The 140,777-nt window shown below is 56.9% G+C and overlaps 2 protein-coding genes across 2 annotated transcripts; both read left to right on the forward strand.

The window, feature by feature from the left end:
- Window positions 1-8,671: 8,671 nt before the first annotated feature.
- Window positions 8,672-41,128, forward strand: LOC135893077 (killer cell immunoglobulin-like receptor 3DL1). The gene is made up of 10 exons (XM_065420862.1): window positions 8,672-8,702; window positions 9,573-9,863; window positions 10,600-10,884; window positions 32,865-33,155; window positions 37,443-37,562; window positions 38,112-38,139; window positions 38,366-38,409; window positions 39,043-39,080; window positions 39,337-39,453; window positions 40,892-41,128. Exons 1-10 carry the CDS (start codon window positions 8,672-8,674, stop codon window positions 41,126-41,128), a joined length of 1,482 nt encoding a protein of 493 aa, XP_065276934.1.
- A 1,923-nt stretch (window positions 41,129-43,051) lies between these two features.
- Window positions 43,052-108,274, forward strand: LOC135893078 (immunoglobulin superfamily member 1-like). The gene is given in 17 exon segments (XM_065420864.1): window positions 43,052-43,082; window positions 44,124-44,414; window positions 45,163-45,203; window positions 45,205-45,451; window positions 46,905-47,195; window positions 49,548-49,669; window positions 51,206-51,265; window positions 54,597-54,795; window positions 88,636-88,926; window positions 96,371-96,661; window positions 98,249-98,529; window positions 99,309-99,374; window positions 99,613-99,763; window positions 101,619-101,999; window positions 103,204-103,488; window positions 104,826-105,110; window positions 108,144-108,274. Coding segments are annotated over 17 exon segments (3,444 nt in total).
- Window positions 108,275-140,777: the final 32,503 nt, after the last annotated feature.

Below are 140,777 nucleotides of genomic sequence, written 5' to 3' on the forward strand. Positions count from 1 at the left end.
TTCGAGTGAGTCACCCCCCTTCCCTTGGTCAGTTTGGGACTGCGATGAGGTAATGGTCACCTGACTCTGAAGGGGGGGGGGCAAAGCCAAGAGGGAGGAAAGGACATGCTAAAAGGGAGAGACGTTTGCCAGGCTCTTCCTCTCTCTTCCACTTCCATCTACAGACACCACCACCCAGCGACTGAAGTGCTGATCGAAGGGGAGAGCCTGGCTGAAGGGCAACCAGCCAGCCTGTGGTGAGAAGCATCTACGTTTGTAAGGGCGCTGAAAGTGTTAAGATCAGCTTAGAATGCGTTTTGCTTTTATTTCATTTGACCAAATCTGACTTGTTGTGCTTTGACTTATAATCACTTAAAATCCATCTATTATAGTTAATAAATGTGTTTGTTTATTCTACCGGAAGCAACGTGTTTGGTTTGAAGCTTGTCAGAGACTCCCCTTGGGATAACAAGCCTGGTACATAGCAATTTCTTTGTTAAATAGATGAACTCAGAGAAGCTTGCAGCATCCAGCGAGCAGAACTGGGCACTGCAGGACGGAGGTTCCTAGGGGGGTGTCTGGGACCGGAGATATCGGCTAGTGTCAGTCGGTTGCACAATCCAAGCAGCGGCTGCCCAAAGTGCTCACTCCCGGAGCTGGGAGCAGCTCACGCGCCAGAGGCTGTGCGGGAACAGCCCGGGAGTGGGGGTCTCACAGTGGAGCAGTGGGAGGCTGGCTCCCAGAGTCAAGGGCTGGAGTGACCGGGCAGATCACTGGTCCGGATAACACCAGGGGAATGTCACACACCCCTGGCTCTGGGAGGGGAGTGGGGTATCTCCTTGTTCCAGGGCCGGGGTCTCTCCCCTCTGGGGGGCGCTGGCTCCAATCCAGCCCCAAGGCAGGGGCACAAGAAGACTCAACTATCCTTCACCAGTGGGTGGGGGTCCCGTATCCCTTTGCCCCTCCCAACCCATGTCCCTGGGTGTGATCTTGCCTAGCAGCCTGGACACTGGACAATGCCTGGACAGGGACCCCGATGCCATCGCCCCTCCCCCGGCACAACCCCCAACCCAGGAGGAAACGGGGTTGGACTTTAACAGCAGCCGCGGCGACGCCGGCTCCAGCCCAGCTCCGCTGGCTCCTCTGCCCCCCCAGGACAGTCACTAGCATCTCCGGGGCCAGAGGGGAGATGCCCAAACCCGGGGGATTTTCCGCCTAGAGACTCGCTCCAGCGAACAGGGCCGGGGCCGGAACAAACCCCTCGTTTCACACGGCGCCTGCCACGGCTCCCCTGGTTCCTGCTCTTCTTATAACTGGGGAATTCCGCACAAAAATTTTAAAAATTCTGTGCAAAAAATAGAAAAATTGTGCACACAATATTTGAAAATTCTGCATATTTTATTTGTCAAAATACCACAATATAATCCTGCCAGTTTCAATTATTTTGGTCATTTATTTCAAAACATCTGTCTGCGAGCGTGTCTGTAACAATACAGACCAAAAAAAAAAAAAAGATTCCTCACTAGGCGTATTAACACAGAACGTTGAGTAATTCATTTAACTCACACGACAGAACTGTATTTCCTGCACCTGTGAGAAGCAGCGCAAAGGCTTGGGGGCGTCAGGGGTAACGGCGGAGCTGAGGGAGAGGGAAGGAGCCTGGGAGTGAACCTGGAGGGTGGTAGGTGTGGGTGGGAGAAGGTTTTGGGAGGGGGGGGGTTGCTAGGGTGCTGGGAAGCCTCCCCCATGCAAAGCCTGGGTGACCCAAGCCTCCCCCATTCAGTCAGGGGCATCAGCCCCTGTCCTCGCAACCCCCATCCCCAGCTATGTGACCCTGCAGCCCCCATCCCCAGACTCAACGCTGTCACCTCACTAGCTCCTGAGCCCCAGTCTGTGACCCCCCCAGCAGCCCTGGGTGCCCCACTCTGCCCTCACCTGGCTCTGCGGGCAGGTGCTGTGATGAACTTCTGCTCCTGGGGGAATTCTGCAGCACTGGGCAGGCAGAGAATATTTTTCCCCCACAGAAAATACATTCTGCGCCAGATGTGCTGCAGTTCCTCCTTTCCCCCCCCAGGGGCCGCTGTGGCACCAGAACAGCGGGCTCCGTTTGTGCTGCTGGCTGCTCTGGCGCCACAGCGGCCTCTGGTGGGCAAAAGGCGGAACTGCAGCACTTCTTGGGCAGAATGTATTTTATGTGGGGAAAAAAACAAAATTATGCAGGACAGATAAATTCGACATGTCCGCAGATGCACAGAATTCCCCCAGGAGTAACAGAGAGAGAGAGTGTGTGTGTGTCCCTGTCACCCCCTGCTGGAGGGGCTGGGCCCTGCTGTGCATGTCAATTGCATGGGTCCTGTGCCCTAGTGGACCAAGCACTGGGCTGGGCCTCAGGACTCCTGGGTTCTATTCCCAGCTCTGGACTGTGACCAGGTCCCCTCCTTGCTCAGTGCCTCAGTTTCCCCATCTGTGCAATTGGGATGGTGACCCAGCCCCTCCCTTGGAGAGCGCGTTGAGCTCTCGGGGCGGTGAGCGCCGGGAATTGTGGGCATTAAGAGGCTGGGGGGAATCCTGGGGCAGATCCTGGGGGGATCCCCAATAAGGATGGGGGCTCAGGCAGCTTCTCCTGTTTCAACCACTGCATCAGTGAACCCTGGGCTCAGCTTGGCGTCTGCCCGGCAGGGGTCATGCTGGGGCCTATACATCTGCAGAATAGGTCTGGGGGGGGGTCACTATGGGGGTCAGACGTCACAATGGAAGTCAAGGGTCACAATGGGGCCTGTCCACCACTACTATAGGGTCAGGTGTCATGGTGGGGGTCACTATAGAATCATAGAATCATAGAATATCAGGGTTGGAAGGGACCTCAGGAGGTCATCTAGTCCAACCCCCTGCTCAAAGCAGGACCAATTCCCAACTAAATCATCCCAGCCAGGGCTTTGTCAAGCCGGGCCTTGAAAACCTCTAAGGATGGAGATTCCACCACCTCCCTAGGTAACGCATTCCAGTGCTTCACCACCCTCCTAGTGAAATAGTGTTTCCTAACATCCAACCTAAACCTCCCCCACTGCAACTTGAGACCATTGCTCCTTGTTCTGTCATCTGCCACCACTGAGAACAGCCGAGCTCCGTCCTCTTTGGAACCCCGCTTTAGGTAGTTGAAAGCAGCTATCAAATCCCCCCCTCATCCTTCTCTTCTGGAGACTAAACAATCCCAGTTCCCTCAGCCTCTCCTTATAAGCCATGTGCTCCAGACCCCTAATCATTTTTGTTGCCCTCCGCTGGACTCTTTCCAATTTTTCCACATCCTTCTTGTAGTGTGGGGCCCAAAACTGGACATAGTACTCCAGATGAGGCCTCACCAATGTCGAATAAAGGGGAACGATCACGTTCCTCGATCTGCTGGCAATGCCCCTACTTATACAGCCCAAAATGCCATTAGCCTTCTTGGCAGCAAGAGCAAACTGTTGACTCATATCCAGCTTCTCGTCCACTGTGACCCCTAGGTCCTTTTCTGCAGAACTGCTACCTAGCCATTCGGTCCCTAGTCTGTAGCAGTGCATAGGATTCTGCACTTGTCCTTGTTGAACCTCATCAGGTTTTTTTTGGCCCAATCCTCTAATTTGTCTAGGTCCCTCTGTATCCGATCCCTACCCTCCAGTGTATCTACCACGCCTCCCAGTTTAGTGTCATCTGCAAACTTGCTGAGAGTGCAGTCCACACCATCCTCCAGATCATTAATAAAGATATTAAACAAAACCGGCCCCAGGACCGACCCTTGGGGCACTCCGCTTGATACCGGCTGCCAACTAGACATGGAGCCATTAATAACTACCCGTTGAGCCCGACGATCTAGCCAGCTTTCTATCCACCTTGCAGTCCATTCATCCAGCCCATATTTCTTTAACTTGGCGTCAAGAATACTGTGGGAGACCGTATCAAAAGCTTTGCTAAAGTCAAGGAATAACACATCCACTGCTTTCCCCTCATCCACAGAGCCAGTTATCTCATCATAGAAGGCAATTAGGTTAGTCAGGCACGACTTCCCCTTGGTGAATCCATGCTGACTGTTCCTGATCACTTTCCTCTCCTCTAAGTGTTTCATAATTGATTCCTTGAGGACCTTCTCCGTGATTTTTCAGGGACTGAGGTGAGGCTGACTGGCCTGTAGTTCCCCAGATCCTCCTTCTTCCCTTTTTTAAAGATGGGCACTACATTAGCCTTTTTCCAGTCATCCGGGACCTCCCCCAGTTGCCATGAGTTTTCAAAGATAATGGCCAATAGCTCTGCAATCACATCTGCCAACTCCTTTAGCACCCTCGGATGCAGCGCATCCGGCCCCATGGACTTGTGCTCGTCCAGTTTTTCTAAATGGTCCCGAACCACTTCTTTCTCCACAGAGGGCTGGTCACCTTCTCCCCATATTGTGCTGCCCAGTGCAGCAGTCTGGGAGCTGACCTTGTTCATGAAGACAGAGGCAAAAAAATCATTGAGTACATTCGCTTTTTCCACATCCTCGGTCACTAGGTTGCCTCCCTCATTCAGTAAGGGGCCCACACTTTCCTTGACTTTCTTCTTGTTGCTAACATACCTGAAGAAACCCTTCTTGTTACTCTTAACATCTCTTGCTAGTTGCAACTCCAAGTGTGATTTGGCCTTCCTGATTTCACTCCTGCGTGCCTGAGCAATATTTTTATACTCCTCCCTGGTCATTTGTCCAATCTTCCACTTCTTGTAAGCTTCCGTTTTGCGTTTAAGATCAGCAAGGATTTCACTGTTTAGCCAAGCTGGTTGCCTGCCATATTCATCGGGATGGTTTGTTCCTGTAACCGCTATAAGGATTCTTTAAAATACAGCCAGCTCTCCTGGACCCCTTTGCCCCCCATGTTATTCTCCCAGGGGATCCTGCCCATCTGTTCCCTGAGGGAGTCAAAGTCTGCTTTTCTGAAGTCCAGGGTCCGTATTCTGCTGCTCTCCTTTCTTCCTTGTGTCAGGATCCTGAACTCGACCATCTCATGGTCACTGCCTCCCAGGTTCCCATCCACTTTTGCTTCCCCTACTAATTCTTCCCTGTTTGTGAGCAGCAGGTCAAGAAAAGCTCTGCCCCTAGTTGGTTCCTCCAGCACTTGCACCAGGAAATTGTCCCCTACACTTTCCAAAACTTCCTGGATTGTCTGTGCACCGCTGTATTGCTCTCCCAGCAGATATCAGGGTGATTAAAATCTCCCATGAGAACCAGGGCCTGCGATCTAATAACTTCTGTTAGTTGCCGGAAGAAAGCCTCGTCCACCTCATCCCCCTGGTCTGGTGGTCTATAGCAGACTCCGACCACGACATCACCCTTGTTGCTCACACTTCTCAACTTTATCCAGAGACTCAGGTTTTTCTGCAGTTTCATACCAGAGCTCTGAGCAGTCATACTCCTCTCTTACATACAATGCAACTCCCCCACCTTTTCTGCCCTGCCTGTCCTTCCTGAACAGTTTATATCCATCCATGACAGTACTCCAGTCATGTGAGTTATCCCACCAAGTCTCTGTTATTCCAATCGCATCATAGTTTCCTGACTGTGCCAGGACTTCCAGTTCTCCCTGCTTGTTTCCCAGGCTTCTTGCATTTGTGAAAAGGCACTTAAGGTAACTTGCTGATTCTCCCGCTTTCTCAGTATGAGACAGGAGTCCTCCCCTCTTGCACTCTCCTGCTCGTGCTTCCTCCCGATATCCCATTTCCCCACTTACCTCTGGGCTTTGGTCTCCTTCCCCCAGGGAACCTAGTTTAAAGCCCTCCTCACTAGGTTAGCCAGCCTGCTGGCAAAGATGCTCTTCCCTCTCTTCGTTAGGTGGAGCCCGTCTCTGCCTAGCACTCCTCCTTCTTGGAACACCATCCCATGGTCGAAGAATCCAAAGCCTTCTCTCCGACACCACCTGCGTAGCCATTCGTTGACTTCCACAATTCGACGGTCTCTACCCCGGCCTTTTCCCTGCACAGGGAGGATGGACGAGAACACCACTTGCACCTCAAACTCCTTTCTCCTTCTTCCCAGAGCCACGTAGTCTGCAGTGATCCGCTCAAGGTCATTCTTGGCAGTATCATTGGTGCCCACGTGGAGAAGCAGGAAGGGGTAGCGATCCGAGGGCTCAATGAGTCTCGGCAGTCTCTCCGTCCCATCGTGTATCCTAGCTCCTGGCAAGCAGCAGACCTCTCGGTTTTCCCGGTCGGGGCGGCAGATAGATGACTCAGTCCCCCTGAGGAGGGAGTCCCCGACCACCACCACCCGCCTCCTTCTCTATGGGTGTCAGGGGTCATAACTGAGGTAAAATGTTGGAGGTCAAGGGTCATGGTGTGGCCTGCTCACCTGCACTATAGGCCCAGGGGTCACAGTGGGGTCTGTATGTCTGCACTATAGGGTCAGGGATCATGGTGGGGTGGTTGGGGGGGCGGGTGTCACCACTCTGTACCAGATGTAAGCGGGGGAAAGGTCCCGCTATTGTGGGGAACTTTCCTGGGTTATACACACCCCGGTGGGATTGGCTAGTGAAAGGATCTGAGTCCTCGCTCCCACTCCCTTTACCCAGAGGCCTGCCTGACCTCGAGGGCTCCTCTTCCTCCCTCCCATGCGGCAGAGTCCTCGTAACCCCGGCAAGGCTGGGCCCTGGATCCCTGGGGGCTCGACCCCCAGTCTTGTCGTGGTCACTTAGGACAGGGGCGAGGGTGTCCCCACTCCGGGGCGCTCTCTTTGTGCCAGATGTTTCCCTGACCCACTGATCATTACATACGATTTAAAGCAATACAGTTTATTTAATTAACAATCAGTTTAAAAAGGAATAAGGAAAAATGGGAAAGGCTGAAGGAAACACATCACTCCGTTCTATTGCAGGGAACATCACAAGCAGTGTCTCTGGACATCAGGGCAGGTCACAGTCTGTTCCTGGTAGGTCCCGGGCCTCCTTCTCAGGCCCTGGCTGTGCTGCAGAGACGCTGCGGGTCGGACACTTGCTCTGGCGGTGGCCACACGCTCTCAGGCTCTGGGTGTCAGGACCCTTCTTCCAAGCGTCGCCCCCGCCCTGTCGGGGTTACGATCCCCCTCCAAGTCTGGCCTGCAAGGCCTCTTGGCTGGGGGTGTCTCCGTGCGCTGGGCCCACTGCCCAGGGTCCCCCCTCGCTCTCCCCAGCTGCTCACCGCACCCAGCTCCGGACTGCTCCAGCTCCAGCTCCAGCCCCAGCTCCAGCTCCACTCTGCTGCTCTGCCTCCAGCTCGCTGGGCTGCTTCTCTGGCCCCTCTGGCTCTGGTTGCTGCAGCTCTCCTCCCAGGGCAGGTCGGCTCTCTCTGGGCTGTGCTCTGGCTTTGGGGCTGCAGCTCTGCTCCCCAGCTCAGCTCGGGCCCCTGCTCTCTCCTTAGCTCGGTCCCACTCTGTCTGCCCCAGGCAATTCCAGCTCACACGGGACGGGACCCCCCCGGCCTCCTGACTCCCTGATTAGCCTGCCCGGCCTGTCAATCAGGCTGACCTGGAGCGTTGGCCTCTTCCCATTGCCCCTGGGGACTGTCAGTCTCAGGCTCCTGATTTCTCATCGACCCTCCCCCTTTTGGTACTGAGAGCTAGCAACCAAAATACCCCCACTGAATGTTAGTAAGGGGATAACAGCCCCCTTACATCAATACACAGACTGGACTCCATCCCAGCCTGGGACCACCCTTCCCCACTTCAAAGTCTTTGTCCTCCAGATGTTCCTCCAGGTGTTGCGTTGTGGGGAAGAGAAGCCCAGGGATTATGTCCCTTCCCCTCTTTTATATTTTTTTCCAGTTTGCTGGAAGGATCTTTGCTGCGACCCGGGGATCAGGCAGTCCCCATTGGTCCAGCAATCTCCATTGTACGCAGTCTCTGGGATAGTGGATTCTTTCCGTGAGGGGTGTGGATGAGCCATGAACACAAGGACGGTGTATGGTGGTGGGGAAAGGGGTTTGAGAGGAGACAGGATTGGAGGGGAGACAGGCTGCAGGGGGTAGATGGGCCGAGGTTGGTGCGGGCTGGGGATTTTGATAGGAGACAGGACGGGGCAGAGAGGACGAAGAAAAATGCTGCTTTTAACCATCTTAATTTAAATGAAACAAGCACAGAAACAGTTTCCTTCCCGTGTCAAAGCTTTCTTTTTAAACTTTCCCTTACTTTTTTTAGCAGTTTTTGTTTAATACAGAACTGTTCTGTATTTGCTTTCCCCCCCCCCAAGTTATCTCTGCTGCCGTCTGATTGCTCACTTCCAGTTCCAAATGAGGGGGTGTGGCTGATTGGTCAGTTCATAACTCTGAGGTTCTACTGTAGTGGTCAGTCGAAAATTGAAGACAAGACCCTTTGGTCTCCTGGCTCCCAGCCCGATGCACCTTCCCCAATGCTGCAGGGTACGCTGAGGATGACGTCTTCCCCCTCCCCACAGAGACATAGACAAGCTGGGAGCTGCATGATGCTTGGCCAGGCTGATGGGCCCAGGGTTTCCTGGGTTTTGCAGGAACCTCTGCTTGCGTTGATCACACTAGATTTCATCTGCAGATTAGGCACAAGGTGTGATGGACGCAGGAAGAGATGAGACATTGTGGACTTCCTGTAGCTGGAGCCACCAGCTGAGTTCCTTATTTGGGGCTCGGTGGAGCTGGGCTCCAGGGTGTTGGTGGCAGTGCTGAGGGGCCCCTCGCTGCCCCCATCATGGCGTTTGCTCTCACCGTTCTCTTCCTTGGTGAGTATTGGATAAAGCCAGGGTGTGTGTCCGTTTGCGGGGGGGGGGGAATCTGAGACCAGGGCGTGTGTCCATGTGGGGGGGAACAGAGACCAGGGCATGTGCCCATTGGTGTGTGTGTGTGTGTGGGGGGGGAATCTAAGACCGGGGTAGGTGCCCATGGGGTGCAGATCTGAGACCAAGTCGTGTGCCCATGAGGGGGGCGGGATGTGAGACCAGGGTGTAGGATCCAGTTACTCTGGGATCTAGTCACTAACGAGCATCTCCTCTCCAGGCTGCTGGCTGGCCGGGCACAGCGGGGTGTGGGGAGGTGAGTATCAGTCTGTGGGGAAGACGAAGAAGGTAACATCAAGCACGGGGGAGGGGATGCATGGGGTGGGGAAAAGAGGAACTGAGCCCTGAACCTTTCCCAAAACTCAACCCAAACTCCCCCTGTGATCTCAGAACCCCCCAGATCCGCCCCCGTCCCCAGATCCACCCCCAACAGCTCCCTCCCCTGCACTTACAGCCCCCCACCCCCCATTCCCAAGGTCTGGGGAAAGGTGGATCTTGGGCGACTCCCACCGGTCACAGACTCTATTTCCAACCCCAGGGCGGGGGGCAGAACTTCAGGGGGCCCACTGGTCAGGCTCCCTGGCTGGCCTGTGATGAGTCCAGGTGGGGGGCAGGTGACCTCTCATGCAGTCGGGTCCTGAACTACGTCTGGGTGAACCCCCTGCCCCCAAGCCCCATGGGCAGCAGTGCCAACCCTGGTAGGGGACTGACTCCTAGAGAGGCCGAATGACGGATGGACTGAATTGGGGCGGGTGGAAGGCGGGGGGCAGGGGGCTGTGTCTCCCCTGTTTAACTCCTGTCTCTTGTTGAAAGCAGGGCGTGAATTTCCCAAACCCACCGTCTGGGTGAGCCCCAGCAGGGTGGTGGCGCTCGGGGGAAGCATCACCATCCGCTGTGAGGGTTTGTACCCGGACATGGAGTTTTTTCTGCGTAAAGCTGGACACCTGAACCTGCAGGCGCAGTCGGTGCCTGATGGGACCGTGGCTGAATTTCCCATCCCCAGTGTCAGCCGGGAAGATGGAGGGAGCTACACCTGCGACTATCGCGCCATAACGGATCAGAATCGCTGGTCGTATCCCAGCGACCCCGTCAGGATCATTGTAGGAGGTGAGGGGCCCGGCTCCCAGCCCCACACCCAGCCAGACCCACAGGGGGTCTCTGCACGATGGGACGCTCAGAGCCAGGCTCTGCCCTGAGCCCTGGGCCCAGCAGAGGGGACGCCCGGCCGGGGAGCGGGGACGGAGTCACTGGGGGGTTCCCCAGCCAGTGGGGAGAAGCAGCCACTGGAGATTTGGGGCAGAGGAAGGAGGGATCCCTGCCCCCAGGGGGAGCTAAGGAGCGGGGGGGCCTTTTCCAGACAACACATCAGTTAGGGGTGATGGGTGGAGCTGAAGGTTATAAACCTCAGTGTATAGTTGAGACTTGCACAGTCGCCTACAAGTCAGTGGTGGTGCTGTGCACAGAACCCAGGAGTCCTGGCCACCATCCTCCCTGCTCTCCCCACTAGACCCCACTCCCACCCTAGAGCCGGGGAGAGAACTCAGGAGTCCTGGCTCCCAGCCCTCCCAGCAGAGAAGCCAGGGAGTGAATGGACCCTGGAGACTGGACTGGCCTGTCACCCGCTAGGGAGCAGAGCTCTGGGCCCCCAGGGGCTGGGGTTGCTCCGTGTCTCATGCTGTTAGCCCAGTGCTCAGAGGAAACTCTGGCCCCTGTGGAAAGGCATCCAGGAGCCCGTTCCCAGGGCCACCGGGTCTGACCCACCCCTGAGGCCGCGTGGTGAGGACGGGCCCCAGGACAGAGTGATGGGGCCTGCGTCTCACGGCCTGTCTGCTTCCCACTGCAGAGCCCAGCTGCCCCAAACCCAACATCGCCCTGAGACCCAGCGGGGGGGTCTCCCTGGGGGGAGCTGTGACCGTCTGGTGTCGGGGGCAGCGCTGGGGCGTGCGATTCGTGCTGAATAAAGAGGGACGCCATTTCCCATCTGTGGATTTGGACGGGTTTGGGGCTGTGTTCCCCATCAGCAACGTGAGCCGGGAGCACAGCGGGAGCTACAGCTGCTCCTATCACAGCCGATCGGAGCCGTTCGCCGTGTCGTACCCCAGCGACCCCGTGGAGCTGGTGGTGAGAGGTGAGGGGCCCAGCTCGGCGTCCCTGTTCCCAGCCCCACCCCCAGCCAGACCCTCACGGGGGCTCGGTGCCAATGGGACGCTCAGAGCCAGGCTCTGCCCTGAGCCCTGACCCAGCAGAGGGGACGCCCGGCCGGGGAGCGGGGACGGAGTCACTGGGGGGTTCCCTATGTGAGGGGAGCAGCAGCAGCTGGAGATTCGGGGCTTGGGGGGGGATTCCTGCCCCCTGGGGCAGCTGCAGAGAAGGGGGCTTTTCCCAGGGGATACTACCCCGGCTTGTTCCCATTCTGGGGACCTAGAGAGGCGTCGGGGTCCATGGGGGGAATCGCTGAGTCTCTGTTTCATCTCCTCCCCCACCCTGACAGACACTGGTTCTATTCCCACAGGGGGAACCGACCCGACCCAGCCTGGAGCCTCAGCTACCACCCGCCCGGGCAGTGTGGGGCCAGGTACAGGGGCCAGGCAGGGGTGGGGGTGGAAGCTGCCATTGAACCAGCCGTGTAAACAGGTCGTGGTGCCCAGGGGTTGGGGCTGGTTGTGCGGGATGGGGACAGTGACTCTGGGTGGGTGAGGTCCAGACATTATGGGGAGGGGCAGCCCCAGACCCCCAGCTCCCCCGATGCCTCCTGCCCTGCAGGTTGCAGCCTGGAATTTGCTGGGGGATGCCAGGGGAGGGGCAGGATCTGGGGGGCTGGGCTGTGAAATTAGGCCCAGCTGGGTGCCAGAGTCCTGGGGCAATAACCCCCTTTCTTGGGCCACATGACATCCCCTGGCAAGAGGAGTGAGCATTACCCAGAATTCCCTCTGTTCTTGCTTCCCCTCCCTGCACTGGGGTCTCAGGGGACTCCCTGACCTTCCCCCCAATGGATGTTCTGCTGCCTCTGGCTGCGCCCTGGTCCCCAGGGCCCTGGGCAGTGTCACGGACTCACAGATCATGCCCACTCTTGGCCCCGTGCGGTCCGTGGGGGGGTGCCCCTTTCAGTGAGACAGCCCTTCTCGGGGATCCACTCTCTCTCGCGGTCAGGCCCCTCCACCTCCTGGATCCGCACCTCTCGGAGCCCTAGCACGTCTCTCTCTCGCCATGGGCCCCCTCAGGGAGTCCACTCGCTCTGGACCCCCCGGGCATCCACCCCCAAAGGGGTTGATGCCACCCTGTTCTCTAGACCGGAGTGACTCTCAGCCAGCATGAAACAGGAGGGTTTATTGAGAGTTGAACACAGCACAGGAAACTCTCAGGGCCTCAGGCCTGGCTTCCCTCAGCCCAGCACATCCCAGTCTCCCTGCATCCAGGTGGGCTCTGCCTGCTCCCCCTCTCCAGCCCAGAGCCCCCCTGCTCCCAGCTGGGCATCTGAGATCACCGGCCCCAAGCCCGACCTCTGTCCATTGTCTTCTCTCCAGGGAAACAGGGTTGTAAACTGGGGCCTCCTCTCCTCGCTTCTGTCCTCTGGCTGGAACCGGCTGGTTAGGTCACTGGGTCCTCACGCTGCAGCCCATTGTCCGCCCACTGGCCAGAACCGGCTGCGTCTCCTCAGCTGGGCTTCTGGGTCACCAGGTCGCCAGGTCACCGGTCGCTGGGGTATCCATCTTCCCGGCCATCGGCTGGGTCCCCAAGTTCCCTCGCTGGTCCTCTGCAAAACAAACTCCCTCTCCCCTCACCTCGTTAAACCAGTAACACCCAGGGAAACTGGGTCCCACCCCCTCCTATCACAGCCGATCGGAGCCGTTCGCCGTGTCGTACCCCAGCGACCCCATGGAGCTGGTGGTGAGAGGTGAGGGGCCCAGCTCGGCGTCCCTGTTCCCAGCCCCACCCCCAGCCAGACCCTCACGGGGGCTCAGTGCCAATGGGATGCTCAGAGCCAGGCTCTGCCCTGAGCCCTGACCCAGCAGAGGGGACGCCCAGCCGGGGAGCGGGGACGGAGTCACTGGGGGGTTCCCTATGTGGGGGGAGCAGCAGCAGCTGGAGATTCGGGGCTGGGGGGGGATTCCTGCCCCCTGGGGCAGCTGCAGAGAAGGGGGCTTTTCCCAGGGGATACTACCCCAGCTTGTTCCCATTCTGGGGACCTAGAGAGGAGTCAGGGTCCATGGGGGGAATCGCTGAGTCTCTGTTTCACCTCCTCCCCCACCCTGACAGACACTGGTTCTATTCCCACAGGGGGAACCGACCCGGCCCAGCCTGGAGCCTCAGCTACCACCCGCCCGGGCAGTGTGGGGCCAGGTACAGGGGCCAGGCAGGGGTGGGGGTGGAAGCTGCCACTGAACCAGCCGTGGAAATAGGTCGTGGTGCCCAGGGGTTGGGGCTGGTTGTGCGGGACGGGGACAGTGACTCTGGGTGGGTGAGGCCCAGACATTATGGGGAGGGGCAGCCCCAGACCCCCAGCTCCCCCGATGCCTCCTGCCCTGCAGGTTGCAGCCTGGAATTTGCTGGGGGATGCCAGGGGAGGGGCAGGATATGTGGGGCTGGGCTGTGAAATTAGGCCCAGCTGGGTGCCAGAGTCCTGGGGCAATAACCCCCCTTCTTGGGCCACATGACATCCCCTGGCAAGAGGAGTGAGCATTACCCAGAATTCCCTCTTTTCTTGCTTCCCCTCCCTGCACTGGGGTCTCAGGGGATCCCCTGACCCTCCACCCAATGGATGTTCTGCTGCCTCCGGCTGCGCCCTGGTCCCCAGGGCCCTGGGCAGTGTCACGGACTCACATATCGTGCCCACTCTTGGCCCCATGCGGTCCGTGGGGGGTCCCCTTTTAGTGAGACAGCCCTTCTCGGGGATCCACTCTCTCTCGCGGTCAGGCCCCTCCACCTCCTGGATCCGCACCTCTCGGAGCCCTAGCACGTCTCTCTCTCGCCATGGGCCCCCTCGGGGAGTCCACTCGCTCTGGACCCCCCGGGCCTCCACCCCCAAAGGGGTTGATGCCACCCTGTTCTCTAGACCGGAGTGACTCTCAGCCAGCATGAAACAGGAGGGTTTATTGAGAGTTGAACACAGCACAGGAAACTCTCAGGACCTCAGTCCTGGCCTCCCTCAGCCCAGCACATCCCAGTCTCTCTGCATCCAGGTGGGCTCTGCCTGCTCCCCCTCTCCAGCCCAGAGCCCCCCTGCTCCCAGCTGGGCATCTGAGATCACCGGCCCCAGGTCCCGCCTCTGTCCATTGTCTTCTCTCCAGGTAAACAGGGTTGTAAACTGGGGCCTCCTCTCCTCGCTTCTGTCCTCTGGCTGGAACCGGCTGGTTAGGTCACTGGGTCCTCACTCTGCAGCCCATTGTCCTCCCACTGGCCAGAACCAGCTGCAACTCCTGAGCTGGGTCACCGGGTCACCAGGTCGCCAGGTCACCGGTCGCTGGGGTATCCATCCTCCAGGCCATCGGCTGGGTCCCCACGTCCTCTCTCCGGTCCTCTGCAAAACACACTCCCTCTCCCTTCACCTCGTTAAACCAGTAACACCCAGGGAAACTGGGTCCCACCCCCTCCGCATGCAAACCATTGAAACCCCACCGAAAACAAGAAAATTCTCCACTTCGTCACAGGCAGCACTCAAGTCTGGGGGGCAGCAGGTGATGTCCCAGCCTCCCCCAGCCCGTACTGCCTGGCTATGTTTGTCAGCAGCTGAGATACCCTGGGGCTGGGCTCACTGCACAGCAGACAGGCTGGGGCAGAGGTACCTGTAGGGATGGACAGAAGGGTCCTGTGGGGACAGGATCTGGGGTGGTTCCCTGTTCTGGGGGGCTAAGACCCTGAGGCTCTGATTGTCCCCATCCCCTGGCCCAGTCCTGGGGTGCCGGGTGTCTCGGGGGCAGTTCGTCCACATGGGAGCCCCCTTCACCGGGGAAGCTGAGGTTCAGCCACCGGGGCAGCAGGACGCAGTCTCCCCTGAGGGGGTCCAGCCCCAGGGAGGCCCCAGAGCCACAGTGTCTGGGAGACCCCCGGCTGGGCCAGACCTGCCGGATGGTGGGGTTGAGGGCTCCACTACTGGGGCAGCGCCTGCTGCTGATTTCCCGGTCCGAGCCGCCGAGTGACTCTTCCCTTCCTCCCGTAGCAGCCCTCCCGGATTTCACCCACGCCAACATCGCCCGCCTGGGGCTGGGTGCTGCAGTCCTGCTCGTCCTGGGGCTGATCCTGGCTGAGGCCTATTACAGCCGCCCAAGGGGGGCACCCTAGGTGAGGTGACCCCCCCTTCTGTGCCCCTGCTCCCCCCAGGGGCTGGGCCCAGGGTGACACCGGCGCCTCTAACGTGCCGTCTCTCTGCATCCCCAGGAGCCTGGATCCGGCTGTGCAGGGAAGAGAATCTCCCAGAGCGATGAGCCGCTGCCTCTTCTGGGGGCTGAGACGCCGGCACAAAACCTCCTGCCCCCAAACACCCCTGCCTCGGAGAATCCCTCCCGCCCGCCCTGCTTACCAGTCGCTGGCCCAGCCGGGCCGGTCTCTACCCACGGTCTCTACCCACGGCTGCCAGAGGCGGGAGGACCCCAAATGCGTCTGCGAGGAGCCCAGAGCACTGGCGGGCTGGGCACTCGATAACAACCCCTTCCGGGCCTGATTCCCAGCACCACCCTCTCCCTTTCCTTAGGGCTGGGCACCCGGCATTTCACAGCCACGGTCACTCCACCCGCCTGCCACTTCGCAGCCAGCTCCTGCCTCGGGTCCCCATCGAGTCTAAACAGGCCGCCCCCAGTTACAGCCTCCCCCTCACACACCCGCATTGTCCCCCGTCCACCCAGGGCCGCACTGGGCAGGGTGCATTTGGCCCTAGCGCTTTCCCAACTGGCGGCTGGGTCGTTAAATCCCCCAGGACCACCAGGGTACATCACCCAGCCCTGAGCCAGCCCCCCACATCCCGCAGAATCCCAGCCCCCATAGCCCCCCGAGACAGAGCCCTCGGCCCCTGTGTGTGTGGGGATGCTGTGTCTGGCCCTGGTGCTTGAATAATGGCACTTACTGCCCCCCAGGTGTCTGTCCCCCTCCTCTCTCTGCAGTGGGGTGCCCCAGCCCCTTTTCTCTTCCCTCTTTCTCCCTAGACTTCCCCCACCCTGTATTTCTATTGTACAAACCCCCAGAGCTTCCTTCTCCCCTGCCCCCAAATCTCCCCACCCCAGGGGGGCTGTGATACCGGAGCCTCCAAATGTCCCCTCGTGGTGGGTTCAGCCGATGAAGGTGAGTGAGAAGTTCAGGCAGCGTCAGGAGAACCTGGATGAATGAACGTTGGGGGGAAAGTTGGCGAGACAGAAAGACGGGATTAGTCCAACCCGAGCGGCCGCCGGACAGAACCCACGGGCCGGGCTGGGGCCTGCCTGGGACACGGGAGAAGTGGGGGAGCAGAAATATAGGACCCAAAATTGGGGTGTTGGAAACGAGGCCTCATTGGTAGATAAAATAGTGCGGGGACGGGCTGTGCGGCCCACCACCCTTTGGGGCCTTAAAGAAAGAGACTCGCTTCACCGTCGTGGCAGCCACCCCTGTCTCCTGGGCCCCCCGGGCCTTCTGGACCCTGCTCTGTGGAGGCGTCCTGAGCAGAGCAGCCGGAGAGAGGGACCCTGATGCCATCACTCCTCCCCCGGCTGAACCCCCGACCCAGGAGGAAATGGGGTCGGATTTTAACAGCAGCCGCGGTGACGCCGGCTCCAGCCCAGCTCCGCTGGCTCCTCTGCCCCCCCAGGACAGTCGCTAGTGTCTCTGGGGCCAGTGGGGAGACGCCCAAACCCGGGGGATTTTCCAGCTAGAGACTCGCTACAGCGAACAGGGCCGGGGCTGGAACAAACCCCTCGTTTCACACGGCGCCTGCCACAGCTCCCCTGGTTCCTGCTCTGCTGGGTCTGTAACAGCCGGTCCCAGGGGTCACTGGGGGGTTTGCCGGGCTGTGGTAGTAAAATGTTATGTTTGTATTTTATATAATTTAAAATAAAAAATAATAATGTAGCCTCGGCCACTGAGAGCTGGGAGTGGCTGTCCCTGCGGATGCTGAGGTAAACGAAGCATCTCGCGGCCCACCGGGGGCTTACCCTCAACAAGCCGCGAACCAAGTTTGGGAACCCCTGATCTAAGCTTATATTGCGGTTTGGTTTTATTTGCTGGGTGATCCGCTTTGGTCTGTTGGCGATCGCTTATCATCACTTAAAATCTGTCTTTTGTAGCTAATAAATTTGTTTTTGTTTTCTTTAAAACTAATTTGTGGAATTTATAACTGGGGGGGGGGCAAAAAGCTGTGCAGATCTTCCTCCCCATTGCGGGAGGGAGCGGATTTCATGCGGTTACGCTGTACAGTTCCCTGTGCAGCACAAGACAGTACAGTTTGGGTTTACACTCCAGGGGGGGGTGCACTTGAGAGCTGAAGGCTTCGCACGCCGAGCTGGTTTCAGTGTCTGTGTCTTTCTGCAGCTGGGGGTGTCCCTACCTGTGTGTGCTGGGGAAGGCTTGAGGGCCTGGCTCAGCAGGACAGTGTAAGGGAGCCCAGGCTGGTGGAACAGGCGGGTTCAGTGGTACCCCAGTACATCGTGTGGCACCACGGGGGAGGGGGGGGGAGCAACCTGCCACAGACCCACTGGGGACACGGAATGGAATTTCTCTTTCTCTGATTTTCTTTTGAACCTGGTTTATTTCATTCACATGCTGAGAAAAGCCCCTTAGACCCAGACGTTACAGTGTAAAGCCGCCATCACTGCTGAGTTATGGTGCAAGCAGCAGCAAAGCCAGGAATTCCCCATCGCCCCCACTCCTCACACAGTGCCACGGCTCCTGTCAAACGTTGGCAGGTTTGCAAGCTGAGCAGGAAGGCTGCAGAGTCAAACCCTCCGGAATCACAGTTAAGGTTTCCCGAACACCCTTAACTCTGCCCCCTTGTGCACATGCATTACGATGCCATCCTTAAATTTTGTGATCACGTACTAATTTTACCTTCATGCGTCGCCAGCCATGTTTGAATCCAGAATGCAATAAAGCAGGGGCAGGGGAATCTGCATGGAAATAGTGCTCAGTCGAAGATTGAAGACCCGACCCTGTGGCCTCCTGGCTTCCAGCTGGTGCACCTTCCCCCAGGCTGCAGGGTACATTGAAAGTGGCTTGTCCTCCCATCCCACAGAGACACAGACAAGCTGGGAGCTGCATGGCTCTTGGCCAGGGTTTCCTGGGTTTGCAGAGACCTCTGCTTATTTTGGCTGCACTACTTTTGGCCGGAACATTAGAGACAAGGTGTGATGAACGCTGGAAGAAATGAGACATTGTTGGCTTCCTGTAGCTGGAGCCACCAGCTGAGTTCCTTATTTGGGGCTTGGCGGAGCTGGGCACCGGGGCGTTAAAGGCAGCGCTGAGGGGCCCCTCACTGCCTCATCATGGCATCTGCTCTCACCGTCCCCCTCCTCGGTGAGTATTGGAGACAGCCAGGGCATGTGCCCATGGGCGGGACCTGAGACCGGGGAGTGTGCCTATGGGGGGCAGGAATGTGAGACGAGGGCGTGTGTCCCTGGGGGTGGGGAGGATATGAGACCAGGGCATGTGTGTGATACCAGGGTGTAGGATCCAGTTGCTCTGGGATCTGGCCCCTAACGAGCCGTCTCCTTTCCATTCTGGTGGCCGCCGGGTGGAGCAGGGTGTCTGGAAGTGAGTATCTGTGGGCCTGGGGAAACTTTAGTGTTAAGGATGGGAGGGGACAAGAGGAGCTGACCCCAAAACTTTCCCCTCAAAACTCAGTTCAACCTCCTAGTATTGACCATGGAGGACTGAGACCAGAACTTGGCGCTCAGGGTTACTCTGGTTTGACCCTGGGGGGCTGAGATCAGAACCCAGCCCACAGGTTTCCCATGGATTCCTACTCCTGGGGCAATTCTGTGCCAAAAAATGAAAAATTCTGCACACAATATTTGAAAATTCTGCATATTTTATTTGTCAAAATACCACAATATAATCCTGCCAGTTTCAATTATTTTGGTTATTTATTTCAAAATATCTGTCAGCGAGTGTGTCTGTAACAATAGAGACCAAAAAAAAAATAAATGCTGATTTTTAAAAAAAAATAGTTTCCTCACTATGCATATTAACACAGAACGTTGAGTAATTCATTTAAATCACACGGCAGAACTGTATTTCCTGCACCTGTGAGAAGCAGTGCAAAGGCTTGGGGGAGTCAGGGGTAACGGGGGAGCTGCGGGAGAGGGAAGGGTCCTGGGAGTGAACCTGGAAGGGGTTGGGCATGGGCGGGAGAAGGTTTTTTGTGGGGGTGGGGGGATTGTTAGGGAGCTGAGAAGCCTCCCCCATGCAGACCCTGGGTGACCTCAAGCCTCCCCCATTCAGTCAGGCACATCAGCCCCTGTCCCCGCAACCCCCATCCCCATGTGTCCCTGCAGCCTCCTCCCCCATCCCCAGACTCAACGCTGTCACCCCACTAGCTCCTGAGCCCCAGTCTGTGACCCCCCAGCAGCCCTGGGTGCCCCACTCTGCCCTAACCTGGCTCTGCGGGCAGGTGCTGTGATGAACTTCTGCTCCTGGGGGAATTCTGCAGCACAGGGCAGGCAGAGATTTTTTTTCCCCACAGAAAATACATTCTGCCCCAGAAGTGCTGCAGTTCCGCCTTTTGACCACCAGGGGCTGCTGTGGCTCAAGAACAGCGAGCTGTGTTCATGCTGCTGGCTGCTGTGGTGTCACAGCGGCCTCTGGTGGGCAGAAGGCAGAACTGCAGCACTTCTTGGGAAAATGTATTTTCTGTGGGGAAAAAATAAAATGATGCGGGACAGATGAATTATGCACATCCTAGGGTTGCCAACCCTCCAGGATCGGTCTGGAGATCTCAGGAATTATAGATTAATCTTTAATTAAAGATTATGTCATGTGATGAAATCTTCAGGAATACAGGGAGCTACAGCTGCCAATATAGCACCATATCAGACCCGCCCATCTGTCAGTCTTTAAGGTGCTACCAGACTCCTTGTTGTTTTTATGATAAATCAGTGCCTCTAAACTGACATTTTCACAGCTCTAGCATGATCTGCTGCACAGATTCTTCACAAGGAATGTCCCTGGCCTTTTAAACTCATATTAACCATGTATTTACTTCATGAAAGTTGGACAAAACATTGTGAAAACTGAAGACATTGGCTCCCCAACCTCTGGGCTGGCAAAAGCTATCCTGACTCACTGGGAAAAAAAAAGCAAGAGAATCTTAGTACAACATATGGTCACTCTACACACTAGTCAGGAGATAAATAGAGCCCTCCACAACTGTAATATGCTTAACAGTAACGGCTAGAGGAAAGGTTTCAGAGTAGCAGCCGTGTTAGTCTGTAACCACAAAAAAAAAAAAAAAAAAAAAAAAAAGAGGAAAGCCCCTCAATATTTTTTGTTTCTCTGATGAAAACTGGCTCCCTCCCTGCCCCAAACCAAAACTGTCATGAATAATTGTCAACCACTTAATTTTCTGGTTTGGGCTCAGATATTGATTTTTTTTTTAAATATTGAAATTGGATTCAGGATTGGTAGCCAGCAGTTTTGGCAAACGAAGTTGTTACATGACGCTCTAAATGGCAACACGGTCCCGCTTTCATGCTTGGCTCACCCCCGGCCTGCTGGTCCCACAGCTGCAGTCGAGGAGGAACTCGGTGGAAAACTGCAGGACCCCAAAATCCGCCTCTTGGGGTGCAGAATGGCAACAGCAGCAGCAAACCCTCAGGTCAGGTCACACGTACCAGGCACCACGGACCATGGTGAAGTTAGCGCAGCATCTGATCTTGGGGACGGGGACCCGCAGCAGCTCCTCCTGCCCCACGCGGCTCCCCCCGGATCGGATGGGTCGCGGCCCCCGGGGGAGAGACGCTCCCCAGCCCCCCGCAGCTGTGTGCACGTGATACAAACCAGCCCCTGCTGCTGGGCTGGCACCCGGGTGAGTGAGTCACTTTCACTTCCTCCCACTCAGCCAGCCCGAGCAGCACCTCCCCCACCAACTCTGCTGGAGCGGGGGGGGAGAGGGGGTGCTTTGCAGGGGAGTGTGTGTTCTGCAGGGTGGAGGGGTAGGGGGGGTGCTCCATGGGGGGGAGGGAGGTGTTCCACCAGGGGGAATGAGGGGGTGCTCTGCGGGGACGGGGGGTGCTCTGTGTGTGTGAGAAGAATGCACCTTATGGGGGGGCAACAAAGGATACCGCCAGAGCCGCCAGCTGCCTCACCTCACGCCGGGGAGAGTCTCACACCGAGGTGAGTCCTGCCCCAGAGCCCCCAGCAGCCAGTTCCCACCCTCGGAATGTGCCGCCCACGCCGCACCCGGCTCCTGCTAGGACCCAGCCCGGCTCCCTGCTCCCTGCCTGTCCGGGCAGAGGGGTTCTGGCCTAGCGCCTTATACGCTCTAACTCCAGATCCTGGTGCTCCATGAATGTAAATCGTTGCCCAGGAAGTGGGTTGAATTCAGCCAATGGTAGTTACTGTTCAGGTGAGCTCAGCAATAGTTCCCAGTGTGACCCTACCCAGCAGTTCCTGCTACACCAGCGAACTCTGATTCACTTGTGATCATTCCCCACTGAACTGGTTTCTCCTTCCCCAGCTGATGGAGATAAAACGCAATTGGCCTCTAGGTCCCCTCGGCCTCTCCTTGCCCTGCCCCAGCCACCCCTCCACGGGCTCCTTGCAGATGGATCCGTGCCATTACCTTGCTGAGGAGTGGGGGGCCCTGTGTCTCTTGTGTCACTAGCCCAGCTCTCTCTTGGATTTTGGGGAAAAGCATCCAGGAGACTCTTTCCTTGCAGGCCCCTGTATCGGCCTTGTCACTGGGGCCGTGCGGCCGGGATGAAGCGCAGTGACTGTGCTGGCCCCGTTATGCTGGGCTCTGTTATGCTTATAAGAAGCACACGGGATTTTTTTCAGGGGAAAAGGCAATATGTTGCATTTATTGAAGATAGAACAATTAGCATATGCATCCAATCACACACACACACACACACACACACACACACTCTCTCTCTCTGTCCCCCCAGTCGATGTTACAGTTACCAGTCCAGAGTCCGGATCAATCTAGTGGCCAGCTAGATTGATCACGGGTAGGGAGGAGCTGGGTTCTGTCGGTCGCAACACGATGCTTCGGGGAAGTCTTGGCAGGACGAACCCAAAGTTTTAGGGGAAGGCCCCCTGTTTATAGAGTGATTTTTTTTTATTGGGATCAATAAGTTTTGCACTGTCATTCTGTAATCAATTGTTGTTTGACGAGTGCTTGCTTTCTTAAATTGTCCTTCTCATCCTTGATCTTGTTTTTTTATTAATTTTTTTAGGGAGTTACCCCAGGCTGGTTTTAATCACAACTATTTTGTCCCCATTGATAGGTGCCTGTCTTATTTTTAGAGTCATCAATTTGCCTTCCTCGGATATTTTAATAGGGGGGTGTTGCAGCGTCTGTCTCCAGTTCCTCCCTAGACCATCTGGTTCAGCAATGGCCTTCACACTTATCTCTTAACACACTCGTTCCTCATTCACACACAAAACAGAATGAATGTACACAGAACATTTTAAACCAAAACATCAAATTGCAATGTTACTGCCTTAAAATCAGTCCAAACACAAACACAAAATCTGGCTGATGCATCTCTACCAATGTCTGCTAGGCCATTCCTTTCTGCTACTCAAAAAGAATGGCTAGCAAAATATAATCAAATCATACATCAATACATTTAATACATGCTACATTCTTAATTTATGATTCTTTATCCTTCATTCTAAATTATACAAAATGCAAACAATAAATCCTACTACACGATGGGGCGGCCATGTTAACTGAGGGCAACCAGGGGTCCCTTCCCTACAATGGGGAGGTTGGGGGCGTGAGGGGACGGGGAGGGGGGAGAACAGGGGATGGGACATGGGGCATGAGGGGGTGAAGGGACACGGGATGGGGCAGAACTAGGAGGGCGGAGAGCTGAAGGGGGGGATGTGAGGGAACTACAGGCTGTGGGGACAGAACAGGGGGACAGCCAGGGACATGGGACGGGGGTGGGGTTGGGGAGACGTGATTGGGGGAAGGGACACAGGAAAGGTGGCAGATCAGGGGGCTGAGGGGCCCAATCTGTGAATGTCGGGGGGGGGGACGTGAAGGGCAAATCAGCTGGGGAGCCGGAGCTGAGGTATCTGCCGGGGGGGGGGGGCAGTTTCTCTTGAGCTCTGTCCCTGTGATCTTGCCCCCTCCCCTTTCTGGGGGGCTGGTCGGCTCCCCCCCCGCCCCTTTCACAACATCCTGAGGTTGGAGTGGGAAACTTGGCTCAGCCGTCAACCCCTGTGAGCTCTGCCCCAGGCCCTGAGCTGCGCAGACCCACTGCCCCGGGGATGGGCTGGGGAAGGGGACATGGGGCCTGTGACGGGTTCGGTCACAGAGACCCCTTTGGGACTGTCTGTGACGGGTTGGATCACAGAAACCCTCTTGGGAGCTGCCACCTGATGTGCCAAGACTACTTTTATTCCTGTTTTCCCTGCCAGGTCAGGACTCCAGCACCCTGTCTTGCCAGGCCAGACACTCCCGTCTGCTCCAACACAGACCCAGGGTCTGAATCACTTGTCCCAGAGCTGCAAGTTTACCTGAAAACAGCTCACAGAAGTGTGCTTGTCTCTAGCACTCAGATGCTCAACTCCCAATGGGGTCTAAACCCAAATAAATCCGTTTTACCCTGCATAAAGCGTATGCAGGGCAAACTCATAAATTGTTCGCCCTCTATAACACTGATAGAGAGATATGCACAGTTGTTTGCTCCCCCAGGTATTAATACATACTTTGAGTTAATTAATAAGGAAAAAGTGATTTTATTAAATGCAGAGAATAGGATTTAAGTGGTTCCAGGTAGTAACAGACAGAACAAAGTAAGTCACCAAGCAAAATAAAATAAAATGCGCAAATCTATGTCTAATCAAACTAAATATAGATAAGATCCTCACCAGTTCCAGAATGCTCCCTTTTACAGGCTAATCTCCTTTTAGCCTGGGTCCAGCAATCACTCACACCCCCTGCAGTTACTGTCCTTTGTTCCAGTTTCCTTCAAGTATCCTGGGAGGGTGGAGAGGCTCCTTCTTTAGCCAGCTGAAGACAAAATGGAGGGGTCTCCCACAGGTTTAAATAGACTTTCTCTTGTAGAGAAATAGACTCTTGTAAGACTTTCTCTTTTCCCTCACTCCTATGCAAAGTCCAGCTCCAAGATGGAGTTCTGGAGTCACCTGGGCAAGTCACATGTCCCTGCATGACTCAGTCTTTACAGGCCGAAGCCATTGTCCACATGGTATCTTGTATGTCTCCAGGAAGACTTCTTATGTGGATTGGAGCATTCCAAGATGCATTGTTCCCCAAGTGCTTCCTGATCAGGTACTTAACCTGGCAAATTCCTTCCTAAAGAAACTGACCAAATGCCTCCCAAAGCTTACTCAGAAACCAAGCAAGTATACAGCCCATATTCTTAACCTCAAGTAGAAAATGATATATGTGTACAGATAGGATGAATAGATATAGTAGACCATAACCTTTACGGAGATATAGTACATGGCACAGGCAGCACAAAACATATTCCAGTTATGTCGTACATACATTTATAAGCCCCCCCCCCATAAAGCCTTATGGGGTACACCATCACACTGTCACCTGACGTGCTGAAATTACCTTTGAGCCCGTTTTCCCTGCCAGCTTGGGACTTCAGAACCCTGCCTTGTTGAGCCAGACACGCTATGTCTGCTCCAACACAGACCCAGGTCTGGTCCACTCCCCCAAAGCTGCAGACTTTAACCAAAAACTGCTCAGCAGGTCACCTATCTCCAGCACCCAGACACCCAGCTCCCAATGGGATCCAAACCCCAAATAAATTCATCTTACTCTGTATAAAGCTTATACGGGGTAAACTCATAAATTGTCCACCGTCTATAACACTGATGGAGAGATATGCACAGCTGTTTGCTCCCCCAGGTATTAATCACTTATTCTGGGCCAATTAATAAACAAAAGTGATTTTATTATGTAAAAAAAGTAGGATTTAAGTGGTTCCAAGTAATAACAGACAGAACAAAGTAAGTTACCAAGCAAAACAAAACAAAACACGCAAGTCTGAGCGTAATACATTAAGAAACTGAATACAGATGAAATCTCACCCTCAGAGATGTTCCAATAAGCTTATTTCACAGTCTAGACTCCTTCCTAGACTACAGGACCGGCTCTAGGCACCAGCAAAACAAGCACCTGCTTGGGGCGGCACATTCCCAGGGGCGGCACAGCAGCGGGTAGCAGTGGTGGAGGCGCAGCTGGGGCCCGCATGGCCTCAGCCGCGCAGTGCAGGGCGCAGGGCATCTGCAGCACGCGGGCGCCGCTCACCACCTCGGGCAGGTTGTCGTGGCGCACGTCGCCCATGCCGGCCGTGTCGATGAGCAGACGCAGCGCCCCGTAGCTCACCCCCTTCACCCGCGGGATGTCCGGGGACGGGCATGCGGGAAATAGTCGCTCTTGGCTGCCAGCACCGACTTGTGGGCTTGGATCCGCCGGCCGGACACTTCGATCACCAGGTCCGGCTCCTCCGAGACCGGCTGCAGCGGGCTCCAGGGCTGCACTCCAGCCTGGGGACAGTAAGTGCCAGGCGGCGGCCGGGCGATGTCACCTCCTCCCGCCTCGGACTCAGATGCGCCTTGTTAATCTCCCACTGGCTCTTCACCACCCGGCTGCAGGAGGAGGCTGCTCCGGGCCCCCGCCCCTGAAGCACAGGGAGGAGCTGAAACCAGGGGCGCTTTCCCCACCCCCTCTCTCCTCTTCCCCAGCTGATGCGCTCCCTTCCATGGAGCCGGGCTGCTGCTGGCTGCCGATGCTTCTCTCCGCTTCCCCCAGGCCCTAACTGCTGCCCTGCTTCTCCGCAGAGCCTTTCTGGACAGGTCTTTGCCTCACTGATATTCCCATCAACCGGATAGGACTGGGCTCTCCATGGCTCTAGCAGAGGCTGGACCTGGCTAATGTCCCCCCCCCCCACATTTCCAGCGCAGCAGCACAGTCAGCCACCCCGTCGCCTTCCTCTTCTCCCCCCTCCCTTTTTCCTTTTTTTCCTTTGCGGTTTAAGGTTGAACGTCGCTGTGGGTTTTCCCTGCTCAACTCTCCTTCTTGGCACATGGTCAATTTCAGCCTTGTTTCCAAGCCTGGCCTCCTCTCCCATGCTGACAGCAGAAAGGGGTGTGGCGCCAGCCCTCCCTGCAGCCTCTCCCTGCTGAACTTTTCAACTTGACTAATTTCAACATCTGTTAGATCTCTGTAACCATCATAGGTTTGCTGCAGCTTGATTGCTCAGACTTTCCGTGAGTGGCATTGACAGATCAACGTATAGTAATAAAGTATCTCACTTCCTGTTCCTTGGGGGAGCTGGGTTTTTTTTCCTGGTGCAATTTAATTGTTGATGAGCCTTTTTCCTATTTTTTTTCTTCAGAGTAAGTGACACATGTCCTTTAACAAGTGAAAGATCATTGAGTTTTAACAGTTTTGATTTACCTAGATGTTCGTATGCATCTCCCAGGATCAGTTTGACTAATTGCGCTGTTTTATTTCAGCTCAAAGAGGAGCTAAAGAGTTTCCTTGGACTTTCTGCTCTGAAATTTGCAGCAACAGAGTCAACTAAACATGCTGATGTGTGATTATATTCTGCGATTATTGCCCCAATATGCAAACATGTGTACAAGCCAAAAAAGAAGGCAGGGGGGAGCGTCCAAAATTTTTTTTGCTTGGGGCGGCAAAAAACCTAGAGCCGGCCCTGCTAGTCTGGGCCCAATCCTTTCCCCTGGTGCAGTCCTTGTTAGTTCCAGCAGACATCTTAGGTGGAAAGCAGGGGTTTTGTCATGACTGCCATGTCATGGCAGCCCCCTTTGTTCTGTTCCACCCCCTTTTATAGCTTTGGCACAAGGCGGGAATCTTTTGTCTCTCTGGATCCCCACCCCCTCCTTCTAAATGGAAAAGCACCAGGTTTAAGATGGATTCCAGTATCAGTTGACATTTTCACATGTCCTGTGAGAACCCTAATCTCCATTCTTCCAGGGCTGGCCCGAACGTACCCAGGAAGGTTTGCGAGTAAACAGAGCCATTTACAGGTCATTGATTCTGAAGCACCCGTAACGGCTTCCACTTAACATGTTGACATCAGTAATACAAGTTTATATCTTATTCTCCTAACTCCAGACATAGAAATAATACATGCAAACAAATGGGATGACCACACTCAGTAGATTATAAGCTTTGTAATGATACCTTACAAGAGACCTTTTGCATATTCCAGTTACATCATATTTCCACTCATAAGCATATTTCCATAAAACATTAGGGAGTGCAATGTCACAGGGCCTTTCACATCTAGAGAGATGACTCTAATCAGCATCCTTTTCTCTAACCACTAGACCCACCCCCCAGTCCCCAACCAGATCCAGGGAGAGAACCCAGGTGTCCTGGCTCCCAGCCTCTCCCACTCAATCGCTAGACCCCATTCCCTTCCCAGAACTGGGATATATAACAGGGTAGGTGCCGGGCATCAGGTTTACACAGAGTTTCACTGGCAGTAGCAGAAACAGGAAGTGAGCGCCGGCTCTGGGCAGACTTCCCCTTTCACAGATTTATCGTCTGTTTGTTTAACAACTCAAAATATAAATTTACCCCTATGTCACCCCCTCACAGGGGCCAGAAACCACAACCCCTCTTTGCCACATCACTTGACTAAGAATAGATTCTGCATCAACACGAACTGAGAAGGAGGTTGGCCAGATCCCTCCACGCTCATGCTCCAGGGCAGGTGCTGGGCCCACCCGGGTCAGGAAGGAATCTCTGTCTCGCGCCATTGGAGAGGGTTGCTCCTTTGCGCAGGGGAGGGGGCAGGAAGAACCCTCCTCTGCTCTGAGCAGCTGCTCGAGGGAGGCTAGACGGGCCTGTTGGGAAAGGTCAGGGCAGCCTGGGCACCTCTTGCCACCTCCTGAGATTCCCCCTGTTCCCAGCTGGTCCCTGGACTGGGCAGCTCCCATGTGGGGCTGGGAGGTGATGTGGGTTGGGGGGTGTGACGATGCGGTTCTGGCGGAACCCAGCTGAGAGTGCCAACTCAGGACAAATTGCTCAAACAGGGCAGTTACAGCCCAAGGCTGGGGTTTTTTCCACCTCTAAGGCAAACCAAACCAGCCAGACTAAGAGGACTTCGGTCTCACCCCACTGGCTAACTGCAAGTCTCACAAGCAATCTCCTTAGGCACTCCAGTTTCCCAGTATTACCACCAGTGCCACTCGTTATGGGGACAAATGGTTATGAAAACCAATACCCCAGTAAAAGAAAAAAGGTTCTCCTGATCCCAAAGGACCAAGCCCCAGACCCAGGTCAATATACAAATCAGATCTTACCCACAAATCACGCTGTTGCCAATCCTTTAGAATCTAAAATCTAAAGGTTTATTCATAAAAGGAAGAAGATCTAGATGAGAGCTAGAATTGGTTAAATGAAATCAATTACATACAGTAATGGCAAAGTTCTTGGTTCAGGCTTGCAGCAGCGATAGAATAAATTGCAGGTTCCAATCAAGTCTCTGGAATACATCCCCCGCTGGGATGGGTCCTCAGTCCTTTGTTCAAAGCTTCAGCTTGTAGCAAAGTCCCTCCAGAGGTAAGAAGCAGGATTGAAGACAAGATGGAGATGAGGCATCAGCCTTATATAGTTTTTTCCAGGTGTAAGAACACCCCTTTGTTCTTACTGTGGAAAATTACAGCAAAATGGAGTCTGGAGTCACATGGGCCAGTCCCTGCATACTTTGCTGAGTCTCAAGGCATATTTGCCTTTTCTCAACTATAGCGGGACCGCTTGGAAATAGTGACCATAATACAATAGCATTCAACATCCCTGTGGTGGGAAGAACACCTCAACTGCCCAACACTGTGGCCTTTAATTTCAAAAGGGGGAACTATACAAAAATGAGGGGGTTAGTTAGACAAAAGTTAAAAGGTTCAGTGACTAAAGTGAAATCCCTGCAAGTTGCGTGGGCCCTTTTTAAAGACACCATAATAGAGGCTCAACTTCAATGTATACCCCAAATTAAGAAAAACAGTAAAAGAACTAAAAAAGAGCCACCGTGGCTTAACAACCATGTAAAAGAAGCAGTGAGAGATAAAAAGACTTCCTTTAAAAAGTGGAAGTCAAATCCTAGTGAGGCAAATAGAAAGGAGCACAAACACTGCCAACTTAAGTGCAAGAGTGTAATAAGAAAAGCCAAAGAGGAGTTTGAAGAACGGCTAGCCAAAAACTCCAAAGGTAATAACAAAATGTTTTTTAAGTACATCAGAAGCAGGAAGCCTGCTAAACAACCAGTGGGGCCCCTTGACGATGAAAATACAAAAGGAGCGCTTAAAGATGATAAAGTCATTGCGGAGAAACTAAATGGATTCTTTGCTTCAGTCTTCACGGCTGAGGATGTTAGGGAGATTCCCAAACCTGAGCTGGCTTTTGTAGGTGACAAATCTGAGGAACTGTCACAGATTGAAGTATCACTAGAGGAGGTTTTGGAATTAATTGATAAACTCAACATTAACAAGTCACCGGGACCAGATGGCATTCACCCAAGAGTTCTGAAAGAACTCAAATGTGAAGTTGCGGAACTATTAACTAAGGTTTGTAACCTGTCCTTTAAATCGGCTTCGGTACCCAATGACTGGAAGTTAGCTAATGTAACGCCAATATTTAAAAAGGGCTCTAGGGGTGATCCCGGCAATTACAGACCGGTAAGTCTAACGTCGGTACCGGGCAAATTAGTTGAAACAATAGTAAAGAACAAAATTGTCAGACACATAGAAAAACATAAACTCTTGAGCAATAGTCAACATGGTTTCTGTAAAGGGAAATCGTGTCTTACTAATCTATTAGAGTTCTTTGAAGGGGTCAACAAACATGTGGACAAGGGGGATCCGGTGGACATAGTGTACTTAGATTTCCAGAAAGCCTTTGACAAGGTCCCTCACCAAAGGCTCTTATGTAAATTAAGCTGTCATGGGATAAAAGGGAAGGTCCTTTCATGGATTGAGAACTGGTTAAAGGACAGGGAACAAAGGGTAGGAATTAATGGTAAATTCTCAGAATGGAGAGGGGTAACTAGTTGTGTTCCCCAAGGGTCAGTCCTAGGACCTATCCTATTCAATTTATTCATAAATGATCTGGAGAAAGGGGTAAACAGTGAGGTGGCAAAGTTTGCAGATGATACTAAACTACTCAAGATAGTTAAGACCAAAGCAGATTGTGAAGAACTTCAAAAAGATCTCACAAAACTAAGTGATTGGGCAACAAAATGGCAAATGAAATTTAATGTGGATAAATGTAAAGTAATGCACATTGGAAAAAATAACTCCAACTATACATACAACATGATGGGGGCTAATTTAGCTACAACGAGTCAGGAAAAAGATCTTGGCGTCATCGTGGATAGTTCTCTAAAGATGTCCACGCAGTGTGCAGAGGCGGTCAAAAAAGCAAACAGGATGTTAGGAATCATTAAAAAGGGGATAGAGAATAAGACTGAGAATATATTATTGCCCTTATATAAATCCATGGTTCGCCCACATCTCGAATACTGTGTACAGATGTGGTCTCCTCACCTCAAAAAAGATATTCTAGCACTAGAAAAGGTTCAGAAAAGAGCAACTAAAATGATTAAGGGTTTAGAGAGGGTCCCATATGAGGAAAGATTAAAGAGGCTAGGACTCTTCAGTTTGGAAAAGAGAAGACTAAGGGGGGACATGATAGAGGTATATAAAATCATGAGTGATGTGGAGAAAGTGGATAAGGAAAAGTTATTTACTTATTCCCATAATACAAGAACTAGGGGTCACCAAATGAAATTAATAGGCAGCAGGTTTAAAACAAATAAAAGGAAGTTCTTCTTCACGCAGCGCACAGTCAACTTGTGGAACTCCTTACCTGAGGAGGTTGTGAAGGCTAGGACTATAACAATGTTTAAAAGGGGACTGGATAAATTCATGGTGGCTAAGTCCATAAATGGCTATTAGCCAGGATGGGTAAGAATGGTGTCCCTAGCCTCTGTTCGTCAGAGGATGGAGATGGATGGCAGGAGAGAGATCACTTGATCATTGCCTGTTAGGTTCACTCCCTCTGGGGCACCTGGCATTGGCCACTGTCGGTAGACAGATACTGGGCTAGATGGACCTTTGGTCTGACCCAGTACGGCCTTTCTTATGTTCTTATGTTCTTATGTTCAATGAGTCCATTGTATAGCTGATGGTTCTTAATGGGCCATCAAGCAGGCTAGGCAGAGCTAACACCAGCTTGTCTGGGATGTCACCCAGAAGCATAGCATAAGTTTGCAATACAGACAGTATAGAGCCAATATTCATAACTTCAACTATAACACTGATACACACATATAGACAGCATAATTATAACCAGTAATCCATAACCAGCCTGAGCCTGGGCACCTCTTGAGGCCTCCTGAGATTGCCTCATTCCCACCTAGTCCCCGGACTGGGCAGCTCCCATGTGGAGCTCGGAGGTGATGGGGTGGAGGCGGGGCAGCTGCAGGAGGGGATGTGGTTTGCTGAGCGTGGCAGGGAGTTGGCTTTGCTCTGACCGTGGTAGATTTGGCCTGGAGATTGCAGAGAAACCATCTGATGGGAAGAAAGGGGCCGAGCGCATCAGGGGTTTCCTGGGGCTGCAGCACCTGGCGCAGTTCCTCATTCTGCTCACACTCGGGCCTCAGGCTGGGTGGAGCTGGGCTCTAGGGCGTTGGAGGCAGCGCTGAGGGGCCCCCACTGCCCCGTCATGGCGTCTGCTCTCACTGCCCTCCTCCTCGGTGAGTATCGGAGATAGCCAGGGCATGTGCCCATGGAGGGGGGCAGGATCTGAGCCCCGGGTGTAGGAGTCAGTTACTCTGGGATCTGGTCCCTAACGAGCTGTTTCCTTTCCAGGCTGCTGGCTGGCTGGGCGGAGCGGGGTGTCGGGAGGTGAGTAGCTGTGGGCAATGGCGCAGCTGGGGGAATTTCCACATTAAGGACGAGGGACGTGGGTGGGGGGTGGGGGTGGGGGGTGCAGATCCCCCAAAGGGATGATCCTGTCAGACCCCTGCTCCCTCCCACACCGAGAGGTGGGGACTGAGACCTCGCCCCACTCATTACAGGGATGGGCACCACACAGGGTGAATTCACCTGCTCTCAAAGCTCTGCCCCCTAGACTCAGGGCACCAGCCACCCCACAGTGCCCCCGCACTGTGCCCAGGGAGCTGGCAGGAGCCCGGGGAACGGGTCAGGCAGAGCAGGGCTGTAAGACGTGGACACGCAGAGGGACTGGAGCAAGGCACCGTTGTGTCTCACCCTCGGCTTGCTGCACACGCGCGTGTCACTGCTTTGCTCGTGGGTCCGGCTCAGCCTGACCCGGTGTTCGGAACGTCCCCTGAGCAGCTTTGGGAATATCCCGTCCCCAGAGGGGCCGCCGGCACCAGGCAGAGCGGAGCTAAATCCCCAGCGGCTGAAAGCGGTTTGTGGCGGAGCAGAGCCAGAGGTTGAGCCCCAGGGGTGGGCAGGAAAATGTTCGAACAACCGGGGGATTTTGCAAACGTGGTTTTCAGAGTCTTTGTTCAAAGGACTCAGATTTGTCCCACGAACCCCCCCCCCGCACTCCTGTGCAGACAGCTCATTGGAGTAAATGTGGTTTTTAGAATATTTTAAAGAATAATCCACGTTCAGCCCAACTACAACAGAGCTGCAGCTCGGCTACAATGTTAGAAAAACAGAAGCGGGTGATTCTGATCTCAGCCCCTGGGGTCAATCCGGAGTCACCCCTGACTGCAGCGGGGGCAGGGCTGAATTGACCCTGGAGAAATGAAGGAATCTGAGACTGGAAATCTCCTTCCCCCTCCTGTGTCTCTCCCCGGCTGTGAGCCGCGGAGCCGGGCCTGCACCCCAGGGACGGGCGGGAGGTAAAACGCTGGAGCGACAGATGGGCAGAGGATTGAATCAGATGGACATGGTTTGTGTCACCCCCACTTACTGCCTGTTTGTTTGTGCATCCAGAGGGCTCCCTCCCCAAACCCTCCATCTCCGTCAGCCCCGGTGGGGTGATCCCCGTGGGGGGAAATGTCATCATCCGGTGTCGGCATCAGCGCCTGGGCCTGAGGTTCCTCCTCTACAAGGATGGAGACGGGAACCATCTGACTTACACAGACCCTGCTGGCTCTGAGGCTGAATTTCTCATCACCAGCGCCAGACGGGAACAGAGCGGAAACTACACCTGTCGTTATAGCAACAGAACAGGACCAGCTGCCTACTCGGAGCCCAGCGCCCCTGTGCAGATCATTGTAGCAGGTGAGGGGCCCAGCCCGGCACCTCGGCTCCCAGCCCCACACCCAGCCAGGCCCCGGGGGATCTCCCTAAGCCCCGGCACCCAATGGATGGGACGTCCAGCCAGTGAAGGTTGGGTGTGTCGGGGAGAGCTCAGCCCCCTGGAGGTGGGCGTGTGGGGAGGGGGAAGATCTCAGGTGGTGCCCTGGATCCCAGGGGAAACCCTGACCCTGTCTCTGTCTCTGCCCTGTCTCATGCTGGGGACGGGGCACAGTGGCCGTGCCAGGGTCTGTCTCACGCCCCGTCTCCCTCCCACTGCAGAGCTCAGCTCTCCCAAACCCTCCATCTCCCTCAGCCCCAGCGGGGGCGTCACCTTGGGGGAGCCACGACCGTCCGGTGTCGGGGTCGGCGCCGGGGGCTGGAGTTTGTTCTGTCCAAGGCTGGGGCCAGGAACGCAGACAGAGGCAACGACACCTGCTATTACCCCCACCCCCCCTGACTCGGATCCCGACACCTGCTCAGGGCCCAGAGACCCTGTGCATCTGGTGGTAGCAGGTGAGGAGCCCGACTCGGCATCCCCGTTCCCAGCCCCACACCCAGCCAGCCCCACAGGGGGGCTCCACGCCAATGGGACACTCAGAGCCAGGCTCTGCCCTGAGTCCTGGGCCCAGCAAAGGGGACTGTCCCGATTTATGCTCCCAGCTTTGGAGCAGCCTCTGGGAGCCCTCGTCAATGTGCCAGACCCCCTGGGGATCACTCTTCCTTCAGGGCAAGCCCCGCGGCTCCCCCGTCTCCTTAGGCTGGACTCCTGGGCCGGCTGCCCCCCGGCTTCCCGTCACAAGCGCTGTTCGGCAAGTGCCGCTGAGGCAGATCCTGAGGGAGCCTGGTACAATCTTGGGGAGCAACGCGCTCCTACTCCAGCACGGGCACACAGGAGGGGCTAGGAGGCCACTGCACCCAGCGCAGGAAGTCTTGGGTTTACCCGGAGAGAAGAACGTTATAGCCGGGTCCAGCCTGGCTCCCCAGAGCCCCTGCCAAGCGGTGCCCCCCTGGGCCCCTGATCTGTCCCTCGGCTCCCTCTTTGTTCAGCTTCCTGGGCGAACCCCGGCCTCCCGCCTTTCCTCAATCCTTGGCTGTCCGGCTGGTCACACCCGGCTGGCTTCCTGCGGGGGCTGGGCCATCCATGGTCGTTAGTTGGCGGCAGGTAGCAAATGTCCCGGAGATGGGCTTTGCCCTGGGGCCCCCAAAGCCCGAGACACGGTTCAAACATATGTCATGGCCTGGCTGGGAGTAAACAGCCTTTGTTCGCGACCTAGTTCACCATGCAACATAGAGGAGAAACTGAGGCAAACATGGAATTGTACCAAATATTTACAGAAAATTCCCACTCTGTCACAGGGAAGCCCAGCCAGGGAGCAGGGACAGAGTCACTGGGGGTGTTTGTGTTCACCAGCCAGGGGGCAGCAGCAGCCACTGGAGATTCATAACAGAGGGAGGGGGGATCCCTGCCCCCAGGGGGAGCTGCAGAGTAGGGGTCTTTCCCAGGGGGATGCTCCCCCGGGCTGCCCGCACCCTGGGGGCGCACAGAGGAGTCGGGGCCTAGGGGCTGCAAAGTTGGCACCATCCCCAGCCATGAAAATCCATCCCCCGCCCCCTGGAAATGACCCTGACGATCAATGCAGTGAATCTCCCCCACCGACGGATCTGGGAGGGGAGCGAAGTCTCCTGCTCAGACACGAACCTGCCACTAACAGGGCAGCAGGAGGCTTCCTCTGGGGGCAGCTGGGCCCATCAGTGGCCACGGGCAGTGCCCTGGAGCTTGCCATGAAGCAGCCAGTATGGGAGGCGGGATACTGGGATAGATGGGCCCGTTGGCCTGAGGCGGTGTGTGTGCCGGGTTGAATCACAGAAACCCCTTTGGGAACTGCCACCTGATGTGTTGAGTCTAACTCTGAGCCCATTTTCCCTGCCAGCTTGGGAATCCAGAACCCTGCCTGGTTTGAACCAGACACGCCTGCCTGCTGCAAACACAGACCCAGGTCTGAACCACGTCCCCCACAAGCTGCAGGCTTAACTGAAAACAGCTTAAGAAGTGCTCCTGTCTTTAACACTCAGATGCTCAACTCCCAATGGGGTCTAAACCCAAATAAATCCATTTTACCCTGTATAAAGCTTATGCAGGGTAAACTCATAAATTGTTCTCCCTCTATAACATTGATAGAGAGATATGCACAGCTTTGCCCCCACCCCCAGGTATTAATACATACTCTGGGTTAATTAATAAGTAAAAAGTGATTTTATTAAATACAAAAAGTAGGATGTAAGTAGTTCCAAGTAATAATAGACAGAACAAAGTGAATTACCAAGCAAAATAAAATAAAGCATGCAGGTCCAAACCTAATACAGTAAGAAAATGATTACAGATGAAATCTCACCCTCAGGGATGTTCCAGTAAGCTTCCTTTTACAGAGTAGTCAACTTCTAGTCTGGGTCCAGCAATCACACACGCACACCATGATTACTGTCCTTTGTTCCAGTTTCTTTCAGGTATCCTTTGGGGGTGGAGAGGCTATCTCTTGAGATAGCTGAAGACCAAATGAAGGGGTCTCCCAGGGATTTAAATAGACTTTATCTTGTGGGTGGATACCCCTCCCTCCCCCTGTGTAGAATCCCAGCTACAAGATGGAGTTTTGGAGTCACATGGGCAAGTCACATGTCCATGCATGACTCAGAACTTACAGGTGGCAGCCATTGTTCACATGCTACCTTGAACGTTACCCAGGTAGACTTCTTAAGTGGATTGGAGACTTCCAAGGTTCCCTTATCTGTTAAGTGTTTCTTGATTGGGCACTTAATTTGCCAATTCCTTTCTAAGCAGCTGCCCAAATGCTTTCCTAAGGCTACTTAAAATCAAACAAGTACACAGCCAATATTCATAACTTTGAATACAACAATGACACATGCATACAAATAGGATTAATACATTCAGTAGATCCTAACCTTTACAGAGATATGTGACATGGCATATGTAGCTGTCACGGACTCACAGATTGTGCCCACTCTTGGCCTGGTGCGGTCCGTGGGGGGGTGCCCCTTTCAGTGCGACAGCCCTTCTCGGGGGTCCACTCTCTCTCGGGGTCAGGCCCCTCCACCTCCTGGAGCTGCACCTCTCTGAGCCTTAGCACGTCTGTCTCTGCCGTGGGCCCCCTCAGGAAGTCCACTCGCTCTGGACCCCCGGGGCCTCCACCCCCGAAGGGGTTGATGCAACCCTGTTCTCTAGACCGGAGTGACGCTCAGCCAGCATAAAACAGGAGGATTTATTGAGAGTTGAACACAGCACAGGAAACTCTCAGGGCCTCAGGCCTGGCCTCTCTCAGCCCAGCACATCCCAGTCTCCCTGCATCCAGGTGGGCTCTGCCTGCTCCCCCTCTCCAGCCCAGAGCCCCGCTGCTTCCCAGCTGGGCATCTGAGATCACCGGCCCCAGGCCCCGCCTCTGTCCATTGTCTTCTCTCCAGGTAAACAGGGTCGTAAACCGGAGCCTCCTCTCCTCGCTTCTGTCCTCTGGCTGGAACCGGCTGGTTAGGTCACTGGGTCCTCACTCTGCAGCCCATTGTCCACCCACTGGCCAGAACCAGCTGCGTCTCCTCAGCTGGGCCTCCGGGTCGCCAGGTCACCGGTCGCTGGGGTATCCATCCTCCCGGCCATCGGCTGGGTTCCCATGTCCTCTCTCCGGTCCTCTGCAAAACACACTCCCTCTCCCCTCACCTCGTTAAACCAGTAACACCCAGGGAAACTGAGTCCCACCCCCTCCGCATGCAAACCATTGAAACTCCACAGAAAACAAGAAAACCCCCCACTTCGTCACAGTAGCATAAAACATAATCCAGTTATGTCAAATTTACATTCATCAGCATATTTCCATAGAGGATATGGGCTGCAACATCACAGTGTGTCCAGGTCTGGCTACTGCCATGGCCCCAAGTGGGGGTGGGGCTGGAAATGACGGCCAGGCTGGATCAGACAGCGCCCCATAGCGCTGCGCTAGTGGGGCCAGCCCTGACTGATGGGGAGAGCGCCCCCTACCGAGCCCCCCCGCCCTGCAGCCCAGTGCCCCCAGCGCAACAAATCCCCCAAATCTTGCTGGCTCTGACCCCACTTGATGTCCTGGGGCCCCCAACATCCTCCCCAAAGAATTTCGTGCTGCCTGCGCCCTGCGGTGTCCCAGTCCCTAGGGCGCCGCCTGGGATGGGAGGGGCTGGGGGGCAACAGACCAGCCGCCCCCGGCACTCACGGCTGCTGCTGTTTTCCAGGTGGATCGGAATCGCCGGCAACTCCAGTTCTGACCAACCCCATCATCGCCGGGGTGAGTGCGGCAGCTGCTGGCTTCCTCCTCCCCGTGGCCTTCGTCTGCTTCAGAATAACCCGAGCCAGTGAGTGCCCCGCCCAGCGAGGGAAGGGTTAAACCTGCGGCTAAGCAGGGCGGGATGGGGTCACGGCTTGGATGGGGGACTGTGCCGGGAAAGCCAAGGAGCAGGGGGGCTCAGCAGGGGGCACTGAGTGAGTAATCCCTGTACACACAGCTGTCCCACCCCAGAGGTGGCTGCATTTCAGCGCTGAGCGAGGGGTCCCTGTTTAACGAGCCCCCGGCACCGTGCTTCTCAGGTACCTGCTTCTCAGGATGCCACGGGAGCCACTGGCCTGTGGATCAGGTTCGTTATAACGAGTCACTAACAAGGGAGGATTGGGGACAGGAAAAGCCCCCCCGAGTTAATCTGTCCCTCCCCCTCATACATGCTATGGTGTTGTGCTGCCGCCTGCTGGTCCGGCCCAGCCCAGCAGGGATCCAGGCTCAGCACCAGCAGGAGAGGGGACCCTCCAGGACCCCCATCCCTGCTGCCCTGTGGGGGTGAGTGGCCGAGCGCTGGGACCGGGGGATCCCGATTGGCTCATGGGGGATTCTGGTTTGTGTCCCTCTGCAGGAAAAGGAGCCGCACAGAGACCGAGCAGGTAGGAACCTGGCTCCTCCCCGCTCCCGATCGACCTGCCGGGGTCACAGGGCTCCTGGGTTCTGTCCCAGCTCGGGGAGGGAAGTGGGGTCTAGTGGTTAGAGCGGGGGGGGAGGTTAGGGTAAAGCATGAGGGAGGATGAGGGGCTCTCTGGGTTTGTCGGGGAATCTCCCTGCGGTTTGGGGGATATGACATTTACAAGGGGATTTTCTCTCTTTTGGCACCAGCCCTTTGGGGGTGTTGAAGGCCCCGGATCAGCAAGACCCCGTCTGTGAGTAACACACCCAAGAGGGTACAAGGGTGGGACAGGACCCCTGGGGAGGGGTGGAGCTTGTGGGGGCTCCACCCACATGGGGCTGCTGCTGGGCGGGACTAAGGAGAGGGTCCCAGAGGTAGCCGGTGTCAGCTGAGCTTCTTGCCTCCCTCCACACCAACTCCTTGGGGGTCACCCTCCCCTCCCCCTCTAGGTTAGGGACTCCCTCTGTGGGGCCCCCCATTCTCCCCCACAGGCCTGGGGCTTTGTGTGTCCCCCCTTCAGTTCTCCATCAGACCTTCCCAGCCAGTGACCTGTGGGGAATCCCCATCCACTCCTGGCTCCCAGCCCCCTGCTCTAACCACTAGACCCCACTCTCCTCCTAGAGCCAGGGTGAGAACCCAGGAGTCCTGACTCCCAGCCCCCCTGCCCTGCTGTAACCCCCTAGACTCTGCCGCCATCTCTGTGCCTCAGTTTTCTTCCCTCCCTGTAACACGGGGCTAATGACCCTGGCCCATGCTGTGGATTGGAGGAGGGGGATGGCTGTGCCGGGCTCTGACCCCCTGGATGGACGAAGGGGTCGGAGCTGGGTGTGGGGTTCTGCTCTGGGCCGGCCGGGGGTGCAGCTCAGCGGGTGTCTCTGTTCCGCAGACTCCTCCATCGACGAAGGGAAACAGCCGCCGACCCTGGTAAGTGTCCCCTGTTCCCCCATGGGGCCTGACCCCAACCTTGACCCACATGGGCCCCACTCACCTTATGTGGCACACTCAGTATTTTGGGGTGGGGATTGGGTTGCTGGGAGGGGCTTATGGGATCACCAGCTGGGATTGCAGGGGTGTGTGTGTGTTTGGTGGGGGGTAGGTGCGCACACACACACACACACACACACACACACACACACACACACACACCCCCTTCAGTGACTCTCTCCCCTCCCAGCCGCAGGAGCCTGACCCTGGTGCCGAGGGACTCACCTACGCCGAGTTGGACCACCAGGTGCTGCAGGCCAAGCAGGGGGCCCCAGCCCCTGCCCCCGAGCCCATCCTGTACACCGCCATCAACGTGAGCCGGGGGCCCCCGCAGTGAGAGCCCCCTGCAGCCATGGGGCGCCGGCCCCCAGGTGGCAACAGACTCACCCACCTGTAGCGCCAGCCCCGAGAACTCTGATTCCAAGGAAGATTTTGGGCCAGGGGACGTCCCAGGCTGCCCTCCCCCTGCTGCAGCCCCATCGCATCGAGCTGCTGTCCCCCTGCCCCGCCCACACCAACATTTGGAGGGTTGTGGGGGGCTCATCACCGGGAGGGGGAGGGGACACATTGAGGCAGCTTTTATGTGATTTTGCATCCTGTTAATCTCCAGATTTGTAATAAACACAGAACCACAAACCATCCCCCTGGGCAGGCCCCAGCCCTGCTGTCCCTGCGCCTGGAGAGTGTGTCACACCTGGGGGAGAAGGGATCGCTCTGAGACGGCCATGGGCCCCTCCTGCTCTAAGCACTATACCCCAGTCCCCTCCCAGAGCCGGGGTATATTACAGGGTCGCTGCCGGGGAATCAGGTTTACGCTGAGTTTCACTGGCAGTAACAGAAACAGGAAGCGAGCGCTGGCTCTGGACACACTTCCCCTTTTCCCGGATTTTTCGGCTGCTCCTTTAGGAATTTAGGATCTAAATGTCTCCCTCCCTCCCCACCTCACAGGGGCCAGAACCCACGGCCCTTATGTCCCATCTCTGTCTCACACCACTTGGCTAAGAACAGCATCTGCAGTGACACTACCTGGGAAGGAGGTTGACCAGATCCTTCCACCCTCATGCTCCAGGGCGGGTGCCGGGCCCAGCTGGGTCAGGAAGGAAGCTTTGCCCTGCTCGATGAGAGAGGGTTGCTCCGTGGGGGGTACTGTGTGGTGTGGTGGGAGCTCTGAGCTGCCGCTCCAGGGAGGCTAAATGGGCCTGTTGGAAAAGGTCAGGGCAGCCTGGGCACCTCTTGACACCTCCTGAGAGTCCCCCGTTCCCAGCTGAGAAGAAGACAATGGACAGAGGTGGAGCTTGGGGCCGGGGATCTCAGATGCCCAGCTGGGAAGCAGGGGGGTCGGGGCTGGAGAGGGGGATCAGGCAGAGCCCACCTGGATGCAGGGAGACTGGGATGTGCTGGGCTGAGGGAGGCCAGGCCTGAGGCCCTGAGAGTTTCCTGTGCTGTGTTCAGCGCTCAATAAACCCTCCTGTTTTACGCTGGCTGAGAGTCGCTCCGGTCTAGAGAACACGGTTGCTTCAACCCCTTCAGGGGTGAAGGCCCGGGGGGTCCAGAGCGAGTGGACTCCCCGAGGGGGCCCACGGCGAGAAACAGACGTGCTAAGGCTCAGAGAGGTGCGGTTCCAGGAGGTGGAGGGGCTTAACCCCGAGAGAGAGTGGACCCCCGAGAAGGGCTGTCGCGCTGAAAGGGGCACCCCCCACGGACCGCACGGGGCCAAGAGTGGGCACGATCTGTGAGTCTGTGACACCCAGTACCTCACTACCCTGGATCTTACCAAAGGCTACTGGCAGGTGCCTTTGGACCCGGAGGCCAGGGCGAAGTCTGCCTTCACCACCCCAGTAGGGCTCTTCGAGTTCCTGGTCCTGCCTTTCGGCCTCAAGGGGGCACCTGCCACCTTCCAGCGCCTGGTGGATCAGTTGCTAAGGGGGATGGAGGACTTTGCTCTGGCGTATATTGAGGGGGCCCACGGCGAGAAACAGGCGTGCTAAGGCTCAGAGAGGTGCGGCTCCAGGAGGTGGAGGGGCCTGACCCCGAGAGAGAGTGGACCTCCGAGAAGGGCTGTCGCACTGAAAGGGGCACCCCCCACGGACCGCACGGGGCCAAGAGTGGGCACGATCTGTGAGTCCGTGACACACGCGAAGAGAGAATTGAAGATATGTTTTTCCAGTCCTTCAAACCATTTTCAGTAACCGATGTACCAATTGCGTGATTTCTAAACAACTTGCAGCAAAAACAAAACACAGAGTCCTTCGACACTGAATATTGTAACCACTTTCGATGAATTTCTTCCCCATTAATGAGTTTCCTCTTGTAATGCTGAGCAGAGAATTTTCTTTTATTTCCATCCTTAGGGAAGGGAAATTCATGAACTTGTTCGGGTCCATGTTCCACGAGAATTTGCCGCACGCTGTCATCACACCTGGGCCATGAAGCTGGGTCCCCATATTGTAACTTGTTTGTAACGTCCTCATCCTTTCTTCCTTCTGCTTCATTTACTTCAATTTCTGCATGTGTCTCTGAAGGTGAATACATTTTCTCCACTTCCATATCAGTCTGATGCTGTGAGCTGCCTTCATCTAGAAGTAAGTTTCCATCATCTTGAGTTTCCGAACTGCATTTTTGTGGATGTGAGCTACCCTCATCTCGAAGTAATATACCTTCATCTTGATGTTCCAAACTGCTTCCGTGCGGATGTGAGCTAACCTCCCCTCCAAGTAAAATTCCTTCATCTGGATGCTGTGAACTGCTTCCATCTTTATTTGGATTAAAGAGAAGATATTTCAGGAAGGATCCCTGCTGTTTTGCTAGGTCCTTTTTCTTCCCACCCTTTCGTTTACGATACTCAGCTCCTGAGGGTTTTCTTTTTCCTCTTTCTGCCATGGGGCATTTGAATATTGTTATGTACTGTGCTCCCGACTGCACGCATTATAGCACGCTTCGACACACCACATGGTTGGCGATTTAAACCACATTGCAGCCATCCCAACACGTCTTTTCACTGCTTAAAGGGTCAATGATTAGTAACATACACTCACTTACCTATTAAAACAGTTAGTTACAGCGTTTATACAGAAACAAAATGACCTTTTTTGACGTTATAACCCGACACCGGTTGTTTGGAAAGTAACCCCCTTCCTCACGTTTACCCGCTTGGAGTGTGACATCATCATTTTCGTAGTCTATTAAGTGTTAATGCTGTTACTTTTCTTTTATGGACCTTATTTATTACATGTGAACCAGTTATAACAAAGAAACGTGGATTTAGTACATCCTTGAATCTTTATTATGCCGAAGAAAAATCTGCTTTTAACCATCTTAATTTAAATGAAACAAGCACAGAAACAGTTTCCTTCCCTTGTGAAATCTTTCTTTTTAAACTTTCCCTTTATTTTTTTAGCAGTTTAGGTTTAATACAGAACTGTTCTGTATTTGCTTGTTTTTTTAAGTTATCTTTGCTGCCGTCTGATCGCTCACGTCCAGTTCCAAATGAGGGGTGTGGCTGATTGGTCAGTTCGTAACTCTGAGGTTCTATTGTAGTGGTCAGTGGAAGATTGCAGACAAGACCCTGTGATCTTCTGGCTCCCAGCCCGATGCACCTTCCCCAATGCTGCAGGGTACACTGAGGGTGACCTCTCCCCCCTCCCCACAGAGACATAGACAAGCTGGGAGTTGCATGATGCTTGGCCAGGCTGATGGGCCCAGGGTTTCCTGGTTTTGCAGGGACCTCTGCTTGCTTTGGCTGCCCTAGATTTTGCCTGCAGATTAGAGACAACATGTGATGGACGCAGGAAGACACAAGACATGATAGACTTCCTGTAGCTGGAGCAACCAGCTGAGTTCCTCATTTGGGACTCGGAGTTGGACTCCAGGGTGTTGGTGGCAGTGCTGAGGGGCCCCTCGCTGCCCCCATCATGGCATCTGCTCTCACCGTCCTCTTCCTCGGTGAGTATCGGATAAAGCCAGGGCGTGTGCCCATGGGGGGGGGGAGGATTTGAGATAGGGTGGGTGGCCATGGGGGGCAGATCTGAGACCAGGGCATGTGCCCAAGGGGAGGGGGGGAGATCTGAGACCAGGGCATGTGCCCTTGGGTGTGGGATCTGAGACCAGGGCGTAGGATCCAGTTGCTTTGGGATCTGGTCACTAACAAGCTGTCTCCTCTCCAGGCTGCTGGCTGGCCGGGCACAGCGGGGTGTGGGGAGGTGAGTATCAGTCTGTGGGGAGGACGGTAACATCAAGGATGGGGGAGGGGATACATGGGGTGGGGAAAAGAGGAACTGAGCCCTGAACCTTCCCCAAAACTCAACCCAAACTCCCCCTGTGAGCTCAGACCCAGCCCCGTTCTTCTCTGCCCCCCACCCCCTGCCATTGAGTAACTAGGAGCTGAATCTGGCTCCCAGGGTCCGGCGAAGCAGACGGGAACCATCCCCTGGTTCAATGTCCTGCCCCCAACAGTCTGAGAATCGGGGGGGGGGGCGGGCGCGGGACGTGGATTTATTTCAGCTCATACGAACGCTAACAGGGTCTGTCTGTGGGCTCTAGATCCCCTCGGGGAACCGAAACGTTCCCGGTCAGTGCAGCCGTGGGGGAGAACCCCCCAGATACACCCCCAACAGCTCCCTCCCCTGCACTCACAGCCCCCGCCCCGTTCCCAAGGCCTGGGGAAAGGTGGGTCTTGTGCGACTACCGCCAGTCACAGACTATTTCCAACTATGGGGCCGGGGGAAGAGCTGGAGGGGGGCACTGGTCAGGCTCCCTGGCTGGCCTCAGGTGGGGCTGTCGGGGGGGGCAGGTGATCTCTCATGCAGCCGGGTCCTGAGCGACGTCTGGGTGAACCCCCTGCCCCCGAGCCCCATGGGCAGCAGTGCCAACCCTGGTAGGGGACAGACTCCTAGAGAGGCCGAATGATGGATGGACTGAATTGGGGTAGGGGGACACGGGGGGCTGTGTCTCCCCTGTTTAACTCCTGTCTCTTGTTGAAAGCAGGGCGAGATTACCCCAAACCTCCCATCTGGGTGAGCCCCAGCAGGGTGGTGGCGCTCGGGGGAAGAGTCACCATCCGCTGTGAGGGTTTGTACCCGGGCATGGAGTTCTTTCTGCGTAAAGCTGGACACCCGAACCAGCAGGTGCGGTCGGTGCCTGATGGGACCGTGGCTGAATTTCCCATCCCCAGTGTTGGCCGGGAAGATGGAGGGAGCTACACCTGCGACTATCGCTCCATAACAGATCTGAATCGCTGGTCATTTCCCAGCGACCCCATCGAGATAATTGTAGCAGGTGAGGGGCCCGGCTCAGTGTCCCAGCTCCCAGCCCCACACCCAGCCAGACCCACAGGGGGTCTCTGCACCAATGGGATGCTCAGAGCCAGGCTCTGCCCCGATCCCTGGGCCCAACAGAGGGGACACCTGGCTGGGCAGCAGTGATGGAGTCACTGGGGAGTTCCCAGCCAGTGGGGAGAAGCAGTCACTGGATGTTCAGGGCTGAGGGAGGGGGATCCCTGCCCCCAGGGGGAGCTAAGGAGCAGGGGGGCCTTTCCCAGACAACACATCAGTTAGGGGGTGATGGGCATAGCTGAATTTTATAAACCTCAGTGTACAGTAGAGACTTGCACTGTCCCCTACAAGTCAGTGGTGGTGCTGTGCACAGAACCCAGGAGTCCTGGCCCCCATCCTCCCTGCTCTCCCCACTAGACCCCACTCCCCCCTAGAACCGGGGAGAGAACCCAGGAGTCCTGGCTCCCAGCCCTCCCAGCAGAGAAGCCAGGGACTGAATGGACCCTGAAGACTGGACTGGCCTGTCACGCGCTAGGGAGCAGAGCTCTGGGCCCCCAGGGGCTGGGGTTGCTCCGTGTCTCATGCTGTTAGCCCAGGGCTCAGAGGAAACTCTGGCCCCTGTGGAAAGGCATCCAGGAGTCCGTCCCCAGGGCCGCCGGGTCTGACCCACCACTGAGGCCACGTGGTGAGGATGGGCCCCAGGACTGAGTGACGGGGCCTGCGTCTCACGGCCTGTCTGCTTCCCACTGCAGAGCCCAGCTACCCCAAACCCAATATCTCCCTGAGCCCCAGCGGGGGGGGGGGTCTCCCTGTGGGGAGCCGTGGCCGTCCGGTGTCGGGGGCAGCACCAGGGCGTGCGGTTCATGCTGCATAAAGAGGGACGCCATTTCCCACCTGTGGATTCGGACGGGTTTGGGGCTGTGTTTTCCAGCAGCAACGTGCGCCGGGAGGACGGCGGGAGCTACAGCTGCTCCTATCACAGCAGATCGGAGCCACTCGCCGGGTCGTACCCCAGCGACCCCGTGGAGCTGGTGGTGAGAGGTGAGGGGCCCGGCTCGGCGTCCCCATTCCCAGCCCCACCCCCAGCCAGACCCTCACGGGGGCTCGGTGCCAATGGGACGCTCAGAGCCAGGCTCTGCCCTGAGCCCTGACCCCGCAGAGGGGACGCCTGGCCGGGGAGCGGGGATGGAGTCACTGGGGGGTTCCCCAGCCAGGGGGGAGCAGCAGCCCCTGGAGACTCGGGGCAGGGAGGCGACTTTAACGCTGCCCCTTGTGCGTAGGAACCGTGAGTCTGTATTTAATCCCGTGATCCCATCACCCCTGTTCTCCAGACTCCGCCCCAGGCAGTGCCCTGGCTGGGGCTGAATGAGGCAGGGGCTGCAGGAGAAGCAGTGACTTGGTGGACACGGCACTGGGCTGGGACCCAGGAGATCTGGCCCAGCTCCTGGCGTGGCCACAGACTCTGTGTGATGGGAGCACGTCACAGTTGCCAAAAGTGTCCTTCATTGTGGGCGGCCTCAATCTTGGGGGATCTCAGGCTGAGCGCCCACAAACCAAGACCCCCACAGTTAGTGGAGACCGCTGCAAACGCTGGCCTCAATAGCGCTGGATCCCTTGAGTTGGGGGAGCATGAAGGGCCCAGCCATGATCAGGGCCCCGCTGTGCCAGGCGCTGCATAAACACAGAGTGAAGAGACAGCCCCTGCCTGTGGGAGCTCACTAAGGAAAGTGAACATGTCTGTGCCCTGTAGAATGGGGATAAAGATGCCTCGCTGCCTCCCGGGGGGCTGACTCCCTTCCTGTGTGGGGCTCAGGCCCTGCGGTGTCAGGCACCAGAGACTAAACCATGAGTCGCTCTGTGCTCGGGGGGGGGGGAGGGCGATGCAGTGAATGAGGCAGGGGCCACACATGGCATATCAGGACCCCAAGAACTAGGCAGCCACAGCTCCGTGTCTGTGGGGCTGCCAGCCCAGCTCGCAGGCCGGGATTCTGGGTCAGGGGAACTCTGGGATCTGGGAGAAAATCTCTGCCTGGGGCCCCTGGATCTGCCCATGGCTGGGGTCAGCTGGAGAATCATAGAAGATGAGGGTTGAAAGAAACCTCAGGAGGTTCTAGTCCAACCCCCTGCTCAAAGCGGGACCAACCCCAACTACATCATCCCAGCCAGGGCTTTGTCAAGCCAGGCCTTGAAAACCTCTAAGGAAGGAGATTCCACCACCTCCCTAGGGAACCCATTCCAGTGCTTCACCACCCTCCTAGTGAAAATTTTTTCCTAATATCCAACCTGGACCTCCCACACTGCAACTTGAGACCATTGCTCCTTGTTCTGTCATCTGCCCCCACTGAGAACAGCCGAGCTCCATCGTCTCTGGAACCCCCCTTCAGGTAGTTGAAGGCTGCTATCAAATCCCCCCTCACTCTTCTCTTCTGCAGCTGGAGGACGAGGCTGGGTGGGTGCCCGGGTCTGGCTCTCACAGCCTGTCTCCTGTGTGCAGATCCCAGCTTACCCAGACCCTCCATCTCTCTGAGCCCCCCTGGGGTCACTGCCCCAGGGGCAGACGTCACCATCCGGTGTCAGGGTCCGCGCTGGGACGTGAGGTTCTTCCTGCACAAGGCTGGAGACCTGAACCCGCAGCGACACATGGACCCTGCTGGGGACGGGGCCGAGTTCCGCATCCCCACCGTGGGCCGGCAGCACGGAGGGAGCTACAGCTGCAGCTACCGGCCCCGATCAGAGCCCTTCGTCTCCTCGCAGCCCAGCGACCCCGTGCAGGTGGTGGTAGCAGGTGAAGGGCCTGGCTTAGCTAGGGTTACCATATTTCAACACTGAAAAAAGAGGACACCCCACGGGGGCCTGGCCCTGCCCCAACTCCGCCCCTTCCCCACCCCCAGCCCCGCCCCAACCCCGCCCCTTCCCCAAAGCCCCTGCCCCAACTCTGCCCCCTCCTCTGAGCACCCTGCATTCCCCCTCCTCCCTCCCGCTCTGATCTTGGTTGGGGGTTGCTAAGTGCTTCCCTGCTCCCCACTCGCCCTGCAGCCCCTCCGCCCCTGCAGCCTCTGTGACCCCTGCTCCCCACTCGCCCTGCAGCCCCTGCACCCCCCGCCCCTGCAGCCTCTGCGCCCCCCGCCTGCCCTGCCCCTGCACCCCCCCACCCCTGCAGCCTCTGTGACCCCTGCTCCCCACTTGCCCTGCAGCCCCTGCACCCCCCGGCCCCTGCAGCCTCTGCGCCCCCCGCCTGCCCTGCCCCTGCAGCCCCTCCGCCCCTGCAGCCTCTGTGACCCCTGCTCCCCACTTGACCTGCAGCCCCTGCACCCCCCGGCCCCTGCAGCCTCTGTGACCCCGCCTGCCCTGCTCCCCCGCTCCCCCGGCAGCCTCTGCCTGCTGGGGGCTTCAGACGCTCGGCAGCGCGGGTCCCTGCAGCCCCGGACGCAGCTTCCTTCCTGTCGCCGAGCTCATTCCCCGGCCTGTCTGTCCTCGCTGGAAACAGCTCCCGCGGCGCCGGGTTCCGAGCTGCGCGGGGCAACGGGGCCACAGGAAGGGTCCCCCAGTGGCCGCGGGTCCCCGCCCACGAGGGAAGCCCGAGCCCCCCCGTTCCCCGCCTGAGCATTGTAGCTGGGGCAGCTGGGCTGCGCTGCGGACCCGGCGGATCGTGCTGGGCGGACCCTGGCTTATGCCTCCCTATTTCCCCGGACATGTCCGGCTCTTTGGCAATTCCCCCCGGACGGGGATTTGAGCACCAAAAAGCCGGACATGTCCGGGGAAAGCCGGACGTATGGTAACCCTAGTTAGCGTCCCTGCTCCCAGCCCCACACCCAGCTGGACCCTCGGGGGGGCTCTGCACCGATGGGACGCTCAGAGCCAGGCTCTGCCCTGAGCCCTGACCCAGCAGAGGGGACGCCTGGCCGGGGAGCGGGGACGGAGTCACTGTGGTGTACTCCAGCCGGGGGGAGGAGGAGCAGCTTGAGATTCGGGGCTGGGGGGGATTCCTGCCCTCTGGGGCAGCTGCAGAGAAGGGGGCTGAGTCACTGTTACAGCCCCTCCCCCCACCCTGACAGACACTGTTTCTGTTCCTGCAGGGGGAACCGACTCGTCTCCGCCTGGAGCAGCGCCGGCTCCCACCCGCCGGGGCAGCGCAGGGCCAGGTACTGGGGCCGGGCCGGGGTGGAATCCGCCATTGAACCAGATGTGGAAACAGGTTGTGGTGCACAGGGCCCGCGCCTGGTTGTGGGGGACGGGGCAGTGCCTCTGGATGGGTGGGGCCCAGACATCAGGGGGAGTGGCAGCCCCCTGTCCCTAATTCACAACCAGACCCCCAGCTCCCCAAATGCCTCCTGTCCTGCAGGTCACTGCCTGGAATTTGCTGGGGGATCCCAGGGGAGGGGCAGGATCTGGGGGGTTGGGCTGTGAAATTGGGCTCAGCTGGGTGCAAGAGTCCTGGGACAATAACTGCCCCCCCCTTCTTGGGCCACATGACATCCCCTGGCAATAGGAGTGAGTATTACCCAGAATTCCCTTGGGTCTTGCTTCCCCTCCCCACACTGGGGTCTCAGGGGACCCCCGACCCTCCCCGCAATGGATGTTCTGCCGCCTCTGGCTGCTGCCTGGTCCCCTGTGCCCTGGGCAGCACCTGAGTGTGGGGGGCAGCAGGTGACGTCCCAGCCTCCCCCAGCGCGCACTGCCTGGCTGTGTTTGGCAGCAGCCGAGATACCCCGAGGATGGGCTCACTGCACAGCAGACAGGCCGGAGCAGAGGTACCTGTGGGGGTGGACAGAGGGGTCCTATGGGGACAGGGAGCTGGGGTGGTTCCCTGTTGTGGGGGGCTGAGACCCTGAGGCTCTGATTGTCCCCATCCCCTGGCCAGGCCCTGGGGTGCCGGGTGTCTTGGGGGCAGTTCGTCCACCTGGGAGCCCCCTTCACCGGGGAAGCTGAGATTCAGCCCCCCAGGGCAGCAGGAGTCAGCCTCCCACGAGGGGTCCGGACCGAGGGAGGCCCCAGAGCCGCGGTGCCTGGGAGATCCCCAGAGGGGGGATGGGCCAGATCTGCCAGATGGGAAGTTGGGGGTTTCCACTCCCGGGGTAGCGCCAGCTGTTGATCTCCCCGTCCGCTCTGGCGAGTGACTCTTCCCTTCCCCCCGCAGCAGCCCCCCCAGGGCACCCGGATTTCACCCACGCCAACATCGCCCGCCTGGGGCTGGGTGCTGCGGTCCTGCTCGTCCTGGGGCTGATCCTGGCTGAGGTGTATTACAGCCGCCCAAGGGAGGTGCCCTAGGTGAGGTGACCCCCCCCTTCTGTGCCCCTTGCTCCCCTCAGGGGCTGGGCCTAGGGTGACACAGGACCCTCTAACCTGCCATCTCTCTGTGCCCCCAGGAGCCTGGATCCGGCTGTGCGGAGAAGAGAATTGCCCTGGGGGACGAGCCACTTCTCCTCGGGGGGGCTGAGACACCGGCACAAACCCCCCTGCCCCCAAACACCCCTGCCTCGGAGAATCCCCCCCCCAAACAGCTTCCAACCTGACAGGGCACCCCAGGATTGAACCCCCAATGCTGTGAGCACCAGCCCCTGCGGTACCAGCTAGCGGAGCCACCCCTGGGCTGGGCACATTGGGCTCCCCACGGAGCAGCCCCTGGAGGGCGACCGGTCCACTCGCTGGTCCAGCCGGGCCGGTCTCTACTCAGGGCTGTCAGTGGGGAGCGGGGCCGTAGCAGGGCTCAGCATGGGGAGGGCACTGCCTGCGTCTGCGGGGAGGCCAGAGCACTGGGGGGCCGGGCACTCGATAACTAACCCCTTCCTGTCTGGATTCCCAGATCCACCCACTCTGCCTGCTCCCTTTCCTTAGGGCCGGGTACCCAGCACGGACACCCCACCCGCCTGCCACCTGCCCCTTCGCAGCCAGCTCCTGCCTGGGGGTCCCCATCGAGTCTAAACCGGCCGCCCCCAGTTACAGCCTGTGACGGAGCAGGGAGCGGGGCAGATTTGACCTGGGAATGTTGCAGCGGGGGGTTGCATCGGGGATGGGAGACTTCCCTGGAAGGAAGCTACCTGAGCTGTAACCTGAGCCAGGAGGGGGGTTGGGAGAAGTAACACCTTCTGCCTGGGAGACTGAACAAAGGAGGGAGGGGCTGCTAGGGAAGAAAGGAGTTTGGTTTTAGGAGGGCGAGGCTGGGTGGTGCAACGCAGGGAACCCCAAGCTGGGGTCTAAGCTCCCTGAACCTCCCAGAAGGGCCTAATTGAGGGGCTCTGGTCGTACCTACACGCTCTGCTTGAGACTGTATTCCTGTCATCTAATAAACCTTCTGTTTTACTGGCTGGTTGAGAGTCACAGTCGATCTCAGGAAGAGGGGTGCGGGGCCCTGACTCCCCCTTACTCCGTGACACAGCCTCCCCCTCAGACACCCGCCGTCGTCCCCCGTCCATCCAGGGCCGCACCGGGCAGGGTGCGTTTGGCCCTAGCGCTTTCCCTACAGGCGGCTGGGTCGTTAAATCCCCCAGGACCACAGGGCTCATCGCTCAGCCCCGAGCCAGGCCCCTCCCCCCATCCCGCAGAGTCCCAGCCCCCCCCAGTGCCTGGAGACAGAGCCCCCGGCCCCCTGTGTGTGGGGACGCTGCATCTGGCCCTGACACTGGAATAACGGCATTTACAGCTCCCCAGGTGTCTGTCCCCCTCCTCTCTCTGCAGCAGGGTCCCCCAGCCCCTTTTCTATCCCCACTTTCTCCCTGGACCTCACCACCCTGTATTACTATTGTATAAACACCCAGAGCTTCCTTCTCCCCTGCCCCCCAAATCTCCCCACCCCAGGGGGCGGCTGTGATACCGGAGCCTCCAAATGTCCCCTCGTGGTGGGTTCAGCCGACGAAGGTGAGTGAGAAGTTCAGGCAGCGTCACGAGAACCTGGACGAATGAACGTTGGGGGGAAAGTTGGCGAGACAGAAAGACGGGATTAGTCCAACCCGAGCGGCCGCCGGACAGAACCCACGGGCCGGGCTGGGGCCCGCCTGGGACACGGGAGACGTGGGGGAGCAGAAATCTGTGACCCAAAATTGGGGTGTCAGAAATTAGGCCGCATTGGTGGACAAAACATCAAGGGGATGGGATGTCCCTCTTACCACCCCTTTTGGGGTGTGTTTAGGACCCTTCATTTTTGGTTTTATTTTATTTAATATTTCCAGGGAATATATTGGTGTTTACTACTACAATAACATAAACAGGTGAACATCGGTGCAAAAATTATTAATAACTTTTTGGGGTTAATATCAGGGTTTATTGTGGGGGACAGAAGGACAGCGGGAAAGAGTATTCAGTAAATTAGTGCTCTGAATTCCGTTTGCTAAATCAGAACTCAAAACACAAGGCCACCTCGGAGTTTAAGAAAACGATATATCTCTCATCCCCAAATAAAACTTTTCATTTGAATAAACAGTTTACTGCTGTAGACTTAGAACTATTGGCCTATAACTTCGATGACACCCCATTTCCAACGCATGATACACTCCACTTCATCCTTTTCCTCCTGTTTTTGTTTTTTTAAACTTCCGAATACTTCCTTGTGTTTTGAACCTCTTCTGCTACAGATTGTCATTTTCTTCCCATTTTAGTGTGTCAGATCTTTAAACCGTTCTCTGCTAGCAGCTTGAAATGTGTATGTGGTGGGCGTGAGATTCGTCGGTACCTTCAGATGTGCATGCACGTCAGAGCTTGCGTGCCTGCCAGTTTGGTTATTGGGTGTATCTTCTAGACTAATCCATAGCCTCACTTCAGCCGGCAACTCTGCATATCCACACAGACTAATGTATTACGGTAACACAGATCTCTCATGCAATGGATTGTATTTGCCTAATAAAACAAGTTACTCTTTATATATTTGAATGATACAGAAGAAGGGTGAAAATTGGACTAAACCGAATTTATGTAAAACCTGGGATTTTTTCAGTACAAATCAGTTTAAACTGAAAACGAAGGGACTTAGGTGTGCTATATTCACCACCGGGGCGCCTCCTTGCAGCCAGGTCTGGGGATTAGCTCATATCCTGTCTGATGCCCCCTCTTTCATTCTCTCGCACTTGCTCTCTGGAGCTTGGCTGCTCCCCCTGCATTGCTCGGGTCACCGGGGTCCTCTCCTCCCACTGGCCAGAAGCGGCTGCGAATCCTGAGCTGGGCCTCTGGGTCACCGGTCGCTGGGGTATCCATTCTCCAGGCCATCGGCTGGGGTCCCAAGTTCCCTCTCCGGTCCTCTGTAACAACAAACTCCCTCTCCCCTCACCTTGTTAAACCAGTAACACCCAGGGAAACTGAGTCCCACCCCCTCTGCCTGCAAACCATTGGAAAAACCAAGGCAAAACCAAGAAAAAAACCCCACTTTGTCACAATTGGCGAGACAGAAAGACGGGATTAGTCCAACCCGAGCGGCCGCTGGACAGAACCCACGGGCCGGGCTGGGGCCCACCTGGGACATGGGAGAAGTGGGGAAGCAGTAATCCGTGACCCCAAATTGGGGTGTCGGAAACGAGGCCTCGTTGGTGGATAAAATATTGTGGGGACGGGCTGTGCCGCCCACCACCCTTTGGGGCCTTAAAGAAAGAGACTCGCTTCACCATTGTGGCTGGTGCCCTGGGCCCCCCGGGCCGTCCGGACCCTGCTCCGCGGAGACATCCTGAGCAGAGCGGCCGAAGAGAGGGACCCCGATGCCATCGCCCCTCCCCCGGCTTAACCCCCGACCCAGGAGGAAATGGGGTCAGACTTTAACAGCAGCCGAGGTGATGCCGGCTCCAGCCCAGCTCCGCTGGCTTCTCTGCCCCCCAGGACAGTCGCTAGCGTCTCCGGGGCCAGCGGGGAGATGCCCAAACCCGGGGGATTTTCCGGCTAGAGACTCGCTCCAGCGAACGGGGCCGGGGCTGGAACAAACCCCTCGTTTCACACGGCGCCTGCCACGGCTCCCCTGGTTCCTGCTCCGCTGTGTCTGTAACAGCCAGTCCCAGGGGTCACTGGGGGGGTTTGCCGTGGGGCTGAGCAGGTTGCGGGCTCTGGACCCCGCTCCCGGCCCGTGTTTAACCCTGTTCAATGTGGGGCAGGAGCTGGGGCCTGTTCGCACCTTGGGGCCTTTACTGCGTCTCCATGAACACAACAGGGCACAGAGTGATTTAGCCGCTGGTGCTTCTGGGGTCCCCCCATGGTGGGGGGTTGGGGGGAGCCGGGAGTTTGAGGGAAGTAGGTTGGGGGTGTCAGGAGGGGGGTTGAGGGGAGAGGGGTTGGGATGGGGGACAAGAGTTTGAGGGCAGACAGGCTCCCCCAAAGGGGGACTACGTACTACGGCCCTGAGCCAGGCTGACACTGCCTGAGTGGCCGTGTGGCCTAGTGGGGAGAGCGCTGGGGCTGGGACTCAGGAGAGCTGGCTGCCATTCCTGGTATAACCGTAATTTTCTGGGGGAACATGGCCGAGTCCCTGCCCCCGTCTTTGCCTTAGTTCCCCCCCCCTAAAATGCCCTGCCCCCCTCTGTGAAGCGCTGTGAGATCTGTGGGTGCGAAGCGCTGGGGAGGAGCCGGGTGTTTTTGTACCAGACACAATCTGGCCCTGCCCGGTGCCACCAGACCGAGAGCAGCGGCTTTCCAGCGCCTGCCAGAGACGCAGCAGCTACTGGCGGCTGCTGGGTACGAGACAGCGGCTGTGAGGGCCTGTGGGCCTGATCCAGGGGGTGGGGGGACGATACTGGCTGGATGGGACCATGGGTCTGATCCCATGGGGCAGGGATGGGGAGGGGGGACACTGGGCTGGGGGGCCCATTAAGTAGATAGACGGGTACAGAGGGGTGCTCTGGATTTAGGTCCTTGGACAGTTTCGGTCGTAGCTCCCAGGAATCTCTGGGCTCTTGGAGAGGTTCCCCTGGCTGGGGAGGTGCTGGAACAATTTTTAGAGGGGGGGGTACTGAATGCCATTAAACAAAACTGTAAACCCTCTATATGATGGAAACCACCCAGGCCCCACCCCCAGCCACCCTAGTTCCAGCACCTCTGGCTGGGTTTTCTCCCAGGGGCCCCATCTCTGGGACCATGCGGTGAGGACGGGTCTGTCTCATGGCCTGTCTCCTTCTCACTGCAGAGACCTACTACCCCAAACCCTCCATCTCCCTGAGCCCCAGGGGCAGGGGGGGTCGCCCTGGGGGGAAATATCACCATCCAGTGTCAGGCTCCACAGCAGAACATGAGGTTCCTTCTGTACAAAGTTGGAAGCTCAACCACGCTGGAGGACGTGGAGCCTGCTGGGGATGTGGCTGAGTTTCCCAACAGCAACGTGAGCCGGAGAGATGCAGGGAGTTACCGCTGCCAATATAGCACCGAATCAGACCCGCCCATCTGGTCGCATCCCGGCGACCCCGTGGAGCTGGTGGTATCAGGTAAGGGACCCGGCTCAGTATCCCCGCTCCCAGCCCCAGCCAGCCAGTTCAGAGCCAGGCTCTGCCCTGAGCCCTGAGCCCAGCAGTGGGGACGCCCAGCTGGGGAGCAGGGACGGAGTCACTGGGGGGTTCCCAGCGAAGAGGAACATTCCAGGGCTGGCTGTGTGATGCCCACCGGGACGGGAGGCTGTCGGGTTAAAGAGCAGTGGGAGCTGCACACGTTGGCTGCTCAAAAGCATCCTGGAAACAACAGCTGTGGGGAGACCCCCCAAGGATTCCCGGGCAGCGGAAGTGGGGGGAGCTCGAGCCTGGGGGGGTGTGTATTTTTTCTGGTGGGGGAGAGAGAAAACAGCAGGGGAAAGCAAGCAGCAGCTCCTCCCCCATCCCGCCCCCAGAGCTCCTGGTGGAAACAGCTCGGGCAGAGAGACGCGAGCAGCCAGCGAGGTAGCAACCACCGGTACCAGAAATGAAGGGACCCAGTTGTCACAGACTCCCAGGTCGTGCCCACTCTTGGCCCCTTGCAGTCCCTGGGGGGAGCCCCCTTCAGTGCGACAGCCCTTCTCGGGGGACCACTCTCTCTCGGGGGTTAGGGCCCTCCACCTCCTGGAGCTGCACCTCTTTGAGCCTTAGCACGTCTGTCTCTCGCCGTGGGCCCCCTCAGGGAGTCCATTAGTTCTGGACCCCCGAGGCCTCCACTCCCAGAGGGAATAATGCAACCCTGTTCTCTAGACCAGAGCGACTCTCAGCCAGCGTAGAACAGGAGGGTTTATTGAGCGTCTGAACCCAGCATAGGAACCGGGCCTCAGGGGTGGTCTCCCTCAGCCCAGCACATCCAAGTCTCCCCTGCATCCAGGTGGGCTCTGCCTGCTCCCCCTCTCCAGCCCAGAGCCCCCCTGCTTCCCAGCTGGGCATCTGATATCACCGGCCCCAAGCCCTGCCTCTATCCATTGTCTTCTCTCCAGGAAAACAGGGTCACCTGGGCCTCCTTGCCTCTCTTCTTTCCTGTGGCCCCCTCTATCTGGAACCGGCTGGTCAGGTCACCGGGGTCCTCTCTCCGCAGCCCTTTGTCCTCCCACTGGCCAGAACCGGCTGTGACTCTTGAGCTGGGCCTCCCAGTCACCAGGTCCCCAGTCACTGGGGTATCCATTCTCCAGGCCATTGGCTTGGGTCCCAAGTTGCCTCGCTGGTCCTTTGTAACAACAAACTCCCTCTCCGCTCACCTCGTTAAACCAGTAACACCCAGGGAAACAGTCCCACACCCTCTGCATGCAAACCATTGAAAAAACCAAGAGAACCCCTCACTTCCTCACGCCGGCGAGCAGTGAGTCAGTGGATAGCGACCTTGATAGCCAAGTTGTGTGTCAAAGGGCACCAGCCACCAGGCACAGAGCTGGCACAGAGCAAGTCCCATTCAGAAGGGACAGAAATGGTAGGAACAGGAGGAGGTAGACAGAGGAAGACAGAGGGGGAAACTTAAGGGAAGAACCGTTCAGTGAAAGACGAAGAAAATTAATGAGGCTCTAAGATACTTAAGAAATTGTTAGAAAACTGCGAGGAAAGGAAATCAAGAGTGAAATGTGACAGAAATCAGCTGTGTGCAAAGAGAAACAGGCTTAAGGAATAAGGAGGAAGTGAGCTTTAGCGAAAGTACAGCAAATAGTCCTGTGACGCATGGCTAGAAAGGGTTAAACATCCTGCTTAGACTTCATCAGGGGAAGTTTGAGTCGCAACTCCGAGGTCTCAGTTATACTGGTACACCCTGAATATGAGATTTGGAACCATCCTCTCTCTCTTTTGTTTTTTAATAAATGTTAGTTTAGTTAATAAGAATTGGCTGTAGCGTGTATTTGGGTAAGATCTGAAACATTCATTAACCTGGGAGGTGAGGTGTCCGCTCCTTTGGGATGGGTAGAACCTTTTCTTGTATATGATGAAATACGATTTACAGAAATTTTCATCATATTTGACGTGGGGGACTGAAGCTGTTATATGCTGGCTTGGTGAATCTAAGTATTGGAATGTCCACCAGCTTTTTGAGGTTTGGCTGCCCCATTCTTTGCAGTTCACCCTAATTGAGTGACCACAGCTGGCTCCCCACTGGCACCCCGGTCACAGTGGCGTAGTCCTGCTTGGATGCACATTACCCCAGGTTAATTGGGTTTTTTGATCAGAACCACACGCTTGTCAAAATTTAATTTTGAACTTGGAGAGTTTAAGGGTTAAAAATCAGTTACAGTGAGTGACCCATGATCAAGATCCTGACAGAAAAAGCCTGGAAAAATTGTGCTCACAGAGAGGGTTGAATTTTAAGCAAAAGGCCCCAGAGCAGGAACTGAAACATCTGTTAATTGCCAGTGATAAGGAAGCAGCCCCAGCGAAAATGCTCCTAGTGAGAAACCAGCAGCTAGAACTCGAACAAAAGCAAAACAATAGCGGATCTGGAAGGAGAAGCTGCTGAAAGAGACCACCTGTGGTTTGAACAGGAACAAAGAATGGCAGATATTCGATTGCAGGAACTAAAAGCTAAGGCAAAAGTGGACAGACTTAAGCGTCAACTCAAAAGAATAAAGGGACAACAGGAACTGTATCATCCTGAAAAACCAGCGCCTCTCACCAGCAAAGATGGGGATCAAATCTCTCCAGTTTGTAACAATGTGGGTGTGTTGTTTGACTCTAAGCCGGTGTCTGTGTGTAACCAAATTTACCCCAACATTGCCCCCTTTTATGCAAATGCTTTTACTGTGAGCTCGGGTGAAGGTAACCCCATAACTTCTAAAAGTCAATGGTAAAAACTGTTTAGGACAAATAACAGCTTCTAACATCACTCTTGTTAAAGCAGATCTTGTCAAAGAGGAAGATTATTTATCAAATAAGTGTGTGAATATTGTAATCCTCTATGAGTTTACTATAAGTGTGCCTTTAGCCAGAATCCATCTGGATTGGAATGGTGTTAAACATGAAGTTATAGCTGGTGTCAGGAAGTTATTGCCTAAGGATCTTTTGATTGGGGATGATATTAAAACTTTGTTCAGTCAAGTTGATGACATAAACCAGTCATAGGAAAGAAATAATCCTGAACCTGTGTCTACTAGGGGCAAGGATTTGCCTGTGGAGGGTTTCTCCAAATGTTTGTCTGAGGAAGATGGCTGTTTACCGGTGCAAAGAAGCAGTGCATACGTGGAAGAAATTTCTGAGTGTTTGTCTGGTATCTCAGAAGTGAATCTGGCATTACATAGGGCTCAGGGAAATTTTTCTCTAGAGCAAATTAAAGTTGGTGATCAGGTTAAAGCCCTAACTGAGGAAGGAAAGGATACAGTTTTGGTGAGTGATAAATTGTTGGCTAGTAAAGCTTGGGAAAGTAAGTCTGACCCAGGTAAAAGTGATGTGCTTAAAGTAGCTCAGTGTAATAAGACACTATTTGTGGATAACAGCAGTTTACCTGGTAAGGGAGGGGAAGGCAAAGAGAGTTTCAATGAGCGTAGGCAACCTGGCTTTGTCTAATCAGCAGTTTGGGAAGGCCAGGATAGTGGAACGTGAGTATCCCTGTACCTTACCTGTTACCAGTGTGGAGAATTGTGACAGTGAAGGAAATGTTCCTGTGTCTGTTAGGGGTAATGACTTGCCTATGAAGGGAGCTACCCCAATCTCCAAGCAATTGTCCGTGAACAGCCATGTGTGCTGGGACAAGGGAAATGAGATCCCAAGCTGTGTGTCTCTTAAAGGGGAATGTGTCTCCGGCTCTTTTCTGTTTGTAGAGCAGACAGAAGAAGCCTGTCAGCTTATGACGTTTGAAAATTTATCAGTTGACCCAGAGCTGATTCTGGATACAGCTAAAGCCCAGGAAGGAAGTGGTCCTGAATTTGTGTCTACTAGGGATGATAACATTGCAACTAGGTTGCATCCAGTTAATGTCATAAATAGCTCCCAGAGACCAAGCGATTCTGGTGCTTCTATTTTGCATGTTGCTAGTGTGTTGCTGGGTAAAGATATGACAACCTTGTCTGATCAGGGTGATATCCTAGCCAGGGCACAAGGAAAACATGAAGGTGATTTGACTACCTTACCTGCTGACAGTGTGGAAACTTGGCACAAGGAAGAGAATGCTTCTAACCTTGTGACTATGAAGTCGAGCAGTTTACCTGAAAGGGGGTTTGTGAAAATCCTCGTGATGGGCCAGGGGTGATTCTGGATGTATGTGAAACTCAGAAGGAGTTTGGTGATTTGTCCGTTGTGCCAAAGTCGGTTCTGGACATAAATAAAGCTCAGAAAGAACCTGTTGCGGTGCAGGATATTGCAGAGGGAAAGGAATTTCTTGGTGAAGTCTTTGAAGTCTGTGAAAAGGAATGGTTTCCATTGACTCTTAATGGGCCATTGTTGATAGTAAACAGTCTCTCTTCTGAGGAAAGTGTGTTGGTGCCCAGGGGCCAAAGTCTTTCAAATGAAAATGAATCCACTGAATTTGCTTTGAAAAATATACAGTGTGGGTAGCTTTGAGGAGATTTCAGCTGGAATAAAAATGGTTAGGGAGTTTAAACAGCCCTATAAGCTTAACCAGCCTGTTGGGGAGTGTGACAAAGTGGGGGATTTTCTTGTTTTTTCCTTGTTTTTCCAATGGTTTGCATGCAGAGGGGGAGGGACTCCGTTTCCCTGGGTGTTACTGGTTTAACGAGGTGAGGGGAGAAGGAGTTTGTTGTTACAGAGGACCGGAGAGGGAACTTGGGACCCCGGCCGATGGCCTGGAGGATGGAGACCCCAGCGACTGGTGACCTGGCGACCTGGTGACCGGGACGCCCAGCTCAGGAGTCACAGCAAGTTCTGGCCAGTGGGAGGACAATGGGCTGTGAAGAGAGGACCCCAGTGACCTAACCAGCCGGTTCCAGCCCGAGGGGGCCAGAGGACAGAAGAGGGGAGAGGAGGCCCAGGCGACCCTGTTTCCCTGGAGAGAAGACAATGGACAGAGGCAGGGCTTGGGGCCGGGGATATCAGATGCCCAGCTGGGAAGCAGGGGGGCTTGGGGCTGGAGAGGGGGAGCAGGCAGAGCCCACCTGGATGCAGGGAGACTGGGATGTGCTGGGCTGAGGGAGGCCAGGCCTGAGGCCCTGAGAGTTTCCTGTGCTGTGTTCAATGCTCAATAAACCCTCCTGTTTTACGCTGGCTGAGAGTCACTCCGGTCTAGAGAACAGGGTTGCATCATCTGCTTCGGGGGGTGGAGGCCCCGGGGGTCCAGAGCGAGTGGACTCCCTGAGGGGACCCACGGCAGAGACAGGTGTGCTAAGGCTCAGAGAGGTGCGGCTCCAGGAGGTGGAGGGGCCTGACCCCGAGAGAGAGTGGACCCCCGGGAGAAGGGCTGTCTCACTGAAAGGGGTTCCCCCCACGGACCACACGGGGCCAAGAGTGGGCACGATCTGTGAGTCCGTGACAAAGCCATTGGATCTTCTTAACCCTGTGTCTGCTAAAGTGAACAGCTCACTAGCAAATATTGTTCCCATATGCTCATCCCATAACCTTCTCTTTGTTAAGCTAAATTGATTCAGGTCCTTGAGTCTATCGTTATCAGGCCGGTTTTCTAATCCATTAATCATTCTTGTGGCTCTTCTCTGAACCTTCTCCAATTTATTGGCATCCGTCTCAAATTGTGGACACTGGAACTGGACACAATATTCCAGTAGGGGTCACACCAGTGCCAAATGCACCTCTCCACTGCTAGCTGAGATTCTGCTGTGTAGGCATCCAAAGATCGCATTTGCCGTTTCGGCCAAAGTGTCCGGCTGGGAGCTCCTGGTCAGCTGATTAGCAAACATGACCCCAAGGCTTTTTCAGGGTCTCTGCTTCCCAGGATAGAGCCCCCCCTCTTGTACATATAGCCTAGATGTTTTGTTCCTAGAGGTATAACTTTACATTTGACAAACTAACAGGTATGTCGCTTGTGCTAAGCATCCCAAACAATCCAGATGGCTCTGTATCAATGACGTGTCCGGTTTGTTATTTACCACTCCCGCAATCTGTCTGTCATATGCAGGTTTTATCAGAGATGATTTTATATTTGCTTCCAAGTCACTGATCAAAATGTTAAATCGTGTAGGGCCAAGAACCGATCCCTGCAGGACCCTACTAGAAAGACACCTGTCCGAGAATGATTCCTCATTTACAATTACATTTTGAGACCTATTAGTTAACCAGGTATTAAGGGGCGGATTCCTAGGTGGGACATTTTCCTGCCAACTTACCTTGTGTTTTCTGAGCCCAGCACTCGACTGGCAAAGTTTGGATCAGACTGAAATGTTCCAACCCTCACTGAGAATCTTACCTTCTCCACAGGGGTGTCTGCTTTCTATAGAATCAAGCTGGAAAGGAGAAAATTCCCACAGAAGCTCCTCCTTAGCACTCAGGTGCGTTAACGCAAATCCCCCTGGAGAGGCGGCGAGAAGGAGGCTTGCTGCAGCAAGGCCACAGGGGTCTCTGAGGTTCCCCCTGCCCTGCCCCCCTGTACTGCATGTCTGATGTCAAGGGAGCTCTGTGAGGTCCCAGCCGCCTCACCACCTTTGCCCAATAGGCTGAGTTCCTGCCCAAGGCTCTTGTGAAGTCACTGCCACGTACACCTCTCCCTCGCAGGGCTGGTGTCTGCCCCTGGCCAGCCTGTTTGGGTGTCTCAGCTGCTCCCCCAAATCACCCCACTGCTCACTATTGATTCTAGGGAACAAGCAGGCGAAACAGTAAAACAGCAGGATCTGTTCCTCCTCCCGCACACTTCATAGATTCAGAGATTTTTAGACTTGAAGTGGCCACCATTTGATCTCCTAATCTGACCTGTATTTCACAGGCCAGGAAGTTTCACACATTTGCCCCCATATTAAGCCCAATAGCTTGTGTTTCACTAAAACACGCCTTCCAGACAGACACCCAGTTGTGATGTGAGGACATCAGGAAACAGAGAATTCACCACTTCCCCTGGTAATTTGTTCGAGTGGTTAACCACCCTCACCATTAAAAATTGGTGCCGGGCTTCTAATTTGAATGTCTCTGACTTCAGCTGACAGCCGCTGGTTCTTGTTCTGCCTTTTGCGGCTAGATTAAAGAGCACTTTGGGACTTGTTATTTTCTCTCCAGGAAGGTGTTTCTCCACCGTAATCAAATCACCTCTCAATCTTCTTCCACAGCGAAATGAGATTGAGCCCCTGAAATATCTCACTTCAAGCCACATTCTTGAGCTGATTTTTATGTCTCTTTTATGCCCCCCTTCCAATTTTTCACCATCCTTTTTAAAACATGGACACCAGAACTGTACAGAGTATTCCAGTCACAGTCTCACCAGTGCTACAGGGACCCAGAGACGCAGCAGCTGTGTACTCATTCGGGGGGGGGGGGGATACTGGCTAGATGGGCGGGAATGGGGACGGGGGACGCTGAGCTGTGGGGTCCATTAAGTAGATAGACAGGTACAGAGGGGTGCTCTGGATTTAGGTCCTTGGGCAGCTCCAGTCGTAGCTCCCAGGAATCTCTGGGATCTCGGAGTGGTTCCTCTGGCTGGGTTTTCTCCCTGGTGCCCCGTCTCTGTACGGTGAAGACGGGGCGCAGTGACTGTGCCGGGGTCTGTCTCATGGCCTGTCTTCTTCTCACTGCAGAAACCTACTACCCCAAACCCTCCATCTCCCTGATCCCCCCTGAGTGGGGATGTTGCCCAGGGGGGAGCCATGACCATCCGGTGTCAGGGTCAGCACCAGAACGAGGTTCCTTTTGTACAACGTTGGAAACCTGAATATGCTGCAGGACGTGGAGCCTGCTGGGGATGGGCTGAGTTTTCCATTCGCAATGTGAGCCGGAGAGATGCAGGAAGTTACAGCTGCCTATATAGCACCGAATCAGAGCCACCCATCTAGGGGCCCGGCTCGGAGTCCCCGCTCCCAGCCCCAAACCCAGCCAGCCTCTGTGGGGGTCTCCGTGCTGATGGGACACTCAGAGCCAGGCTCTGCCCTGAGTCCTGAAGCCCACTGGAGGTTCCCCGGCCAAGGGAGAGCAGCAGCTGTTAGAGGTTCAGGGCTGAGGGATGGGGGATCGCTGCCTCCAGAGGGAGCTGCAGAGCAGGGGGTATTTCCCAGGGGGATGCTCCCCCAGTTGCCCCCCTTCTGGGGACGCACAGAGGAGTCGAGGTCAAGGGACTCCTGAGTTGGCATCATCCCCAGGACTGGGTCGGGTACATCAGCTGATCGGTACTTACGGGTCACGTAGATCTCTGGTTTGGGTCGTGGTTCTGTTTGGACCGGCAGTGGGTGAGGAGAGATTGGAGCTCCCTGGGGCAGGGGAGAGGTAGATGGGGGGCAGTCCCAGGCTGGGGCAGTGAGGGGAGCAGGGCATATTCCTCCTGGCTGGTGGGGCTGGGTTGCTCTGGGTAGCTCAGTTCCGGGGGGCTGGGATACAGGAGATCGGTGCATCCTGTGGGGTCTGTCATGGTGGTGCCCTCACGGCAGCCTGTGCTGGGGAGGAGCCGCGCTGCAGCGTCTGGGCCAGGTGGAGTCTGCGAAGGGCTGATGGCTTCCTGCCCAGCTCTATCACAGTGTGGTCCGGCCAATGGGCGCCGGCGGCGTGCCCCGAGGGCAGGTCATTGCCGCCAGGATGGGACGGCGTCTCCTAGCCCAACGCAGCAGGGGGAAAGCGCTGCTCATGGACGCTGCTACGTGAGAGCTCAGCGGCCGCGGGGAATCCAGGAGCTCCCCAGACTGCAGCCTAAACCCACCGATTGTGGGCAAGCGCCGTCAGCCACGGGAGACTGCGTTACACCTGCCGATGCCTCCCGGTGCTGCCCTCCGCCCCCAGCATCACCCCTGCCTTGCTCGGGGTCAGCTCAGCTGCTGCTCTCCGGCTGTGCGCTGCCCCAGAGATCAGCTCAGTCACTTTGTGTCCAGGGCAGGCCAGATGCAGTGAATGAGGCAGGGGCCAGACACGGGCATATGAGGACCCAAGCACTAGGGAGCTGCAGCTCCTTGTCTCTGGGACTGGGAGCCCAGCTCGCAGGGCCGGGATTCTGGGTCGGGGAAAACTCTGGGATCTGGGAGATAATCTCTGCCTGGGGGCCCCTGGATCTGCCCATGGCTGTGGCTGGCTGTGGAGGCCAGGGCTGGGTGGGTGCCCAGGTCTGGCTCTCACAGCCTGTCTCCTGTGCACAGATCCCAGCTTACCCAGACCCTCCATCTCTCTGAGCATCGCTTGGGTCACTGCCCCAGGGGCAGACGCCACCATCCAGTGTCAGGGGCAGCGCCGGGACGTGAGGTTCTTCCTGCACAAGGCTGGAGACCTGAACCCGCAGCGACACGTGGACCCTGCTGGGGACGGGGCCGAGTTCCACATCCCCACCGTGGGCCGGCAGCACGGAGGGAACTACAGTTGCAGCCACTGGCTCCGATCAGAGCCCTTCGACACCGTGCAACTGGTGGTATCAGGTGAGGGGCCTGGCTCGGTGTCCCTGCTCCCAGCCCCACACCCAGCCGGCCCCTCAGGGGGTCTCTGCACCAATGGGACGCTCAGAATCAGGCTCTGCCTTGAGTCCTGGGCCCAGCAGAGGGGACGCCCGCCTGGGGAGAGGGGATGGAGTCACTGGGGGGTCCCCAGCCAGGGGGGAGCAGCAGCCGCTGGAGATTCGGGTCCGAGGGAGGGGAGAATCTCTGACCCTAAGATCCCTGTAAACTGCCGTGGCCAGGAAGAGGCACCTCTTTTCCCGCTGCAGCCCTGGGGCAGCCTGCACCCCAAACCCCTCACCCCCAGCCCAGAGCCCTCACCCCCCTGCACCCTCACCCTCTGCCTCAGCCCTGAGCCCTTCCCGCACTCTGGACCCTTCGGCCCCACCCCCGTCACACATCACTTCTCTGTGCACATAACAAAATTCATTCCAGACATGGATGTAACAAATGAGAGGGAACACGGCCCTGCCCCCAGGGGGTGCTGCAGAGCCGGGGGCCTTTCATGGGGATGCTCCTTCGGCTGCCCCAGCTCTGGCGATGCACAGAGAAGTCGGGACCGAGGGGCTGCCGAGCTGGCACTGGCTCCCAGATACGAAAATCCCCCTCCCCCCGGAATGACAATGACAATTGATGCTGAGTCACAAGGGGGAGGGGGGGGAAACTCTGAGTTGCTGTTTCAGCCCCTCCCCCCAACCACTGAGAGACGCTGGTTCTATTCCCGCAGGGGGAAGCGACCTGACCCAGCCTGGAGCGGCGCCGGCTCCCACCCGCCCGGGCAGCACGGGGCCAGGTATTGGGGCCGGGTGGGAATCTATTGAATCACAGATTATGGGGCAGCTTCCCCCAGTGGTTGCCCAGGGGGAGGGACAGAGGCCCAGGGCCAGTGACTCCCCCCCGCCAATGGATTTGGGATGGGAGTGAAGTCTCCTGCTCAGACACGAACCCGCTGCTAATGGGGCAGCCGAAGGCTTCCTCTGGGGGCCGCTGGGCCCATCAGTGGCCACGGGGTGGGGTGGGGAGGCTGGAGCTCCCTGCCAAGCAGCCAGGGACAGCCAGCATGGGAGGCAGGATGCCGGGCTAGATGGGCCCGTTGGCCTCAGCCGGTGTGGCCAGGCCAGGCTGGTGCCATGGGACCATAGAGGGAGACTGGAAATGACAGCCAGGCTGGATCAGACAGCGCCCCCTAGCACCGTGCTGTGGTACTGGGGCCAGGCCCAACTGTCAGGGGAATATGCCCCCTACCGAGCCCCCCGCCCTGCAGTCCAGCACCCCCTGGTGCTAAGAGTCCCCCAAATCTTGCTGACTCTGACCCCACTTGATTCCTCAGCGTCCCCCGACACCCTCCCCATAGAATTTTCTGATGCCTGCGCCCTGCGGGTGGGAGGGGATGGAGAGAGGAACAGACCAGATGCTCCCGGCACTCATGGCTTGCTGCTGTTTCCCAGGTGGATCGGAAGCGCTGGATCTGACCAGCCCCATCATTGCCAGGGCGAGCGCAGCAGCCGCCAGCCTCCTCCTCCTCGTGGCCTCCGTCTGCTTCAGAAAAACCCGAGCCAGTGAGTGCCCCACCCAGCGAGGGAAGGGTTAAACCTGCCACTAAGCCGGGTGGGATGGACTCACGGCTTGGATGGGGGACTGTACCAGGAAAGCCAAGGTGTTGGGCGGGGGGCTCGCCAGAGGGGTGTGTTGCATGTGTAATCCCTGTACACACAGCTGTCCCACCCCAGAGGTAGCCGCATCTCAGCACTGAGTGAGGTGTCCCTGGGATGCCAGGGGAGCCACCAGTCTGTGGATCAAATTCGTTATAATGAGTCACTAACGAGGGAGGATTGGGGACAGGAAAAACCCCCGGAGTTAATCTGCCCTTCCCCACAGCGCATGCTATGGTGTTGTGCTGCCCCCTGCAGGAGCGGCCCACCCCAGCAGGGATCCAGGCTCAGCACCAGCAGCAGAGGGGACCCCCCCAGGTCCCCCCATCCCTGCTGCCCTGTGGGGGTGAATGGCCGGCGCTGGGACCGGGGGATCGCGATCGGCTCATGGGGGATTCTGGTTTGTGTCCCTCTGCAGGAAAAGGAGCCGCACTGAGACCGAGCAGGTAGGAACCCGGCTCCTCCCCACTCCCGATCGGCCTGCCGGGGTCACAGGGCTCCTGGGTTCTCTCCCACCTTGGGAGGGGAGGGGAGTCTAGTGGTTAGGACAAGGGGGGGTTAGGGAACAGGGTTCAGTGTGAGGCAGGATGGGGGGCTCTCTGGGTGTGTTGGGGAATCTCCCTGCGGGTGGGGAGATATGACATTTACAAAGGGATTTCCCCTCTTTTATTGCCAGCCCTTTGTGGGTGTTGAAGGCCCCAGCTCAGGAAGACCCCACCTGTGAGTAACACACCCAGGGGGGTACCAGGGTGGGGCACATACCTTGAAGAGGGGCGGGGGGGCTTCTGGGGGCTTCCCCCACATGGGGCAGGGTCTGATTTACAGCTGCTGCTGGGCGGGACTAAGGAGAAGGCCCCAGAGGTAGCTGGTGTCAGCTGTGCTTCTTGCCTCCCTCCCCACCAGCTCCCTGGGGGCCACCCTCCCCTCCCCCTCTAGTTCAGTGTCTCCCTCGGTGGGGCCCCCCATTCTCCCCTCCCAGGCCTGGGGCTTTGTGTGTCTCCCCTTCACTTCTCCATCAGACCGTCCCAGCCAGTGATCTGTGGGGAATCCCCATCCACTCCTGGCTCCCAGCCCCCTGCTCTAACCACTACACTGAACTACCCTCCAGAGCCGGGGAGAGAACCCAGATGTTCTGACTCCAAACGCCCCTCCCGCCCTGCCAAAAACCCCTAGACTCTGCCGCCGTCTCTGTGCCTCAGTTTTTCTCTCTGTAACATGGGGCTAATGACCCTGGCCCATGCTGTGGGGCGGGGGAGGGGTGGCTGTGCCAGGCTATGACCCCCTGGATGGACAGAGGGGTCGGAGCTGGGTGTGGGGTTCTGCTCTGGGCCGGCCGGGGATGCAGCTCAGCGGGTGTCTCTGTTCCGCAGACGCCTCCATGGACGAAGGGAAAGAGCCGCAGACCCTGGTAAGTGTCCCCTGTTCCCCCATGAGGCCTGACCCCCAACCTTGACCTGCATGGGCCCCGGCAGCCCCCCCCCCCCCATTTCCTGGCACACTCAGTGGTTTGGGGTGGGAGTTGGGCTATTGGGAGGGGGATGGGCTTATGGGATCGCCAGCTGGAATTGCAGGGTGTGTGTGCGCGCACCCCCTGCTGGAGGTGATGGGCCCTGCTCTGTGTGTTGGGCAGGCACACCCACACCGACTCACCCCCTTGCAGCACCAGCCCCAGAGAACTGTGCTTCTAGGGAAGATTTAGGGAGGACGCTGCCCCTGCACTTTAGCCCCGTCCCATCGAGCTGCTGTCCCCCTCCCGCACCCAGACCCACGTGTGGGGGGCTGGGAGGGCTCAGCACAGAGTGGGGGAGGGCACGCATAGAGGCAGCTTTTATGGTATTTTGCATCCTGTTAATCTTCAGATTTGTAATAAACACAGATCCATAAACCAGCCCCCGCCTGGGCAACCACAGCTCCTCATCACACCTGGGGGAGATGGGATCGCTCGGGAAGGGGCGGGGGCCCTCCTGCTCTAACCACTAGACCCCAGTCCCCTCCCAGAGCCGGGGTATATTACAGGGTAACTGCTGGGGAATCAGGTTTACGCTGAGTTTCCCAGGCAGTAGTAGAATCAGCAAGCGAGCGGCAGCTCTGGACACACTTCCCCTTTTCATGCATATTTTTGGCTGCTTCTTTTGCAACTTAGGCCTGGGCTACACTAGCGGGAGGGGAGGGGGGTTCGAACTAAGATACACAACTTCAGCTACGCTATTCGCATAGCTGAAGTCAAAGTATCTTAGTTCGACTTACCTGGCCGTCCTCACGGCGGTGAGTGGACTGCCGTGGCTCCCCTATCGACTCCCCTTACCCCTCCTGACGAGGTGGAGTACGGGCGTCGATTTGCGGATCGATTTATCGCATCCAAACGAGACGCGATAAATCGATCCCCGATACATTGAACACTACCCGCCGATCTGGCGGGTAGTATAGACGTACCCTTAGGATCTAAATTTATCCCTCCCCTGTCCCATTACGGGGGCCAGAAACCACAACCCCCCCCACCCCTCTGTCCCGTCTCTGTCTCACACCACTGCGCTAAGAATAGCATCTGCAGCAACGCTACCTGCGAAGGAGGTTGACCAGGCCCCTCCACCCTGTTCCCTATCAGCTCTGTGTTCTCAGGGAACCAGGGCGCAGTACCCAGCCTGTCTGAATCATGAAAGACCCCTCCCCACCGCAGCCTCTGCTTGCACCAAAGCCGATCAGACGACAGACTTACAAAAACCAATGGAAAGGCCGTGGGAGACCCACCGAAACCCCTGGGACAAGGGAGACAGGATAAGGAAACAAGGAAACTCCCCTGGCCTCATTTGCATGGGAGATGGGACAAGGAGGCATCTCCATCAGCTACAGACTGGAGACCAGAGATTCCAAGGCAAGAACCGCAGGGAACTCTGGGGCCAGGGAAGCAGGGAAGCACGGCATGATGGGGGATCTCTGCTCCAGCTGTTAATGAGCCCACGCCTGCCCACCCCCAGCTCAGCAGTTATCAGACCAATTCTAGTAACGAATCCTCCATTGGTATCCGAAATAGTGAAGCTCCCTAATTGCACTGTGAGCTCCCTCCAAGGAACACCGTCCATGGCCAGGAATGATCAGCTCCTGTTGTCTAGCCTGAACAAAACAACTTTGGTCTTCTCCCTTGAGCCATCAATTTACTCACAAACACACCTAGTGTTCTCCCTCGAACCATTGTTCTTGCCCTACAAAAACCCCTTCCCACGCTCAAGTCAGTGTTCTGATGCCTGGATCCAAACTCTGCCTCAGTTCCACTGGGACGTCATCTTCTCCTGACTGATCGTGCTGGGGGCTCTGCCTGTCTCCAGCACTCCGGACCCTCAGCTACCACCATCACCTGGGACCCTGATCGATTCAAGCTTCACGGAGTGGTGAGAACCCAGCCCTCTCTCTCTCTCTAGGTGTAGCCTTCTGACCCTGACTTGTGTGATCAGTTCTAGTTTTCTAAACCTTCTATAATCAAATTTAGGTTAGATTTAATATTATAACTGTTTTGTTTGTTTGGCTCCCCTATGGTTATTACCTGGCAATAAATAACTTTCATGGTTAAGCTGGTTGCTTCTCTCTCTCTCTCCCCGGCAGGCCCGTCCTTAGGGTTTATGGTGCCCTACGCAGGATTATTAAACTGGTGCCCCTGTGCCCGACTTGCTCTTAGCAACACAAACATAAGTTTACAGTACTGGAAAACTTGCCGCATGCACTTTATTAAAACCAGTTTAAACTAATTAAGCACACTGTAATGCTGATGGACTATTCCTGCACTAAGGAAGTAGCGCTATAGAAAAAATTCTGATTTATTGACAGAATGATGCAAATAATATTACTTTTTTAATTTGTCAACATTTTATTGGAAATTTCTATGAAGAGGTATTGAAACAAGGATTTGTTTTTAATTAAAAACAATCTTTCTGGCTTTTTTGTCTGCAAAATCAGTAATAATGTCATTGTATGACAAAGACAAAGTGATGTCTTGTTCAATTGAAAGAATAGCAAGACCAGTCAAGTGTTCCTGGCTCATTGTAGAGCGGAGATAGTTTTTAATGAGCTTTAGTTTTGAGAAACTCCGTGCTCCTGATGCTACTGTTACAGGAATTGTCAGTAGAATACGAGTGGCAATGTACACATTAGGATATATGTCAACAAGTTTGCTGGTATGAATAAACTGTACAATGTCCATCGCCGATTTTGCATGTGGCAACACTGTTGACAATGAACTCAATTCTTCGTACAGTTCAAGTCCATTTAAATCAAAACTATCACCGTGCTTCAGGAGGCTCTCTAGGTTCTTGCACTTTGTCATTAACTGCTCTTGTTTTCCTATTTCGTTGAATTTAGTTATGTCATACAAAAATCCAAACTGTTCATGGTGTACTCGTAAGGTATTAAACCTTTCATCAACGGCAGATATTGCTTTATCCATCACAACATTAAAAAAGTCAACCTCAAATTTCTTTTCTGGATCGTCTATGGGCTCATCTGCTCCTTCATATTCCGCTTGCCGTTTTTTCCTCGAAACTCTTGTCACGTTCGGACACGGAAATTTTGGTTCCACACCGAGTGCCTGTGCAAGCTCTCTTGCTGTAACCTGTGCTTCTTTGAATCCATTTTCTCTGTATTTCACTAAAAAGTCGCGTGTGGTGTTTAGTAAGGTAAGTGTTGAATCAAGCTGCATCGTTGGACTTTGCATGATTTTGCTTACACTTGAGATTTTAACAAGAATGTCATACCAGATTACGACAGATGTTAGAAACTTGAAGCTGGATATTTCAGAGGCCAATGACTCTGCTTGACTTTTAGCTTTTGGATCTCTGGCTTCTTCCGAAATAGCAACCAGTGCTTCGTAAACTTCCTCAGATTGATATCGCAATGTTTTTGTACTTTCAACTCTGCTTTCCCAGCGTGCCTCAGATAGAGGCTTAACGGTGATACCACTGACATGCGCTTTGAATATTTGCCAGTGTTGAGTGGAAGCTGAAAAGAGGACGTAAATACGTTGCAGCAAACCAAAAAAACATATAGCTTCTACAGAAGACTTGGCCATATCACACAAAATCAAATTAAGGCTGTGGCATGCACATGGAACAAAAAAGGCTCGTGGATTTTCTGCCAGCAATCTAGCTTGCATGCCAGAAATGCATCCTCTCATATTGGTGCCATTATCATAGCCTTGTCCTCTAATGTTAATTACGGACAATCCCATTCGTTTTAGCTCATCAAGGAGAGCTTGAAGAAGTCCAAAACCTGTAGTGTCCTCTACTTCTAAAAATGTGATAAATGATTCCTTAACTGTGATCTGTGCTGAATCGCTAATGTCGACAAATCTCACTACTAACGACATCTGTTCTTTATGACTTATGTCCAGAGTGCAATCTAGAATTACAGCAAAATATTTTGCCAAAGAAACCAATGAAACAATTTTGTCTCTCACTTTATTACTCATTAGCATGATCAGTTCATTTTGAATTCTTGGTCCCAAATAGTCATCATGTATTTCATTTTCAGTTACTCTTCGGAGATATTCATTCATCACTGTGTCAAAATTTCCCAGCAGCTGTACAAGGCCCAAAAAATTGCCATTTTGGGGCTGGTATAATTTCTCAACGCTTCCTCTAAAAGCAAGATTGTTTGTTGATAGATAGTCAACAATAGATAACAGACGTTCAAGAACAAGACGCCAATGCTGCTTCTCTGACTCCAGCAATCTTTGATTTTGGGCATCGAGAGTTGTCTGATTCTTTAACCTTACACTCGGCTCACACCATTTGTGCATACTTTCAATGTGGTGTTGTTCCTTTTCATGTTGCGGTAATGTGTGACTAAGATTTTGCCAATCATTAATACCCATGGTTGCGATCTTTAAATTGCAACTGTTGAAAATCTTGCACGGGAAACAAAATACAGCATCCTTGCATTTAGAGTACACAAGCCACTGTCTGTTGACAATTTCACCATTAGAAAGTCTTTTGTAGTAATTGTTTTCTGTGAATTTCCTACCTCTAATGACTTTAGTATATTCAAGACCTTCTATTCTCACAGGGCCTCTCTCAAGTATAATGGCGCATAATTTGTTGTTTAAAGATTGCGGCCATGTGCCAATGTCATCTATATCCCATGCTAGTACAGTTTCAACTGTTGTAATTTCTTGGTTTGTGTCTGCATCTGTTTCAAATGATTGTTCCGTGTTTTGTTGCGTTTCTTGAGCTTTGTCTGCATAAAAATTTTCTTCGGCAGTTACTTGATGATCTTGATCAACTTCCTTGTTTTCATCTTGATCAACTTCCTTGTTTTCATGACGTACAAACTTAAGTATAGAACCCTTCTGTGCTTGTATAGCTAATCCTATTTCATCTTTCCATTTTCTTTTTTGTGATCCGGAAAGTTGCTTTCGATAGGACATAACTTAAGGGTGTTTTGTTAAAGAAATAACTGTTTAAATTATTGTCAGATTATCAGAAATATTATTTAAAATAACTAATAGAGGATAGCCGTGAGTCTGTGACCTTGAGCTGGTGTGAAGACACCTCACAAGATGCTCCACCCTGACTGAGACACAGTAGAGTTGGAAACCCATGTCATTTTTACAAAGCCACTTTTTAGTTTTAAATGTATCGTGGGCATCAGTCTTGTTAGTTACAACTCTATATCAACCTTATACTGTAAATAGATCAGTGGCATTACCCAGTTTAATAAGCTGGGTTTCCAAGCAGTGAGAAAATAGAACCCTAGTTTTATTCCTCGGTAAAGCACAAAGTGACCAAAATGAAGTCAGTACAGAATGAGCTCATCTTGATTGAGGTAGGACAGAAATGTTACAGAAGTCATGGAAAGCATGGACAGAGACAAGCGAATTTCTTTTTCCAACCTAATGTGCCCTTGTTACAGAAGGACCCTCTCCAGGTTTTGTCACTCATCCTTTCTGATCAACAATGTCAATTATGACACTGAACTTCCATCACCAGTTCATTTTACACAGACAACTGAGGAATCAGATGATGAGAACTTCTGATCACTTGCAATCATGACTGGATATCAGAGTACTATGTTAGCCGGATGATTGCTTGCAGAGCCACTCTTTTCCATCAAGAGCTTATTCAGAAGGAAAACAAAATTCTTTGAGCTATTTCTGTGTTGCCCTCACAGCTCCAAGCTCTGCCTGTTCATACGTCTGACCTTAACATTGTCCAGTCCTTAAATTGTGCCTTGGAAAGACGTTAGCAACAGCAGCACATTTTGGGCACTGCCAGAAATACAGGATAAATCAGTGTCAAGTATCAGGGGGTAGCCGTGTTAGTCTGTATCCACAAAAACAACAAGGAGTCTGGTAGCACCTTAAAGACTGACAGATTTATTTGGGCATAAGCTTTCGTGGGTAAAAAACCCTAAAAAAGCCATGCAGCTGAAGAAGTGGTTTTTTACCCACGAAAGCTTATGTCCAAATAAATCCGTCAGTCTTTAAGGTGCCACCAGACTCCTTGTTGTTTTTGATATATCATTGCCTCTAAACTGACATTTTCACAGCTCTAGCATGATCTGCTGCACAGATTCTTCACAAGGAATGTCCCTGGCCTTTTTAACTCATATTAACCATGCATTTACTTTATGAAAGTTGGACAAAACGTTGTGAAAACTGAAGACATTGGCTCCCCAACCTCTGGGCTGGCAAAAGCTATACTGACTCACTGAAAAAAACAAAAGGCAAGAGAATCTTAGTACAACATATGGTCACTCTACACCAGTGGTTCCCAAACTGGGCTTCGTGAACCCCTTGGGAGGTTCGCGAAATGTTACAGGGGGTTCTTGTGAAAATATTTCCTAATGGCGGTGTAGTGAGTCGGTGTGGCTCCCCTCCTGCCCAGAAGAGGGAGCACCCTTGCAGGCCCCCGAGTGGGCGGAGCCATCGCCGCCTGTTCCCGCCCCCCGGAAGTCAAGGGGCGGGACAGGAAGTATAAAGGCCGGCCGCCGGAGCTCAGTCTGGGCCCAGCCACCGCAGGGAGCAGACGTGCGGCAGGGAGCTCCTGGCCGGGAGACCTCCAAGGCCCGAGGCCATTGCCCTAACTGGCCGGAGTTACCCCGGGCCCACTACGAGGAGGAGCCGCCGGAGCCCGTCCCCGGGAGGAGCCCGTGGAACTCCCCCACACCAACCCCGAAGACGAGACCGCGCCGGAGCCCCTCCGCCCCTGCTGTTACCCGGAGGAGCCGCCCGAGTGCAATTGGCCGGATTTCCCGACGGAGCTGCCGGACCTGCCACCAAGCCCCGGCCGAGAGGAGCCCATGCTGGTGGACTGGACCGGGCCCGGTGCCACGGACGAGGTAGGCCCTGAGGGGGATCTTGGAACTAGCCCGGGGGTAGCCGACCCCGGTCAGGCTGCAGACGCATGTGAGCCAATGTCAGTGTGTTTCGGTCAGGATACCCCACTGATCGGCAGCAGCAGTAACCGCTGCTAGGGCCCCGGGCTGGAACGCAGTGGAGTGGGTGGGCCTGCGTCCCCCCCTGCCACCCCCGCTCACGGGTGGCAGGCTTCCCCCTCACCCAACGCTCTGGTGTCGGAGCCAGGGCTTACCCCAAGTGAGTGGTGCTCAGCCCCTGCACAAGGGGGCCTAAGCTCCCTAACTGTGTGTCTGCTCAGCCCCTGCATCCAAGGGCCTGAGCTGTGACTGTGTGTGCCCCGCCCTGATCCAGGGCCTGGGCCTTCCTGAACTGTTTGCCTGCCCAGCCCCTGCACCCGAGGGCCTGGGCCTTCCTGAACTGTTTGCCTGCCCAGCCCCTGCACCCGAGGGCCTGGGCTCCTGAACTGTTTGCCTGCCCAGCCCCTGCACCCGAGGGCCTGAGTCCTGAGCTAACTGGTTGCTTGTTCTGTCAGTAGGGAGTCGGTGTGGCTCCCCTCCTGCCCAGGACGGTCGAGCCCCGGCACGAACCCTTTACAGGCGGACAGAGCTGTCCCTAGGGAACCCGGGCAACTCGGGGCCAGCAGCCAAGAGGCCCTGGCCTTCCAAGAGCTAAGCAGATCAAAGCAAGCAGATCTATCACGCTCAGGAGATTTAAACTTCAAGACTCCTTATAAGAAATGGAAAGGGAGGTGGATATTTTCTGCTGTTTTTAAAATTAAACAGAGAGCTAGTATTGTTTTTAAAATTACTATGAAGAACAAGTTTAAGCTTTGTTGTAACGTGTGTTGTTTGCCTGGACTGCTCAAGACCTGAATGCTTGTGTAGGAGGAACTCTTTGAGTTGGCTTCTTAAATACCTTCCTGCTGTTTCACATCATATACTCCTTCATGAAACATATGCACCTTGTCTTATAAGAGGCTTATACAAAGTGATACAAGCTACGAAAGTGAGATTTTGGAAGAGTGTTGCCGTTTTCATAATGTAATAAAAATACTGTCATGATAAATAATAATAATAGTGTGCAATAATCTTGTCATAAAAACAAATGTTATATTTCCCAGATCACTGCTTTGATAATTTATACTCCGGTAAAGGAGAAAATCCCTGGAAACATTCATTTTTGGGAGGGGGGTCGCGAGACTTGACATTTTAGTGAAAGGGGTTCACAGGTTGTTAAAGTTTGGGAACCGCTGCTCTACACACTAGTCAGGAGATGAGCATATTACAGTTGTTGGAGGGCTCTAGTTAACAGTAACAGGGCTAGAGGAAACCGTGTCAACATTTTTCGTTTCTCTGATGAAAACTGGCTCCCTCCCTGCCCCAAACCAAACTTGTCATGAATAATTGTCAACCACTGAATTTTCTGTTTTTGGCTCAGATATTGATTTTTCTTTTAAATATTGAAATTGGATTCAGGATTGGTAGCCAGCAGTTTTGGCAAACAAAGTTGTTACATGACGCTCTAAACGGCAACACGGTCCCGCTTTCATGCTTGGCTCACCCCCGGCCTGCTGGTCCCACAGCTGCAGTCGAGGAGGAACTCGGTGGAAAACTGCAGGACCCCAAAATCCACTTCTTGGGGTGCAGAGTGGCAACAGCAGCAGCAAACCCTCAGGTCAGGTCACACGTACCAGGCACCACAGATCATGGTGAAGTTAGCGCAGCATCTGATCTCGGAGATGGGGACCCGCGGCAGCTCCTCCTGCCCCATGCAGCTCCCCCCGGATCGGATGGGTCGTGGCCCCCGGGGGAGAGACGCTCCCCAGCCCCCCGCAGCTGTGCGCGCTCGATACAAACCAGCCCCTGCTGCTGGCCTGCGGGAGAGTGAGTCACTTTCACTTCCTCCCACGCAGCCCGCCCGAGCAGCACCTCCCCCCCCCCAGCCCTGCCGGAGGTTCCCCCTGCCCCCCAAACCAGCCCCCCCCGCGGAGGCCTGGAGCCCCTCCCTGCGGGGGGGGGGGTGTGTGTGTCCCAGAAGAGCAGCAAAGGATACCGGAGCGGCCAGCTGCCTCGCCACACGCCGGGGAGAATCTCACACCCAGGCGAGTCCCGCCCCAGAGCCCGCCCCCCCGCAGCCGGTCCCGCTCTCGGGACGTGCCGCCCGCGCCAAACCCGGCTCCCGCTAGGACCCAGCCGGGCTCCCCGCTCCCTGCCCGTCCCGCAGAGCGGGGCTCCAGACACAGCGGCGTGTCTGAGCTCGGCCCCGCTCCCCGGCCTGGGGGTTTGGGGCTTCCCCATTGGCCCTGCAGCCAGGCTCCTCCTACCCCAGCGACAGATCCCGGCAGCGCCCCAAAGCCCGTGGGGTTTGCTCGTCACGGGGGTTCCTGCCAGAGCAACTGGGACGGGAAAGTGGGGACAGGGACGTGTGAACCTGGGGGTGGCAGCTTGGCAGTGCTGCTCGACCCAGTCTGCTGGGGCCAGGGGCAGATAAGGGGTCCGCTTGGGAGTGCTGGTTAACCGGTCCGCTCGGGGTGTGTGTGCTTTGTTTTGGGGCTGGAGGAACCCAGCCCAGGGGAACCGAGGCCCTGCAGGGTGGCTCCATTGGGAGGGGACTTGCAGCAGGGAGAAGTAGGTCTCCGTGTGAGACACATTGATAGACGTGCAGAACCCTCCCCCCGCCTCCAGAAAAGTAACCCTAAGAAATGAGCGAACCCCAAAGTAACGGGCAAATCTGGCAATAACTTTCATGCTCCAGGGCGGGCGCTGGGCCCAGCCGGGTCAGGAAGGAATTTCTGTCCCACTCCATGGGTCGCTCCGTGGGTGGCACTGTGTGTGTGTGTGTGTGTGTGTCGGGGGATCCCTTCTCTGCTCTGAGCTGCTGCTCCAGGGAGGCTAGACGGGCCTGTTGGAAAAGGTCAGGGAAGCCTGGGCAGCTCTTTACACCTCCTGAGATTGTCCCGTTCCCAGCTGATCCCTGGACTGGGCAGCTCCCATGTGGGGCTGAGAGGTGATGGGCGGTGGGGTGGGTCCCGGCAGCTGCAGGAGGGGATGTGGTTTGATGGGCGTTGCAGGGATCTGGCTTTGCTTTGACCGTGGTAGATTTGGGCTGGAGATTGCAGAGAAACCATCTGATGGGGAAGAAAGGGGCCAAGCACATCACGGGCTTCCTGGGGCTGCAGCCCCCGGCGCAGTTCCTCATTCCGCTCGCACTCGGGCCTCAGGCTGGGTGGAGCTGGGCACTGGGGTATTTGTGGCAGCGCTGAGGGGTCTCCCTACTGCCCCGTTATGGTGTCTGCTCTCACTGTCCTCCTCCTCGGTGAGTATCGGAGTGTGAGTCCATGGTGGGGATCAGAGACCAGGGGGTATGCCCATAGGGGAAGGGGGTCACGACGGATCTGTGACCATAGTGTAGGATACAGTCACTCTGGGATCTGGTCCTTAACAACCCATCTCCTTTCCAGACTACTGGCTGGCCGGGTGGAGCGGGGTGTTGGGACGTGAGTGTCCGTGGGGCCAGGGGACCCCCGATCGGGGAGCAGGGATGGAGTCACGGAGGGTTCCCAGCCTGGGGGAGCAGCAGCCACTGGAGATTCAGGGCTGAGGGAGGGGGAGCTGCAGGGCAGGGGGGCCTTTCCCAGGCAACACATCAGTTACAGGGTGATGGGCGGAGCTGAAGGTTATAAACCTCAGTGTATAGTAGAGACTTGCACAGTCCCCTACAAGTCAGTGGTGGTGCTGTGCACAGAACCCAGGAGTCCTGGCCCGCATCCTCTCTGCTCTCCCCACTAGACCCCGCTCCCCTCCCAGAGCCAGGGACAGAACCCAGGAATCCTGGCCCCAAGCCAGCCCCTCCCCTGCTCTAACCTCTACCCCCCGCTCCCCTCCCAGAGCCAGGGACAGAACCCAGGAGTCCTGGCTCCCAGCCCTCCCAGCAGAGAAGCCAGGGACTGAATGGACCCTGGAGACTGGACTGGCCTGTCACCCACTAGGGAGCAGAGCTCTGGGCCCCCAGTGACTGGGGTTGCTCCGTGTCTCATGCTGTTAGCCCAGGGCTCACAGAAGACTGTGGGCCCCTGTGGAAAGGCATCCAGGAGCCCGTCCCCAGGGCTACCGGGCAGAGAGCTGGCAGGGAGAAAGTCCCATTGAGAAGGGACAGAGATGGCAGGAACAGGAGGAGGCAGACAGAGGAAAAACAGAGACATGAGGGGGAAAGTTAGAGGAAGAACCGGGCAGTGAAACACGAAGAAAAAGAGTCTCTACGTTACCTAAGCAATTGTTAGAAAACCCACAAGAGAAGAAAAGCATGAATGAAATGTGATGGAAACCAGCTGTGAACAAAGAGAAACGGGCTAAAGAAATGAGGAGGAAGTGAACTGTAGCGAAAGTAAAGCAAATAGAACAGACAAAATGTCCGCCCAGCACCTTCAGGTGCAGCGACAGGAAGGGAAAAATTGTCCGAGAGCAAAGGGACTCTAAAAAAAGCAGCGGAGGGACAGTTGTTCCATTGAGAAGCCGACCCATCGCCTGGAGAAATCGCTGCAGGTATCTGAGCTGGAACTCAGAGCAGCAAACAGAGACGGCGCAAGGGGATGGCTCAAGCTGCAACAAAACGTCCTAAGAAATTTCCCTCCAAATTTGGGCCGTACAGAGGCTGCAATCAGAGAAACCGCGAAGGGACCGTAGAGCAGTGGGGTTCTGGCCTAGGGCGTTGGACGTTCTAACTCCAGATCCTGGTGCTCCATGAATGTAAATTGAAGTGGGTTTAATTCAGCCAATGGTAGTTACTGTCCAGGCGAGCTCAGCAATAGTTCCCAGTGTGACCCTACCCAGCAGTTCCTGCTACACCAGCGAACTCGGATTCACTTGTGATCATTCCCCACTGAACTGATTTCTCCTTCCCCAGCTGATGGAGATAAAACGCAATTGGCCTCTAGGTCACCTCGGCCTCTCCTTGCCCTGCCCCAGCCACCTCTCCACGGGCTCCTTGCAGATGGATCCGCGTGGTGCCCTGCTGAGGGGTGGGGGACCCCGTGTCTCTTGTGTCGCTAGCCCAGCTGTCTCGGGCTTGGATTCGGGGGAAAAGCATCCAGGAGACTCTCCCTGCAGGCCCCTGTATTGGCCTCATCACTGGGGACAGGCTGTGGGGACGGGACACAGTGACCGTGCCGGGGTCTGTCTCATGGCCTGTCTCCTCCTGCCTGCAGAGCCCAAACCCAACATCTCCCTGCACCCCAGTGGGCGGGTCGCCCCGGGGGGAGCCGTGACCGTCCGGTGTGAGTGTCAGTGAGCGAGGTTCCTTCCGAGTAAAGCCGGAGACCCGGACGCATGGTGCTCGATGGACCCCGCGGGGGACGTGGCTGAGTTTCCCATCCGCAACGTGAGCAGGGGAGACGCATGGAGCTACAGCTGCTGATATAGCACCAAATCCGACCTGCCCGTCTGGTTGGAGCCAAACCACCCCATGATATTTGTGGTAGTAGGTGAGGGGCTCAGCTCAGCATCCCTGCTTCCAGCCCCACACCCAGCCGGGCCCTCAGGGGGTCTCACCCTGATGGGACGCTCAGAGCCAGGCTCTGCCCTGAGGCCTGCACCCAGCAGAGGGGACGCCTGCAAGGGGACCGGGACGGAGTTACTGGAGGTTCCCCAGCCAGGGGAGAGTAGCAGCCACTGGAGATTCGGGACTGAGGGATGGGGGATTCCTGCCCCTAGGGGGAGCTGCAGAGTAGGGCTCCTTTGTCAGGGGGATGCTCCCCTGGGCTGCCTCCGCTCTGGGGACGCACAGAGGTATTGGGGCCCAGAAGCTGCCCAGCAAGCACCATCCCCAGTACTGAATTCACTTCCCACTAGCCTGGACAACTGTATACTCCTGGGGGAATTCTGCGCCAAAAATTTAAAAATTCTGCACCAAAAAATTAAAAATTCTGCCGAGTATTTGAAAATTCTGGAAATTTTATTTGTCAAACTAACACAATATAATCCTGCCAGTTTCAATTATCTTGGTCATTTATTTCAAAAGATCTGGCAGCGAGGATGTCTGTAACAATACAGACCAAACAAAAGATTCCGGTAATTAAAAAAAAATAGTTTCCTCACTAGGCATATTAACACAGAACTTGGAGTAATTCATTTAAATTACACCACAGAACTGTATTTCCTGCACCTGTCAGAAGCCATGGAAAGGCTTGGGGGAGTCAGGGGTAACGGGGGAGCTGAGGGAGAGGGAAGGAGCCTGGGAGTGAACCTGGAAGGTTTTGGGTGTGGGCAGGAGGAGGTGTTTTTTTTGGGGGGGGGGTTGTTAGGGAGCTGGGAAGCCTCCCCCATGCAGACCCTGGTTGGCCTCAAACATCCCCCATTCAGTCAGGCACATCAGCCCCTGTCCCCACAACCCCCATCCCCAGCCATATGTCCCTGCAGACCCCCTTCCCCATCCCCATGGGTCTCTGCAGCCTCCTCCCCCATCCCCATGGGTCTCTGCAGCCTCCCTCCTCCATCCCCAGACTCAACGCTGTCACCCCACTAGCTCCTGAGCCGCACTCTGTGACCCCCCCAGCAGCCCTGGGTGCCCCACTCTGCCCTAACCTGGCTCTGTGGGCAGGACCGTCCCTAGCCATTCTGGGGCCCTACGCGGGGGAGGGGGCTGGCCCCAGGCCTCTGTGAGGGAGGGGCTGGCTTGGGGGGCAGGAGGGAACCACCCCCCAGCACTCAATGGTGGCGCGGTTGGGGCCGGGTTGTTGCTCTTCCTGCCGCCGGTGAGTGCAGGCCCGACCCTGCTGCAGTCCTCAGTGGAGTGGGGGGCGGGGGCGGACTGGGGTGGGGGCCATGGGGAAGAGGCAGAGCAGGGGCTGGAGCAGCACCAAATTTCCTGGTGCCCTACGCGGCTGCGTACTTTGTGTATGGGTAGGGACAGACCAGTCCGCGGGCAGGTGCTGTGATGAACTTCTGCTCCTGGGGGAATTCTGCAGCACGGGGCAGGCAGAGAATTCCCCCCCCCCCCGAAATACATTCTGCCCCAGAAGTGCTACAGTTCCGCCTTTGCCCACCAGGGGCCACTGTGGCACCAAAACAACGGGCTGTGTTCATGCTGCTGGCTGCTCTGGCGCCACAGCGCCCTCTGCGCGGCAAAAGGTGGAACTGCAGCGCTTCTGGGGCAGAATGTATTTTATGCGGGGAAAAAACCCAAAATTATGCAGGACAGATGAATGCTACGTGTCCACAGATGTGCAGAATTACCGCAGGAATAACTGCGTGTGTGCGCGTGTGTGCGTGTGTGTGTGTGTGTCTTCCACCTGCTCCTGGAGGGGCTGGGCCCTGCTCTGCGTGTCAATCAAATTGGTCCTGTGCCCTAGTGCAGTGATTTTCAAAGTTTGGGTCGTGACCCAGTACTCCAGGCACCGGGTCGCCTTGCTCAGCGCCCAGGGATGCTCAGCACTACTAATAAAACTACTAGTCCCTACCCAGCAGCAGGTCCGGCTCCTAGGCAGGGGGGCCACGGGACTCAGTGCACTGCCCCCTCCCCGAGCATCAGCTCCACACTCCCATTGGCTGGGAACTGGCCAATAGGAGCTGGGGGGGTGCCTGTGGGCGAGAGCCACGATGAGCCGCTTGCGCGCCTCCGCCTAGGATCCACACCTGCTGGCTGCTTCCTGGCTGCAGTGCGGTCCGCGGTGCCAGGATACCTGGGAAGCCTGCTTCTGCATCCCGGCTGCACCGCTGACTGGGAGCTGCCAGAGGTAAGCCCGTGCCCCAGCCCTGAGGCACCCCCAAACCTGGAGCCCCTTCTTGCACCCCAACCCCCTCATCCCTGGCCCCACCCCAGAACCTTCACCCCCAGCCCAGAGCCCTGACCCCCTCCCGCAACCCAGCTCCTTGCCCCAACCCTGAGACCCCCAGCCCCTCCTCCTGCACCCCAAAGCCCCCAGCCCCAGCCCAGAGCCTGCACCCTCAGCCCAGAGACCCCTCCCAGACCGTAAACCTCTCATTCCCGGCTCCACCCCACAGCCCTCACTCCCACACCCCAACCCTCTGCCCCAGCCCTGAGCCCCCTCCCGTACCCCAGGATCACCAGAAAAAAAGTTTGAAAACCACTGCCTTAGTGGATCAAGTACCGGGCTGGGTCTCAGGACTCCTGGGTTCTATTCCCAGATCTGGACTTTGACCAGGTCCCCTCGCTCAGTGCCTCAGTTTCCCCATCTGTGCAATTGGGAGGGTGACCCAGCCCCTCCCCTCTCCAGATCTGTAATTAACACAGAATCACAAACTGCCCTGCCTGGCACCCCACAGCCCACCTGTCCCTACGCCAGGAATGTGTGTAACACCTGGGGGAGATGGGATCGCTCGGGGAGGGGGGGAGGCACGGGGGCCCCCTGCTTTAACCACTAGACCCCACTCCCCTCTCAGAGAGCCAGGGTGTATTAAAGGGTAGCAGCCAGGACATCAGCTTTACGCAGAGTTTCACTGCAGTATCAGAAACTGCAAGCGAGCACTGGCTCTGGGCAGACTTCCCCTTTCGCGGTTTTATCGGCTGCTCCTTTAAGAACTTAGGATCTAAATTTACCCCTACGTCCCCCCCTCACAGGGGCCGGAAAGAACAACCCCTCCCATCCCCCCCGTCCCCGTCTCTGTCCCACGCCATTTGGCTAAGAATAGATCCTGCAGCGGACGTTACCTGAGAAGGAGGTTGGCCAGGCCCCTCCATGTGACGAAGTGGAGAATTCTCTTGGTGCTTTGTATGAGCACTGTGAGTGCCTCAGTTTCCCCTGTGTGCTGCATGTATAACAAGGTGGTGGGAGAGGGGGTTTGCTGGTGCAGAGGGCCAGGTGTGACCTCGCCTAGCAGCCTGGACGCTGGACAACGCCTGGACATGGTGGAACGGAGCAAGTGATGACCCGGAGGCCCAGCCTATGTTGGGAGCCGGCTGGTTCTGGCCAGTGGGAGGACAAAGGGCTGAGAAGAGACGGCCCTGGTGGTGGTTTTGCCTGGGACCGAAGACACAGGGTGGAGGAGGGGCTGTGGGGAGGTGATATCGGACGATTGGGTGGAAGCAGCTCGCTCTGGGCTGGGGACAAAGAGCAGCCGGAGCCCACCTGGACTGGGACAGACCCAGCTGGACGGTGCTGAGACTGGCCAGGCCCCAGGCCCCTGAGAACTGCCTGGGCTGGGTTCAGCCATACAATAAACCTCCTGTTTTACGCTGGCTGAGAGTCCCTGCAGGCTGGAGATCGGGGGCATCGCTCCCTCTGGGGGTGGTGGCCCTGGTGGGCCATTGCAAGGGGACCCCGAGGGGGCTCCCGGAGGAAGCAAGGTGGGCTGGAGGCTCAGAGGTGCGGCCCCAGGAGGTGGCAGGGCCAGAGGGTCTAACCCCGGAGAGCGAGTGCGACCCTTGGGGGGGGGGTGTCACACCGAAGGGGGGTCTCCCAGGGGCCGTACCGAGCCAAGAGAGCCTGTGGCCTGTGAGTCCGAGACAGGCGGTCGGAGGGTACATGGGATGGGGGTGGGGGACAGAGGTTTGAGAGGAGATGGGACAGAGTGGGGGATGGGAGATGTAGGGGAGACGGGAGGGGTGGGGGACGGAAGGGAGACGGGAGGGGCGGGGGTTGGAGGGGGGATGGGTGGGGCGGGGGATGGAAGGGAGATGGGAGGGGTGGGGGATGGAGGGAAGACAGGATGGGTGCATGGGGTGAGGGGTTCCCCTCTCACAGAGTCGGGGTTCATGGATTGGGGGGGATTTCATTTCCCCCCAAAACTCCGTCAGAGCTGGGGCACCTCTGGCCGGCTGGAGGGGGGAGTGAGGGGCAGGCGATGACCCCCAACCACCCATGGCCATGGGGCAGATTCACCCTGAAATGCTCATGGTGGGGGAGAACCAGGCCCCCTCAACCACTGGGGGCAGCTTCCATTGTCCCCCCACCATTGCCCTGCCCTCGCTCAGCTCCTGCCCCCTCAACCTCAGCCCCCTGGTCCAGAGGCGGACAAGGGTTTTGTGGGGCCCTAGGCCAGAGCAAGTGGGGGGCCCTCCCCCTTCCTCTGCAGCCCCCCCCATTGCTCCTGCCAGGGAACTGGGGTGAGGACTCCGTTGGCCCAGTGGCTAATCTGCCATTGCCTTGGCCCCAATGTTCCCCCTATGTTCTCCCACCCCCCATATTCCCCTGCCCCCCACTCTGCCCCTCCTATTTCCCGGAGAGCAGCCTGGCACCAAGCCCACTGGGGACACTGGGAGGTGGCGGCCATATTAACTGAGGGTGGGGGATGGGCATTTGAGGGGAAACAGGGGAGAGGATGGGGGGATGTGAGGAGAGTGAGGAGGGAGGGGCTAAGGTGTTGGGAAGGTGTGAGGGGGGCAAGCTGGGGGGGGATTTGAAGGGGGATAGACCATGGGGGAGGCTGGGGGGGTGTGACTCTGCTACGCCACGAATCTGCTGTTCTTCCCCCCTCCTCGCTCCTTGGGGCTGAGAACAGCTATGGGGGGAAGGCTCCCGAGTGGTTGGGGGGTGGCTGGTGAGCAGGGGGGCTTCAGCATTTAAGAAGGCCTTTGGGACCATTTGGTCAGGCTGCTGAAGCACATTTAATGCTGCCCTCCAGTCACGGTGACCCCGGCGTTACCCAGTGCTGCGTGAGAACGGATGGGTGATGGCGCCACCATCACACCCGGGTCCTGGTTCCCAGCCCCCTGCTCTAACCACTAGACCCCACTCCACTCCCAGATCTGGGAATGGAGCCCCCTGACCCCCAGCTTTCTGCTGCCCTCTAGCCAATGGCTGTATAAACAAAGCCTGTGTCACATCCCTCTCTAGGGGCCTGGCCACATAACCACTGACAGTATCTCCTCCAGCTCGGGGGCAGGGTCTCTGCGGGGGCATTAGAAGGTCCCTGTGTCTCTCCCGGCTGGTGACTCATTGGGGGCCTGGGATGGAATTTCTCTTCCTCACGTTTTCTTTTGAACCTGGTTGATTTAATTCACACGCTGAGAAAAGCCCCTTAGAACCAGGCGTTACAGTGTAAACCCATCATCACTGCTCAGCTATGCCGCAGCAAACCCAGGTGTCCCCCATCACGCCCGCTCCTCACACAGTGCCACGGCTCGTGTCACAGGTGGGCAGGTTTTCAGGCTGAGAGGGGGCTGCAGAGTCAAACCCTCCAGCACCAGGAAATGCTGCAGTTACAGTTTCCCAAACACCCTTAATTCTGCCCCCTTATGCAGGTCCATTATGACACCAGCCTTTAATTGCATGATCACATATTAATTTTACCTACATGGGTCACCAGCCGGGCTTGAACCCAGAATGAAAAGGGGATGGAATTTTCATGGAAATCGTGGTCAGTGGAAGATTGAAGACCAGACCCCGTGGTCGCCTGGTTCCCAGCCCAATGCACAAGGCTGCAGGGTATGTTGAGGGTGACCTGTCCCCCCTCTCCATAGAGACACAGACAAGCTGTGAGCTGCATGGTGCTTGGCCAGGCTGACGGTCCCTGGGTGTCCTGGGTTTTGAAGGGATCTCTGCTTACTTTCACCGCACTAGATTTCACCTGCAGATTAGAGACAACTCGTGAGAGACGAAGGAAGAGACGACTTCCTGTAGCTGGAGCCACTAGCTGAGTTTCTCATTTGGGGCTCGGTGGAGCTGGACTCTGGGGCGTTAGTGGTAGCTCTGAGGGGCCCCTTGCTGCTCTCATCATGGTATCTGCTCTCATGATCTTCTTCTTTGGTGAGTACTGGAGACAGCCAGGGCATGTGTCCATGGGGGGGCGGGGGTCTGAGACCAGGGCGTGTGCCCTTGGGGGGAGGGGGTGATCAGAGCCCAGGGTGTAGGATCCAGTTGCTCTGGGATCTGGTCACTAACAAGCTAGGGTGATCAGATGTCCCGATTTTATAGGGACAGTACTGATTTTGGGGTCTTTTTCTTATATAGGCTCCTATTACCCCTCACCCCTGTCCCGATTTTTCACCCTACTAACAAGCCGTCTCCTCTCCAGGTTGCTGGCTGGCCAGGCACAGTGGGGTATTTGCACGTGAGTGTCTGTGTGGCTGGGTAAACTTTAGTATTAAGGATGGAGGGGGAGGGGAAAACAGGAGCTGAACCCTGAACCTTCACCCAGAACTCATTTTAACCTCTTAATATTTACTCCAGGGGGTTGAGATCAGAACCCAGCCCTGTCCCCAGTGCAGTCAGGGGTGACTCCGGATTGACCCCAGGGGCTAAGATCAGAACCCGGCCCACAGGTTCCCTGTAGATGCAGTGAGGTGTCTGTTACCCCTGGCGCTGTCCCTGGGGCTGGGCACTAAGGGCAGGTTACAGACACACGGGTAGGGGTTTGTGTCTCCCCAACTCACGCCTGTTTGTGTGTGAACGCAGAGCTCCCTGCGCCCAGACCCTCCATCTCGGTCAGCCCCAGCGGGGTGATCACCCCGGGGGGAGCCGTCACCATCCGTTGTCAGTGTCGGTGCGAGGCCAGGAGGTTATTTCTGTATAAAGGTGGAATCCAAATCCGGGAGCTGGATGCTGCTGGGGACGGGGGTGAATTCATCATCCCCAGCCTGGAGCATCACACGATGTCCCCACTCCCAGCCCCACTCCCAGCCCGACTCACAGGGGTCTCTGGGATGCTCAGAGCCAGGCTTTGCCCTGAGCTCTGGGCCCAGCACAGAGGACGCCTGGCCCAGGACTAGGGACAAGGTCACTGGGGGGTTCCCAGCTGCTGGAGTTTCGGGGCAGAGGGAGGGTGGATCCCTTCTCCCAGGGGGAGCTGCAGAGAAAGGGCTTTCCCAGAGGGATGCTCCCCCGGCTGCCCTGGCTCTGGGTATGAACAGGAGCTGGGGCCCAGGGCCTGCAGAGCCGGCATCATCCCCCAGCCTGTGACTGCATTCCAGGGCTGGCTGTGTGATGCCCACCTGGGCTGGGGGCTGTCGGGTTAAAGAGCAGTGGGAGCTGCACAAAGTCACTGCTCAGAAGCAGCCTGGAAACAACAGCTGTGGGGAGACCCCCAAGGATTCCCGGGCAGCGGAAGTGGGGGGAGCTCGAGCCCGGGATGGTATTTTTTTCTGGGAGGAGAAAGAAAACAGCAGGGGACAGCAGCCAGCAGCTACCCCCTCCCCCCCATGCCCCCCGCCCTGCACCCCAGAGCGCTTCCGGCGGAAATGTCTGGTAGAGTTTGGAGGGAGGCTGCCCAGCGCCGGGAGAGAGACACCAGCAGCCAGCGAGGTAACAACCAGCACCAGAAATGCAGGGACCCAGCGAGCGGGAGCCAGTGGAAAAGGGACCCGGTGGCCGAGCTGTGTCATCGAAGGGTGCCAGGCAGGGAGCTGACAGGGAGAAAGTCCCGTTGAGAAGGGACAGAGATGGCAGGAACAGGAGGAAGCAGACAGAGGAAAGACAGAGGCATGAGGGGGAAAGTTAAAGGAAGAACCGGGCAGTGAAACAGGAAGGAAAAAGAGTCTCTAAGTACCTAAGCAATTGTTAGAAAACCGCAAGAGAAGTAAAGCACAAATGAAACGTGACAGAAACCAGCTGTGAGCAAAGAGAAACGGGCTGAAGAAATGAGGAAGTGAGCTGTAGTGAAAGTAAAGCAAATAGTACGGACAAAACGTCCGCCCAGCACCTTCAGGTGCAACGACAGGAAGAGAGAAATTGCCAGAGAGGGAAGGGATTGTGCGTACGCCAGAAAGCAGCGGAACGATGGTTGTTCAGTCGAGAAGCCGACCTGTGGCATGGAGGAATAGCTGTAGTTAATTGAGCTGGAACTCAGAACAACAAACAATGACATCACAAGAAGATGGTTCAATCAAGATATAACAAAGCCTCCTAAAACATTGTCCTCCGAACTCGGGGCGTGCCGAGGCTGAAACCAGAGAAGCGGCGAAGGGACCGTAGAGCGGTGGAGTTCTGCCCTAGTGCCTTGGACGTTCTAACTCCAGATCCTGGTGCTCCATGAATGTAAATTGTTGCCCATGAAGTGGGTTTAATTCAGCCAATGGTAGTTACTGTTCAGGAGAGCTCAGTAATAGTTCCCAGTGTGACCCTACCCAGCAGTTCCTGCTACACCAGCGAACTCTGATTCACTTGTGATCATTCCCCACTGAACTGATTTCTCCTTCCCCAGCTGATGGAGATAAAACACAATTGGCCTCTAGGTCCCCTCGGCCTTTCCTTGCCCTGCCCCAGCCACCCCTCCACGGGCTCCTGGTAGATGGATCCGCGTGTTGCCCTGCTGAGGGGTGGGGGGCCCGTGTCTCTTGTGTCGCTAGCCCAGATCTCTCGGTCTTGGATTCAGGGGAAAAGCATCCAGGAGACTCTCCCTGCCGGCCCCTGTTTCGGCCTCGTCACTGGGGCCGGGCTGTGGGGCCGGGGCGCAGTGACCGTGCCGGGGTCTGTGTCTCACGGCCTGTCTCCTCCTGCCAGCAGAGCTCAGCTACCCCAAACCCAACATCTCCCTGCGCCCCAGTGTGGGGGTCGCCCTGGGGGGAGCTGTGACCGTCCGGTGTGAGTGTCGGTGTCCGGGAGCGAGGGTCCTTCTGTATAAAGCTGGAGCCGTAGGTGTATGGCGCGCGACGGATTCCGCTGGGGACGTGGTTGAGTTTTCCATCCGCAACGTGAGCCAGAGAGATGCAGGGAGCTACAGCTGCCAATATAGCACCAAGTGGGACCCACCCGTCTGGTCGGAGCCCAGCGACCCCGTGGAGCTGGTAGTAACAGGTGAGGGGCCCGGCTCAGCATCCCTGCTCCCAGCCCCACACCCAGCCAGACCCTCGGGGGGGGCTCCGCACTTATGGGACACTCAGAGCCAGACTCTGCCCTGAACCCTGGGCCCAGCAGAGGGGACGCCCGCCTGAGGAGCAGGGATGGAGTCATTGGGGGGTTCCTCAGCCAGGAGAGAACAACAGCCATTGGAGGTTAGGGGCAGAGGGAGGGGGGATCCCTGCCCCCAGGGGGAGCTGCAGAGCAGGGTCCTTTCCAAGGGGGATTCTCCCCGGCTGCCCCCGCTCTGGGGACGCACAGAGGAGTGCTTGTCTACATGAAAACTGGACCTGAAATGACGAATCCCGTGTGGTTCCCAACCCCCACTGGTGATCTCAGAGCGAGTCTGGGCTGTCGGTATTATCCCCCCCTGGTTTGATTCAGCCCCGTTTGGCAGACAAGCTCCCCTGTAGCTCTATAGACACTGGGACGTTCCTCCTCCGAAATAGGGACAGCCGCACCCAGACCTGCGGGGAAGGGGGGGTCCCCGCTCCCCAGTCACTAAAGCCCCGCCCCCCCCGGAATGACAGCGAGGCTCAATGCTGAGTTGTGGGATGGGGGTGGGGCGATCGCTGAGTCACTATTTCAGCCCCTCCCCCCACCCCCATGGGCGCTGGTTCTATTCCTGCAGGGGGAACTGACTTGACCCAGCCTGGCGCGGCGCCGGCTCCCACACGCCTGGGCAGCACGGGGCCTAGGGTTGCCAACCCTCCAGGATTAGCCTGGAGTCTCCCAGACTCGGCGTTGATCTCCCGGTGCCTATTGAAAGCAATCTGGGAGATTGTAATAGGATATTTAAGGAACAGAGATTATGTCATGTTGGGAATTCCCCGCCCCCCCCCAGAATAGCTTCAGTCAGAGTTGGCAACCCTAGCAGGACCAGGTACCGGGGCTGGGGAGGAAATTACCATTGAACCAGCCCTGGAAACAGGCTCGTGGTGCCCAGGGGCTGGAGCTGGATGGGGGGGACAGGTCAGAAAATCCAGGTGGGTGGGGCCCAGACACCACGGAGATGGAGTCTTTGACTTGGGACGGATGGCGAGACAGCCCCACTGCCCCTCCCCCATTGCCAGGCTCCCAGCTCCCTGGATGCCTCCTGCCCTGCAGCTCACTGCCTGGAAGCTGTGGGGGGATCCCAGGGGTGGGGCAGGGGGGCTGGGGCAACCCCCCCCTCCCTAGGCCCCCATGGCACCCCCCTGGCAATAGGGGATGCTCTAGAGCCGTGGCACCTGGGAGATTCCCAGAGGGGGCTGGGATGGCCGTACTGAATGCTCCCGGGGCAGCACCAGCTCCTGATCTCCCCATCCAAGAAACTGAGTAACTCTCCCCTTCCCCCCACAGCTGCCCCCCCAGGGCACCCAGATTTCACGCACGCCAACATCCCCCGCCTGGTGCTGGGCGCCGTGGTCCTGCTTGTCCTGGGGCTGATCCTGGCTGAGGCCTATTACAGCCGCCCAAGGGGGACACTCTAGGTGAGGTGACCCCCTGTTTGTGTCCCTTGCTCCCCTCAGGGGCTGAGCTCTGGGTGACATGGGCCGTTTAAACAACGTCTCTCTGCACCCCCAGGAGCCTAGTTCTGGCCGTGCGGAGAAGAGAATCTCCCCAGGGATGAGCTGCTTCCCCTTGGGGGTCCAAGATGCCGGCACAAACTCCCCCGCCCCCAGACTGCTCCTGAGCCAACTGCTGCACCCCAGGATTGAACCCCGGACTTCTGGCCCCGCGGGCACCGGCTAGAGGAGCTGCCCCTGCGCTGGGCACATCGAGCTCGCCTCGGAGCAGCCGCTGGAGGGCGTCGGGGTCCCACTCGCTGGCCCAGTCACGCCAATTTCTGCCCAGGGTTGTCAGTGGAGAGCGGGGATGCTGCGTCTGATCCTGGTGCTGGAATAATGACTGCCCCCCAGGTGTCTGTCCCCCTCCTCTCTCTGCAGCGGGCCCCCCCAGCCCCTTTTCTCCCCCCCTTTCTCCATACACATCCCCCGCCCTGTATTTCTATTGTACAACCCCCCAGAGCTTCCTTCTCCCCTGCCCCCCAAATCTCCCCACTGAGGGGGTGGCTGTGATAACGGAGCCTCCAAATGGCCCCTCGTGGTGGGTTCAGCCGACGAAGGTGAGTGAGAAGTTCAGGCAGCATCACGAGAACCTGGACGAATGAACGTTGGGGGGAAGTTGGCGAGACAGAAAGACGGGATTATTCCAACCCGACCGGCCACCGGACAGAACCCACGGGCTGGGCTGGGGCCCACCTGGGACACGGGAGAAGTGGGGGAGCAGAAATCCGTGACCCAAAATTGGGGTGTTGGAAACGAGGCCTCTTTGGTGGATAAAATATTGCGGGGACGGGCAGTGACACCCACCACCCTTTGGGGCCTTAAAGAAAGAGACTTGCTTCACCGTCGTGGCTGCAAACTCCTGTCTCAAGGGCCCCCCGGGCCATCTGGACTCTGCTCCGCGGAGATGTCCTGAGCAGAGTGGCCAGAGAGAGGGACTCCGACGCCATCGCTCCTCCCCCGGCTGCACCCCCCGTGACGAAGTGGGGCATTTTCTTGTTTTTTCCTTGTTTTTCCAATGGTTTGCATGCGGAGGGGGTGGGACTCAGTGTCCCTGGGTGTTGCTGGTTTAACGAGGTGAGGGGAGAGGGAGTTTGTTGTTGCAGAGGACCAGAGAGGGAACTTGGGACCCCAGCCAATGGCCTGGAGGATGGAGACCCCAGCGACTGGTGACCGGGTGACCCGGAGGCCCACCTCAGGAGTTGCAGCCGGTTCTGGCCAGGGGGAGGACAATGGACTGTAAAGAGAGGACCCCGGTGACCTGACCAGCCGGTTCCAGCCAGAGGGGGCCAGAGGACAGAAGAGAGGAGAGGAGACCCAGGCGACCTGGTTTCCCTGGAGAGAAGACAATGGACAGAGGTGGGGCTTGGGGGAGGTGATCTCAGATGCCCAGCTGGGAAGCAGGGGGGCTCGGGACTGGAGAGGGGGAGCAGGCAGAGCCCACCTGGATGCAGAGAGACTGGGATGTGCTGTGCTGAGGGAGGCCAGGCCTGAGGCCCTGAGAGTTTCCTGTGCTGTGTTCAAATGCTCAATAAACCTCCTGTTTTATGCTGGCTGAGAGTCGCTCCAGGCTAGAGAACCGGATTTTCTCTTTTAGCATGGGGCTGCTGCTGGGTGGGACTACGGAGAGGGTCCCAGAGGTAGCTGGTGTCAGCTGAGCTTCTTGCCTCCCTCCACACCAACTCCCTGGGGGCCACCCTCCCCTCCCCCTCTAGTTCAGAGACTCCCTCTGTGGGGCCCCCCATTCTCCCTCCCAGGCCTTGGGCTTTGTGTGTCCCCCCTTCACTTCTCCATCAGACCTTCCCAGCCAATGACCTGTGGGGAATCCCCATCCACTCCTGGCTCCCAGCCCCCTGCTCTAACCACTAGACTGAACTACCCTCCAGAGCCGGGGAGAGAACCCAGGAGTCCTGACTCCAAACGCCCCTCCCGCCCTGCCAAAAACCCCTAGACTCTGCCGCCGTCTCTGTGCCTCAGTTTTTCTCTCTGTAACATGGGGCTAATGACCCTGGCCCATGCTGTGGGGCGGGGGAGGGGTGGCTGTGCCAGGCTCTGACCCCCCTGGATGGACAGAGGGGTCGGAGCTGGGTGTGGGGTTCTGCTCTGGGCCGGCCGGGGGTGCAGCTCAGCGGGTGTCTCTGTTCCGCAGACACCTCCATCGACGAAGGGAAACAGCCGCAGACCCTGGTAAGTGTCCCCTGTTCCCCCATGGGGCCTGACCCCAACCTTGACCTGCATGGGCCCCAGCTGTCCCCTCACAGTCCCCCCCCACCCCGCCTTTCCTGGCACACTCAGTGGTTTGGGGTGGGGGATGGGCTGCTGGGATGGGGATGGGCTTATGGGATCGCCAGCTGGGATTGCAGGGTGTGTGTGTTTCCCTGTCACCCCCTGCTGCAGGGGATGGGCCCTGCTCTGTGTGTTGGGGGGGGTTGGTGCGTGCACACACACACACACACTCTCTCTCTCTTCCCCCCCCCCGTCCAGCCCCAGGGATTCACCTACGGTGAGCTGGACGACCAGGTGCTGCAGGCCAAGCGGGGGGGCCCATCCCCTGCCCCCACCCAGCCCAGTGTGTACGCTGTGATCAATGTGCGCTGGGGACCCCACAGTGAGAGCCCCCCACAGCCATGGGGCATCAGCCCATAGGGGGCAACAGACTCACCCCCCTGCAGCGCCAGCCCCAGAGAACTCTGCTTCTAGGGAAGATTAAGGGGGGACCCTCCCCCCCCGCTGCAGCCTTGTGCCATCAAGCTGCTGTCCCCCTGCCCCACCAAGACCCACGTGTGGGGGGCTAGGAGGACTCAGCACCGGGAGGGGGAGAGGACGCATCGAGACAGATTTTATATTATTTTGCATCCTGTTAATCTCCAGATTTGTAATAAACACAGATCCATAAACACCCCCCTCCGCCCCCGGGCACCTCACAGCCCCCCCGTCTCTGCACCAGAAGTGTGTGTCACACCTGGGGGAGACGGGATTGCTCTGGGGATGGGCAGGGGGACCCTCCTGCTCTAACCACTACACCCCAGTCCCCTCCCAGAGCCAGGTTATATTATAGGGTCGCTGCTGGGGAATCAGGTTTACGCAGAGTTTCACAGGCAGTAGCAGAAACAGCAAGCGAGCGCCGGCTCTGGACACACATCCCCTTTTCATGGATTTTTCGGTTGCTGCTTAAGCAATTCAGAATCTAAATTTATCCGTCCCCCGTCCCATTACGGGGGCCGGAAACCACAACCCCTCCACCCCTCTGTCCTGTCTGTCTCACACCACTGTGCTAAGAACAGCATCTGCAGCGACACTACCTGAGAGGGAGGTTGGCCAGGTCCCTCCATCCTCATGCTCCAGGGTGGGTGCTGGGCCCAGCCTGGTCAGGAAGGAACCTCTGCCCCACTCCATGGGAGAGGGTCTCTCCGCGGGTGGCTCTGTGTGTGAGTGGGGATCCCTCCTCTGCTCTGAGCTGCTGCTCCAGGGAGGCTAGACGGGCCTGTTGGAAAAGGTCAGGGCAGCCTGGGAATCTCTTGACATCTCCTGAGATTGCCCCATTCCTAGCTAGTCCCCAGACTGGGCAGCTCCCATGTGGGGCTGGGACGTGATGGCGGGGGGGTGGAGGGGACCAGGCAGCTGCAGGAGGGGAAGTGGTTTGCTGGGCGTTGCAGGGAGCTGGTTTTGCTCTGACCACGGTACATTTGGGCTGGAGATTGAAGAGAAACCATCTGATGGGAAGAAAGGGGCCGAGCGCATCACGGGCTTCCTGGGGTTGCAGTCCCCGGCGCAGTTCCTCATTCTGCTCACACTCAGGCTTCAGACTCGGTGGAGCTCAGCACTGGGGTGTTGGTGGCAGCTCTGAGGGGCCCCCACTGCCCCGTCATGGCATCTGCTCTCATCCTCCTCCTCCTTGGTGAGTATCGGAGACAGCCAGGGCGTGTGCCTATCGGGGGGGGGGGGGGGCGGAATCTGAGACCAGGGTGTAGGATCCAGTTGCTCTGGGATCTGGTTCCTAATGACCCGTCTCCTTTCCAGGCTGCTGGCTGGCCGGGCGGAGCTGGGTGTCGGGAGGTGAGTATCTGTGGGGAATAGGGCAGCTGGGGGAATTTCCAGGACGAGGGAGATGGGTGGGTGGCACAGATCCCCCAAAGGGATGATCCTGTCAGACCTCTGCTCCCTTCCACACACAGAGGTGGGGACTGAGACCTAGCCCCACTCATTACAGGGATGGGCACCTGTAACGGGGTCCCTGCAGGGCCCTCCTGTCTCCTGCCCCCACTGGGCTGAGAAAGTCACACAGAGACCTTGGTGCAGTGTTCCCCTGGTGCTTTTATTTACAGGTTGGGTTCCCACCACCTTTCCACCATACACATAGTCTCTGCTTCCCCTCACTGCGTTTCCTCTAGTGCGGCTCACAGCCTGTCCAGCTCCCCCTAGCTTCCTTCCCCCGGGGCTTTTATCCAGCCCCAGCCTGATGAGGCAGCAGCTGTTCCAGCTTTCCCAATCAGGGCCAGGTCATCTACCCAGCTCCAGTTCACCTCCCTGAATTGGAGCTGGCGTGACAGAGGGTTGGCTAAGCGGTTTTCTGTCACAGCACCACACAGGGAGAATTCACCTGCACTCAAAGCCGTGCCTTCTGTGCATACAGCACATTGCCGGACAATTGGAGTAAATGTGGTTTTTTAGACTATTTTAAAGAATAATCCACGTTCAGCCCAACTACAACAGAGCTGCAGCTCGGCTACAATGTTAGAAAAACAGAAGGAGGGTGATTCTGATCTCAGCCCCCGGGGTCAATCCGGAGTCACCCCTGACGGCAGTGGGGGCAGGGCCCGGTTCTGATCTCAGCCCCCTGGGGTCAATCCGGAGTCACCCCTGACTGCAGTGGGGGCAGGGCCGGGTTCTGATCTCAGCCCCCTGGGGTCAATCCGGAGTCACCCCTGACGGCAGTGGGGGCAGGGCCGGGTTCTGATCTCAGCCCGCTGGGGTCAATCCAGAGTCACCCCTGACGGCAGTGGGGGCAGGGCCGGGTTCTGATCTCAGCCCCCTGGGGTCAATCCAGAGTCACCCCTGACGGCAGTGGGGGCAGGGCTGAATTCACCCTGGAGAACTAAAGGAATCAGAGACTGGAAATCTTCTTTCTTAGGGTTACCATCCGTCCGGGTTTCCCCGGACATGTCCGGCTTTTTCAGCTTTAAATGGCCGTCCGGGGGGGGGGGGGGGGGATTTCTAATAAAGTAGAAATGTCCGGGATTTCCCCCTTCCCCTCATGCAGAGTGCGGCGCGGCTGATTGGACGGCTGGCCTGATTGAAAGCCGCTCGCAGCCACTGGGGCCTCTAGCAGCCAGAGTCCCTCCCCCTCCCCAGCTCCCTCCTCCCCCGCAGAGCAGTGTTTGGGTCCATGTGGAGCCCGCAGCTCTCCCTCTGCCGGGTCAGCGGGGGAGCAGGGCAGGCACAGGGGCATAGAGGCTGCAGGGCGAGGAGGAGCAGGGCAGGCAGGGGCATAGAGGCTGCAGGGGCAGGGGGGTGCAGGGGCAGGGCAGGCGGGGGGCTGCAGAGGCTGCAGGGGCGGGGGGGTGCAGGGGCTGCAGGGCGAGTGGGGAGCAGGGAAGCACTTAGCAACCTCCAACCAAGATCAGAGCGGGAGGGGGAATGCAGGGTGCTCAGAGGAGGGGACAGAGTTGGGGCAGGGACTTTGGGGAAAGGGTTGGAATGGGGGCGGGGAAGGGGCGGGGCGGGGGCGGGGCCCCGTGGAGTGTCCTCTTTTTTAAACGTTTGAATATGGTACCCCTACCTTTCTGCTTCCTGTGTCTCACCCCGGACGCGGTTTGTGTCACCCCCACTTACTGCCTGTTTGTTTGTGAATCCAGAGGGGTCCTACCCCAAACCCTCCATCTCCGTCAGCCCCGGTGGGGTGATCCCCATGGGGGGAAATGTCACCATCTGGTGTTGGCATCAGCACCTGGGCATGAGGATCCAACTCTACAAGGCTGGAGATGGGAACTATCTGAATTACACAGACCCTGCTGGCTCTGAGGCTGAATTTCCCATCGCCAGCGCCAGACGGGAACACGGTGGCAGCTACACCTGTCGTTATAGCAACAGAACAGACCCAGCTGCCTACTCAGAGCCCAGCGACCCTGTGCAGATCATTGTAGTAGGTGAGGGGCCCAGCCCGGCATCTCCTGCCCCACACCCAGCTAGATCCCCGGGGGGGCTCGCACCGATGGGCCACTCAAAGCCAGGCTCTGCCCTGAGCCCTGGGCCCAGCAGCGGGGACGTCCGGCCGGGGAGCAGGGACGGAGTCACTGGGGGGGGTCCCAGCCAGGGGGGAGCAGCCTTCTACCCTGCACATGGTCTGATGCTGCCCTGGTCACCGCGGTGTCAGGGCACCTGCCAGTCGAGCATTAAGCAACGTGGCCCTGTCTGTCACGGTCGGGTCGTTCTCTCTCATCCTCTCCCCGGGGGAGGTCTGTGCCCATCGCGGAGGGTCTGGTCTGGGGTGGTTTGGGGGGGTCAATGGCTGTGCTGCCCAGGGTCGATAACGGAGCAGGCCGGCCGGGGGAGGGCGCCTGGCCTTGGAGCCGGAGGTGGGGAGGTTTGGGGGGCCCTTGGCTGCTGGGGGAGCTCGTTCTGCAGCCTGGGCCCGGCCCCAGAGGAAGTTCTGTCCCCTGCCCAGACGAGCCTGACCCTGATGGTGGCCGGGCCGGAGGCAGGGAGCCGTCACCCCGGGTTCACCCCAGAGCTGTGGGCTGTTGTCGGGTGTCTGCCCTGCAGCTGGGGACCAGTGTGCGGCACCCGGGCTAGCTTTGATGGAGCTGAAAATAGCAATGGAGCCGTGTCCGAGCAGGACTAGCCGCTCGTGTGTGCACCCGGCGCCCTGGGCGGCTTGTCCTCGAGTGGCCAGCCCGGGCCCACGCACCCGGCACTCGCAGCACCCTGCAGCCGGAGCCGGGAATACGCTGGGCTCAGCCCTCGGGCACCTCGGAGATCAGGGCGTCTGCGGGAAGCCGATGCAGGGAGCGGGGGCCGGGCGTGGTGCCCCCGCGGCAGGCTGTGCTGGGGAGGAGCCGCGCTGCAGCGTCTGTGCCAGGTGGAGTCTGCGAAGGGCTGATGGCTTCCTGCCCAGCTCTATCACAGCGTGGTCTGGCCAATGGGCGCCGGCGGCGTGACCCAAGGGCAGGTCATTGCCGCCAGGATGGGACAGCGTCTCCTAGCCCACTGCAGCAGGGGGAAAGCGCTGCTCATGGACGCTGCTACGTGAGAGCTCAGCAGCCGCGGGGAATCCAGGAGCTCCCCAGACTGCAGCCTAAACCCACCGATTGTGGGCAAGCGCCGTCGGCCACCGGAGACTGCGCTACACCTGCTGACCCCTCCCGGTGCTGCCCTCCGCCCCCAGCATCGCCCCTGCCTTGCTCGGGGTCAGCTCAGCTGCTGCTCTCCAGCCGTGCGCTGCCCCAGAGAACAGCTCAGTCACTCTGTGTCCAGGGCAGGCCGGACGCAGTGAATGAGGCAGGGGCCACACACAGGCATATGAGGATCCCAAGAACTAGGGAGCTGTGGCTCAGTGTCTGTGGGACTGGGAGCCCAGCTCGCAGGGCCGGGATTCTGGGTGGGGGGAACTCTGGGATCTGGGAGAGAATCTCTGCCCGGGGGCCCCTGGATGTGCCCAGGGCTGGGGTAGGCCAGGGAGGCAGGGCTGGGTGGGTACCCGGGTCTGGCTCTCACAGCCTTTCTCCTGTGTGCAGATCCGAGCTTACCCAGACCCTCCATCTCGCTGAGCTTCACTTCGGTCACCGCCCCAGGGGCAGACGCCACCATCCGGTGTCAGGGGCAGCGCCGGGACGTGAGGTTCTTCCTGCACAAGGCTGGAGACCTGAACCTGCAGCGACAGATGGACCCTGCTGGGGACGGGGCCGAGTTCCTCATCCCCACCGTGGGCCGGCAGCACGGAGGGAGCTACAGCTGCAGCTACCGGCCCCGATCAGAGCCCTTTGTCTCCTCGCAGCCCAGTGACCCCTTGCAGCTGGTGATAGCAGGTGAGAGTCCCGGCTTGGCATCCCTGCTCCTAGCCCCACACCCAGCTGGACTCTGAAGGGCTCTGCCCTGAGCCCTGGTCCCAGCAGAGGGGACGCCCGGCCGGGGAGAGGGGACGGAGTCACTGGGGGGGTTCCCCAGCCAGGGGGAGCAGCAGCCTCTGGAGATTTGGGACTAAGGGAGGGGAGATCCCTGCCCTTAAGTTCCCTCTAAGCTGCCACAGCCAGGGAGAGGCACCTCTCCACCGGCCCCGGGCTGCAGCAGCGAGAGAGGGCTGGGGGTAGTCCTCTCTCCCCGCCGCAGCCCTGAGGCAGCCTGCATCCCAAACCCTTCATCCCCAGCCCCACCCCAGAGCCTGCACCCCCAGATGGAGCCCTCACCCACCCACCCCACAACCCCCTCCCTCAGCATTGAGCCCCTTCCCACACTCTGAACCCCTCGGCCCCACCCCCGTCACACGTCACCTCTCTGTGCACATAACAAAATTCATTCCACACATGGATGTAAAAAATGAGGGGAACACGGCCCTGCCCCCAGGGGGAGCTGCAGAGCAGGGGCCTGTCCCAGGGGGATGCTCCCTTGGCTGCCCCAGCTCTGGCGACTCATGGAGGAGTCAGGGCCCGGGGGCTGCCGAGCCGGCACTGGCCCCCAGCCACGAAAATCCCCCCCTGGAATGACAGCGACAATCGATGCCGAGTCGTGGGGGGTGGGGCGATCGCTGAGTCGCTGTTTCAGCCCCTACCCCGATGAACACTGGTTCTATTCCCGCAGGGGGAACCGACCCGTCCCAGCCTGGAGAGGCGCCGGCTCCCACACACCCGGGCAGCCCAGGACCAGGTACCGTGGGGGTGGGGGGGAATCTATTGAGTCACAGATTATGGGGCAGTTTCCCCCAGTGGTTGCCCAGGGAGAGGGATGGAGGCTGTTCTCAGGGGCAATGACTCCCCCCCACTGACAGATTTGGGAGGGGAGAGAAGCCTCCGCCTCAGACATAAACCCACTGCTAACGGGACAGCCGGAGGCTTCCTCTTGGGGCAGCTGGGCCCATAAATGGCCACGGGGGGGCAACCCGCAGCGACACATGGACCCTGCCGGGGACGGGTCCGAGTTCCGCATCCCCACCGTGGGCCGGCAGCACGGAGGGAGCTACAGCTGCAGCTACCGGCCCCGATCAGACCCCTTCGTCTCCTTGCAGCCCAGCGACCCCGTGCAGCTGGTGGTAGCAGGTGAGGGGCTCGGCTCGGCGTCCCCACTCCCAGCCCCACCCCCAGATGGACCCTCGGGGGCTCGGACTTTATGGGACGCTTAGAGCCAGGCTCTGCCCTGAGCCCCGGGCCCAGAGTTGGGGACATCCGGCCGGGAAGTAGCCACTGGAGATTCAAGGCTGAGGGAGGGGGGATCCCTGCCCCCAGGGGGAGCTGCAGAGCAGGGGGGTTTTGCCAGGGGATGCTCCCCTGGGCTGCCCCTGCTCTGGGGATGCACAGAGGAGTCGGGGCCCAGGGGCTGCCCAGACGGCCCCAGCCCCAGCCACAAAAATCTCCATCCCCCCACCCAGAATGACCCTGACGATCGATGCTGAATTGCGGGGTGGGACGATTGCTGAGTCACCATTTCAGCCCTTTCCCCCACCCCAATGGATGCTGGTTCTATTCCTGCAGAGGGAACCGACCCGACCCAGGCTGGAGCGGTGCCGAATCCCACCCACCCGGGCAGCGCAAGACCAGGTACCAGTGCCGGGGGCAATCTATTGAGTCACAGATTATGGGGCAGTTTCCCCCAGTGGTTGCTCTGGGGGAGGGATGGAGGCTGTTCTCAGGGGCAGTGACTTTGAGTGCAGAAGATGGGGCCCTCAAGGATTCTAAAAATTAATACTGGCCACTCCAGGCTGGTATTCAACTCCCAAGGTCACAGCTTCTCTCTGACCTTGGATGGATAGATGCTGCCACCACCCAAGTGAAAAAACAACAACAACCCTTTGAGAACCCAGAAAGGCACACTTGGGAATTCCTCCCTGTGGGGTACCCTCAAGCCCTTTCACCCCCCCGTCTGGGGGATGAGCTGAGAAAGAAAAACAAAGGAAATCAGATGTTGCCACCAGCTAATTAAACAACATGCTCTACCTCTTAGGAGACAAAAATCCAATCCTGTTCTTAAAAATGGTAAATTTTATTTAAAAAGAAAGAAAATACATCTGGGAACTCAGGTTATTGCTAGATTTTAAAAGAGTAATTCCAAGGATTAAGCACCCAGAATAGCTTTCTTGAGGTCCATCTTAAAGGTTACAAGCAAAAACAAAAGCATTTGGGGTTAGCCCAGAGGAATCCACATGCCATAAAGATATAAAAAGAGATAAAAATAGCGTCTTCCTAGACATTTCCTGATCTACTTACATATCTGGGGGTTTCAAAGGCCTAGTTTCTAGGTATGATTCAGATGATTTTTCATATCTGGCCCAAAGCTTCTTACAGCAGAGTTGCTGCCTTTCCCCCTCTCTCTGGAGAACAACCGCAGACAGACAAAGGGGAAGTTTTTTTCCTCAGTTTTAAAAAGCTCCAGCCTTCCCATTGGCTCTTTTGGCCAGGTGCCCACTCACTTCCTGTTATCTATGCATGCAATGAGACTTTTTTACCCTTTACAGGTAAAGCAAGTAGAGAACAGCTACTAAGAGGTATTTTATAGCTACCTGGCTGGCTGAGTGTCCATAAAAGGGAGCTTCCCACCCCCGCTTCATTTATCACACCAGCGAACTCTGATTCACTTGTGATTATTCCCCACTGAACTGATTTCTGCTTCCCCAGCTGATGGAGATAAAACTCAATTGGCCTCTAGGTCTCCTCGGCCTCTCCTTGCCCTGCCCCAGCCACCCCTCCACGGGCTCCTTGCAGATGGATCCGCGCCGTTGCCCTGCTCTTGTGTCGCTAGCCTAGCTCTCTCGGTCTTGCATTCAGGAGAAAAGCATCCAGGAGACTCTCTCCCTGCAGGCCCCTCTATCGGCCGCGTCACTGGGAACAGGCTGTGGGGACGGGGCACAGTGACAGTGCCGGGGTCTGTGTCTCACGGCCTGTCTCCTCCTGCCTGCAGAGCACAGCTACCCCAAACCCTCCATCTCCCTGCACCCCAGTGGGCGGGTCACCCTGGGGGGAGCTGTGACCGTCCGGTGTGAGTGTCGGTGTCCAGGAGCGAGGTTCCTTCTGAGTAAAGCTGGAGACCCGGACACACGGCATGTGACGGACCCCACAGGGGACATGGCTGAGTTTCCCATCCACAGTGTGAGCCGGAGAGACGCCGGGAGCTACAGCTGCCAATATAGCACCACATCGGACCCGCCCATCTGGTCAGAGCCCAGTGACGCCGTGGAGCTCGTAGTAGCAGGTGAGGGGCCCAGCTCCATGTACCCACTCCCAGCCCCACACCCAGCCGGACTGTCAGGGGGTCTTGCCCTGGTGGAACGCTCAGAGTCAGGTTCTGCCCTGGGCCCAGTAGAGTGGATGCCGTTCCGGGGAGTGGGGATGGAGTCACTGGGGGTTCTCCAGCCAAAGGAGAGTAACAGCCGCTGGAGATTTGGAGCTGAGGGAGGGGGGATCTCTGCCCCCCAGGGGAAGCTGAAGAGCAGGGGTCCTTTCACAGGGGGATTTTCACCCAGGCTGCCCCCACTCTGATGATGCACAGAGGAGTCGGGGCCCAGGGGCTGCCCAGCCGGCACCATCCCAATACTGAATTAACTTCCCATCAGCCTGGACAACTGTATACTCCTGAGGGAATTCTGCACCAAAAAATTTAAAATTCTGCAAAATGCTGTATTTTGGGGGTCAGGGGTAATGGAGGAGCTGAGGGAGAGAGAAGGAGTCTAGGAGTGAACCTGGAAGGTGTTGGGTGTGGGCGGGAGAATGTTTTTTTTTTTGGGGGGGGGTGTTATTAGGGAGCTGGGAAGCCTCCCCCATGCAGACCCTGGCTGACCCAAAGCCTCTCCCATTCAGTCAGGCACATCAGCCCCTGTCCCTGCAACACCCATCCCCATGGGTCCTCCCCCATCCCCATGTGTTCCTCCAGGCCCCCTCCCCTGTCCCCAGACTCAATGCTGAGCCCCACTCTGTGGGCAGGTGCTGTGATGAACTTCTACTCCTGGAGGAATTCTGCAGCACGGGGCAGGCAGAGAATTCCCCCCGCCCCCCCTCGAAAATACATTCTGCCCCAGAAGTGCTGCAGTTCTGCCTTTTGCCCACCAGGTGCCGCTGTGGCATCAGATCAGCGGGCTGTGTTCATGCTGCTGGCTGCTCTGGCGCCACAGCGGCCTCTGGTGGGCAAAGGGCAGAACTGCAGCACTTCTTGGGCAGAATGTATTTTCTGTGGGGAAAAAACAAAATTATGCACGTCCTAAGGTTGCCAACCCTCCACGATTGGCCTAGAGTTTCAGGAATTAAAGATTAATCTTTAATTAAAGATTATGTCATGTGATAAAATCTCCAGGAATACATCTGACCAAAATTGGCAACCCTAGCGTGTCCGCAAATGCACAGAATTTCCCCAGGAGTAACAGACTGTGGATGCAGTGAGGTGTCTGTTACCCCTGGCGCTGTCCCTGGGGCTGGGTGCTAAGAGCAGGTTACAGACACACGGGGAGGGGTTTATATGTCTTCATCTCACTCCTGTTTGTGTGTGAACGTAGAGCTCCCTCCGCCCGGACCCTCCATCTCCGTCAGCCCCAGCGGGGTGATTGCCCCGGGGCGAGCCATCACCATCCGCTGTCAGTGCTGGTGCGAGGCCAGAAGGTTATTGCTGTATAAAGATGGAATCCGAATCCAGGAGGTGGATGCTGATGGTGACGGGGGTGAATTCACCATCCCCAGCGCCAGACGGGAAGACTCAGGGAGCTACAGCTGCCGATCTCGCTCCAGATCGGAGCCACCCAACTGGTCGGATCCCAGTGATTCCGTGCGGATTGTTGTAGCAGGTGAGAGGTCCGGCTTGGCATCCCCACTCCCAGCCCCACACCCAGCCAGACCCACAAGGAGTCTCTGGACCAATGGCACCCTCAGAGCCAGGCTCTGCCCTGAGCCCTGGGCCCAGTAGAGTGGATGCCGTTCCGGGGAGTGGGGATGGAGTCACTGGGGGTTCTCCAGCCAAAGGAGAGTAACAGCCACTGGAGATTTGGAGCTGAGGGAGGGGGGATCTCTGCCCCCAAGGGAAGCTGAAGAGCAGGGGTCCTTTCACAGGGGGATGCTCACCCAGGCTTCCCCCACTCTGATGATGCACAGAGGAGTCGGGGCCCAGGGGCTGCCCAGCCGGCACCATCCCAATACTGAATTCACTTCCCACCAGCCTGGACAACTGTATACTCCTGAGGGAATTCTGCACCAAAAATTTTTAAATTCTGCAAAATGCTGTATTTCCTGCTCCTGTCAGAAGCAGTGCAAAGGCTTGGGGGAGTCAGGGGTAATGGAGGAGCTGAGGGAGAGGGAAGGAGCCTGGGAGTGAACCTGGAAGGTGTTGGGTGTGGACAGGAGGAGGTTTTTTTTGGGGGGGGGTGTTATTAGGGAGCTGGGAAGCCTCCCCCATGCAGACCCTGGCTGACCCCAAGCCTCTCCCATTCAGTCAGGCACATCAGCCCCTGTCCCTGCAACCCCCATCCCCATGTGTTCCTCCAGGCCCCCTCCCCTGTCCCCAGACTCAATGCTGAGCCCCAGTCTGTGACCCCCCAGCAGCCCTGGGTGCCCCACTCTGTGGGCAGGTGCTGTGATGAACTTCTACTCCTGGGGGAATTCTGCAGCACGGGGCAGGCAGAGAATTCCCCCCCCCCTCGAAAATACATTCTGTGCCGGAAGTGCTGCAGTTCTGCCTTTTGCCCACCAGGTGCCGCTGTGGCATCAGATCAGCGGGCTGTGTTCATGCTGTTGGCTGCTCTGGCGCCACAGCAGCCTCTGGTGGGCAAAGGGCAGAACTGCAGCACTTCTTGGGCAGAATGTATTTTCTGTGGGGAAAAACCAAATTATGCACGTCCTAAGGTTGCCAACCCTCCACGATTGGCCTAGAGTTTCAGGAATTAAAGATTAATCTTTAATTAAAGATTATGTCATGTGATAAAATCTCCAGGAATACATCCGACCAAAATTGGCAACTCTAGCGTGTCCGCAAATGCGCAGAATTGCCCCAGGAGTAACAGACTGTGGATGCAGTGAGGTGTCTGTTACCCCAGCGTTGTCCCTGGGGCTGGGCGCTAAGGGCAGGTTACAGACACACGGGGAGGGGTTTGTATGTCTCCATCTCACTCCTGTTTGTGTGTGAACGCAGAGCTCCCTCCGCCAGGACCCTCCATCTCCGTCAGCCCCAGAGGGGTGATCGCCCCGGGGGGAGCCATCACCATCCGCTGTCAATGCTGGTGTGAGGCCAGGAGGTTATTGCTGTATAAAGGTGGAATCCGAATCCAGGAAGTGGATGCTGATGGTGACGGGGGTGAATTCACCATCCCCAGCGCCAGACGGGAAGACTCAGGGAGCTACAGCTGCCGATCTCGCTCCAGATCGGAGCCACCCAACTGGTCGGATCTCAGTGATTACGTGCGGATTGTTGTAGCAGGTGAGAGGTCCGGCTTGGCATCCCCACTCCCAGCCCCACACCCAGCCAGACCCACAACCAGTCTCTAGACCAATGGCACCCTCAGAGCCAGGCTCTGCCCTGAGCCCTGGGCCCAGCAGAGGGAATGCCTGGCCAGGGAGCGAGGATGGAGTCACTCGGGGGTTCCCCAGCCACTGGAGCTAGGGGGATGAGGGAGGGGGGATCCCTGCCCCCAAGCGACCTTGGGGTGTCACTAAATCTGCCTGTGCCCCCATTTCCTCTTGCAAGAATGGGGGATAATTATCCTTCTTCACCTTTTGTCTGTCTGTGCAGCACTCAGCACCTCTGACTCCCAGCCCCCTCCCGATCTAAACTGGGGCTAGGGATAGAACCCAGGAGTCCTGGCTCCCAGACTGGGGGACCCCGTTACGTAGACAGACGGGCACAGAGGGGTTCTCTGGATTTTAGGCAGTTTTGGCTGTAACTCCCAGGAATCAAGGGTTGCCAGGTGTCCGGTTTTCAACCGGAACGCCTGGTCGAAAAGGACCCTGGCAGCTCCAGTAGGCCCTGCCGACCAGGCCGTTAGAAGTCAGGTCAGCGGCACAGCGGGGGCCCAGGGCGAAGGCAGGTTCCCCGCCTGCCCTAGCTCTGCGCAGCTCCTGGAAGTGGCTCCCGGGTCCCTGCGGCCCCTAGGCGCTGGGGTGGCCAGCGAAGCTCCACGTGCTGCGCCCACCCCAGTGCCGGCTCTGCAGCTCCCATGGGCCAGGATCTGTGACCAATGGGAGCTGCGGGGAGCGGAGCCTGGGGCGCAAAGGCAACGCGCACCCCACATTGCTGCCACGGGGACTGGGTGGCCGCTTTCTTGAGCCCTGGTAAGCGCTGCCGGGACCTGAACCCCTTCATAGAATCATAGAAGATCAGGGTTGGAAGAGACCTCGGGAGGTTCTAGTCGAAGCCCCTGCTCAAAGCAGGACCAACCCCAACTACATCATCCCAGCCAGGGCTTTGTCAAGCTGGGCCTTAAAAACCTCTAAGGAAGGAGATTCCACCACCTCCCTAGGGAACCCATTCCAGTGCTTCACCACCCTCCTAGGGAAATAGTGTTTCCTAATATCCAACCTAGACCTCCCCCACTGCAACTTGAGACCATTGCTCCTTGTTCTGTCATCTGCCCCCACTGAAAACAGCCCAGCTCCATCCTCTTTGGAACCCCCCTTCAGGTAGTTGAAGGCTGCTATCAAATCCCCCCTCACTCTTCTCTTTTGATGACTAAACAAGCCCAGTTCCCTCAGCCTCTCCTCGTAAGTCATGTGCCCCAGACCCCTGATCATTTTCGTTGCCCTATGCTGGGCTCTCTCCAATTTGTCCACATCCTTTCTGTAGTTGGGGGCCGAAAATTGGATTCACCCCAGCCCAGAGCCACCTCCTCCACCCCAAACCCCACATCCCTGGCCCCATCCCAGAGCCTGCACCCCCAGCCAGAGCCTGCACCCCGTCCTGCATTCTGAACCCCTCGGCCCAGGCCCAGAGCCCCCTCCCACACCCCAAACCCCTCATCCCCAGCCCCACCCCAGAGTCTGCACCCCCAGTCCACAGCCCTGACCCCTTCCCACACTACAGCCCCCTCCCCCAGCCTAGTGAAAGTGAGTGAGGGTGGGGAAGAGCGAACAACGGAGGGAGCGGGGATTGAGTGAGCAGGGGCGGAGCCTCAGAGAAGGGGCGGGGAAGGGGTGTTTGGTTTTGTGTGACTAGAAAGTTGGCAGCCGTAGTGGAAACAGACAGCCACGTGTCCGTGGGAATGTGGGTCTATGGGGATGTAGGGTAGTGGACAGATGGGAGCACGTCTGGTGAGGGATAGATAGATGGATTAAGATCATGTCTACATAAAAACTGGACACAAAATGATGGATCCCATGTGGTTCCCAACCCCCACTGATGATCTCAGAGCAAATCTGGGCTGTTGGAATTTGCGCATCCTGGTTTGATTCAGCGAGGGAAGGGAGGGTCCCCACTCCCCAGCCACTAAAATCCCCCTCCCCCCTCCCGGGACTGACAGTGACGATTGATGCGGAGTCGGGGGTGGGGTGATCAAGGAGTCACTGTTTCGTCCCCTCCCCCTGCCCCGACAGATGCTGGTTCTGTTCCTGCAGGGGGAACCGACCCGACCCAGCCTGGAGTAGCGCCGACTCCCACCCGACCAGGCAGCGCGGGGCCAGGTACCGGGGCTGGGGGGGGAATCACCATCGTACTAGCTCTGGAAACAGGCTCGCAGTGCCCAGGGGCTGGGACGGGGGCAGTGAATCTGGTGGGTGGGGCCCAGATACCACAGGTCATTGACATGGGGGGATGGAGAGACAGCCCCACTGCCCCTCCCCCACTGCTAGGCCCCCAGCTCCCCCAAAGCCTCCTGCCCTGTAGGTTGCTGCCAGGAAGCTGTTGGGGATCCCAGGGTTGGGGCAGAGTGTGGGTCGTTGGACACTGGGGGCCTGGGGCTATAACCCCCTTCCCTAGGCCCCATGACATCTCCTTGGCAATTGGGGTGTATATTACCCAGAATTCCCTCTCCTTGCCCTCCCCCCACTGGATTCTCAGGGGATCCCCGACCCACCCCCCAATAGATGTTCTGCTGCATCTGGCTGGGCCCTGGGCACCATTGGGATGTGGGGGGCAGCGGGTGATGTCCCAGCCTCCCCCCACGCACTGCCTGGCTGTGTTTGTCAGCAGCCGAGATACCCCGGGGATGGTCTCACTGCACAGCAGATAGGCCGGGGCAGAGGTACCAGTGGGAGTGGACAGGGGGGCACTACGGGGGGGCCGGGTGGCTCAGGGGTCAGTTCAACTGCCCAGGCGCCCCGTTCACTGGGGAAACTGAGGCTCAGCCCCCAGGGCAGCAGGACACAGCCTCCCCTGAGGGGTCCGGCCCCAGGGAAGCCCCAGAGAAGGGCTGGGTCAGACCTGCCGAATGGCGGGGGTTGGGGGCTCCACTCCCAGGGCAGCGCCAGCTGCCAATTTCCCTGTCCAAGCTGCCAAGTGACTCTCCCCTTCCCCCCGCAGCAGCCCCTCCAAGGCGCCCGGATTTCACCTATGCCAACATCACCCGCCTGGTGCTGGGCGCCGCAGTCCTGCTTGTCCTGGGGCCGATCCTGGCCAAGGCCTATTACAGCCGCCCGAGGGAGGTGCCCTAGGTGAGGTGACCCCCCCTTCTGTGCCCCTTGCTCCCCGCAGGTGCGAGACCCAGGGTGACACGGGCCCCTCTAACCCATCATCTCTCTGCATCCCCAGGAGCCTGGATCCAGGGGAGGAACCGCTTCCTCTTGGGGGTCTGAGACACCAGCACAAACTCCCCTGCCCCCAAACACCCCTGCCTCAAAAATCCTGCCTTCCAGATTGCTCCCGACCCGACTGCTGCACCCCAGGATTGACCCCCTGACTTCTGGCCCCGCGAGCACCAGTCCCTGCGGTAACCGCTAGAGGAGCTGCCCCAGCGCTGGGCGTGTCGGGCTCCCCATGGAGCAGCCCCTGGATGGCGTCGGGGTCCCACTTCCTGGCCCTGATGGGCCGGTCTCTGCCTGGGGCTGTCAGTGGGGAGCGGGGAGGCTGCGTCTGACCCTGGCACTGGAAAACGGCACTTGCTGCCCCCCAGGTGTCTGTCCCCCTCCTCTCTCTGCAGCGGGGTCCCCCAGCCCCTTTTCTCTCCCCCTTTCTCCCCACCCTGTATTTCTATTGTACAAACCCCCAGAGCTTCCTTCTCCCCTGCCCCCCAAATCTCCCCACCCCAGGGGGCGGCTGTGATACCGGAGCCTCCAAATGTCCCCTCGTGGTGGGTTCAGCCGATGAAGGTGAGTGAGCAGTTCAGGCAGCGTCACGAGAACCTGGATGAATGAACGTTGCGGGGAAAGTTGGCGAGACAGAAAGACGGGATTAGTCCAACCCGAGCAGCCGCCGGACAGAACCCATGGGCCGGGCTGGGGCCCACCTGGGACACGGGAGAAGTGGGGGAGCAGAAATCCCTGACCCACAATTGGGGTGTTGGAAACGAGGCCTCATTGGTGGATAAAATATTGCGGGGACGGGCTGTGCCGCCCACAACCCTTTGGGGCCTTAAAGAAAGAGACTCGCTTCACCGTTGTAGCTGCCAGCCCCTGTCTCCGGGGCCGTCCGGGCTGTCCGGACCCTGCTCCGCGGAGATGTCCTGAGCAGAGCGGTCGGAGAGAGGGACCCTTACGCCATCGCCCCTCCCCCGGCTGAACCCCTGAATGGGAGGAAACGGGGTGGGACTTTAACAGCAGCCGCGGCAACACTGGCTCCAGCCCAGCTCTGCTGGGTCCTCTTCCCCCCCTCCCAGGACAGTCGCTAGCATCTCCAGGGCCAGCGGGGAGACACCCAAACCCAGGGGATTTTCCGGCTAGAGACTCGCTCCAGCGAACAGGGCCGGGGCTGGAACAAACCCCTCGTTTCACACGGCACCTGCCATGGCTCCCCTGGTTCCTGCTCTGCTGTGTCTGTAACAGCCGGTCCCCGGGGTCACTGGGGGGGTTTGCGGTGGGGCTGAGCAGGCTGCGGGCTCTGGACCCCGCCCCCGGCCTGTGTTTAACCCTGTTCAGTGTGGGGCAGGGGCTGGGGCGTGTTCGCAACTTGGGCCCTTTATTGCGTCTCCATGAACACAACAGGGCGCAGAGTGATTTAGCTGCTGGCGCTTGTGGGCCGCCCCATGGCGGGTGTTTCGGGGGAGCTGGGAGTTTGAGGGAAGTAGGTTGGGGTGTACGGAGTGTTGACCTGAATTTGATGGGTTAGTTTTTATGGCTCGCCACTGATCGCATCCGACCAGAAGATTTATAGGTTCTTGTTCAATTCAGACTACAGAGTTCAAGAACTCAGAGATTTCTACATCGGGAGAGGACTCTCAGGGTGCTTGGCAAAAACGCATACACTGAGGACAATACCAAATTGATAAAATCTTTATTGCCATTAACATAAAAACAAGGAATGCAATGAAACTTATAACTGCAAAACAGTAAAAGAATTCCAAACGCCTGCTGGTAACATTTCTATTATAAGTATCTTAACCTAACACTCTCACACCCTTCCTTGAGCACCCGGTAATGGGAGGTGAAGGACCAGCCTCACTCCTGGCATGCCTGAGAACGCGATGGTGCTGGCTTCCCCAATGGTTAGGAATGTTGATTAGTTACTATACTGCACAAGCTGAGCTGATAGAAGATAGAATAGAGGGAGAGATAAAAAGCACTCCAAGAAACCGAAGCGTCAGGAGTTAGAAGAGCTTAGAATTTAGAGGAGCGAAAAACCTAACTAACCAAGAACTCTCTTACGAGGTATTTTATAGGATCCTGAGCTATGTAATTCAGGCCCAACCTACTATACCCAAATCTTATTTCCGTACCCTAAGAAATGTATGGGTCCCCTTCTCCTATAGGTTAGTGGATTACGACACTTACTTTCTAAATATATTAATAAGAATTACACCTCTACCCCAATATAACGCTGTCCTCGGGAGCCAAAAAATCGTACTGCGTTATAGGTGAAACAGCGTTATATTGAACTTGCTTTGATCCTCCGGAGTGCGCTGCGCAGCCCTGCCCCCCCGGAGCACTGCTTTACCGTGTTATATCCGAATTCGTGTTATATCGGGGTAGAGGTGTATCTCACTCCACAACTGCCAGCCTAGGCTCTCTTGATGACCTCGAGTTGGGGCAGTTACCAACCTGTTGTAGAAGTCAGATAAACCTGTGATGTGATGTGGATAGTTCCTCCCTTTGGTTCCCCAAAGTTGGGTGGGAGGGATAGCTCAGTGGTTTAAGCATTGGCCTGCTAAACCCAGGCTTGTGAGTTCAATCCTTGAGAGGGCCACTTGGGGATCTAAGGCAAAAATCCATCTGGGGATTGGTCCTACTCTGAGCAGGGGGTTGGACTAGATGACCTCCTGAGGTCCCTTCCAACCCTGAGATTCTATGGTTCTAACTTCAGGGACCATTCTCACCTGTACCAAAGGTTACCAGCTTTTATGCTGACATATTTATAACTAATTCTACTTTTTGCTATATAGCAGATCTTACAGGCCAGGAGGCTTCTTGCATTTCAGCAAAACTTCTTAGTAGGAAACACGTGCCTCAACACATCCTAAATTCCAAGGAATGAACACTGATAAAATATAAGAATAAAATGGATTAATTTCAGAAAAAGAACCATTAATTAATACAGCTGGCTGGATTAATAGGATATAATAGCTAGCAAAATAATCCTATGGGCTACAGGAGGGGGGTTGAGGGGAGGGGGGTGGGATGTGGGACAGGATGTTGAGGGCAGACAGGCTCCTCCCACAGAAAGTCAGAGCTTGGGACACAGGATTGTTGGGGGGGGTGAGGAGCGAGGGGGGAGCAGCACCCCCCAGTGCTCCCGGGCTGCCACTTCTACCCCTGGCAGGGGTGGGGGGGTCAGGCCAGGGGTGGGACTGACCCTGCTTCACAATGAATCTGTTGCTCGTCTCCCTCCTGCTCCGGGGGCTGTGGGCGAAGGCTCCCGGGGGGCTGGTAAGCAGGGGGGTCGGTGCCCGGGGATGAAGGGGGTGATTGAAGGAGGCTCATTGGGACCGTTCGGCCGGGCAGCTGATGCACCTTTAATGCAGCCTCAAACACCCTTAACTCTGCCCCCATGCATTACTACGCCATCCTTTAATTGCATGGGTAAGCAAGGTCTGAATGAGCTCTCTGCTGACAGCTGATGATGAGCTGGGAGGAAAAGGCTTTGGGACCAGACTGTATTCATACCTACTCTGCCTCGGTATCCAGCAGACAGAGCTGTGCTGCCCAAGCGATCAATTTTGGCTGGTGTTGGGTTATAAATCCAGTATTGCAAACTCCAGATGTTCCAAAATCCTGAATCAGACTCACCAAAAATCATGAGATTGGCTTTAAAATCATGAGATTATGAAAAAAAATAACAGATTTGATGTTCTTTTTATTGGCCTTCTGCTTTGTGAGCCATTAGGGGGCACTGGGGTCACATCTGGAAACTTTCTCCACAGCCACGAGGGCTGGAAACTTACTTTCTCTTTGAGAATGAAGCCTGAAATCATCATGTCTCTGCTTGACTCCAGGGGCTGGTGCTTTATGGAGAACAACAGTTCTTCCTCGAGCGCTTGTTCATGTCGATTCCAATCCGGTGTGTGTGCACGTGCATGGGAGTCGGGAGATTTTCTCCTAGCAGCATCCGTCGGGTCGGCCTGGGTGTCCCCTGGAGTCGCGCCTTCATGGTGCTCAATATAGAGTCCTGCCGACCCGCCACCCCTCAGCTCCTTCTTCCCGCCAGTGATGGTAGCTGGAACCTCCCTGTGCTCTTGTCTCCACCAGCGCATTTTGCAGTTTCTTACATTGTTCCCCAATAGTTTTCCATTGTTCGTTAATAGTTAGTAGTTCGTTAGTGTTAGATAAGTTTCCTTTTTTTTGGGCGGGGGGGGAATCCCATCCTATGCTCTCCAGATGCCGGGGTCTCCGGGCTTCAAAGCCTGTGGCAAGTGTGTGCCCAGAAGCGATTCTCACACCTCGTGTCTAAGGTGCTTAGGAGAGGGCCATCAGAAGGATCCTTGTGACACTTGTGAGACCTTTTGGCCCAGGACTGTAACAGACAGAGGGCAGCGCCTGAAGGTCCTGTTGATGGAGGCAGCACTCTGCCCCCAGCCTGACCCTGGCCGAGTACCTCCTCCTCGGTGCGGAGCGCTCCGGCACCGTCAGCACGAGCAGCGGTGCAGGGTAAGGAGAAGGACTCATGGCACCATCTCTGCTCCACTCGCGGCTCACATGCTGCACACAGGCCCCGTTCGCAATCTCCGGTGCTGCAAAAGAAGAGGCCGGAGAGGGGTCATTCTCCCCCTGCTAGGCCTAAGGAGCCTGCCGCTGTGAGACCTGAGTCGGGCCACACTAGTGCTTCCCCACCGGTGACGCTCGCCCCGACTCCTGCCCGCGTGAAGCTGCACGTCCCTTCGACACCGGAGGTGTTTCTGGCGGCCCAAGAACTGCTTCACCTCATGGCACTGTTCTCCCCTCCCAGTCGGGACAGATCACCGGCACCGGTCGTTCCCCAGGCTCCTTCAAGGGGAAAGCCCGCTATGATAGGCCGCCGATCTCCGACCCCGGCATGCCACTCCCTGGCAATGGAGCACAGCCAGCAGCCACACCGATCCCTGAGCCCTCGGCACGAAAGCTCAGTGCCTAGAAGTGCCGCTCACCCGTGGTCGTCGTTTTCAGACACCTGGGAGTCGGAGTCAGGCTCCTATCGGTCCCAGAGGAGTGGGAGCAGATGGTCCACGTCAACTTGGGACCGGCACCGTGGCCTGTCCAATGGCACCCCCAGCGCAATGGCCCTTTTGGACTCCCTGGGCTTTTCATCAAAGCCAAAACCCACCCTCCTGCCCCGCTGTCGGAGCAGCCGGCGAGAAGGCGCTGAGGGGGTGGCAGGTCGGCAGGGCTCTATATTGAATGCCACGAAGGTGCAACTCCAGGGGGGGCCCAGGTCGACCCAATGGATGCTGCTAGGGGAAAAATCTTCCAGCTCCCGTGCACGTGCACGTGCAGACACCACATGGGAATGGACGTGAACAACACATCTCGAAGCACAACAGTTACAAGAAGGTCAGTGACCGTTTTTTCTCATGAGACTCATGACAAAATCATGAGAGTCGGCAACGCTGCAAATCACTTCAGTATTGACAAGGGGGCAGTGAAATGTCGTTCCCCTTATTGCAGGAGGGAGGGGCAGCAGGGCTGTGCTTAGCCTGTCCTGACTGAGGGGGGCCCCTCATCTGAATTGGACTCGCTAAGCAGGGGGCTGAGATGCCGGATCCCGGGGGTGAGTGACAGAGGGTGGGGGCAGGTGTCCCTGCCGGGTGGTGTGGGCTCTGCCTAAGAGCTACAGGCACCATCCAACCGGCTCCAGGTTTTTTTTTTTGCCGCCCCTTTGTATTGGCCACCCCAAGCACCTGTTTCCTTAGCTGGTGCCTGGAGCCGGCCCTGCAACCTTAGGGTTACCATGCGTCCGGATTTTCCCGGACATGTCCGGCTTGTTGGGTTAAAAATAGCATCCGGGGGGAATTTGTAAATAGCTACAAATGTCTGGGATTCCCCCCCCCATGCAGAGCACGGCAGGGCTGCAGGAAATTCAGCCGCTCGCATGGGGCTCCGGCAGCCAGAGAGAGCCCAGCTGCCGGAGTCCAGCCCGGCCAATGTAGAGCTCCCCTCCCTCCCTGCGTTCTCGGATCGCCGGCCCACCGGGCCGTTCGCATCGGGCCTCGGCACCTCCTCCTCCTCCCCCCTGCTCCCCCTCCCCTGCTGCCCAGCGCCCGCTCCGGCAGCACTGTGCGGGGGCGGGGACCGGGTTGTGTGTTGCGCTGGGGAGCGCAGCCACGTGTCGAGCTCTGCGCAGGGCCCGACATGCTGTTCTGAGCAGCAGGGTAAGGGGGCCAGGGGGCTGGAGAAGGGGCAGGGGGTTTCTGGAGGGGGCAGTCAAGAGACAGAGAGTAGGGGGGATTGGATGGGTCAGGGGTTCTGGGGGGGCTGTCGGGCCGGAGGTGTGGAGAGGGGTCGAGGCAGGCAGGGAGCAGAGGGTGTTGGATGGGTCGGGCATTCTGGGGGTCCTGTCAGGGGGCAGGGAGTGGTTGGATAGGGCATGGGAGTCCTGGGGGTCTGTCTGGGGGAGGGGGTGTGGATATGGGGCGGGGGTGTGGAGAGGGGTCGAGGCAGGCAGGGAGCAGAGGGGGTTGGATGGGTCGGGAGTTCTGGGGGTCCTGTCAGAGGGCGGGGAGCAGTTGGATAGGGCATGGGAGTCCCAGGGGGTCAGTCTGGGGGCGGGGGTGTGAATATGGGGTGGAGGTGTGGATAAGGGTCGGGGCAGTCAGGGGATAGGTAGGGGGTAGGGTCCTAGGGGGGCAGTTAGGGTGGGGGGGTCTTGGGAGGAGGCAGTCAGGGGACAAGAAGCAGGGAGGCTTAGATGGGGGTGGGGTCCTAGGGGGCAATTAGTGGCAGGGGTCCCAGGAGGGGGCAGTCAGGGGACAAGGAGCGGGGGGGGGGTTGAGGGTTCTGAGGGGGGCAGTCAGGGGGTGGGAAGTGGGAGGGAGTGGATGGGAGCGGGGCGGGGCAGGGCTAGAGCGGGGCTCCCCCCCCCCACAGTGTCCTCTTTTTTGATTGTGGAAATATGGTAACCCTATGCAACCTACCCCCACCCCCTGTTTGCAGACAGAGCTGATCAGGCTCCATTGAGCAACCTGCGTTTTGTTCAGTGACCACTAGAGCTGGAATGGGTGAGAATCAGGTGTAAGCGCTCGGACCTGCAGCAGGACAGTGGCTCCTGGGGACGAGACGGCAGGAGGTACCCCCTCCCCCTCCACAGAAGCGGAAATCACTGGGAGCTGGGGGGAGCATCAGGAAAGCGACTCGTAGAGGTCCCAGTGGAGAGGCGGGTGGCAGCAGATGGTGACGGCGCAGGGCCGGCAGCGATGACACGGTGCAGCGAGCGGTGGCAGGACGAACGAGGTAAACTCTCGCGAACGCACCTCCGAACTCGGGGTCTCCGCTGACCAAGGACAGCAGCCGTGAGCGGGGACGGGCAGGGGAGAGGAGCGGCATGTTAAAGGGACATTTGGTTGATGGACCTTCGCCCCGCAGGGGGAGACACGGAGGTGAAGGACGCTGCCCAGCGCACTCTGGGGCGGGAGTTTTGCTCATGGTCGGATGTGGCAAATCATGGTTGGGGTGTTTCCCCAAATTAATGCCGGGTTCTGTTCCCCTTTTTATTCCCAGTTCTCTCTGCTCTGGACAGACTCGGGGCTTGCGCGTGGGGCAGGGTCGTCTCTTACAGACACGCAGGGCGGCTCTTTCATTTTCCCAGATGACTGGATGGAGGCTTGAGCCGGGTCTGTGTTGTATTGCTAGGAGGGACCCCTGGATATTGAACCCGGCCCTGGTTGCTGCCGACTCCCCCTGGCAGAAGGTTACACATGATCACTTATTAATTTTACCTACATGGGTCATGAACTGGGTTTGAAACCAGCATGTACCACGGGGGAGGATCTGCATGGAAATATTCGCAAAGGTCAGCCGAAGATTGAAGATCAGATTCTGTGGTTTCCGGGCTCCACCTTCCCCAAGGCTGCCAGGGTACATTGACGGTGACCTTCCCCCCTCCCCACAGAGACACAGAGAAGCTGCAAACTAACTACCTGACACTTGGCCTGGCTGAGGGCCTCTGGGTTTCCTGGCTGTTGCAGAGACCTCTGCTTATTTTGACCGCACTAGATTTGGCAGCAGATTAGAGACAATGTGTGAGGTATCAGGAAGAAGTGGGCCGGCGGCAGGGAGGGAGCTACAGCTGCAGCTACCAGCTCCGATCACAGCCCTGCGTCTCCTCATACACCAGCAGCTCTGTGGAGCTGTTGGTAGCAGGTGTGGGGCCCGGCTCAGCGTCTCCGCTCCCAGCCCCACACCCAGCCGGACCCTGGGGGGCAGTCGGCATTGATGGGATGGTCGAGCCCAGCAGAGGGGAGCGGGGACAGAGTAACTGGGGGGAGCAGCAGCTGCTGGGGATTTGAGTCCGAGGGAGGGGGGCAACATCGTCCGCCTGGCCCTGAGCGCCAGGGTCCTGGCTGCGGCTGGCCACAGATGGAGGAGGGACAGACGCTAGGTGAGGTGACACCCCCGCCCTTGTGATTCCCCCACTACAGCCTGGCTTCCTCAAGCATGGGGGAAGGGCAGTGGGGTCACTGTCATCCCGAGCAACATGATGCTGAGTTGTAAGGACGGATCCAAAAAAACGAGTGGAGCCGAACCGATCTGAGCCGGCCATGCTGACCGGCCCCCAGGGTGTCTGGACGGGCCCAGCTCGGCATGGGGCTGGGCCAGGGCCTCTGTCTGGGGGTGGGGGAAATGCCTAATGGCAGCGGGATGGGGAGCCCGCGCCACAGGGCGCCCTAGGGGAGAGCTCCTGGCCCTACAAGGCATCTGGAGCTGTCGGGACACAAGGCATCCGAGGGGCCATGGCTTGTGGGCAGCACCCCCCGAGCCTGTGGCCTCCGGGACACGCTCTGACACAGCCACGCCGGAGAGGACGTGGGATTGATCCCCAGCCTGAGCCGCCTGGGGGTCGTTCGCACTGTGGTGGCCGTTGAGCCTGTGAAGCGGCCCGGCTGCGAGCTCACATGTAAAACCCACGGTTAAGTTCCCCAGCTGGGCCAAGGCCCTGGAGAACCAGGGGAAATTGGGGACGACGCTGAACATTGTAACCCGGGCGAGAGAACCAGCCACAGACGCTGGGTTGGTCTGACCCAAAAAGCCCCCTGGCTACAGCCCCACGACTGTTGACATCGCGCTGGGGGAAACGGAAGCTGGAACCAGGAGTTAATAGCCCCAAATTGGCAGGAGGGACTTTGGGCCTAATTGGGGGGCAAAATAATGCCAGGGAGGGACTAGGCCGCCCACTTCCCCCTCGCTGGGTTCCTTAAAAAGAGACATTGGTAAAAACCCCACAATGGGCTCAACTCTCTCTCCTCCCCCGTCCCACCTTGCGTGCTGGCCCGGCTCATCCCCAGCCCCCCAGCACTGCAGCCCATCGACTCTTCTAAAGGACTTTCCTCCTGAGAGGCCAGAGTCGGCCGGCTGGGTTCTTGTTTAAGGACCTTTGTTTTCCCCTCTGTGAGCTGGAAGTCGTCCCATTGCCGTGACCGGCAGCCCCCAGCCCGCCCGTGGGGATAGCTGATTAGCAGCGCCACGAGGGTCCCGGGGATCCTTTTCCCTGCCCTGGTTGGGTTGTTTTCCTCCCCGCTGTGTCTTTCCTCCTCTCCTAGCTCACTCTCCTGGCTTCCCACTGGATGCTGCAGTCGGGTGTGTGGCGCCCACCCCACCTGTCCTGCCTAAGGAGAACGGACCCAACGCGGGGCCGGCCCTGCCCGGATTGCAACCACTCAGGGTCTGAGCAGCAGGGGTCGGGGTCGTCTTGCAGCCAATACAACCACTGGTCACTAACCCGTGTTCAGCACCGCTACCATCCCCAGAAGCCGCATTTCACCCACTTTTCCATCCTGTCTCTCCCGCACTTCCCGTCTGTCCGTTTGCTAGGAACATGGTCAGTGACTTCAATACACAGACTGGACTCCATTCCAGCCTGCAACCAGCCTTCCCCAGTTCAAAGTCTTTGTCCTCCAGATGTTCCTCCAGGTGTTGAGTTGTGGGGAAGAGAAGCCCAGGGGTTATGTCCCTTCCCCTCTTTTATATTTTCTTCCAGCTTGCTGGAAAGATCTTTGCTATGACCCGGGGATGAGGCAGTCCCCACTGGTCAAGCAATCTCCATTGTACACAGTCTCTGGGATAGTGGATTCTTTCCTTGAGGGATGTTGATGAGCCATTAACAGTGTCTGGCTGGTCCTCTATTGCAATTAAAAGGGTGGCAGCGGGCATCTCTCAACCTCACAACATATTTCAGTAGCGCATACTGCAATGCTTCAGAACTTCCCATACAAGGACAGCACATACGGTGCATGAATGTTCAAGAGATCAAGACTTTTAAAATGATGCCTCACAAGGCAACTTTGTACCCAACCTATCATAATCCTATCGTAGTGGTTAATATGGGGGCTCCAGAGTGCTACTTTGAGGTACAGATTGTCACACTGTGGTATCACCGCAGCGCGGCCTCTCCTGGGCAGGAGGCCTGGGACGTGTGAGAAACAGACTGTGAACTTCCTTTCCCGTGCAGAGACGACTGTTTGTGGTGTTCCCGTGCCCACAGGGCGGGTGACTTGTTTCCTTTAAGACTTCCCCATATTTTCCTTATTTTTTAAGAGTTGCTATTTAATAAATTGTACACAATCTGAACTCTATGTACTGATCAGTGGGTCAGGGAAGCATCCGTTGCAAAGAGAGTGCCCCGGAGTGGGGCACCCTCACCCCTGTCCTAAGTGACCATGACAAGACTGGGGGTCGCGTCACCAGGGATTCAGGGCCCAGCCTTGCCGGGGTTACGAGGACTCTGCCGCACGGGAGGGAGGAAGGGGAGCCCTCGAGGTCAGGCAGGCCTCTGGGTAAAGGGAGTGGAAGCGAGGACTCAGATCCTTTCACTAGCCAATCCCACCGGGGTGTGTATAACCCAGGAAAGTTCCCCACAATAGCGGGACCATTCCCCCACATACACTAGGAGCGGGGTCAGCGGCCGCCCTGCCCATCCGTCCGGAGAGTGAAATGAACCGGTTCCTCCCCCCAAAGCCCGGCGGGTCTGGAAACAAGCGGCTCTGCTCCGGTGACTCCTGAAGGAGCGAGATTTGGAGCCGGTCTGACTCCGGCTGTTGGCCGCGGTCGCTCAGCCCCCGTTTCAATAGACAGGCCGGGTTTGATTCCTTGTCCGTGGGGTTAACCCGAAAGCTTTGCCTTTGAACGGCTGCTGCTGGGGGTTTGCCCAGGAGCCGAGTAGAACCAGGGGCTCGGTTTGAAACGAGCCCCGGCCCCCGGCCTGTGCAATGCTGGCGAGGGAGAGACTTTCCAACCCCCCTGAGCCCTAACCCTAACCCTAACCCTTCCCTGTCAGTACCCTGCCCTCCAGCTCCTGCCCCCTCAGCCCCCTACCCAGCACCAACCCAGCGCTGGGTGAGAATGGACAGGCGATGGTGCGACCATCACACCTGGGTCCTGGCTCCCAGCCCCCTGCTCTAACCACTAGACCCCACTCCCCTCCTGGAGCCGGGAATGGAGCCCCCTGACCTCCAGATTTCTCCTGCCCTCTAGCCAATGGCGTATACACAAAGCCTGTGTCACATCCCTCTCTAGGGGCCTGGCCTCATAACCACTGACAGTGTCTCCTCCAGCTCGGCGGCAGGGTCTCTGCGGGGGCATTAGAAGGTCCCTGGGTCTCTCCCAGCTGGTGACCCATTGTGGGGCCTGGGATGGAATTTCTCTTCCTCGTGTTTTCTTTTGAACCTGGTTGATTTAATTCACATGGTGAGAAAAGCCCCTTAGAACCAGGCGTTACAGTGTAAACCCATCATCACCGCTCAGCTATGGCACAAGCGGCAGCAAACCCAGGCGTCCCCCATCGCGCCCGCTCCTCACACGGTGCCACGGCTCGTGTCGCAGGTGGGCAGGTTGGCAGGCTGAGAGGGGGCTGCAGAGTCAAACCCTCCAGCACCAGGAAATACCCCAGTTACGTTGTCCTTAACTCTGCCCCCTTTAATTGCGTGATCACGTATTAATTTTACCTATGTGGGTCACCAGCCAGCTTTGAACTCAGAATGCAACAAAGCAGGCAGGGTGTGTGTGTGTGGGGGGGTCTGTTATGGTTTCCTGAATGACCTCAATTCTCATCATGCAGGTCCATTATGATGCAGGCCTTTACTTGCATAAGCACATATTAACTTTACCTATATGGGTCACCAGCCGGGCTTGAACCCAGAATGAAAAGGGGATGGAATTTTTATGGAAATTGTGGTCAGTGGAAGATTGAAGACCGGCCCCTATGATTGCCTGAGTCTTCGCCTCATACACCTTCCTCAAGGCTGCAGACAAGCTGGGAGCTGCATGACACCTGGCCAGGCTGACGGTCCCTGGGTTTCTTGGGTTTTGCAAAGCCCTCTGTTTACTTTGACTGCACTAGATTTTGCCTGCAGATTAGAGACAAGGTGTGGTGGACAGAGGAAGAGACGAGACATCGTCAGCTTCCTGTAGCTGGAGCCACCAGCTGAGTTTCTTATTTGGGACTCGGTGGAGCTGAGCACCGGGGTGGTGGTGGCAGTGCCGAGGGGCCCCTCCCTGACCCCGTCATGGCATCTGCTCTCATGAGCCTCTTCCTTGGTGAGTATCGGAGACAGCCAGAGCATCTGTCCATGGGGGGGACGGGACGGGGGGAGGTGAATCAGAGACCAGGGTGTGCGCACAATGGGGTGGACGGGTGAGGAGTACGATCTGAGACCAGGGAGTATGTCCATGGGGCGGGGGGATCTGAGACCAGGGTGTTGTATTGAGTCACTCTGGGATCTGGTCCCTAATGAGCCGTCTCCTTTCCAGGCTGCTGGCTGGCCGGGCAGAACGGGATGTCCGGAGGTGAGTATCTGTGGGACAGGGGAAACTTCAGTGTTCAGGACTGGGAGGTGCGGGGAAGCGATTTCCAGCCTGTTCCCACCCCGAACCTGCAGGGTCCACCGCAGGCCCCTGGGCAGGGGCTTAGAACCCTCTTCACCCCATAATTCCTCACCCTGGGTCCTGCCCCCAGGGAGCGTGGGGCTGCTCCGCCCCCTAGGCACCCTCCCCTGCTGAGCCCCCTCTCTGGCCGGGTTCACTGAGGCCCCTGCAGTCAGGTTCCCTGGGCCCTGGGGCACAATGCAGGCTTAGGGCTTAACCCCTTCCTGCCCGCGCGGTAGCTGGGGGACAGGAGGCGGCTGGGTTATGTGGGTGGCCAGCAGCAGCTTCGTGGCGTTAGCTGCCTTTCAACACTGTGCGGGCAGGAAGGGACAAGCTGCTTCCATCCATGGGGGAGAGATGAGCTCTGCAAAGACATGGGCCAGGTCATTCCTTCCCCCTCACCCCGCCCCTGCTCCTCCCCGGTGGCTGGAAGCAGCTCCCGGGATGCTGCTGGCCTGGCCACATTCTGGTGTGAACCCTGGCAGAAATCTGGGGATGGGGGCATGGGGCCCTGTGTCTCTCCCTGCTTCCCAAGTGTTGCCTCAGGAAGACATGGCGCCAGGTACCAGGAGAGGCATGGAGGGCGGAGAGCGCTGGGCAGGGAGGATGGGGTCGGCCTGTCACCCCCCTGTGTGAGAGAGGGGTATGGGAGTGTGTGTGTGTGTGTGTTAAACCTCTCCCCGGGGAGGGGGGGGATAGGGGTGTGTGTGTCACCCCTCCCCATGTGAACCCTAAAGCCTCACAGAAAAGAAGGTAAATAAAAAGAATGCAGCTACGCAGTATTTCTTTTTAACAGGGGCTCAGTCAACTTGATGTTAATTTGAGTCTTTGTACTGCGTAGTTCTCATTGATTGCCGTTGAACTCGCTTGAATACGAGTAATTTTACCAGGTGTCCCATATTCAGCATAGGGAAATATGGTCACCCTACTGATGGGCTGAGATCAGAACCCAGCCCGGCCCCCAGTGCAGTCAGGGGGTGACTCTGGATTGACCCCAGGGGGCTGAGATCAGAATCCAGACCACAGGTTCCCTGTGGATGCAGTGAGGTGTCTGTTAGCCCTGGTGCTGTCCCTGGGGCTGGGCGCTAAGGGCAGGTTACAGAGACACGGGGAGGGGTTTGTGTCTCCCCATCTCACTCCTGTTTGTGTGTGAACGCAGAGCTCCCTGTGCCCGGCCCCTCCATCTCGGTCAGCCCCAGCGGGGTGATCGCCCTGGGGGGAGCCGTCACCATCCGCTGTCAGTGTCGGTGCGAGGCCAGGAGGTTATTTCTGTATAAAAGTGGAATCAAAATCCGGGAGCTGGATGCTGCTGGGGACAGGGGTGAATTCACCATCCCCAGCGCCAGACGGGAAGACGGAGGGGTCTACATGTGCCAATCTCGCTCCAGATCAGAGTCGCCCAACTGGTCAGATCCCAGTGACATTGTGCGGATCATTGTAGTAGGTGAGGGGCCCAGCTCGGCATCCCTGCTCCCAGCCCCACACCCAGCCAGACCATCGTGGGGGTCTCTGGGCAGATGGGACACTCCTTGGGGTGTCCCTTTACCTGCATGTGCCTCCATTTCCCCTTGTACGAATGACCATAATCCTCCTTCCTGCACCTTGTGTCTGGTTAGATCCTCAGGGCTTGGCTTTAGGGCTGGGGCTTTTACTCAGCATGTTTGTTCAACACCCAGGACCTCTGACTCCCAGCCCCCTCCCGATCTAACCACTAGACCCCACTCCCCTCCCAGAGCCAGCGATAGAACCCAGGAGTCCTGGCTCCCAGGCTGTGAGGCCCCATTAAATAGATAGACGGGTACGGAGGGGTGCTCTAGATATTAGGCAGTTCCGGGCGTAGCTCCCAGGAATCTCTGGGATCTCGGAGAGGTTCCTCTGGCTGGGTTTTCTCCCAGGGCCCCGTCTCTGGGACCGTGCGGCGAGGACGGGGAGCAGTGACTGTGCCGGGGTCTGTCTCACGGCCTGTCTCCTTCTCACTGCAGAGCCCAGCTACCCCAAACCCTCCATCTCCCTGCGCCCCAGTGGGGTGGTCGCCCTGGGGGGAACTGTGACCGTCCAGTGTCGGGGTCGGCACCAGAACGTGAGGTTCCTTCTGTACAAAGATGGAAACCCGAACGCGCTGCAGGACGTGGAGCCAGCTGGGGACCTGGCTGAGTTTCCCATTCGCAACGTGAGCTGGAGACACGCAGGGAACTACAGCTGCTATTATCACGACAAATGGTACCTGTTCATCTGGTCGCATCCCAGTGATTCCGTAGAGCTGGTGGTAGCAGGTGAGGGGCCCGGCTCAGTATCCCCACTCCCCGCCCCACACCCAGCCAGACCCTAAGGGGCAAGGGCATGTGCAAGGGGGTAAAGCAGGTGCAGGGCCTTCAAAAGCGGCCACATTTTTATTCCTGTGCACGTCACTGATCAGGGGGTCTCTGCACCAATGGGGCGCTCAGAGCCAGGCTCTGCCCTGAGCCCTGGGCCCAGCAGAGGGGACGCCCGGGTAGGGGGCAGGGACAGAATCACTGATGGGTTCCACAGCAAGGGGGCAGCAGCAGCTGCTGGAGGTTCGATGCTGAAGGGGAGGGGATCCCTGCCCCCAGGGGGATGCTGCCCTGGCCTTCCCTGCTCTGGGGACGCACAGAGGAGTCGGGGCCCAGGTGCTGCCCAGCCGGCCCCGCCCCCAGCCTGTGACTGCATTCCAGGGCTGGCTGTGTGATGCCCACCTGGGCTGGGGGCTGTCGGGTTAAAGAGCAGTGGGAGCTGCACAAAGTCACTGCTCAGAAGCAGCCTGGAAACAACAGCTGTGGGGAGACCCTCAAGGATTCCCGGGCAGTGGAAGTGGGGGGAGCTCAAGCCTGGGGCAGTATTTTTTTGTGATGGGGAGAGAAAGAAAACAGCTGGGGACAGCAGCCAGCAGCTCCTGCCCCCAGCGCTCCTGGTGGAAACGGCTAGTAGAGTTTGGAGGGAGGCTGCCCAGCACCGGGAGAGAGACACCAGCAGCCAGCGAGGTAACAACTGGCACCGGAAATGAAGGAACCCAGCGAGCGGGGAGCCAGTGGATAAGGACGTGGTGGCCGAGCTGTGTCATCGAAGGGCGCCAGGCAAAGAGCTGGCAGGAGGAAAGTCCCGTTGAGAAGGGACAGAGATGGCAGGAACAGAAGGAAGCAGACAGAGGAAAGACAGAGGCATGAGGGGGAAAGTTACAGGAAGAAGCGGGCAGTGAAACAGGAAGGAAAAAGAGTGGCTAAGTACCTAAGCAATTGTTAGAAAACCACAAGAGAAGTAAAGCACGAATGAAACGTGATGGAAACCAGCTGTGAGCAAAGAGAAACAGGCTGGAGAAATGAGGAGGAAGTGAGCTGTAGCGAAAGTAAAGCAAATAGTGCGGACAAAACGTCCACCCAGCACTTTCAGGGGCAGCGACAAGAAGGGAAAAGTTGTCCAAGAGCAAAGGGACTCTAGAAAAAGCAGCGGAGGGACAGTTGTTCGATTGAGAAGCCGACCCATCGCCTGGAGAAATAGCTGCAGGTATCTGAGCTGGAACTCAGAGCAGCAAACAGAGACGGGGAAGGGGATGGCTCCAGACACAACAAACCAGCCTAAGAAGAGAGAAGCCGCGAAGGGACCGTAGAGCGGTGGGGTTCTGCCCTAGTGCCTTGGATGTTCTAACGCTAGATCCTGGTGCTCCATGAATGTAAATTGTTGCCCATGAAGTGGGTTTAATTCAGCCAATGGTAGTTACTGTTCAGGTGAGCTCAGCAATAGTTCCCAGTGTGAACCTACCCAGCAGTTCCTGCTACACCAGCGAACTCTGATTCACTTGTCATCATTCCCCACTGAACTGATTTCTCCTTCCCCAGCTGATGGAGATAAAATGCAATTGGCCTCTAGGTCCCCTCGGCCTCTCCTTGCCCTGCCCCAGCCACCTCTCCACGGGCTCCTTGCAGATGGATCCGCACCGTTGCCCTGCTGAGGGGTGGGGGGCTGTGATGAACTGGAACTGTTCTTACTGTGGTCTGTGAATGCTGACAGGGGAGTGTGGCTAGGATAGTCTGCATTGGGGGATGGGAGACTGACCGATGGAGGATACCTGAGCATGTAACATGAGAACCCAGGAAGGAGTGAGAGGCCAGGTGACACCTTTGCCCGGGAAACTGAACAAAGGCTGTGGGAGGGGTCGCTGAAGGCTGAGTTTTCAGGAGCTGGCTAGAGACATGGCTGGGAGGCAGGGAGGGCTCTGACCTCCCAGGGGGGCTAGGGTGCCCTGGGACCCCAAGATGGACCTAACTGTTGTCTGTGCCTGCAAGACCTGTCTTGGAATGTGTTCCTGTCATCTAAATAAACCTTCTGCTTTACTGGCTGGCTAAGAGTCATGGTGAATCACAGGAAGCCGGGGGTGCAGGGCCCTGAGTCCCCCCACACTCCGTGACAGGGGCCCTCTGCCTCTTGTGTCACTAGCCCAGCTCCCTTGGTCTTGGATTTGAAGGAAAAGCATCCAGGAGACTCTCTCCCTGCAGGCCCCTGTATCGGTCTCATCTATGGGGCCAGACTATGGGGATGGAGCGCAGTTACCATGCTGGGGTCTGGGTCTCACGGCCTGTCTCCTCCTGCCTGCAGAGCCCAAACCCAACATCTCCCTGCACCCCAGTGGGCGGGTTGCCCTGAGGGGAGCCGTGACCTTCCGGTGTGAGTGTCGGTGTCGGGGAGCGAGGGTCCTTCTGAGTAAAGCTGGAGACCCGGACACACGGCGCGCGACGGATTCCGCTGGGGATGTGGTTGAGTTTCCCATCCGCAGAGTGAGCCAGGGAGACGCAGGGAGCTACAGCTGCCAATACAGCACCAAGTGGGACCCACCCATCTGGTCGGAGCCCAGCAACCCCGTGGAGCTGGTGGTAGCAGGTGAGGGGCCCGGCTCAGCATCTCCGCTCCCAGCCCCACGCTCTGACGGACCCTCAGAGCGAGTCTGGGCTGTCAGAATTTGCCCTCCCTGGTTTGATACAGCCCCGTTTGGCAGACAAGCTCCCCTGTAGTTCTATAGACACAGGGACGTTCCTCCTCCTCCAGCCGCGTCCAGACCTGCTCCGCAGTGACTCCAGGTGTGAATGGCACCTGACTGGGGCAGGGACCGTCTCTGTGTCGTGTGTCTGTACAGCTCCGAGCACACGGGGGAACTGGCCCATGACAGGGGCTCCTGGTAATTAATACTAGTCAGTAATGATTTTGGTTCTGGTTTCCGTGGAGCTAGGCAGGGGCTGTATCTGCGCTCAGGGTCTCGCTGGGCTGATCCTCCCCGTTCTGGGATCCCGGGGGCACTGAGCCGGCCCGAATCCCTGGGTCCCGTCCTCTCCCCAGGGACTCCGGCTCAGCCCGGAGAAGAGCCGCCATTGCCGGTTGGTGGGAGGAGACGTTCTCTGTATAACTAACCACACATACCAGGGCTCCAGCTTTCTCACCCCTACGCCCCACCCCTGACAGACGCTGGTTCTATTCCCGCAGGGGGAACCGACCCGACTCAACCGGGAACGACACCAGCTTCCACCGGCCCAAGCAGCACGGGGCCAGGTACCAGGGCTGGGGGCACGAAATCACCCTCAACCCCCCCAGAAACAGGTTTGTGCTGCCCAAGGAGCTGCCCCCGGGGGGAGTCACGAAGGGCTGACTGGGTGGGATGGGGGCAGATCCCCACAGCAAATGCCCTATCTGAACCCCTCCCACCAGCCTCATTTCATATGCTGGGGGGGGGAGGTGTCACTGGACAGATGCCAGATTGGCTTGGTGGGGGCAGGGCCTGGGGGAGCTTCCCCCCAATGCACAGCCCCACCCCGGGGACCCCACAAACAGAGAACATAAGAAGAGCCAGACTGGGTCAGATCAAAGGTCCATCAAGCCCAGTATCCTGTCCTCTGACAGTGGCCAATGGCAGGTGCCCCAAAGGGAATGAACAGACAGGTTATCATCAAGTGATCCATGCCCTGTCACCCAATCCCAGCTTCTGGCAAACAGAGGCTAAGGACACCATCCCTGCCCATCCTGGCTAATAGCCATTGATGGACCTGTCCTCCATGAATCTATCTAGCTCCCTTTTGAACCCCGTACTATACTGCCCACAGGCACCACAAACACACCTGTGTGGGGCACAGCTCGGTGCTTATGCCCCTGGGAGAACGGGGATGGAGAGCTGGGGATAATGGCCTCGTGTATTCCGTCTGTTTGCCTGAGTCTGCAGACAGCCCAGCGGAATGGCTCAGAAGCAGGGCTCCCCCTTCGCTGGGGTGCTGCCCAGTTGGGCATTAACCCTGGAACCTCTCAATCCAGATAGACATGATGTTAACACTTGAACCCACTGATTCAGAGTGACACACTGTTGACTCTGGAACCTACTGATGGCTGTTGCAATGACAGCACAATTACGTCTTCCACTGCTGATCACTTCACCAAGGCATGGTTCTCCCAATGATCTCAAAGTACCCTTCTGGGCCAGAAGCCCCCTCCCACTGCCATCCCCCCACCCATATGATTCCTATGCAGAAGTGAGCTGAAGCTGCTGAGAAATTCCCAGGACAGGGTCATGACTGGGGGGGCAGGGGAGGGGTGCTACAGGATCTGGGCCCAGCTGACTTCACAGGCATGGGGCCTGAGGTACACCCACACACACACACACCCCAGTACAGCCCTCTGCCACTGGGAGTGAACCCCCTGACCACTCTTACCCAGAATCCCCTCTGATCCTGCCCCTCCCCAATAGCCCCATAGCATGTTCTGCTGTGAGTCTCTGGGTCCTTGAGAGGGAGGGGCTGGGGCAGCAGGTAACGAGATGCTCACAGCCTGGTGGTGCTTCCCAGGTGGATCGGAACCACGCGCAGCACCGGTTCTGACCTGCACCATCCTCGCCGGGGTGAGCGTGGCAGCTGACGGCCTCCTCCTCCTCCTCCTCCTCGCCTTCCTCTGCTACATAAAATCCCGAGGAAGTGAGTGCCCTGCCCAGCGAGGGAAGGGTTAAACCCGCCGCTAAGTTGGGCTGGGAAGGGGTCAGGGTTTGGATGGGGGACAGGGAAAGAAACCCAGGGGGTGGGGCAGGGGCCCAGCAGGGGGCGCTCTCCCCTGGCAGTCAGGGCTGGCCCCAAAGCTCCTGGGCAGCAGTAGGGGGCGCTGTGCTGAAGGAGGTGGGGGCTCAGTAGTGGGGGCTGTGGTGCAAGGAACAGGGCGGGGGGCTCAGTTGGGGGTGCTCTGTGGTGCAGGGAGTAGGGCAGGGGGCACTGTGCTGCAGGGGATGGGGTAGGGGCTCACTATGGGGGCGCTGTGGTGCAGGGGGCAGGGACCTATCTCTAGGGTATCCAGGCTCAGCATCTGGAGGGGGCGGGGCTCCCCCTGGCAGAGCGGGACACATCCTGTGTGTGGGGGATATGCTGATATGGGGTGAAGCCCTGATTCACTGTGTGCCTTTGGGGGCACCCCTGCCCCCCTTTGTGCCTTAGTTTCCCCCGCTGCACCACGGAGCTAGTGACCCTGCCCCACCCCAGTGTGCTGGGGGGTAGGCGGGCCAGTTTGCAAAGGGCTCAGATGGGAGGTGGGGGGCTGGGCCCAGGGCCCTGATCTGGACCCAGCCGCTCACCAGGGGGGTGTCTCTATTCCTCAGACGCCCTCATGGGCAAACGGAAGCAGCTGGATGGCCTGGTAAGTGCCCCCCACTCCTCACCCCCCCAGCACCAATGCACCATCCAGCCCCCCCTCCCCACCATCTGGCCCTGCACAGGTACCAATAGAGGCATGTTCTGTCGCCGAACCCCCAGACTCTGCCTGGCCCCCCTGTACCTCCTCAGGGCAGACACCGGAGCTGGGGATCAGAACACAGAAAATAAGAGCCTGACCCTGCAGCCCCCAAACTCGCCTTGACCCCCTCAAACCTTCCTCCAAATGTTTGCATTTGTCTGAGATTTGCAGAGGGTCAGTGGAATTCCATGGGGGGCAGGTGCCAGGGGGCAATTTCCCTGATCTCTGCCCCATGGGGCTGAGTGGGCAGGGGGTGTTGCTGGATTCCCGGGTGGGTGGGGAAGAGCAGCTCTCCGGAGCCCCCTGCTGGACAGGACAGAGTGTGTCAGAGCAACTGTTAAACTGGGGTGGGGGGGAAGGAATCGCTGCCCTCTGGTGACTGGGATCAGTGATGAGCTGCCAAAATCTTAACAACCGGTTCCCTATAAAAAGTTCTGATTTAAGGGATGTGCCACAGTATCTATTTTTTGTATCAATAGGGTTACCATACGTCCGTATTTTCCCGGGAGAAATGTTTAAATTTTAAAAATTCCTCCCGGACGGCGATTTAAGAACCAAAAAGCCTGACATGTCCAGGAAAATACAGACGTATGTTAACCCTACCTAAAGTTCTTTTTTAAAAAGATGGGCCTGAACTAGAAATGAGCTCCGTTTCACATGTGTGGGTCCCAGCTGCTCCCTGCCCCCCTCATTGAAGCAGGTGTGCAGGGTTACTGCCCTGGGAACTGCAGGGCACCAGTGGACGTGGGGCTGGCTGCAGACAGGGGTGTGGGGCAGGGCTAGCTGGAGGCAGGGGGTGCAGGGCTGGCTGTGGGCAGGGCAGGGGGTGTGGAGCTGGCTGGAGACAGCAGGGTGCGGGATTGGCTGGACTGGAGGCAAGGGGGTGCGGCGTTGGTTGGAGACGGGGTGTGGGGCTGACTGGAGGCAGGGCAGGGGCTGACTGGAGGTAGGGGCTGGGTGCAGGCAGGGCAGGGGGGGTGCGAGGCTGGCTGGAGACAGGGGGTGTGGGGCTCTCTGGCTTCGGGCAGGGCTGCAGGGGGGTGCGGCAGGGGTGGGCTGGCTTTGGGCAGGGGATGTGGAAGGGGCTGGCGGTGGGCAGGGGGTGCGGGTCTGGTGCGGGCAGGGCAGGGGGTGTGGGGCTGGCAGCGGGCAGGGGATGCGGGGCTGGTGCGGGCAGGGTAGGGGGTGTGGCAGGGACTGGAGACAGGGGCTGGCTGGGGCAGGGTGGCGGGTACTCACGGGGAGAGCAGCTCGGAGCAGCCCGAGCAGCAGGACGCAGCCCAGGCCCAGCAGAGCAGCCGGGGACCCACCAGGCAGCAGCGGGAGCCCCAGAGCCAGGGGTCGGGGGAGCAGCAGCAGCAACAGGGCCAGGCGGCGGCCCACATGGCTCCGCAGCGCAGCGCCCCCGGTGGCCAGAGGAGGAATTACACACTTCCCGGCCGGAGCCCATCAAAGCCGCAGCGCCCCCTCCTTGCAGGGAAGCGGGTTAACAACCGGTTCTAAAACCGCTTCAAAATTTAACAACCGGTTCGTGCAAACTGGTGCGAACCGGCTTCAGCTTACCACTGGCTGGGATCAGAACTGTCTGGTGAGTGTGTGTGTTGGTGTTCTCTCTCTCTCTCTCTCTCACACACACACACACACACAGTGTTTCTCTCCCCTCCCAGCCCCTGGAGCCCGATCCCAGCGCCGAGGGACTCACCTACACTGAGCTGGATGGCCAGGCACTGCAGGCCAAGTGGGGCGGCCCGGCCCCTGGCCCCGAGCCCGTCCTGTATGCCATGATCAACGTGAGCCAGGGGCTCAATGGGCAGAGCCCCCAGGGTGCAGGGGCGCCCCCCCATAGCGTGAACCCAGGGGGAGTTATTGCAGCGACGGGACAGGGAGCGTCGGCCACCAGGGGGTGACAGAGTGATTCCCCCCCCCAGAGAATGGGCTCAACTTATAGCCCCCCATAGCCCTCCCTCCAGCTGGTGCTGACCCACCCAGCCCCACGGGTGGGGGGCCAGGAGGGCTCAGCACTGGGAGGGGGAGGGGACATGCCGAGGCAGCTGTTTGTGTTATTTTGCATCCTGTTCATCTCCAGATTTGTAATAAACCCAGAACCACAAACCAGCCTGTGACGTTCCCCTGGTGTTATCCAGCCGGTGATCTGCTCGGTCACTCCAGCCCTCGACTCTGGAATCCAGCCCCACCCTGCTCCGCTGTGACACCCCCACTCCCGGGCTGTTCCCGCACAGCCTCTGGCGCGTGAGCTGCTCCCAGCTCCGGGAGTGAGCACTTTGGGCAGCCGCTGCTTGGATTGTGCAACTGAATGACACTAGCCGATATCTCCGGTCCCAGACACACCCCTAGGGACCAGGGCCGGATTAACTTTTTGCGGGCCTGGCGCCAAACATATTTGTGGGCCCCCTTGGGGAATAATTGTAAAAGGGGCCAGGCACAGTGGGGCAGGAGCTAGGGTTGGTCTCTGGAGCAAGGGAGGAGTCAAGGATAAACTGCAAGCACAGCAGGGCTGGGGAGGGGGTAAACAGGATCCCCCCCCTGCCCCTGCCCACATAGAGCGGGTACCTACCTGGTTCTAGCCCATTCTCTCTGTCTCTCTCTGCACTGAGCTGCCCCTCCTCCCACAGCAGCAGGACAGGTTCTCTTCCAGCCCTCTGGGGTGGGTGTTGGCAGTGGGAGGAGCGGAGGCTAATGTGGTTACTCCTATAACTGGACATTTAGTTCCCAGTCAGCACTGCTAACCAGACACTCAGGTCCCATTTTCTACTGGAGTTTCCAGTCTAAAACTGGATATCTGGCAACAGGGCTGCCAGAAAAGCCTGGGGGGGGGGGGGAGAGGGGCAAGCAATCATTTTTAAAAGTAAGAGGGCTAAGCTTTAAGGGGGGACAAGTGGTGGGTGGGCTAGGGAGTGGAGAGGAGCTAGTGGGCAGGGTCATGTCTGCTGTACTGCCCAGGTAGGTTGGAGACAGTGGGGATCAGCTGACACAGTATCCAGGGCCGGTGCAAGGATATTTTGCACCCTAGGCAAAACTTCCACCTTTTACCGCCCCCTCCCCCCCCCCCGGAACATTGCTTATTATAAATTTTCAAAAATGAATACAGTGGAGTCACATCTTACGCAGGGGTTAGGTTCTAAGGTCAGCGCGTAAGAGGAAAATTGCGTATAGTGAAAATTACCATAAACTACACTACACACAGTATACACTAGAACAGGGGTCCTCAACCTACGGCACGCGTGCCAAAGGTGGCATGCGAGCTGATTTTTTTTTTAATGGCAGGCTGCGGGTCCCGGCCATCGCTGAGCCTGTTGCCAGCCTGGGGTTCCGTTCACTCAGCTGCCAGCCGGGGTCCCAGCCGGCAACTCTGCTCAGCCTCCTGCCGTTCACCCAGGCCGGCAGGAGGCTGAGCGGGGCTGGTGGCCAAGACCCTGGCTGGCAAAGGGCCGGCCGCCGGGACCCCAGACTGGCAGCGGGCTGAGCGGGGCCGGCGGCTGGGACCTCAGCCCGCTGCCAGCCGAGGTCCCAGCTGCCGGCTCCGCTCAGCCTCCTGACGGCCTGGGTGAATGGAACCCCAGGCCAGCAGGAGGCTGAGCAGGGCTGGCGGCCGGGACCCCAGACTGGCAGCGGGCTGAGCGGGGCTGGCGGCTGGGACCTCAGCCCGCTGCCAGCCGAGGTCCCAGCTGCCGGCTCTGCTCAGCCTCCTGACGGCCTGGGTGAATGGAACCCCAGGCTGGCGGACAGAATCCTGGGTGAACGGAACCCCAGGCCATTCACCCAGGCTGGCAGGAGGCTGAGTGGAGCTGGCTGGGACCCCAGCGGGCTGAGCGGGGCTGGGACCCCGGCTGGCAGGAGCCGGCCCTGCTCAGCCCGCTGCCGGCTGAGTGAACAGAACCCCAGGTCGGCAGCAGGCTCAGCGGTGGCCGGGACCCGCAGCCTGCCATTAAAAAAAAAATCGTGCCACCTTTGGCATGCGTGCCATAGGTTGAGGACCCCTGTTCTAGTGTATACTGTACTTGATGGTAATTTTCACTATATGTGATTTTCCTCTTACGCGGTGACTTTAGAACCTAACCCCCATGTAAGATGTGACTCCACTGTAGTGTAAAAAAAAAATTTGGGGCACTGCTTTTTGGCACCCCCAAATCTTGGCGCCCATGGCGGTCGCCTAGTTTGCCTAGTGGTTACACCAGCCCTGACGGTATCCCCAGCCCAGGTGACGTGACAACCAGTGGTGGATTTAGAGTTAGTGGGGCTCCCCGGTCCTGTGCTCAGCTTCATTTTTGGGGCTCCTCCTTGGGACCCAGCCAAGAACAAGAACATTCTCTCTTATCTCCCCCCGCCCCCGTTTTTCATTCTTTTTTAATTCATCCTCCTCCCATAAGTAATAGCAAGTAAATGAAAATAAAGTGAGGTACCTTGATTGTTCTTGGTGTCTAACTTATTTTTCCACAGACCACTTGAAAATCACGGAGGGTCTCGACGGACCACTTAATGATCTTTCCAAATATTGTAAAAAAATGTTCCGGTGCGGGGTCTGGCCAGGAGCTAGGGCGAGGGAGGGGGCTCAGGGTTGGGGCAGGAGGTTGGGGTGTGGAGTGATTACCTGGGGCAGCTCCTGTTTGGTTCTCAGGATGGGGGTGGGGATGTGGGGGGGGGGTGCAGGAGTCAGGCCAGGGGGCTGGGTGTGTGTGAAGGGGGTGCAGGTTTCAGGTCAGGGGCTGGGGGTGTGTGAGGGGGGATGCAGGAGTCAGGGGTGGGGAAGTGTCGGGGGTGCAGGGGTAAGGACAGGGGGCTGGAGGTGTGTGAGGGGGTGCAGGAGTCAAGGCAGGGGGCTCGGGGTATGTGAGGGAGTGCAGGGGGCTGGGGGTGTATGAGGGGGTGCAGAAGTCAAGGCAGGGGGCTCGGGGTATGTGAGGGGGGTGCAGGGGGCTGGGTGTGTGTGGGGGGGTGCAGGAGTCAGGGCAGGGGGCTTGGGGTATGTGACGGGGGTGCAGGGGGCTGGCTGTGTGTGTGGGGGTGCAGAAGTCAAGGCAGGGGGCTCGGGGTATGTGAGGGGGTGCAGGGGGCTGGGGGTGTATGAGGGGGTGCAGGGGTCAGGGCAGGGGGCTGGAGATATGTGAGGGGGTGCAGGGGTCAGAGGGTGTGTGTGGAGGAGTGCAAGGGTCAGGGTGGGCAGAGGGCTGTGTGGGCTGGGGTCGTGGGGGTGCTCACGCAGGTTGGAGGGGGTATGCCCCAATTCCAGCCCCTTCCCCAAGGCCTCACCCCCGCCTCTTCTCCTCCTCCTCCTCCCCAGAGCGGCGTGTTGAGGCTCGCTCCTCCTCCCCCCTCCTGCCGGCAAGCAGCTGATCCAGCTGATCGGCGGCAGGGAGGGGGGAGGGAACGTAGCATGCTGGGGAAAGGGGCGAGGCAGGAGCCGGGCTGCCGGCAGAGGCTGCTGCGGAGCCCCAGCAGCGGCAGAGTCAAGCTTCTCTGACCCCACAGGAGAGAGCGGGGGGCGGAGAAGAGCGCGCCGGGGCCCCTTTCGACCATGGGCCAGGCACCATGGCGCCAGTGGCGCCATTGTAAATCCGGTATTGCTAGGAACCTCCGTCTTGCAGTGCCCAGTTCTGCCCCCTGGATGCTGCAAGCTTCTATGAGTGTCAGTGGGGCTCACGTGGCTCAGGCCTGACGCGTTGGTGAACCGACACGCTCGGGGTGTTACTAGCCCTCCCCGTCCTCCTCCCTTCCCTGGTGTCTCCCCTCACCTGCCCTGGGGGAGCCTTCAGCCTCCGCGCGCTCACACTCCACTGCGCGGTGGCTGCTGGCCCCTCGGGAGCAGGCGGAGCGGCTGGTGCTGGAGCCGGGGTCGCCCATCTCCTGCTCTGGGCAGGCTGGGGGCTCTGCAGTGGCCAGGCAGGGGGACGGCCCCTGCTGGGCCCTGGGGCTGGGTTCCTGGCTCCTCTGCTTCCTGGAGAGGAAGCCCCAGAGCCGCCGTGTTCAGCTCCTGCCCTGTCCTGGGTCCCTCCCGCACTGCTGCACCCTGGGCCACCTCCATGATGGCCCAGAAGGTGCGTCGGGGCCTGCTCTGGGAGCTGGTGTCTCCCTCCTGCAGATCGCCAGGCACTTCCCCCTCTTGGCCAGGCCAGAGCCTGCATACCCGGGAAGGAGGCTGAGCTTGTCCTGGGAACCCCCAGCTAAAGTTCACAAGGTCCCAGTCACATGAGGCCTGAGCCCCCCCAGTTCTCACTGATTTCATTGACTGGGGTTCTGGGTGTTCAGCACCTGGCAGGGTCTGGCTCCCCCAGAGACTCAGCCAGGGAAACAGACTCCTACAAGGGAAGGTTGGGAGCCCCATTGCTGGGACATTTCCCCCACACGGAGACAGCTCTGGAGAACACCCGGCAGGAAACGTGCTGCCCAGGCCCAGAGCGAAGGGCTGCAGGGGGCTGTGTTAGCAAATCTAGTCTCCCTGCGAGGAGATTCCCCCCATTTCTGCCCTTCCCCAAGGAGAACAGGGAAGCCTGTGAGGATGGGCTACCTGCCACTCACTTGCTCTAGGTGGCGTGGAGCTGGGTGGCAGATGCTCAGAGTTGGTCCGTCCCTGGCCCTCTTCCTCGCTTTCCCATCGCGATGTGAGCTGGGAAAGGTGCTGCGCTGGGCGGTGCAATGTCCTGCCAACAGGGCCGGGTGTCGAAACCGGGTGACCGACTGCGGCTGTGAAAACAAGACGATGTTTTATTGCCAAGGGATGGAGAAACTCAGGCCAGCAGCCGGGGTCCAGAACACGGACCTGCTGCAGGCAGCGCCTCCCAGCTCACGGTCTGCCAGCACCTCACACACATTCCTGACGCCTGACAAGTCCTGGGCTCTAGGGGCGGGACCCCAACCCCGCTGATGGGAAACTGTGGCCTGGGCAGGGGAGTCACTGCCTCAGGGTCGCACTGGGAGCTAGTGACAGAGCCAGGGACGGAGCCAGGAGTCCTGTGTCCAGGCCCTGCACTGAGCACTAGAGGAACACTCCCTTCGAGAGCATCAGTCACAGGGTCTATAGCACTGACCCACCATTGTCAGCGCTCTGAGATCTAACCAGGAAAAGCCGCCCTGTAAGCGCTGTGCAGCATTGGACCAGTAAAGCCCAGATCCAAATTCCTAGAATTTATATCTGGGCTTTCAGTTCAGCCCAGTACAGACTGAGGAGCCCAGCCCCAGGCCTTAGATCGAGGAGGATCAGCCCTTCCTGGACTGGGAGATGAGCTAGGAGCCTTTTCAGTCCCGAGGCAGATGGATGAGAAATAGATTATTTTAAAAATAGGAACTGGATTTTTTAAATTAAATTAACCACAGGCTTGTTTGTTAAACTAAACCTGCTTACAATTAAATTTGAAATTGACAACCTATGCTAAGCCCTAACCTTATTATAATCTCTTAAAATAATTGAAAGAGAATAGAAAAACCCCAATATTAAGTAGTACATGTTTACAGCCAAGTTTTAAGGACAGTCAAACCACTGAAGCCCCGAGAACCAGAATTATTGAAGAGCTAAAACAGCTTTAGACAGCAGTAGCCTCCTTTGAAAGTGCAGAAAAAATAGTTTCTTCATTTCAGTTTAGTCAACTAGTTCGGTTCAATGACAAATTCACTGGATTTAAGAAACCCATGGGGAGTTGACCAAGCATCAAACTTGTTTTCTTTCTTTAATCTGTGAATAACGAGGTGTGAGGGGATGAGATCTACCAGTTCATACATCTCGAAGGACATGGTGAGCAGAAGGTATCAATTCAGTTCACTAACCACAGATAATATTTCCTTTGTTTAAGAACTCAATTTTAAATGCAAAACATTTTTGATCAATGTTTTTTCTTATGCTTTTCTTTCTGGCTCTGCCGCAGCCTTGCTGTGTAACCACCTCTTGGTTCTTATCTCTATTTTCACCACCTCTGTTCGGGACAGAGACACTTCTCTAACTCCTAGCAGTAGTGCGATTTGAGTAGGTCATGAGCGTTAGACACCTTTGAGCTCCAAAGGACAATGGGTGATTGTTGTTTGGGGCAAGAATCCCTAGTGATTTCCTGCTTCTCCCCCATCCAAAGCCAATGTCACATCTTTGGGTGTGGAATCAACGGCTGGAAATTCTCAGTGTCCCTCAGTCTCCTACTGCCTTCAATTGTACCTTGGATTTAGAGCAGTGGTTCTCAAACTTTTGTACTGGTGACCCCTTTCACACAGCAAACCTCTGAGTGCGACCCCCCTTATACATTAAAACACTTATTTGTATATTTAACATCATTATAAATGCTGGAGGCAAAGCAGGGTTTAGGGTGGAGGCTGACAGCTCATGACTCCCCATGTAATAACCTCGCGACCCCCTGAGGGGTCCCGACCCCCAGTTTGAGAACCCCTGATTTAGAGGCTTGGCTGCTAACGGGACTAGAATTTGTTCCTGGGTTCCTGGCTGTTCCTAGTCAATGAGGGTCTCAGTCTGGCCTCCAAAATTCAGAATCCCAGAACTAGACATCAGGGTGGATTGACTTAAACCATTGATTTTAATCATGTTTTACAGTTGTACTTTTTAGTTATTTTTCTAATGATAGGTTGATTCTCATTAGTTGATAACCATTAATAACATTGATTTGCAACTAAATATAGTCTTTAAAATAAATGTGGTGCTTTTTCTTTTGCTAACCATATGGTAAACTATATCTATGCACATTTATTTAAGCAGTTATATGGAGTAATTTACATTTCTTTAATCTAATTTTTACATTTTTATTATGTTGGAAAATGGCAAATGATGCATTTATTTCCTAGATGATGATTTTTTTACTTCTGATTGTCCAAGCTCTATTTGGATGGAAATTCAAATGCACTCAAAAATGCACAGAAACAGCATTTTCAATATGTTTATTAATTAAATAAAACTACCTTAAATGTGCTGAATACATAATAACAAAAATATGTACCGAAACGTATTTTTCATTTGAACCTAACTGATGTAAGGAGGTATCTGCAGTTAGTGAAATGAACTGATTGTTTCTGGTCATTGTATCGCTCAGATTTTGGACCTTTTCTGCTTTCTCAACTCCCCGTCAGTATCTGAAATTTGAATGAAGTTGTCATTGAACTGAACTAGCTGAATACACTGAGATGAAGAAAATATTCTTTCTGTGCCTGCAGAAGAGGCTACTGCTGTCAAAAGCTGGTTTTACCCTTTCAACAAACTCTGGTTCCAGGTGCTCAGCCAACGACTTCCACGAATTCAGTGGTTTGACGTCCATTAAAACTGGGCAGCAAACACGGACTAAACTACAGCAAGTTTAGGCATTAACATAGGATGTCATAATTTCAAATGTAATCCCCTGTTTTTTATTTAAATAAAAATAATCCAACTGATTGGTTTTTTTAAATTCTTTTTGTGGCTTTTTGTTCTTGAAAAAAATCATTTTTATTCACCCTGATTTTAAAGAACTTCCGCATTCAAGTTAATCCTAAACTGCTCATATTCGGTTATAGGAGAGAAGGCAGCGAAATTCATCATATCAATAATTTGTTGAAAATTATTTACTCAATCTTAAAAGAGACTAACTAGAGGGTCGGACACTTGTTTGTTTCTGTAGGCCCAGTTTCCGTCCCTGAACCAGTAACAATTGCACGGGATAATGCCCCAAACCCTACAGTTTATTGTCAAATCGTCTGAGCCATTCCTCGTCTGTTCTTCTGGTTTTAGAAGTTTCAGATCAACAAAAACTTCCCCTCGGCAGTCGGTGCCCATGTGGCGCTGCAGAGAGGAGCTGAGCAGTAACCTTGTGACATCGACCATAACTCAGCAACCCGCCCATCACTCACTCACTCCACTAACCCTGATCTTAAATCCTCACCCTGCCACCTGCCTGGGTCATCTCTCCCCATTGAAACCCGCAGGTTGACTCATTTTAACCAATGGGGTTGAATTATGCAAATCACCTGGAAAGAGTTAGCACTGACTGGCTGAGTTAACTCTGATGTCACAAAGCGCCTCTGCCTACAGCACCAGTTTAATGGCCGTGGTGCAGAAAATCAGGCTTTTCTGGTTCTGCTGTTTTCCAATTGTCACCAAAACCAACAAGGTTCTTCCCAGCGATGCCCAGAAATTTTTGAATCAATTTAACGTTGTCTTCAAAAATTATCATGTTACAGACAGACAAAGAAATGCCATTGAACTGAGCATTCGGCCTCGCTGCACTCAGCCAACAGGGACCTGAGTCTCCTCCCTGTTAACTCAGTGAGAACCCCAAGCTCAGCCCATCCGTGTGGAGACTCTCCGGGCTGGAAGCTGAACAAGGGAACAGATGGGCAGATGACCGCATCAGTCTCCATAGGAGATCATTCTGGGGGAGATCACCATCAGCACACAATTCCCGCCCCACCTCTTTGTGAGGGCCTCTTACAAGGACAGCTGGTGAACAGCCCCACCCTCGTCAGGAAGACAAGCAGCAGAGAGAAATGGGACAAGGAAAGAGAAAAGAAAAGACAAGAGGAAGGGAGGTAAAGGCAAGCGAAAAAGGACAAATTCCAAAAGCCCCAGTGAATCATAGATTCCAAAGCCAGAAAGATCCACTCTGATCATCTCGTCCGACCTTCAGTATTACATGGGCCATGGAACGTCTCTCAAAATAATTCCTGTTTGAATTAGAGCAGATTTTTTAGAAAAACATCCCATCTTGATTTTAAAAATGCCAGTTATAGAGGATCCATCACAACCCTGGGTAAATTGTTCCAAACCCTGTCAGTTAAAAATGTTCCCCTTCTTTCCAGCCTGAATTTGTCTAGCTTCAACTTGCAGCCATTGGATCTTCTTATCCCTGTGTCTGCTAAAGTGAAGAGCCCATTAACAAATATTGTTCCCTTAATCTTCTCTTTGTTAAACTAATTAGACTGAGCTCCTTGAGTGTATCATTATCAGGCCGGTTTTCTAATCCTTTAATCATTCTTGTGGCTCTTCTCTGAACCTTCTCCAATTTATTGGCATCCGTCTCAAATTGTGGACATCAGAACTGGACACAATATTCCAGTAGGGGTCACATCAATGCCAAATGCACCCCTCCACTTCTAGCTGAGATTCTGCTGTGTAGGCATCCAAAGATCGCATTTGCCGTTTCGGCCAAAGTGTCCTGCTGGGAGGTCATGGTCAGCTGATTAGCAAACATGACCCCAAGTCTTTTTCAAGGTCTCTGCTTCCCAGGATAGAGCCCCCCCCCTCTTGTACATATAGCCTAGATGTTTTGTTCCTAGAGGTATAACTTTACATTTGACAAACTAACAGGTATGTTGCTTGTGCTCAGCTTCCCAAACAATCCAGGTGGCTCTGTATCAATGACGTGCCCGGTTTGTTATTTACCACTCCCCCAATCTGTCTGTCATCTGCAGGTTTTATCAGTGCGGATTTTATATTTGCTTCCAAGTCACTGATCAAAATGTTAAATCGTGTAGGGCCAACATCCGATCCCTGCAGGACCCGACTAAAAAGACACCTGTCCGATAATCATTCCTCATTTACAATTACATTTTGAGACCTATTAGTTAACCAGGTATTAAGGGGCGGATTCCTAGGTGCGACATTTTCCTGCCAACCTACCTTGTGTTTTCCGAGCCCAGCACTCGGCTGGCAAAGTTTGGATCAGACTGAAATGTTCCAACCCTCACTGAGAATCTTACCTTCTCCACAGGGGGTGTCGGCTTTCTATAAAATCAAGCTGGAAAGAAGAAAACTCTCACAGAAGCTCCTCCTTAGCACTCAGGT

This window comes from Emys orbicularis, chromosome 21 (assembly GCF_028017835.1).
Source record: "Emys orbicularis isolate rEmyOrb1 chromosome 21, rEmyOrb1.hap1, whole genome shotgun sequence".
Classification (NCBI taxonomy): Eukaryota; Metazoa; Chordata; order Testudines; family Emydidae; genus Emys; species Emys orbicularis.

What these genes read in the sequence shown, in the direction of transcription:
- LOC135893077 (XM_065420862.1), top strand. Translation starts at nt 8,672, where the DNA reads ATGGCGTTTGCTCTCACCGTTCTCTTCCTTG. An exon ending in CTTCAGAATAACCCGAGCCA is followed by an intron (nt 37,563 to 38,111) that starts GTGAGTGCCCCG and finishes GTCCCTCTGCAG; the next exon opens with GAAAAGGAGCCGCACAGAGA. An exon ending in GCCGCACAGAGACCGAGCAG is followed by an intron (nt 38,140 to 38,365) that starts GTAGGAACCTGG and finishes TTTTGGCACCAG; the next exon opens with CCCTTTGGGGGTGTTGAAGG.